Source organism: Colias eurytheme, chromosome 23 (assembly GCF_061535395.1).
Source record: "Colias eurytheme isolate Ceu_HAF_F1 chromosome 23, ilColEury1 Martin Lab GWU primary, whole genome shotgun sequence".
Taxonomy (NCBI): domain Eukaryota; kingdom Metazoa; phylum Arthropoda; class Insecta; order Lepidoptera; family Pieridae; genus Colias; species Colias eurytheme.
In genome coordinates this window covers 3,732,735-3,876,913 of record NC_143002.1, presented here as the reverse complement: position 1 = coordinate 3,876,913, position 144,179 = coordinate 3,732,735, and the positions used below count along the sequence as shown (strand labels likewise).

The 144,179-nt window shown below is 32.6% G+C and overlaps 3 protein-coding genes, 1 long non-coding RNA gene and 2 other non-coding genes across 7 annotated transcripts; 3 read left to right on the top strand and 3 right to left on the bottom strand.

Annotated features, from left to right (window-relative positions):
* Positions 1 to 13,182: 13,182 nt before the first annotated feature.
* Crz (Corazonin) lies at positions 13,183 to 18,860 on the bottom strand. The gene is made up of 3 exons (XM_090115613.1): positions 18,806 to 18,860; positions 14,138 to 14,328; positions 13,183 to 13,663 (listed from the first exon to the last, which is right to left on the bottom strand). The coding sequence occupies exons 2-3, from the start codon at positions 14,324 to 14,326 to the stop codon at positions 13,577 to 13,579; spliced, it is 276 nt and encodes a 91-aa protein (XP_089971739.1). The 5' UTR covers positions 14,327 to 14,328; positions 18,806 to 18,860; the 3' UTR covers positions 13,183 to 13,576.
* Positions 18,861 to 26,183: 7,323 nt separating this feature from the next.
* On the top strand, positions 26,184 to 74,939 carry LOC149898233 (lateral signaling target protein 2 homolog). 2 transcript variants are annotated; one of them, XM_090115319.1, is made up of 14 exons: positions 26,184 to 26,424; positions 50,313 to 50,453; positions 63,532 to 63,669; positions 64,034 to 64,224; positions 65,199 to 65,346; positions 65,810 to 65,915; positions 66,380 to 66,535; positions 67,284 to 67,383; positions 67,662 to 69,059; positions 69,563 to 69,667; positions 70,023 to 70,222; positions 70,714 to 70,921; positions 72,245 to 72,378; positions 73,057 to 74,939. In XM_090115319.1, exons 1-14 carry the CDS (start codon positions 26,362 to 26,364, stop codon positions 73,188 to 73,190), a joined length of 3,222 nt encoding a protein of 1,073 aa, XP_089971445.1. In that variant the 5' UTR covers positions 26,184 to 26,361; the 3' UTR covers positions 73,191 to 74,939. The 2 variants fall into 2 exon arrangements, with proteins under 2 accessions (XP_089971445.1, XP_089971444.1); XM_090115318.1 differs by lacking the exon at positions 26,184 to 26,424 and adding an exon at positions 48,482 to 48,553.
* Positions 64,584 to 64,700, bottom strand: LOC149898234 (U5 spliceosomal RNA). The gene has a single exon (XR_016458105.1). It is a non-coding gene; the product is annotated as a U5 spliceosomal RNA (small nuclear RNA).
* Positions 74,940 to 75,612: 673 nt separating the features above from the next.
* Positions 75,613 to 75,731, bottom strand: LOC149898232 (5S ribosomal RNA). The gene has a single exon (XR_016458103.1). It is a non-coding gene; the product is annotated as a 5S ribosomal RNA (ribosomal RNA).
* Positions 75,732 to 77,445: 1,714 nt separating this feature from the next.
* Positions 77,446 to 84,492, top strand: LOC149898231 (uncharacterized). The gene is made up of 9 exons (XM_090115266.1): positions 77,446 to 77,497; positions 77,676 to 77,737; positions 79,980 to 80,208; positions 80,481 to 80,695; positions 81,398 to 81,628; positions 81,988 to 82,104; positions 82,963 to 83,129; positions 83,687 to 83,779; positions 84,417 to 84,492. Exons 1-9 carry the CDS (start codon positions 77,446 to 77,448, stop codon positions 84,484 to 84,486), a joined length of 1,236 nt encoding a protein of 411 aa, XP_089971392.1. The 3' UTR covers positions 84,487 to 84,492.
* Positions 84,493 to 126,124: 41,632 nt separating this feature from the next.
* On the top strand, positions 126,125 to 136,924 carry LOC149898230 (uncharacterized). The gene is made up of 3 exons (XR_016458069.1): positions 126,125 to 126,184; positions 129,211 to 129,311; positions 136,794 to 136,924. It is a non-coding gene; the product is annotated as an uncharacterized LOC149898230 (long non-coding RNA).
* Positions 136,925 to 144,179: the final 7,255 nt, after the last annotated feature.

Here is a 144,179-nt window from a genome sequence, read left to right as displayed (position 1 = left end):
CTTCACACTGCTGAATCACTTAGTTTTAGTTTATAACATCGCACTACAATGAAACAACGACGAAATAAGAGTGAAGAATCAATGAAAAATACGGCTGGAACCGCAATGCACAGATAGTTAAGAAATAGGTACACAAAGTATTCAAGCATATTATTTTACTTAATTAATTTTTTTGACTTACATATAATATCAATAAAGATATATCCTTATTATAAGTAACAATACATATTAACTCACGCTATGAAGGTCCCCTTGCCCATTAAGGGACACGGGACTTCACTCTAATTCCATTGCAATTGTGAACAAAACGATGGGATATTGTATTATAATTGAGTTAATATCGGGGGATAGGAGTTTATCACGATAACAGACTTATGTTTGACGAATTAAAAAGGGTGTGCCCATGGTGTGCCTTTGCGAATTTTGTGTTTGGGAGCCATGTTTGTGGCGAGGTTGAGAGTTTGATATTGGCTTCAATTATTTTTGTTGTTATTGTAATAAATGTTATTGTAATAATATGTATAAACAATTAAAAAAGTCGGTTGATAAGCGGATAGTTTAGTAAATGATATCGAATCTAAATATGTGATAATTTACAAGGCATAACACCAACCAAAAATCCTGTCCAATAAATGCTGAATATCTTTTGCGATTGCTTCTGTTTCGACGATCGACCATGTATTTTGCAATTGTAAGTAAGGACAACCTTTAAAAATTAATATTAATGAAATGAAAATGAAAAAAAATGACAGTAACTATATATTATATACATTTGGGGAAACTAAAGCATGTGTTCGTTTTAAACAGGCATTTTTAACAGGCTTTAGAATCCCCTCACAATTTTTGTAGATTAGTTTTCAACTTAAATAATTCTTCATAAAAAAATAATAAAGAATACCAAATAATATTGAAAATTGAAATATTCTAAAATAACTTCCACTTTCAAAAGCACAATTAACATTGAAACCGCGAAAAGTAATTGATTAACTGAAATCGAGTTACGTCATGACGATAAATTTAATGCACGCGCCGAATTAAAGTGTAATTACATTTGCCTCATCAGCTGTCGCGTTGATCAAGTATGGTGTAAGTCGTTCCGTTCATTTCGAGCGCTCTAGATTAATAAAAAAAACTTTTTAATATAACTTTAACAATTTGAGCTCTCTAGCTTAAGAATAGTAAAAATAAGCTTTTAGTTTGAGAAATTTAACAATTGAACTTAACACTATTTCATTTAAAAAAATCTTACTCATACAGAAACTACGATTTGCACTTACAATTTTTTCTTATATTATGACTATTATTGTTTACAATTGATGTGTGTGAACTATAAGAACCATGTAGAAGAAAAACAAGTTTCAATCGCCTAGTCAAAAGTTTTAATATCATCGTTCTTTTGTCCTCTAGACCAAAAAAAGCAGACTTAAACTCATGCAATTAACATTTAAATTATATATTAATGACCATTGAGTTTGAGTTTGAGTTTGAGTGATTGAGTAATAGTCGAAATTTTAATACAGCTATTAATGCCGTTCACTATATTTAATTATTTTGCTCTGTTTTATGGTTCTGGGCGACTGATCGATACTATAAAAATGCAGTTATAGTTTTTAACATTGTTTTATTTTCATTTAATAGTCTATTTTTAGTAAAAATCTTAAATGTCTAAAAAGGCAACTATGAATATTTCTTAATGAGCTATGACTTTTCTTATCTCGAGAAAATTAGGCCGAAATGGACCATCAGTAAGAACAGTAGTTTTGAAAATCTTAGGTATATAATTATTTTTATAGCTCTAACGTAATCGGTACATAAAAATGTTGATAGAGTAATAAATACATTAATGTATACGTAATAGTAAGTAATCAATATAATATTAATTCTCCTGGGCTCGATATCCGATAAGCACTAAAAAGCTGGAAGTTATAACTTTCATACGACAAACATGTATTATTCATATAAAGACTCCGTAATATATAGATATTGGGCCTATATTTGTTTACGGAATACATATAATATATATTTCTGGTCACGTAGCTGTAGGTCCAAATCACGGCAAAATTCGTATGAAACTTTCATATGTCTTCCTATAGCAATAGATATGTGTTTTATTATTAGTATCTTCTAATTTCCAGATTCGACGTCGCTTTGTAGTAGAGTAGTTCTAAAAAAAGTTTTCATAATTTAATTAACTAAATGAATTCCATAGATCTTTATTCAGAACCTACAAAAAAGCTCTATTGAATGCTCTAGTGAAACAAATGTTAAATACCAAATATTAAAATAATGTTAGATTGTAGATATAACTACCTAATTATATCTAGTAAGTTATTCCTTTATTTATGTGATGAAGTTTAAAATAATTATTCTGATGGCAACTTTATAAACGAAGTCGCTTCGACAGCTAGTTCATTCTATTCTACTTCTATTTCAAATCATATTCATAACCATTTTTAACCCACTTATAATTATTATCTAGCAGACAGAGCCGCCCATTTTTTTAGCTAATACTCTATCTTTATATACAAAAATCAAATGCTGTTCGTTAGTCTCGCTAAAATTCGAGAACGGCCGATTTAGGATATTTTGGTTTTGAAATGTTTGTGTTTGTCCATTTAAACGTTGAAAAACATAAAAAGTAGCGAACTACACCGCGGGGACCTCTTGTGTTATTTCTCCACACAATGTTTTAATATACCTTATCTAGTTTAAGAATTCTATATAGCATAATATATCATGCATTATTCCTATAGCCTTCTTATTCCCTCAAATCCTAACCAAAAACCTACATGTCCAAAGCTCATATCCGCAAATCGAGTCCGCACATCTCTAATCGCCTCGAAGGGTAAGCTATGGTTGCCGCAGCGTCGTAAATGTCCCTGACAAATAAGATAACAATACACTCAGTAGGGGTGTGCTACGGCTTTGTACGCGGCACACGTATCTACCGCTACCTGCTTGGTGGTAAGCGTCTTGATACTTTGATGCTATTTATTTCTACTTATGAGTCTATTATTTCTATCTATTATTATGCATATGACTCATAGGATAATTTAAGTAATTTTTTGTCAACATTTACAGATGTCTGTGTATATTGCATAGTCTTCTAGGAGAAGAAATAGAAGCAGATAAATGACATTGATTAAAATTCTACAGAATCAGAAAACAATGGGTTGCCTATCAAGCTCGTTGTTAAAATTGTAAGTATTTTATAAATTATATGATTATAGGTAGAGAAGATTTAATAGAGAAGAATTGGAGAGGTTAGTGAAATTTAACTGGCATCACTGAAAACAAAAATATATTATATCTACTAGGTATATAAAATTCATAAACCAGATAAAGTTAAATTAATTTTGCCTACATTATCGTAAATATTGTCCGACGGAGGTTATCATTACTGGTTTACAAAATAAAGTTTTAATTAATTAACACTTGTTGGACACGAAAGAAACTTAAACCCATTTAAATAATGAGTATTACCTTTATCAATCTTTAGTTTATCCGACAAGCTTGTGAATTTAATAAATTATAGTATCAAGTATCAAAACCATTCGCTCTATGTACACAAAGCATTCTTATAAAAATTATATCATAGCAAGGTGTATTTAGGAGTGGGCGTTATATTGAACAATTCTACGTGAAGAATATAACTCGGAGGTAATGGACTTATTTAATTTGTTATCAGAAAGTTAACCATTCGTATATACGTAAGAATTATATCAGGTATATGATATAAGTAGAGCTATACATATAATAATATTGTTCATTTGTTATTCTTTTCAGTTTGCACAGAATACTTAATAGTAGCTAACTCGAGTTTAGTTACCTTGTTATTGTATGGCCTCAGTTATTTGCCTGTTAGAGAACAAACACTCATGAGTAATATATATACGTAAGTAGTAAGTACATATATTCAGATGATTCAGTTCAAAGTAAATATTTTGTAAACAGACAAATCGTGTTCGTATTATGTATTTAATATTATATTTTAAGAATTTTAATTAAAATTCTCTTGCTTATTACAGGTTGTTCTTTCCCGTTGCTAGTTCCAAACAATAGATAAACTTACACGAACTTACTATAATAAAATATTTAATGAACCTCTGATATTAACATGCATATATAATAATATCTACTCTTTATTACTATAAGCTCATTTTGCTATCCACAAAATAATATTACCTACGTTCAACTTAAAACAATTACAATACAAATTAAATGAAATGCAGCGAATAAGTGGGTTTTGTTTAATATTACTAATTAATTATACGTTTATATTCTCTTATCATTGGACAGTTGGACTTAAAAGGTTTTAAAGCATTCAATATGAGATCGAAATGAACACAAATCACTTGGTGTAACCCCATTAGGCGTGAGTTGGTGATTGCTACAGCGGGTTCTGTAGATATTTTTATTCATTTAATTTTATAGAAAGTGTTAGTTTTAATAAGTTTTTTTATAAGGTTAGGAAAAGGTAAAGGCACTAGAATCACTAGCTTCATCAATAATAATGATAATATTTGAACTATATTTATGCCTTCAATAATTTAAATGAGATTCAACAATTGCTTAAAACTACTCTCATTTCTTAGCAGTTCGTTATAAAACTAATCGTGTGAATTAGAACGGAATATGATTAAAGATAAATTTAGGCTATTTTAAGTCCTTATGCCTATCCATACTAATATTATAAATGCGAAAGTAACTCTGTCTGTCTGTCTGTCTGTTACTCAATCACGCCTAAACTACTGAACCAATTTGCATGAAATTTGGTATGGAGATATTTTGATACCCGAGAAAGGACATAGGCTACCTTTTATTGCGAAATATGTACCACGGGCGCAGCCGGGGCGGACCTCTAGTTATTAAATAAATAAAAATTAAAAATAAACAAATTACATATCGTAATTGCCAATTTGAATTAATTTGATGACTTCTATTTAATCTTAATGATTCCTTGTTTTTTGTTTATTCGTATTTGCATATCTATCTACTAGTAAACATTTTTTTTAGAATTCGTAAATAAAGTTTTTTGTGACTTTCACACGGAACTTTAAAATCAAAAGCATAAAAGGAGAAATAGTGATAAAGAGGCAAAAAGGTAAACTTCGAACACGTATTGGGCTAAATATAAATGTCTCTGAGAAACATTAAGATAACGTGAGGAATGTTAAAAGCTATTTAATATTATGTTCTTTTCAAACTTTATTATTAAAGACGGTATGGCACTTGGAAAGTAGTTGAGATTTTAAATATGTTTAATAAATTGGTCATATTAAAAAATTACTCTATATTTTTAGTAAATGTACAATTCAGCTAATTTTTCCATTAGGTATTTGGCCTGAGAAACAGCAAAATATAAAATACTAGATTTCCGCCCGCGGCTTCGCCCGCTTTTTCAAAGGAAAACCCGCATAGTTCCCGTTCCCGTGGGATTTCCGGGATAAAACCTATCCTATGTGTTAATCCAAGTTACCCTCTATATGTGTGCTAATATTCATTGTAATCGGTTCAGTAGTTTTTGCGTGAAAGAGTAACAAACATCCATACATCCATACAAACTTTCACATTTATAATATTAATAGGATTTCCTCACGAAAAACAATTTTTCATTCTAAAATAATTTGTGTATGTATATTAATATTATGTGAATGTATGTTTAAAAGCTTCCATATAATACGAGTTAATTATATATGAGTTTATTATATGGTCAGGTAATTCAAATATTAAGTTGTACACATGTGTTCATTGAAAATAGTAGGCGTGTTTCTCTTATTATAATGTGGCTAGCTTTTTATAGAAAGGGTGACAATCAAATATTTCTCCTAAAATGTTGATAATTAAAAAAAAATACATTCAATTCTTAGGCTTTACTTTTACGTACAAATATATAAAATGTAACTTTCTTGTTGCCATACCGTAATGCCTTACAAGGCAGAGGTATTTAAATGAAAGAGTGATAAACGCATCGTATTAATGTTCCACACGACCCCTTTTACAAACACAAGTAAACCCAAATGCAGTAGTTAACTAAATTTTAACTCCATGTTTTCCAATAATTGCTTGTATGCATTTAATTTTTACATTAACAGAGAATTAATAAGGCTTATGCATTTTGTTAAATTACTTGTTTATATAAGGCTTTATCTTTATATTTGCAATTTACAGAAATCGAACGGGATACGATTTAAAATATTGTCTGGGTTTATAGTCTTCAATATAAATAAATATTTTTATTTAAGTATTATTTGTTTTATTTGTAATTCTGTAGTTCCTCTTTTATAAATGCCAAGTAGGCAATTGTAGATATTCAAATAAACTAAATTACTTAGTTATTTTTTTTATTTGTGTGGTATATCTCTTCAAAACCAATAAAACATCGAGGTTAAGAACGTTATGGGCATGCAAAAATTAAATTAATTTTCATTTATCCTCTATCCACATCATCACTGCTTTAATCGGTGCAGGAAAACGTCGTAAGGATACCGGCATATTAGGTACCTACACAAAAATTTCAACGACATGTCTGCCTGTTAGCCAAAATGGACAATGGTAGATTATGGCTTAGAAGTCCTAACCATGACTTTGTGTTCTCGCAAGGAATAAAATTGATTAATGATGATGATAGTAAGTAGTATAATATTTAATTTATTATTTAATTTGTTTTGCTGACAAAAGTTGTGTTACCTAATTATTTAACGAAAGCTTCATGATTAGTGATTAGTACCTAGTACGTATTTTTTATGATTAGATCAAGCTTTTTAGTCCCAGCAGGAATTGGAATTAAGATAGCAAAGAAATGATAATATCTACCCTAACCAAGACCACCGCACAGCTATCAAAACTAGGTGAATCTCCAAACTGCGAACTTTTTTGTGCTGATTTCTAACAAAATAACTTTGGAGAAGCTAGAAACTTACATAATTTCTAACAATTTGTGACTAAGTAGGTAACCTTGTGCCCCAGTATCAAGTTTTAAATATTGTCCTAGATTTAACACAATAAACGAGACTAACCTATAGAAACTATATATGTTTTACTAAAAACTTATACAAAATACACATCTTTCGTACATCTTCATCCTATCTTTGAGATGGATTCGCAATATGGAGCAAGTTTTATCAACGAACGTAAATCGTCGGGTCGTCGCGAAATAAAGTCGTCACGATATCGTATCGGCCCCGCTGCCCACGGGGCGTCGCATGTTGTATATTAGCTATGGTAAGGAACAGCTTACACTGAAATGTAGAGTAGGTTTTTATGTTACAATAAAAAAAATAACTAAGTAAGTTATATATAACATAGGTACCTAATATTATAATTTACGATGAAATTATTTGTTAGGGCGAGGCCACAACACTGCGTTGCGGCGTCGCGTCGTAAAAATCTACGACGCCGCAGACTTTTAAAAATGTAGTATATTCACACGAATTATAAGCGCACCGCGTCGTAGATTTTTACGACGCGACGCCGCAACGCAGTGTTGTGGCCTCGCCCTTAGGGTTTCATGCTTTTGTTCTGGTAGGTATGCAATATGCATGCATTTTTCATAGTAGTAATTAACATCAAGATTTATTTTCAGTTTATCACCATGATGGAATTTGAATAACATTCTTAATAACAATCAACAAGTATTAGTTTAACATTACCGAAATTATACTACCATTCTAACCAGACCCTACCTACATAGCTTGAATCAACAAATGAGATCCATTCCTTACTCAAATCAAGGCACGCTAGACATATGCAACTCCCCGGGCCGGCTTATCTCGCAAATAAAATGTAAGCCATGTCGCTCTCAGCCAAGATCTTTATTAGTTACAAGTCACTATTTCTGCTCATAGCTTAATGTTAACGCTGTCAATAGAGATATCACCTTTTTACTGTGAGGTATAATTATTGCACTTATACCTAGGTACTATGAAATTTACGCTTTTGTGAAGATTCAGTGTACCTACCTTACCTACCTACATGTGATATTTAATAGAATGGATATTCTTTTACATTACAATTTTAATTCTAAATGAATAAATATCTATAAGCTTTTTGTTGGAAGAAATAAAGAACAGAACCACTAAAATTGTGACTTAAGAAACTGTTTTTGCTGGGTATCTTGCCTGCTAGCTTCGTACATATTATGACGTCATAACTCATACCTAAGTAGTCTGAAATGACTGTAGTAGGTATTTAGTAACTTATATGATATTTAATTAGATACTTATAACAGCTATGAACAGTATTATTCATAAAGGTTCACATTCCAAAACTGTTAGGGTAGCGGTTGGAAACGGTTAAATCTGCTTTCAGTGCTGTTTCGCAGGTTCAAATAGGTAAACAGACTGACAGGTGCAAATGACGATCGATCTCGATTTTATAAATGAAATTGTGTATAGTTTTCAACTAAGTACACAGATGCAAAAGTAATTTATAAAATTGTAGAGATTCATATAAAGTTCTGGATTTAAACTGGAGTAGAATTTAAAAGCCATTCCCAATGTATATTTCAGGCGCGCCATTAAAATAACATCAAATTAAATTCCCAAATTACTCATTCAGAACGGACGTAACATTTATAAAAATAAAAGTCAGACGGGGGAGTTTTAAAAACGTAGGCACTGCGCAAAATCAAAAGTCATTAATGTCCAATAAGTTAAAAAAGTTGGCGACGCACAATAAATCATTTTTATATTTCATCTTTCGCGAGTCTTTTTTCATCAATTTAACACGAGTGGAAAAAAGGCATTCAATTGCGTGTTCTGTGGAGTTTTTTTTAAATGGTAACCTCGTGAATAATTTTAGCCAATCGTGTGCTTGGAACGCCGGCTGTTGCCTCCCTCCCGGCTTGTGATTGGTCAGTTTGGGATCTGATTGTACGATGGTTGAACGGATTTCGTTTAGGGCATCTCATTCTTACGATATAGTGATGTTCAAGATAACGTTGTGGTACTATCGACCACTTTCCATTGCTTTGTAGATTCCTGCAATATAACTTGAATCATTTATGACGAGTTTATAGTGTTTCTACTACATAATATAACCTATTATATGCTAATCCCTATATAATATGGTTATCCCTTGGGTTACCCTCGTTTATCACACTTTGTTCCGTTTTTGGAAGTTCTGTAAAAAACGTAAACGAAACATAGCCTATGCGTATGGTAAAAGCGGTTCAGCTTCTCAACTATATACAAATACCTCAACTATATATCTGCTTATCAACTATATACAAATACCCAGAATTATTACTAATCGAATTACATATTTCCTTGCATAAATTATACCTATTCCATCTTGAGTCTTCACAATAAATCACAGTATCCTACCTACTCGTAGAATTTGGGCAAGAATAATGTAAAATTAGATACAATAAACGGCAAAGATAGCGTAAAACATTACATAATACCTAAGCCCGGATTCATCATGTCAATATCTACTACTTACATTATCCATTTTTTTTACAAAAAAAAAAAAAGAAATAGGTACCTACATAAATTTTTACATAACACACATTTCAGACATCATTTATATAAAAACTTTAAGGTAGTGTTAAGTGTTAGGTAGTGGTAAGAATGTCGCTGAAGAACCCGCGGCCCCATCATTAAAGCGGCTCGACGGAACACAGTGGGGTTTTAGTCGGTAAGAATCCGACACAACCCATAGCTTCATCCCCGGGGGCAGTGGGCATCTATGCAAGATTTCCCCACTTAAAAAAAAGGTAGTGGTAAGTAATAGCTAGAGTAAAATACCAAGAAGTTAAATATTGAAATAATAAATTTCTTTTGCATATACATACATAATATGTTTTAGATTAAAAGCTACAATCTTAAATCGTCTATAATAATGAAAATCTATATACGAAAAAATTCATTATCTCGCGGTTCGATTTCTATCACTACAATAGTTAAATAACTACTTACCAAATAATTATAAATACATAAGGTACCTAGGTCAAACTCACTATTTCAAGTATTATTATATTTTCTTTATTCAGTATTTTTATTTTAAGACATAAACTTCGATTCTGGTATACAATTTAATATATTTTTATCGATATCTAATAGATAACGTCAACAACACTAGCAGTCTAATGGAAACGAGGCAAGTTTGAGCTGGCTGAATGATTTTGAAACAACTTACAGACGTTAAAATAATTTGTATTGACATATTTTAATAATTTGTATGTTTTTTGTTTTCTATACATTTTAGGTATATGAATTTAATTTAAAACGTTCAAACGAATTATTCCTATTATTACTTATTTCATTTGGTATAAACTATAAACATAATAACTGTAAAATTATCAAGTAGGTACACATACATAATATATGAATAATCTTTCTAGTAGGTATTGATTACCTAAACCAAGTAAATTTTTATGTCTTACTTTTTTATTAATTGCATGAATAGATAATCAAATAATTTTTAAGATTTTAAGTGTCTGAAACCGAAAATTATTTTCTAAGTAAATTAATGTTTTTAATTTTAATTCATATATTAACTAAATCAGTTATCTGGATCAGACCCAAATTTACAAACAGATTTACTTTCATACTTATGTTCCAAGTAAGTATACAAGTACCTATCTTTAAATACACTATCACATTAATTTACACCGTGCGTTCCAAACAACCGCATTAAATTCAAACTTATCGAATCAATTATTCAATCTATCGATATCGATTGTAGGTACCTAATGGCAACACTAATCGAACATGCTTTTTGAAAGTTAATTTCGTGTAACAACTCAAAGCTTAATACACCAATAATGATGCTTGTTACAGATGATAGATGAAGCACAAATTACTAGGAATACCTCTATTTATATGGTTAATTTAATTTAAACCTTAGCACATTGTGATAGAAGCTATTATTGTTCAACAGTATCGTTAATGACGTATGATTAACGTATACATGTGGGTAATTTATTGTAAATGCATGTTCATGCATATCGTAAAATATGGTATATAACATGTAGAAGTAGTTATACTAGCTTGCTCATTTGACTTTACTCCTAAAATTAGAATTGTTTTTATTTGGTAGGTACCTACCTACTTTATTTTTTCAATACAATTATTATACCTAATAGATATAATAAAAGCCTATAATAGTACAGAATTGACATGAAATACATATTATTATTATGACATAATATTTAAAGATATAGGTATTAAGATAGGAATTAACTTAAACATTTAAATTTCAATCAATGTTTTTTTGTCACACTTACCTACTTAACAAGACAACTTAATAAATATTGATCGATATGCACTGAGATATTTTTTTAATAATCGTAGGTTGAATTGGTACATAAATACCTACTATAATATTATATTATCTGAATTTTGTTTCTTTACAATGCATGCCACAGATTAAGTACATATTAGTTACTAATGCATGCACGCATGAAACGGTCAATTACTCTTCCACTAAAAATACTCAGCGACATCTAGTATGCAGCATTATATAGCAACTAGAATTATTATTTTGTGATGGAAATTAGAACACGACTTTTATATAAAAAGCTCGGTTTATATAAAAACCTATTAATCAGTGTTTCCCTACATATCATACATGTTGTAATGTTATTATTTATTAATTATTTATATATATTATTTATACATAATTCAAAATGGAATGGGTGTTCAATATTATCACAATAGTTTAATTTTAAAAGCACTCAACAGATACCATTTCATTTAAAAATTAATTAGCGACATCTAGTATTGAATAGCATGACAATATAGTTTTTATTACCACAACTAGATGGCGCTGTTCTCAAATTATAACTTAGTACTACTTTTCACAACTAGATGGCGCTGTTATAAAATTATAACATAGTACTACTTTCTACAACTAGATGGCGCTGTTATCAAATGATAACATAGTACTACTTTTCACAACTAGATGGCGCTGTTATAAAATTATTATTTAGTACTACTTCTCACAACTAGATGGCGCTGTTATCAAATTATAACTTAGTACTACTTTTCACAACTAGATGGCGCTGTTATAAAATTATTATTTAGTACTACTTCTCACAACTAGATGGCGCTTTTATGTAATTGAAATTTAAAATCTATACAATATATAATAAATCTGTAGAAGGGTCAATTCTGTACATTGAAAATATTGAAAAAATAAATAGCAGGGGGTGTTACTGGATCGATACCAAACCCAAATATGTCATTAAAAATTTTTTTGTCTGTCTGTCTGTCTGTATGTGAAGACATCACGTGAAAACTAACGGTTCGATTTCGATGAAACTTGGTATAATTATACCTTATTATCCTGGGCGTAAAATAGGATACTTTTTATCCTGGAAAAATACGTAGAAAAAAATAATCTTAATTTTTCAGTTTTATCCATAGACGTTGTTCTGTAGAACCGCGAACACGTTGCGTATAGGCCAGCCGTATTTGGGTCCAATCAAGGGTCCAATAGATATTTATAAGATGACATTGTCAGAGCTAATCAAAATGGAGACCATCCACGCGAAGACCGACATCCGCGCGGACGGAGTCGCGGGCGGAAGCTAGTTTTATATATTTTCGTTGAAAATTAAATTTCTAGAAATTCAAAAAGATTTCCTTGCGAATCTGCCACCTGGTTATGGAAAAAGGAACTAGGAAATAGGTACATATCTTAATTTTAATCATGTTTTGGTCAGGTGATTCGTATAAAATACTTATTCAAACTTGGGTAGGTAGGTATTTCAAAAACAATAAAAACGAGTCGTTCTGTATCAATATAATATTTATTCATTAATATTACATGACACTACATTATTTTCTTACTAATTACGTTAAGTAATCTTTATATTGGATTCGTAATAATCTTATAAGTAATAGGTATTATAATACAAAATACAGCAACAAGAAAGTAGAAACAGTAGGTATAGATTCAACAGACAACAAAAATAAACACATTTAACTAGATTACAATATAGTTGTTTGTATAGACAATAAAAACATTTTTAACCTACCTAGGTTAAATTGTATGTAAGATCTATTTCAGGAAGTAAGCTTTTAGGATATTTTTCAGTAAGTACCTAGTAATGGGAAAATATAAGGCCTAGTTTTGTATATATTATACAAATATATTCTATTTATGGAAAATGACTAAAAATCTGACTACTAATTAAATCTTGATGGCGCAATATATTTTTCCATTTCAGCTTCAATATAATTAATAATTATATTATAACAAAAACATTGACTATAAAGCAAACGTAATCAATGCGTAATTCCAGCCTTTTATTACGCATTGAATAAGTGAGGAATCAGTAATTATACTATAATAATGCTTCACTGTATAACATAATTATGAGTAAATTTAACGAGAATTTAACGAGAATAGTTTAAATATAAAATGGTGTATTGGTTTCTGTTAGTAACTTATTAATTAAATGTATTTTTGAAAACAAATCACTTTTATTTCCTGCATTATTATTATAATAGTATACATTTATTTTTATAATGTTAAATCTGGCTCAATTATACCTGTTTTTAATATTTGGTATCAATAAAAGCGTATCTTATAAATAAATAATAACAATTTGGCTCGGTCAGTGTGTTCATTGGAAAGTATCGGAAATGTCCTGGTGATCGGAGCGATACCTCTTCGGGATCTCATCATCTTCATCGTCACATGGTACGAGTAACTGGAAAAAATAAATGTACCTAGTTTAAATATCATTATTTTTAATTTTAAACCTACTCAAAATAAGCAAATGTTGACTCTATCATTATTTACGAAGACGATCAAAATACCTACACATATTTCGTTTCTTAATCTCCTTATCATAAAATTAGTTTTAAAAATAACATTATCAAGTTTATTATAATATTGTCCATTTTAGAGTCTCAAAACGACACAGCGACAAATCTTTAAACTGTCCTTACTTTGTAGAACTGCATTATAATGGGCACTATCGTATCTCTATTCTCTATAAAATATATAAATTAATGTCCAAATCATGTCCAAATATACCTAATGTTACCTACTGAATTCTGCCAATCATAATTGGTTTGATCCGCGCTTAGAGTATTTAAGAATCCGCGAATTTAGAGAAAGCTCATACAGATTTAAGAACACTAAAAACACGGTACGAATAAAAAAAACTTTAAAAACTCACTCTTTCCGTAAAAGGTTTCCCCATAATCAAATACTTCAGCTTCTGCACTTGGCAAGGCGAGAGTATCTTGTCGAGGCTCGTCTTGTGCCCGTCGCGTTTCCCGTTCGTCCATCCTCGCGAGTATTGGAAGGTCTGTGACGTCACCAGCGTGACGCTCACCATGATGAGGAAGAGGGTTAGGTTTGACATGGCTGGGAAGAGATATTTTAATGAAATAATGATATAGGGTACTTGAACAACAATTTGACTTGTAAGTTGTAACTAAAATTTGTATGGAACTTGAGCATATTGTACAGGTTCTCTACATAGGCAACAGAATAATATTTTTCGTAAGTATAAGGGCGAACTCTATCTACGGATAACTAAATTTAGAAAGGTAAGTTTTGTGAAATATAAGTACGTGTTAGATATCTACATATTTTAACACAATTTAATATTAATTATTAAAATTTTTTAAGGATATGTAATTGAGGATGTAGGTTTAAAGTCACGAGGGGAAGTTCAATATTATAAAATAACAAACAAGTAGGTATATACCTATACCTACTTATGAATAGATCCAGTAACAATTGTTATTTTGAGCTTTGCATTAAACTCCTGTATACGTGATACTCTTGTATGCAAACAATTTGATCAAAGGATAACATCTCTGTTATACGTTTCAATATAATAAAAATATGTGTTCAGGTAAGTGTTTGTTACATAGTGGGTGGGTAATGCCAAGGTTTTATATCCGGATTTGCTTGTAACCTACATAGGTACTATAATTAGATATAGGCATTGCTAAAAATAGAGTATATTTAATAAAATAGAGTCTCAAACTTAGAAAATTCAATAATACCTACAATAATACAAGATAAAACAAAAGAATCAAGTTTATTTTAAGGTCATCATAGTTAATTTTTTTTTCCAGCACACAAGCCTGAAGAAAGAAAAATTCAAGTAGCGTGCTGCACGTTGGTCAGTTTTTCGGAACAGCCTGCTCGACAAATTTTAGTTTTAGCTCGAGCTTTTAAGCTATAATTAATTAATATTTTCTATGTATGTATATGGTTATGTGAACACTGACAAAATAATTAAAATGAATAAACGCAATATAACATACAATTATATGTTTTATTAAAGAAAATGAAATCCTACCTTTCTTACGTACGAAAATTAGTATAGAAGTTATAAATATATCCTTTAATTAATTCATTTCACAAAGTATAATCACTATTGTAATACTGTGGTATAATCATCATACAGCATAGACAACAATCTCCTAATAGAATTTCCAAATGACCAGCTCTAAATATAGCAGCAATTTTCCGTTCAGGTGTTAAAACGCAAATAATGAAACGGCTTCAATAAAAGCCCCATTTTGTTCTCCACTGTCCCTCCGGTCTATAATTACAAGGTACGTTTTTAATTTACAAATCGAAATGCAAAGGCGTAAGGATTAATTAAATACTTTAGAAAAATGTAGTATAGAATGACTTTAGCTCCACTTTTCACTTTAGTAACTGGAGGTGACTTTAGGCGTACATGTTTGACTTTAGTGGCACATTTACCGTACATATTACCTTTTAGGTTATCTATTTATTATGTTGTTCTCGTAGTTTAATACTTCATTGTAGATTCATGGGAACTGGATAAATATTTAAACACATTTTATGAAACATACATTAATTATTGTTCTCTTAGCTAGAGTTTAGATATTCTATTTCCCGCATTTAGTAGTTTGCAAGTAATTTGCACTATTACTTTACTTATTATAATATATGTAGATATATAAATTAATATTTATAAATATTAATTTAATATACATATAATATAAAAAGGAAGATGTTACTTATATCAAAAATGTAAAAGCAAATCAATTAGGTAATGAATAATGACAAAGAAATGAATAAATGTGAAATACTTCCTTTGATAAATGACTACAATTAAGACGAGTTAAAATGATATTTCTATGGCATGCAAATGAAATTGGATCGAGAACATTAGTAGACGCTTCTAGAAGCATTTAAATTTTAAAATAATAACTTTCAGTTTCATGAAGTTGTTAGGGTAATAGTTACACGTCCATGGCTTTACAATTACTTAATAATTATTTATCTGTGTTTATTACCTAGTATTATATTACATACCTAACTATGTATAAATTGCTTTTACACAGTTTCCTGTTCTAAATATTTTTTTCTTACTAGCTACTTTTCCCGTATTCATCTGGACTGACCTGACTGCCTTTTTCATTATAATATACTTAGTACACTAGTTTTCCGCGATTCCCTATTTTTATATAGGTATGTAATCAGTTTTCCGTACAAGTAGGTATAGATAGGTTTTGAAAAGTTCCTGCGAACTGACTGAAAACAAACATAATATGCCAAAAACCTTGACGAGTGATTTGCACTGAATTTGGAACACAATTTTAGTAGGTATTTGTATTATCTTATTTTACATATGATTAAGGAATTATACGATATATTTATGATCTATGACCCTACTTACACATGAAAAATATATGGCAGAGCACAATTAAAGGTATTCTAATTTATTTTTACTAAGTAGGTAGGTAATGCCTGTGGTAACTACGTATAACAGTTTTATTTGCAATATTGAACTCAATATATTCTACCCTTGCACTTTATGTTTGAAATAATATTCTCAGATGGTCCACCAAGTTTGCGATTGAGTTTTCCGTGTTTCGTGATAAGATATATTTCGTATTGACTTTTAATAGGTACGTGCTTTTAAAACTCTGCAGTCTGCAGTCTAGATTTTAGGCTATAGTCTATACCAATATATTATTGTCTTATCTGTTTTGTTGGTTTTGTATTCTTGCATGTGTGCTATACATATTTTATTATCTATACTTAATATTATAAAATCTCCACAGATTTTGTTTCTTTGTTTGTTTGAACGCGCTAATCTCAGGAACTACTGGTCCGATTTGAAAAATTATTTCGCTGTTAGATAGCCTAGATATCGAGAAAGGCTTTATATAATCACTAAGACCAACACGAGCGCAGCAATGCGGTTGAAACCGCTGCTGGCGCGGCACACCTAATAACTAATTCTGCTGTCGCGCTGTTTAAAGTTAAACGGCTTGACCACAGACATGGCTTGACCGATTCTCATGAAAATTTGTGTGCATATAGCCGCGCAGGTCTGAGAATTGAACAACAATTTTTTTCATACTAGTTTGATGAAAGTAAGGCAGCAACTAGCAAGATTTATTTATAATAGTTTATTTATATGTATGTTTATTTCTAGCTTTCCACCCGCTTATTTATTGCACGCCTCATAAGCGAAGCGTTGAGGTGGGTACTACTGTCACTTCGCGCAAAACATCTGATTTTTCAAACTTAAAATGTCTTTATGTATCATACATTGCACTTGTAAGATAATACATACACACACATATTAAGAAAAAACACTATTTTTAACGTTCATGATATTTTTGATGTCATTTTTGTTATTTAAACTAGTTAAAAAACAGTTTAAAAAAGTTCTGTCTTGGACGTCCGTGTGTCTGTATGTGCGGATCCTTTTTCTTGTTAACACGATAGCGACCGAAATACTTTACTAATCGAGTCTTTTTTTTTCTCTTACGCTTGAGTATGCTCAGGAATAGAACCCTTTCATTTTTCAGGGTCTGATTCGATGTGGTTTGATTGTTATTAAATAAACAAAAATAATAATTAATAAATAATTATTAAAAAAATTATGAGGCGTGCACTTTTGGATTTTCCAAATTATTTATTACTAGTCAAAGGAAATTCTCATGGGAATGAGATGTTTTACTGTGGTAAAAAGTAGTAGGCTGAATACCTACTGGAGCCTAAAATCTCCAAACACAAAAATTATATTAGGTATAAAATGGATCTGTTGTGACGTGGAAGATACATAAACAATTATTCATTTGTAATTCAATATATTTTTCCTTGATAAATTGATAAATAGGCATTATATAATTATATAGGTAACATAGATAACTTTTTTTTATTGAAATAAACCGTAAATATTGTAAAATTTATTAAAGATGTATAGATATTGAAGAAGAAAACGAGAAAGTTTTCAATTCGACTGAAATTTTATTTGGCTATAGATCACTTTCGATGTGAACTGATTTTGATGATTCTTTTTTTCTAATTTGAAAGCCTTGCCTTCCAATTAGTTATTTAGTCCCATTTAATTTTTCTACATTTTAGACCATTTTAAGACGGTTTAGTGTTTTATTAAATATGTACATAGGAAACTAAAATATCTTTACTACTAAATTTACTTTTTAACTGTATTAAACTTGAATGTAACGTTTTTTCAGATCAAAATTTGCAACAATTATAGGTAATATGTTTTAAATATTACAAGGTATATTAATTGATATTATTGAATGATATTTAATAGGTACCTATTTATTATAAGTATCATAGAAATAATACTTTTGTTTTTTTACCACAATTTGAAATAATATAATATGTATTTATTTATATAGTGTGTATTAACAATTTAGGTGACCCAAAAATTGTATTACGTTATATATTATCGCAAAATAAATATACCTACAGAAACTATTCTCCGATTTTAAAATACTACTAAATCAAAAAAATTTAAGAAACGTAAAAATTATTTTACCTCTTTAAATTTTAAATATTAAAATTGAATAAATTTATATCTTACCTTATAATAAAAAAACACACAGAACTTTCGTCTCCTACCCCTAATCCTGGACTACGAGTTTTGTCGCCAACCCTTAGCTTATATACGCAACGGGACGCTACACAATGTACTCAAATATATATCATATTGATCCTTCATTATAAACCCACGCTGCACTAGTAGGTATGAACTTTATAATGTTGTACTTATTTTGAATATAGGTTAGTTTATGCAGAATATTTTTAGGTATTTCAAAGTTTTTGGAATGCTTCAACTTTCAAGGTAAGTATTATAAATGGAAAGATGGTAATAATATGCATTAAACAAAATTTAATATAGAATAAGAATACAGGGTTTAATATAATATAGAACATAAAATGTGCTTTCTGTGTGACAGAAAATCAAAATACCTATGTGGATAGAATTCTAAGAAGATTATTTTTAGAATATAGACCACATAGTTAATTCAGCAAATGTTACAAGATTCAAGAAAACTTAATTGCCCCTTTTCACCATTTATGTTTAATTTCGGATTTGTTGAATTCGATGTAGGAAAGTTGATTAATTGAAATGCGGTCATTGTAGAACACACTTCCTCTCGCATCGAGTGTCGAGATCAAACGGTTTCTAAAAAGTCAAGTTCCACAGTTATCGTTTAATAGAACAATAACTATTTCACAATATAGAGAACAATTAATAAAATGAATGATTTTAAATAATTTATAGGTAATTTTTTTGTTAGTTGTCGCGATAATCTACCTACCTTCTTTCACAGAGCTATTAAAATCAAACCTTATCAAACAAAATTTAAAAGAGGATCAAATTATTTTTGCAATTGCATCTCTTAAGATTAATTTATCAGATTCGTCAGAATCGAATAATTTCCATTTTTATACAAACACGACTAAAAGTACCTAGTTAAATAAATAAGTCTGTGGTAAGTGCTAGGATAGGATGTATGATTTTTTTAAATTCACCTGAAACTATCGTTTAAATTTAACCCACAGTTAAAACCTAGTATACCCCGGCCCTATTTCCGATGCATTTTAGCAAACCTCATAGGTTTTATAACCTAATGAAGTAACGAAGCCTCTCAAATGTGAGTGCAATTAACATGTTATATTTAAAACATATTAATTAGACAAGATGTATACCTACTATTCCAGCCTGTACTGTGCTAAAAATAGTGGATGTTTGCGTGTGCAAATTGAATAAAACCTTTTTTACTTGTATCGAAGCTTTTAGCATAGAAGTTCATCGGAATTTAATGTAAATTTGTATGCAATGATTTATACTTTATATTGTAGTGTGTTAACTGTTATGAATTATGATATTCTATCTAAGTATCAAATTTCATCGCAATTGGTTTCATAGTTTTTCAGTGATTATTATAAACTAGCTGTGCCTCGCGGTTTTATCCGCAGTGCTACGCGGTAGGTACGCCCCTGTTGGTCTTAGGCCGAGATTCACAGATCGCACTTTAACTTTACTTTGATGGAAAGATCTACTTTCACAGAAAAATATATTTCTTAGTCGTGTCCAGCTTATCTTTACTTTCCGAAAACTATACTTTACTTAGTAAAGGCTAAGGAGTCGATAATCATGACTTTGGTCTCAAAGTAAACTTTACATGACTATGCGTATAAATCATGTAGGCCTTCATTTTAAACTAATTTCCTAGAACAGAAACGCATTATAATATGGTTGGGTTATAGCTCGAAACGACATGTCGATTTGAGTGACATTTTTTTGTTGATTTGTTGATTGTTGCATTGCTTCGTTTGTCTTATAACATTATAATATTTTTCTGACGAATTTTGCTGTGGCTACCGGTTTTTGATATTTCTACAACAATCTTCCCGACCCTGGATTGTTATAATGCATTTGAAACTGCTACCTGACTGACAATAATTATTATTGCAAATCCGCGTAATACCTACATTGTGTTTTTTTTTCTAATCAATTAATTTTTGATATAAAATAATAATGTTATTATTATATGTATATGGAAATATAACTTAATTCAATTATATGTTCTCAAAAACATAAATTATGCGTATAATGTAACAGTCACACGTCTTTCCCTGTACTTTACTTTGAGGCCGTACTTTTCTAAGGAAAGTCAAGCAATTGTCTCTGAAATTAAATATGTTGAAAGTAAACTTCGGTCATACAAAGTTTACTTTGTGAAGACTCTTTTGCGGTAAAGTAAAGTCATGACTGTGAATCTGAACCTTAGCGTGCTGATGATTATACAGCCTATAGCCTTCCTCGATAAATGGGCTATTTAACACCGAAATAATTTTTCAAATCGGACCAGTAGTTCCTTATATTAGCGCGTTCAAATAAACAAACAAACTCTTCAGCTTTATAATATTAAAAAGTAAAAGTACAGATAAACTTCCTGATTCCCGACCAGGCAAGTATTCTACCATTTCACATATTTTTTATACCCTTCATAAACTGTGTATCTATTCTCAGAACTAGCACAAAATTTCATAACAATCGGTCTAGCCATTTTGGAGTATGGCTTCAATAAAATAACAGCTTATTTTAGGCCAGACCCTTTAGTTTCTGTGATCTGTGGGCCAGACAGTCACCCTTTCCCGTGTACTTACCTTATTTCGTGAAACTAAAAACTGCCGAATGATTAAGGGCTCTTATTGCGATGGCAATTATTACCTTTGTATGAAAATAGATTATAGAGCATGGAAATAAACGAACGTTTATCTTAATCTTAATCTTAATACTATTATAAAGGCGAAAGTTTGTAAGGATGTATGGATGTATGGATGTATGGATGTATGGATGTATGGATGTATGGATGTTTGTTACTCTTTCACGTAAAAACTACTGAACCGATTACAATGAAATTTAGCACACATATAGAGGGTAACTTGGATTAACACATAGGATAGGTTTTATCCCGGAAATCCCACGGGAACGGGAACTATGCGGGTTTTCCTTTGAAAACGCGGGCGAAGCAGCGGGCGGAAATCTAGTAGTACATATATACCAACTGAATATAAATAAATAAATCTTAATATACTATTATAAAGGCGAAAGTTTGTATGGATGTATGGATGTATGGATGTTTGTTACTCTTTCACGTAAAAACTACTGAACCGATTACAATGAAATTTAGCACACATATAGAGGGTAACTTGGATTAACACATAGGATAGGTTTTATCCCGGAAATCCCACGGGAACGGGAACTATGCGGGTTTTTCTTTGAAAACGCGGGCGAAGCCGCGGGCGGAAATCTAGTATAATATAAAGCGTTGTGTATTCTTAATTTCTTTTTTTAACAAGCCTATAAAATGCTTATCAGAATGTATTTAAAAAAAGTTAAAACGAAACATTATTTTACGATTTTTAGAATCTTGCAACACACGCGTTCCGTACTATAAATATATTATATTATGTTATTCCTGAAATAACTACGCATAATATTATAAATATATTCGTAGGTACTACGTGGTATATTTATCATTAGTCTGTGGTAGGTACTATATTCGTAGACGATGTATGGAAATATACAATCTATACAATCAAGATGAAAATTGTTCTTACCCTGTAATTTTAATCACATTATTAATAACCATTATAATATTATAATTAGATAGCTTCTAGATAGGTTTAAATACTGGATATGATAACTATATTTTATTACGAAAAAATACAAAAAAGTTATAAATATTTACTTTTACCGTTAAGAACTGGAACATGCTTCGAATCTGTACAATGAGTACAATGTGGGGTCTTCAAGACTTCAAAAGACTTTCAAAAGAGGTATCTTCTCTAGGCTTCTCCATCGCTCCATCTTAGGTCATCTTACAAGCAGGCGACACGGTGTTCTATTGACCAACAAAATAAAATTAAATATTGAGATCAGAAAAATAGCGCATTTTGAATTTCTACTAATCATTTGAAAAGGGTTTTTTTTTTAAGTACCTAACTACCCTTTTAATTTTCATGCGTACCTATCTATTATAAATTATAATTATTATATCTACCTATCTATTATATTATATTATATACCTATCTATTATATTAATATATATGTAGTAATAATTGAATATGTGATTAAGTAGATAGATCGTTAATATTTTGGATATAAAGATAAGACAAAAAACGTTGGCGTTATTCATATTTGATCAAAACATTCAATAACAATGCTAATTACTACTAAACATCAGATTTCGTCTCCAAGTCAATAATTATTTGAACCTTCCAGTGGCTCTATAAATACCGGTTCTATTGAAAGATGTAAGTTATTAATTATCTGTATTATTAATTCAAATTCAATGGTTTATTATCGGCTGTAATTCATAATTGCGTTCTCAGAAATCGTGCTGTAGTAAAATTATAGTTTCGTTATCCTTGCTACTGTGATATTTTAAATCTCCAGATTTGTATTGAAATCGATAATTTCATGAATATTTCATATATATATACGGGCGGAAAGCTAGTTTTCCATACACTGAAAAATAATAATAATACATTGTAATAGTGTATGCCTAAAATACTTTGACATAGATGAATTTTACCGTATGAAGAATACAATAAACTATCTAATCAGTTTAAAAAACGATTAATAATAAAGTACATAATGGTCAAAGTTCAAAGTGAATCTTTTTAATCTGTAGTAGTTCTAACTTAGGCCGTTTAAAAGGATTGCGTGTTATATTACTTCATATTGTTTTAAAAACATGATGCATTTATTATTCTTACGTGAACGGTGAAGCTTTACGTCAGTAACGGTTATTTCTTATAAAAGTGGTTATTGTAAAATCCGCAGTGTTTTCCTCAAGAAAACTGCATAGGTTCTTTCCTATTAAATTGAGTACGTTTGTAAATTACTGGGAAATCAAATGGAGTTAAATCGCATACCTATAGATATAAGATAGAGATTGTATAGCATAGTGGTGCTTTGGCATGACTGTAAGCCACTATGTTCTCGAAATAAATAAATTTGAGAAATTTGGTTATAAGTTCACAGTAGAATTTGTTCATTTTGTTCTATTCATTGTTAATACAGGCCAAAAATAACACTACAAACAAATATATCGATGCTATTGAGCTATTCGTGGTAGGTATTTTAGCCAAATCCATACTAATATTATAAATGCGAAAGTAACTCTGTCTGTCTGTCTGTTACTCAATCACGCCTTAACTACTGAACCAATTTGCATGAAATTTGGTATGGAGATATTTTGATACCCGAGAAAGGACACAGACTACTTTTTATCCCGGGAAAATGACGCAATCCCGGAAATCCCACGGGAACGGGAACTATGCGGGTTTTACTTTGACTGCGCGGGCGGAGCCGCGGACGGAAACCTAGTAAGGAATAAGTTTAGCTATACCTAACTAACCTTAGGTACCTACTAATATTGTAGGTACGTACCTATAAACGCGAAAGTTTGTAAGTAGGTATGTGTGTTTGTTACTTCTCAGGAAAAAACAGCTGATTTGATACGGACGAAATTTTGTTTCGAAAATAGAATATTAGCTATAGTTTGGACTTTGGATTAGAACCGAGTGACACCGCAGGTTTGATGTTCCTATCATATAAAACTGTGATCTGTGTATAAAACTATCAAAAAATAAAAACAGCATGCACAGGTAACTAGTAGTTCTTAGTTCTTTAATTTAAAATCAAACACAAACTTAACTATTAAATACCTAGTTACTTAAATATTATGTTCTATATTTTGTGCTTCTAGGCTTCTTAGCAGTTGGTACGTCTATACCTTGTCTATAAATGATACCTAGAAGACTGAATTATAAACTGTTCATGAATACGTAATTCAAGAAAAGCTGAAATAGAAATTTAAATAATATCTCATCCGTCAAGCGGTTTGTTTTATATTAATTCCAACAGTTTCATCATGTAAAAATTAATATCTTCACTTCATAATGAATAGGATTAAAAGATTTGATCGCAAAGTTTCAATGCTCATTAGTCATTATTATTTCTGTGATATTTTGAGGACTTAAAAATACGGATCAAAAATTTCAAAATGGTATACTTAGGTCTAATTGTTTTTTATGAATATGAATATGTGTAGGTATGTGTAAATCGTAAATACTTTAAATATAAGTACTTAACTACTTACTTCTGAATTCTGACTTAATATCGGTCACGGCGGCTGTCCTTGCTGTGGTCCTTGGGCATGAGAATGTATGCAACGATCATGCATCACATTAACCATGGGGCGTAGACTATAATATATACACAATCACAATAATTATTATAAGTTAAAGTTTTAGTAGGTAGATACTTATTCCATTTTTATAGATGTTCAAAATATCAATAAACCTGTTTATTCAAGCAATTGATAGAATAAGGATCCTAATTCCTTCCTGTAGTAGGTACACCACAGTCCACAGGTACACGGTCCAGTATGTAGGTACTCAGCAGCCGCAGTTGGCAAAACAACCTACTTCTCAATCACTAACAAATAAGGTCTCAATAATTATATTGTGTGTGGATGTTTTTGTTTAACAAACTTATTAATTACAGAGAAGAGAAGGTATCAAAAAATTACTCAATTAACTATGGAATTTGCATTTTTATTACCGCGTTGTAACTAAGTAGTATAGTTTCGATTGTGTGTAAAACGCGTAAGTAGATAGTTTCCCTTGGTGTATTTTACAAATAAGCGAATTTATTGAGAAACGAAATATGAAACCTACCTCGTTATCCTGAATCGCTTTTTCTTTTGTAACAAAATCGTAACGATCACGAGTGTCAAAATACGAGTTTTCGATTTCGTTTCCGTATTTTTTGCGGGTTGTTAAAAGTTTAATTTGTTTTTTTTAACTATCGTTATCAACTTATCAGCCAGCTTGGGTGGTAACTGGTAGGCTGCATTCATTCCGAAGTGGGTAAAAAAAAACAAAAAAAAATTAAAAGTACTTAAATCTCGGTAAAAATACCCATATACATATATATGTAATTTACCGATTCAAGGATGTGTAATTTACCGATTCAATGTAATTTACCTTATGTAATTTACCGATTCAAGGATTAAATTATTATGTTCATACTTTTATCTCAGCTTGTATCATGTTTTAAATCAAGTAAACTTTGGCTTTGTAAGTGCTTTGTAGTGTTAAGCGCCATCTAGTGTTTGTGTTGGAACTTACTTGAACTAAACTTGATGGTGAACATTATTATGAATCATTGTTATAATTCGACTTTAGCAAAGTCTGCGATGCATAATTTTTTATTTTCTAGTCTTATAAAATTATAATAAATATTAAAAGTCGCATACTATTTTTTTATATGAATAGAAATATCCGATTGTGAATGAGTTCATGTTCGGATAATGAAGTTGACACAATTTACTAAATCGTTCACCATGACGTCACATGTTATGGAAATATACTCATTCGATTGTTTCATTCATCACTCTCAAATGTGAACGCGTTTCGTGAAACATGTCCGCCTTTTGTGTTTTTTGACGTAAATATTAGCAAAATTCATATTGTGTTTTCAACTGCGTGGTGAATTTTGGTGCTGTACAAATTTATAATGTGTGTGTGATCGTTTAGTGATCTGTTCTTATGAGGCTGCTATATAAAACTGGTCCGATGGAGTCTCTCAGAAAATGGTTCTACAAACCAAAGGTACGTCAAAACAACTTTGTTGCAATTTCTATTTTGTCCATATTTATTGCGTTTCACCCTCGCTATTGATATATAAGTTGTGTAAAGTTTATGTCAGGGTGTGCAACGCAAGGTTATTATACTATTGTATTACGTGTTATTCTTTGTTATTACTGACGCATCAAATGTTTCTAAATTTCCTTCCACCAGTTCTACCTAGGTACTGATTGCACATCGAGGCTACACCTATTTCCTTTTCTATTCGCTACAATAGCTGTTTTACTTTACGATAAGTATTGTTTCGAATTACGTCACGATATAACTTCGTGTTAGTAGTGTTTGAATACGGTTATCAAAAGTTATGAATTCAATTTACGAACTGTTTTTGATCTCCTTTGTTGGAAAGGACAACATTATCATGCAACATGCTTGTTAAATAATATCAATATTATATTATTATTCCATTTCTGACATTTGACCTTTTATTATGCTTATATTGTTTGGATATTAATTATTACCTATAAAATTAAATTGATTACAATGTTGATTAATGTAGAGTGTGGGTGAATAATTATCGAAAGTAAACTTAATAAATAAAATGTTTATTTTCACTTCTATATCTTATATTATATCTTTCATTATCTGCCGAGTTATCTGATAAGTTTTAAGGAAGTACGTCCAAAATATCCTTTGTGCAAATAATATATAATATGCAGAGATTGCTTGCTGCTTACCATGCTGTATTTTAAAACCAGCATTCCACCTGCAGCTTCTCCGTATTATATACTAGAACCTATGCTCATGACCACACTGTCCAATGGTAAAATATAATAAAAATTGATGTAGTAATTTTTGAGTCTATGGCAAACAGACATAAAGATAGAAGCGTTGGGAGGACTTTTATTATAATATGTATATCTATACTTATATAATAAAGCTGAAGAGTTTGTTTGTTTGAACGTGCTAATCTCAGGAACTACTGGTGCGATTTGAAAAATTCTTTCAGTGTTAGATAGCCCATTTATCTGTAGGCAATATATATCATCACGCTAAGTAGCGAAGAAATGCGGGTGAAACCGCGAAGCACAACTAGTAGATTATAAAAGTAACACTGTTAAATGATTCGTGTAACAAATTCCAATTTTATTAAACTCAACTCATAATAACTGTTTATTTGTACAGTTGAGGTATTTAAAGTGTATGCATCATTAACTAGTTACTAGGCTAATTAGAATCATCATAAAGCTAATGTCATTAGTTAATTAAATGATATCGCCTTTGACCAAGTTTCAAGGCATAATGACTTATTAAATCTTGTTAGATGCTGTTTAATCAGTTATCCTATCCTATATCCTACAAATATTATAAATACGAAAGTTTGTGAGGATGGATGTATGTGTATGTAAATATATATTTGTTACTCTTACACGCAAATACTACTGAACTGATTACAATGAATTTTAGCACACATATAGAGGGTAACTTGGATTAACACATATGATAGGTTTTATCCCGGAAATCCCACGGGACCGGGAACTATGCGGGTTTTTCTTTGAAAATGTGGATGGAAAGCTAGTATTATTATAACATGTGACATTTCAATTTATTTGTCGCATATTGATAATATTATCTGAACAATAACTTAGTTTACTTATCACAGTCAAAAATAACCTCAATAACTTTATATCAGTGTATTGATAATTTATTTTAATTTAACAAGATATTTACAATTATTGAATGAATGTTTATTGAAATAGTACAAGTTGACCTGTATGTTCCTACTACAAAAAAAATACGTGTTTTTCATGTGTTGCAACTTTTTTAGTGATGCTCTTATTAGTTGAAGCGTAATGTTATATTATAGCCTGTAGCTTTCCTTGATAAATTTACAATACACACGGACAAGATGTTTTTAATTCGAATTAGTAGTTTCTGAGCTTATCGCGTTCAAACATACAAACCCTTCAGCTTTACACTATAAAGTTATAAACTGTAGATTGTAGTACATTTGTTATGATTTATTTGAGTAGGTATTAAATAATAGGTTGGAACGAAACAATTGTTTGTTGCAACATGTTGTGTTGACCCCAGTTAGTGGGGCAAGGACGGAATGTTGACGGACAGAAGGAAAGAATACTATTTGTTTATAAATGGTATGTATTTAAGTTTAAAATTTAAATAAGTTTGAAGTGTAGATGTTATTGATAGCATAAACATGCCCTATAATTCTGTAGTAAAATCAGTTATTTGAGCATAATACACTAACAGTGGGATTATCTCTGTGTGTACACAGACTTACTAACACTTTATGTACATATGTAAAGTGTTAGTGAGTGCATTTTTTTATTTCTTTAATTTGGTAATATATCATATTACCTTTGCCAGTCAATATTTTAAAGACTGCTCATTGCACACACATAAAACCTGGTGCTGCTATGTTATATTATTTATGTTATTTATTAGAATACTATAATTACCTAACAGCTAAAGGATCAAACTGACTTCGGCCAGCCTAATGAATTATTCCCGAAATCTTCATAGTAGACCTGTTTTTTAATGTGGAAAAATTGTTTGATTATGATGATGTTTGATAGATTATTTCTAGTATATATTCTTAAGTTAGATCGCCTTCAATCCGACGTCCATTTGCCGCCGATAAACGTCCTATTCGTATAGATCGTTACTTTCACTTTTTTCGCCGCTTTCCCAATACACGGTGAAACTCGGCCAGTTTGCTAAATCTGTGCGAATTAACCTGTTGTTTGGGTGACCCTGGTCTTGTGTATTATGTCCACTTTTGTAGGATTAAAGCAAAAGTTGTATTGCGTAATCATTTCGGTAGTCTTTTTAATCATTGGCACTTTTTGTTGGGAATTTTCTATGGAAAGTTATATAGAATGTATTTGAATTAATAATTCGTGACTATATTATTAAATATAGATTATGGTTACATGAGAATTGCGAAGAGCCTTTCATAGGTTGGGAACACGCAAAAGTTGGGAGCGATCTATTTTTTTGAATCACCTTCCTATCGGCAATAAGTTTATGTTATTTTTACTTATATGAAAGAATAATATGTAATTTTATTATTCATTATATTTCTCGAAGTATGTTAGGAACAAACACAGTAACAGTTATCAGTTTGAATTTAGATAAGGACAAGGAAATGGTTGAGCATTTTTTGCATAATATTTATTTTTTGTCTCAATACCTTTTCATTATTAGGTAATGGGGTAGTTAAGATATGAGAAAATATAAAAATGTCTCTTAAAAGGCCCATAGCAACATAGTGGAAGGTACAAATATGTATGTACAATTATTAATAAGACGTTAACATATTAGTGTCATAAATTACAAAGCAATCGACATAAAGGTATTCATAAGCATTGAACGATCGTTAATAAGGTATTCTCTATAATCGTCCTCAGTGAATGAGAGTAAAATATAAATATTCATTAGTATAGCTTCGACTCTGTTTTGCTTCGATGTAAATTCGAGGTTGGTTTGCGACACACTGAACAAAATCGACGAATAAGTTTACATTACTGTTATTCACTCTAGCATGCAAATCCTGTATTTTTCCTCCTTTGTTGATGTTCTATTGAGTTCAATAGGTTTATTATGGATTATTGTAAGATTTTTGCTATTAATACATAATAATTATTGTACCTAGTGGATCTAGATGCATCACTTGATGTTATTGCAAGACAAGATTCGTTTAGTAAATTATATTATAATTATCTACCAGTAAATAAATAAATATTTAGTATTTATTACCTGGAATAGGTACAGTCAGAAGAATACTGTTTTGAGTTTTCAATTGTTCATGTCGCGCAATACCGTTACGTTATTAAATAAAACTTAATAACTAATATTCTATTATCAAAATTATTCATTACTAGCGGTCCGCCCCGGCTTCGCCCGTGGTACATAATATTTACGTTTTCTCTACATAAAAACCATCCTCGTACTTCAAGGAATATAATAAAAAAAGAATTATCGAAATCGGTTCAGCCGTTCTCGAGTTATGCGCTTACCAACACATTTTGAGATTCATTTTTATATATAAGAAGAAGATAAAAAGAAATAGATTCTGTTGGAAAACCCTCGCTCAATAAATTAACTTCTGTCATCATTAATAACGTCAATCAATATTAATTATTATGAAAAAGCTAATCTCAAATACGTAATTATTGTTATTGTTTATTAATTAGTTATTGCAATCATGCCGTAAGCAACAAGCTATCTGTAGACAGATAGATAGAGACCTTCGTGTTTTGTAGGACACGAGGTTAATGTTTCCACAATTGAGACGTTCTTTAGCACTGCGTTTTATTAGACGTTTATTTAACCAGATTTTACGGGCTTTAGGTTGTATCGTAATTGTTTAATATTCGCTGTTTATTGTATACTGTAGGATATTGTGATTTTTAGATAAGAAAATAATGAAAAAAATTGACAATACAATGTAACCTTTACAGTTAAACAGCTTTTAGACCATTACTTTGCGTGACATTCGCTTGTTTGTTATGGTTGCCAGAATTTTATCAAGTCGTGTCTATCTCCTCTTAACTTTCACTGGTAAAATTGTTCATAAGAAAATGTCATTTCATTTAACTCCATAACCTATTTCTACGAAGTTTATTCCGTCATGAAATATAGGTAGGTAGTTAAAACAAGATCGATCCAGCAGTTAAAAGATACGGTCAATCAGAATGTTTTACGAGCGATTTTTTTTCTCACGATTCATCTTTAGTCTGTCCATACATATGTAAAACATATGTATATGTCACGGCTAAAGGTAGGTGAGAACATAAACTTAAGATTAGCCGGCTAAACTTAGGTTTATTTTCGACGAGGTGTTAATGTTAGTTTATTCTATCTTTAGCCGGCTAAACTTAAGTGTAACCGCAGGCCCGTGGCTAAAAATGTCGGGGTGGGTAGATTTGGTTAGCGCCGGGCCGGTGGAGGGCTTGAGGGGCCCGCACAGTGCCAGAAAACACTCGCCCTGTTCCTTACATGTATTTTAGTAACCAAATCTACCCACCCCGACTCAGGGCAGAAAGCTGGTGGCTAGGTTAGGTTAGGTTAGAACTCTTAAGACCCGCACGAGCCGAGCGAGCGCAGCGAGCGTGCTGCGGCAGCAGCCGGCGAAGTGCCAGAAAACACTCGCCCTGTTCCTTACATGTATTATAGTAACCAAATCTACCCACCCCGACATTTTTAGCCACGGGCCTGCGGTTACACTTAAGTTTAGCCGGCTAAAGATAGAACAAACTAACATTAACACCTCGTCGAAAATAAACCTAAGTTTAGCCGGCTAATCTTAAGTTTATGTTCTCACCTACCTTTAGCCGTAACATATACATTCACTGGCTTTACTCATTATTTTCAGCATATATTTAAGGCGAAGTTGAACACCTTGAAGTCTTGAAGGATGGTCGTCTTTGCGAAATGCAATTCCAATTTAAGGCGAAGCACCCTATAAATCCTACTTACTTACGATTTGCACAACGAGTGACAATTAAGGACTTACGACTACATTGTTGTTGGCATTATGTTTTACTTTTATCAGACGTTTTTAAACGTTTATCATGCCTTGATAAGATTTATTGTAGTTCTTTATATCAACTGTTTTTTGTGTTTGTGTACATAACACGTGTTTGAATATTTAAATATGATTGTTTACATAGATAACATTTTTTAAATTTATTTAAATATGCTTACCTAGTTATGTATTAATTAGATTTTTGGAACATGGATTTCGATGGATTATGTATGGATTTTTTGAACATTTATCAATTTTATAGGTAGGTACTCAATACTCGTTATCATAAAATTATAATTTTAATAAAATGTCTCTATTTATAATGTCATTGGTTATAAGCCGTTTTCCTTGCAACTAACTACGTTATTACATTTACATCCGTTAAATCTATATGTATATTGCATATTATGTTAAATAATAATCACTGCCTTAATTACTTTATTAAGTGGGTACTTAGAAAATCAACGTCTCTAAAGATGTCCAGTTAATTCTGTCTTATTATAGAATACCTACTGGAACCTTTTAGTTTCTATGGGACTAATAATTAAACTTTTTAAAGTATTTAATAGACATCCAAGCGAATTTTATGCATTCTAGGCTAGATTACAACGGTTATTGGTCAATGCCAGAGTCACATTTTATTGATTAAAGTCGATACTTTAGATCGATAACGACCCATCTATTATTATATTTTATTCTATTTATATTCTGTATCCATAGTTATATCTCTCAATATGTTGAATGTCCTCTTTTGTCGTAAACTTATAATTTTCTGTTTTTTGAATACCTGAAGTTATTTCTAGGTAGGTATGTGCGATTAAAGTTATAGTTACGATGACTAATTGTTTTAAATTATAACGTATGGTAATTGCAGTAATAAAATTAGTCTAAACAAAGTTAATATCGTAAATATTCGTATTTACTATGGAGTCGAATTTATAATAATTATTGTAACGCTGTCTGTTGCAGCTGTTATTGCATCTTATGATGTCCTTCTTAAGAAATGTACAAGAACATTTTTCAATATTTTGAATAAATTATATACCTACCTAAATAAGAAAATGGACACACGATTCTAGTAAGTGCATTTCGAGAAACGTCCGGAACATTTAAATAAGACGATTCGTTACAATGTCGAGGTCGGCGCTCGGGAGTCGAACGTGATTTCAATTGACGGCAATAAAGTGACGATTACTTGGTGCAGTTCAAAGGGGTTTCGTTGATTGTCATTGTGCATCGCAGAGACAATGGTTTATGTATGCGAATATTATAGGAGTAGGTATTGGTTTACGAGGGTGATAATATTCTAAAAGTCTAAGATATTTCTTTGGTATTTAGGTAGCTACATCGTGATTTAGAAATTGGGCTGTAGTGCATTTTTGGTTGCATATGTCAGTTATAATTTAAAAGGACTGGATGTCCTGGATATATATTTAATATTTGAATTTAGAGATGAATTGAATTTATCTATCTTTTTGCTACTAGTGAAATTTCGTGAGGATAAATGAGATAATAAGGCGAAAACGTCGGGATCACAACATTTCTCGACAAAATTTGTTACAGATGCTGATTATAGTCTAAGTTTACAAGCTGCATCTTGAAACAATATTCATATTTAAAAAATAACGACGCAATTATTCCATCTTGCCAGCAGTTTTAAGTCAGCCTTCTGCAATTGTAAAGTTATTTTTCGTGTCGTCTTCAACCACGAATTCCATTTGTATTGTAAATTATTCCATAAAAGGTATCCTTGCCTTTTATACAATGACGAGTTTCGTCTCATTAAGAAATAATGGATAAATATACGCAACGGAAAACATAAAATGATATGAAATTACAGTAACTAGTTACTACGTCCATTTCAATTTGCACGCAATTGGCTTAGTCATTATTCATTAGTGTGATAGGATTAAAGTAAATAGTTAAGAGAATTATCGTAACGAGTCAGTTTAAACGGTTAACTGTTAAAGAATTAATATTGGGGTGGCTGTACTACGACATTTATATAGTCAGTTAGTACCTACTACCATAGTATAAAGAGAACAAGTACATATTATGAATTATCGCGCTGTTTGTAGCTCGGTTCCTTCTCAATCTCATGGGCCGTTCTTTAGGTACCGTGCGCTCCTAAACGCCTGGAGACGGCCTACTTCTTCTCTTTATACCTACTATGCTACTACGATATCCATGGGTGGGTACTGGGTATAGCCAGCTGTCTTTACATTTATTAAGATAATGAATAATGATTTATTTCATCAAACTAACGCAAGTAGGTAGTATACGCGATAATTACCTATAATTGATTTATATCGCCTGTCTATGTCTGTTGATTGATATATATATATATATATATATATATATATATATATATATATATTAGTGTACAATGCACAAAATACATAAATTAATATTTGATGTATTTTGTGCTGAGACCACTTCATTCCATGTTAGTTACGGTAGAATCTATTAGTAGATATATTTAACTCTTGTTTCTTTTAAAGTGCGTTTCAATTATTTTAAGATAATGACTGTTCCAAATAATCGGCATCTTGGCTTTCCAAAATACTTCTTTCATGAAAATACACAATCTAAATAAAGTGCATTTTAAAAATGTGTCTTGTATTTCTGCATATCTTTCTAACGAGTTTAAATGACGAATAGGTTAAACAATCTTTGTTTTTTTTTCTTATCATATTTTTATACCTTTTGTAGGTATGTATGTAATGTAGGTAGTGTTCGCAGTAACAATATGAAGATGAATCATATTGTAACAATGAGCGTATCAGCTAGAAGTTTCGGTTCAAATTATGAATGGCGTTATTTAGTTTCAATTAACTCGTTAAAACCCTGTGGAGAGATGACTTATCTTTGAATAGCGTTTCCATTAAGTCTATTTTTAACAGAAAGAAATTGAGGACCTCTTTTTTTTTAAGAAAGAGGTCCTTGGACATTATTCTGCTTCTTGACCGCTAGATGTGCTTAATCATCGATATACGTATGTATTTGTATTTTGCTCCACAAGTCACAACTCACAACACAGGGATTTCATAGATTGATCGATTTTTTTTAATATCGGTTGTTATAATAACTCGCTTGTTTCTACAATGTTGTTAGAAAATTAATATTTTATATATATTATATGTCTGTGTGCGTATTAATATTGTGTGTGTATTAATGTTATTTTGCTGTTTGCGTAAAACTAGTATCACAGTATTACAATATTATTTCCTACAGTAAGGAATCGCCTTTGATGTCGCGCGATGCCGCCGCCAGCGTAGGTACCTACTTACGCTGCCACACGAAAATACGCTAGGGTTGCAACAAATGGGAAATAAAACAATTTTGATTATTAATATTATGATGAAATCATTTATTCATATGTACATTCAAAATAATTGCGATTATTAAATCTGATGTAATTATTTGTTCATAAATATATAATTACAGATATTGCACTGCTAAATATTATTTACGTGGACACTTTATTTTTGGATGTTCTTAATTGTATATTATACCATTTAACTAAGTAATGCATTCGCATTGGGGTGTACAATCTGATTAGAAAATAATGAGGACAACATATACATAGCTTTGATTTTAATTCAACAGATACAATTAATACAATCTTTCTGAAATATTGTTTCCTTCTGGGATTTCAATGTAGATTTACATCCGTAAACGGAACAGTTTTTGCGCGTCATAATAGAATATGTAAGTACCTATGTATAATAAAATTATTACACAAAAAATACGACTGCGTCATCCTTTCGCGATAGTTAATGCAAACTCAGCGTGATTGCATTAAGCGGCCCGCGTCGCCCGACCCCCCGCCAGTTCCCCTCCGTTTCTCTGCACAAGTACATTCGTCGCCATACTGTAGGATGGTAATACTGTGCTAGTATACTTTTGATGATTCACAAGTCCCGGTAAAGCTGACGTGTATTTTCCTGCTTCTAAAATAGTGCATAGTGACATCTTTTGAGATTTATAGCTCGGCTTACTGCTCATTCGCTAAATTAAATTTTCATTAATGTAATAAAACCTATCTATTACCTATTATAAACGCGAAAGTTTGTAAGAATGTAGGTATATGTATGTATGTTCTCTCGCGCATAATCAGCTGATCGGATATCTTTGAAATTTGAGATACAGCCTAGAACTAGATTATAGTATGGGTTGGCACAAAGGCTAGGATTAAACATAATATTTAGTAAAATCGTATTTTATAACGACAAAAGATTAAAAATCTTGTAAAAAGTGAATACAAAACTGTAATCAAAGCCTTGGGAACAGACATTCACTTATTACGTATTCAATGATACCAAGGCTATCTTATAAAAACCTTTTTTTTAATCTAAAACTGCAAATTTACAATTTTCTTAAAAATACATGTCTTTTTATGGTTCTGCAAGAGGATTCTAGATTTTAAAGTGGAATAACCTTTTAAAATAGTTTATGTGATCGATTATTATGCGATACGATATATTTTTTTATTGTAAATTATATTTTATTAGGATGCAAAACGATTAGATGTGGCATATAATCTTATCTCAGATACTAATGACGGTAATTATAGAAAATGTTAGAAAAATAGGGTGCATTAAATTCAATATTCATATCATCATACATAATGCCTAACTAATGAGAAATGCCATGGAAATACATATATACCTACTTGGATTGATATAGAAAACCAAGGAAATATGTTATTATTATTAGGTATGTTTAAGTTGTAAATAAATGGACGAATAAAGCACCCGTTATGCAAAATTATACTAAACGATTAACGAAGTCATTATTTGACGTGTGCTGAATAGAAAGAATTTCAGGTGAACAGCTGTTCCTATTCAGGTCATTCAATAATATAAAATTTAAATCCTACAGCGGCTCAATTGACGATTTTACGAAGCTTTCTCTCACTGTATGAGGCATGACCGCGTCATTGGCGACAGACCTTTCAATTTCATTTTGTTTTTTTTTTCTTTTTTGTCAAGACTGGTTTTTTATTCGCGCGCTCTGGTTTTTTTTGTAGCTGCTAGTAAATGTAGGAGCTAATATACATATTTAAATAGAAGGTAATGGGTTTATTATGGTGTTAGGTTAATTGCTTGTTTGTGCAGTTGTAAATAGATGCATATCAATTTAAGTGTCTCTAGGACACGAACAAGAAAAATTAAAAATTTACGTTAAAAAATCCATTTTTTATAAAGACTTGTAGGTATCTACTATCTAGATTAAAGAAGGTAGTTCTGAAAGAAACCTATTGATGCTTTATGGGCTACCACTATCATTCCTGGTCTTATCTTTCTGATAGGTACGTGTAAGTTTTGTTTCGTGTAAAACCCACGTATTTTTGCCTTTATTTCGATCGAAATTAGAAAAATGAAAAAAACTGCATACCACTGCAATGTCTGCAATTAACTGCACATTACGGGAAAGTAGATACTATGAATACCAATAAACGCATAACTATTTCAAATGGCCCACAATGCAATCGTTAATTTAATGGTGCGTCAAAATTAAATAATAATTAAGAATCGCTTAAGGTACGTGATCGTATTGAGAATGAGAATAATGCTCTGTACATTGAATGTAAACAAATAATATCATCTTTAAAATGCATTATCTTCAACATAAATATTAATACCTAAAAAGCCTTTTGATTACAGTTGAAGATGTGAAAAACAATGATACTTACGGTTTACGTGATTTTTCTAAAAATATAGCTTTATATTATTATTTGGCTAAAATACCACGAATAGCATCGATATATTTGTAGTGTTATTTTTGGCCTGTATTAACAATGAATAGAACAAAATGAACAAATTCTACTGTGAACTTATAACCAAATCTCTATCTTATATCTATAGGTATGCGATTTAACTCCATTTGATTTCCCAGTAAGTTACAAACGTACACAATCATATGCAGTTTTCTTGAGGAAAACACTGCGGATTTTACAATAACCACTTTTATAAGAAATAACCGTTACTGACGCAAAGCTTCACGTAAGATTAATAAATGCATAATGTTTTTAAAACAATATGAAATAATAACACGCAAGTAATCCTTTTACAGATATTAAATATTCACTTTGAACTTCGACCATTATGTGCTTAAGTACAGATTATTATTAATCGTTGTTTAAACTGATTAGATAGTTTATTGTAATTTGTATTCTTCATACGGTAAAATTCATCTATGTCAAAGTATTTTTAGGCATACACTATTGCAATGTTATTAACTATTATTATTATTTTTAAGTGTATGGAAAACTAATAATTTTATTATAATGTTTTATTCGTATAACTTTAAAAATACACGTGAATACGTAGCTATTTTTAAGATGGATATATACATACATTTATACGAATAAAATATAATAGCGGTGAAGCGGAAAATTACACTGTGTATTGGTTTTGATAAATAAATATGAATAGCTATCGCGGCTTATCAGTTGACTGGCACGTGCTAATATTAAGTAACACATTGTTGGCGTTTTGTGCAAGACGAGCTATATTTTTGATATTCATATTTCATACGAATGTAAATAAAATATAGTTTTATCGTTATTTACATCTATACTAATATTATAAAGCTGAAGAGTTTGTTTGTTTGAACGCGCTAATCTCAGGAACTACTGGTCAAATTTGAAAAATTATTTCTGTGTTAGATAGCCCATTCATCGAGGAAGGCTATTATTGGCTATACATCATCACGCTAAGACGAACAGGAGCCTAGCCACGCGGGTGAAACCGCGGAGCGCAGCTAGTATTGATATATTTACGTGTCAGGTGCAAGTTTAAAAATAATACATGACATGCTGTGATGACATGAATTTGTTGAGTTGATGAGTTTGTTGAGTTCATACTTTTTTTCTTCTAGAGTCATTTATGGATTTATATGTATTGCGTAATATTGCAAACGAGGTCTGTAGGTATACAAAAATAATAAACAAACTAAAATTTGGGGGTCATATTAAAAAAAATAAGCCAACAGTCAACAGACGTAGCTGACGTAGTTAGTTTTTATTGTAAATATTTTTTAAAAGAACAGGTTGGCTAAATATAAACACAATTTCACATTAAACATACACAAATAAGTCGAATAAAGGCTTCGAATCATAAAACAAACAAGCCATCAAAAGCAGTAAGCATTTAATTACGCTGCTCGCTATAAAGTACAAACTAGAGCGAATCCGATAATTATACTCTACAGTACATAATTATAGTTAGTTCTATTCAACATTGGCCAAAGCTCTAGTTTGGTGGCCAAAGCCAAAGGTCCGTGTGGTGACCCTGAACTTGTGGCGCCAACGGGAGCATTCAGCGCGCCCTTCGGGGTCGCATGAAGGTTGTCTAGTGACGTTGGTTGGAATATAACTTACCCCCGCAGTAGGGTTGACTCCTAATAGTTATTCTATGTGAGAGGTGCTATATTTTTGTATGATAATCTAGTTTTTTGGATTATGTTGATACCGTATACGTGTTTTTGATGGTTTAAGATTCATTTAATAAATAATGCATCTTTAAAAAAATTAGTATAAGGCTTAAAAAAGTTGAACAGCGAAGGAATTATGGAATATGATCCACTCCGATTGATATGGTAGGTATGTATAATTCATATTAGATTATGAGGATTAAGTACTATTAACTATTGTATCATATCTTTGATTATTTATTATTAAATGATGTACAATTGGAGAGGTAGGTACTACTTTCGAAGGTTATAATATGTATATGAAATGCAAGTGGCGTTATCAACTTATGAAAGTAGATACTGTCCATTTACGTGCATTGTTTCTATAAGAGAACTCTCGTCGATACTTAAATGACGAAAATTCTAGGTACTGTTTAGTATGGTGATATAGACGTATCTATTTATTTAGAAAGTATGTATGTATATGGCAAGTGACAACCCTAACATATTCGCAGTCCGCATTGTGTTTATAGTTTTTGCGCTCGTCAAAATTTTTGTTTTAGTTGGTTTTCACTTTTCAGCTATTTAATATTAATAATATTAGTATAATAATCAGTGGAAGCTTCTAGAGAAGAATATGAAATGAATTGATGCAATTATCATGATGATAACAAACATAAAATTGTTATCAGTAGGCTAATCAGCTGTAGGTCTTTCCAAGAAAAACGAATGAGGGATGACCAACTCGATTATTAATCATTATTTTTTAATTATGTATTTGAAACTATAACTGATGACTGACTGATAACTGTTAATGAGGTATTTCTTGCTTATAAGAACTGAATATTCATCATCATCATAACATATACATTCCCATTGCTGGGACACGGGCCTCCTATGAGGTAATAGGCTTATAATCCACCACGCTGGCCAAGTGCGGGTTGGCGGATGTCTCATGTCGTCAAAGTTTTGATTCTTCAACATGTCGGATTCCTCACGATGTTTTCCTTCATCGTTCGAGCAGTGGTGATATTAACAACATGTGCAGATAAATTGAAAAATCAATTTATTTCCTGCACGCTGCCTGGTCTCGAGCTTATATTATCGTTATCAAATATCCGCATTGAATCATGCAAACCTAATGGGGCGTTTACCGCCTTATTTTTATTTCTTGATCGTGGAATTTTGTCGTGTCTAAAACGCATTCAACATTCAGGTGGGTGTCTTACACCTTGTGGGTTTCGCGTGGAATTCCTTCACCCTACGCGAGTGTGAATGACCTGGCCCGAGTGAAAAAACTTTTGAAAAAGAGTTTTTGAACTTTGGTACGGGTATTTCGATCGCGTGGGCTGCGGTTTATTTAGATTTTAGAGATGTAAATGTATGCGTGCTTTCAATATGGCATTTGTGTGAAATAACTGTACCTAATCATTTTATTGTGTTAATGATACGATAAGTGAGACATGTTTTTTAATTCGTTGGAAGTATATGTGTCTACTCATACCTACTACACATAAAGAGCATTTGGCGGTTATGTTATACCTACTAGTGTTAGTTCGCTTGCACATCCACATAAGTTTAGTTCTGACAAAACATTGTTCGCCTATTTAGAAAACCATACAAAAACAAGTCATCAAAATGCGTTCATAGGTGAAAATTTTACGATAATACTAGCTCAATTTACTAAATAGTAATTTGGCTCGGAGAGGTACAATAAAATACTGCAATTAATCACGATGTTAGGGAGACCTAAAATGTGCGGTATTAATTCCTAAAGGTAGGCAAAACAAGAAAATCAGATTACCTGCGAAACTGTTGCATGCCAACGCCGTAAAAAAATATGACGTGTAGATAGATAAATAGTGCCGTCGTCCAGATTTTTAGGTTCGAGGTTAGAAACCTTACAAGGTATGTGAAACACTAAAAATGTTGTCGCCAATATCAAATCGATGGTTTTGTCATTAAGGCCAGCTGTGAATTTATAAGGGTACACAATACTTTGAAGGCTAATGTTTCCATAGGTGTTTATTTTTCAGGAAGTACGTATTAATGCCTTTTGTCGTGTTTTTGTTTGTGTGTACATATATAATTTCGATAATCTGTACTGATATGATGCTATAAATTGGGGATTTATATTTTCTCTATTTATAAAGATTGTAATGGATAATCTAAAATGTTTCCGTATTCCTTTTAATCATAAATACATATTATATCATAAATGATACTTTTAGCTTGTCGATTCTTTGTAATGTTCGTGATGAACAATTTCGTGGCTGATTATATTATAAAAGTAATGTTCAAAAACATGCATCTGTAATCATTACATATACATGTAATGATTTTGCGGCGCCCTTTAGACTGGGGTAGAAGCCTTTAAAAATAATGAAAAGATAAAAAAAATCGCAGTCGGATGAAACCCATTAGAAAAGGAGGGGAATATGATAAAAATGTAAGGAAAAATAAATTACGGTCAATCCGAGTTCGGGAAGTGGGAGGGGGGAGCTTTTAAGAGAAAAAAATGGTCTCTCTCGATTTCCGACAAAACTACAAGTCCTACGGAAAAAAGTTCAATGGCAAAGTTGTAGGTAATAAAAGGATCTACAACTTTTGTATTCACAATTTTTTCACATAACCTCAAAATTTAGGTGAAAAATTCAAAAAACCAAGTTTTTGGTTTTTTATTTTTATCTACTTCAAAATTTATTGCTTTTTTACGAAACTTGGTGAAAACTTACTTTATTATGTCTCAAATACACTGTAATTTATTTGATTGAATATATTTATTTTTTCGCCTTATTTTGAATTAATACCAAAAAAACAACCTAATTTTCAATCGAAAAGTCACCCGTTAAAATATCAGCTTTTTTCAAAAACTTGGGGTGCCTTTTATTTATTGAAATCTCTTCTTTCATATGGTGTAAAAAAAATAAACACCACCATAGTAAATGTTCTCAGGAAATGCATACCAACAGTGTGATAATGAGCTTTTTCTAAATCAGGCACACTTCTCGAACTCTATATCTTCTCTTGTATCGGCTTTTCGGTAATATTTCAAAAGAAAAATAATTATCTGTTCTAAGTTTAATATTTTACAGCATGTTCAAAAGCAAAATGATGTCGATATAAACATTTCAGGTAGTTCGAGAAGTGTGCCTGATTTAGTAAAAGCTAATTTTCACACTGTTTGTATGCATTTCCTGAGAAGATTTACTATGGTGGTGTTTATTTTTTTTTACACCATATGAAAGTAGAGATTTCAATGAATAAAAGGCACCCCAATTTTTTGAAAAAAGCTGATATTTTGACGGGTGACTTTTCGATTGAAAATTAGGTTGTTTTTTTGGTATTAATTCAAAATAAGGCGAAAAAATAAATATATTCAATCAAATAAATTACAGTGTATTTGGGACATAATAAAGTAAGTTTTCACCAAATTTCGTAGAAAAGCAATAAATTTTGAAGTAGATAAAAATAAAAAACCAAAAACTTGGTTTTTTGAAATTTTCACCTAAATTTTGAGGTTATGTGAAAAAATTGTGAATACAAAAGTTGTAGATCCTTTTATTACCAACAACTTTGCCATTGAACTTTTTTCCGTAGGACTTGTAGTTTTGTCGGAAATCGAGAGAGACCATTTTTTTCTCTTAAAAGCTCCCCCCTCCCACTTCCCGAACTCGGATTGACCGTAATTTATTTTTCCTTACATTTTTATCATATTCCCCTCCTTTTCTAATGGGTTTCATCCGACTGCGATTTTTTTTTGTTTCAAAAATTATCTACTCTAGTCTACTTGTCTCCAAAAATAGGATAATTCCATATAACATTATTACACAATTTGTAGGTTTTTATTTATTTTCAGCACAGAACAATGCTATCTCCTCTTGGATAGGTATTATTGCACAATCGGCTTTTATTGATCGATTAATATGTAATATGCTGTATTAACATGCAAAGGTTAAGTTTAAAGCTTCATGATAAGCATTATGTATTATGAATTAAATTTCGACGTTATCAAGTGCGTTTCAATTCCATATTGGGTCTATATGAATCTTATTACATAGTTTATAAATGTATAGTAACGATATGTGCCACACTGTATTTTATTTTATAAGTAAGTCATTAGTTTACTATGTAAGTAGGTGTGATGTAAGCAGTGGATACCATTTTCTATCTCGTCGGGTCAGTTACGTACAAGGCGCGAAGGATGAAAATACGAGGTTAATTACATATAGGTAAATATAGGTATGTGTACAAGAAATTGTGCACTTTCTAGAATGTTTTCTACCTACCAATACAAAATAACCATTTTGTATGTTGTTAGATAATTTCCTTAAACATTATCTCCAATTGGTCTTATTCTAAAATCACAACCATAATATTATATACCCACCCAAGTATGTAGGAACTCAATACATACTTAAACAATTTGTTAAAATGTAATAGATGTAATTTATTATTTAATATCCTTTTACGGGAGCCATAACTAAAGCGTGATGTTTGTTAAAAATGTTAATTACATTCACGCTCTAATTATTTAACGTATTTCAAAGGTGTGGATATTTTATGATGGTTTAGACTAGAATCGTGATCTTAGTTGCGTGTTCTTCCAAAACTAGAATTAGGTATAGACACTTACACGTAAACCTTAATAACATTACCCATATATGTATATATATATACCCATATTATATTATAATAATATAAAGGTTAGGAATAAATCGTTTAAACTGTGGTTTAAACATATTCTAGGTATGATATTTTCCCTATTTTATGCTTGCATAGTCTAGCGACTAGGATTCACAAGCAGTTGCACATAGCTGCACTTCAGTGTTATTAATATGTGTAATTCAATGCAATAACAATACGTCCGTACCTATATGTACCTACTCGGCAAATTACTCTTCATAATATTACACAAATCTCATCTGAAAAGGTAAACTCTGCTGCCGAATAAGATAGTCTGTTGTTACTTGTTATGCATGTAAAGGAAGGAAAATACCATACTTACGAAGTTTCCTCACAATAAATGAGAAGGCTATGAGAAATCCTATAGGTAAGCTAAAATAAATTAAATACTATGATAAATTAATAAAATTATATAAAATATATGCGGATAATTCAGCCATTTCCTTCAACATCTAGTAAGAACGCTTTAAATAACTTTATGCTTCCATAATATTAATACTACATTTATATTCAAAGTTCTAATCAAAACTAGTCGTGCACTATAAACTAGCTTGTAATTAAAACGGCTCACATTAATTAGTAAGGTAAGTTCTTTGTTTACATGTATATTTTTTTACTCGTAATTTTTTGGTTGAAGTCTCGATAATGACTATTTTTGGAATGGCAATGTCGACTTCTTTCCACTGCGTACAGTGTTTATTATGAACTTTTAAAAATACATTTTAATTGCATGAATACGTCATGGTACCTATTTAAAACAAACATCTTTTTACAAGTATTCTTGAAATGAGAGCGTTGCTCATGTGTCTAATCGTTTTGTATACCTACATATAAGTAGGTACGTAATTGTTTTAATAATCTATGAACAAATAGAAGAATATATTGGAACTATCAAGTATACGTGACTAAGCCGATATTGATAAGAGTAATGTACTATCGTAGGTACACGAAACTGTCGAAATATTCTTTTACAATATATTATGGCTCAAAATACACATAGGAACATTATTATTTGTCCTGGAGGTTATTGGTGAATCTTCCAGATTTCAAAATGCTAAATATTTGTTTTGATTTCCAAATGTATAATAATCATACACATATCAACAAATAAATGCATTATAAAGTTTATACAATGTAATGAAATCGTATGCATTAAGGGCTTGGTCTAGTAGTGCAAACAAATGCATCCTGTCATCCTATATGTAAATAATACAAATGTACTAAGGGAAAGTTGCTCCACTTAATATGCATAATTTAATATTCGTAATAAGTACCAAAAATGACAATTTGAAACAATTTTCGTGAAAATTACACCGGGTGATTTTTTTTTTATCAGTACACAAAATTTGCGAATACTTTCTATATATATCTTCAACTTCATGTTTATATAACTGATCAACTTTTACAAAGAAATTTGGACGAAATATAAAAAAAATAAGCTTTCCATACAAAATGCAGAACTCTATACATTTTTTTCGACCTAAGTTTCTTAGTGAAAGTTGTTCAGTTTAACTAATAAAACGGATAAACAAATTTTGTATATAATAAAAAAAATGTAATGTTTGTGTTAAATGAAAACAAAAGATATTTATTTCTGACTAGCTTCCGCCCGCGACTCCGTCCGCGCGGATGTCAGTCTTCGCGTCTTCTACAGATTTATTATATTATGTGTAATATATAGATTTATATTGATAAACCTAATAAATCTTTTGCTAGCATTCTGATGCTTTATCGGTTGCACTGGATTTATCTCTTTTTTTTCAATCGCTTGAATGATATAGGATGGGTCCTTGATGGGCATCGAATGCTGAAGTCTCGAATCAATCAATTCTGACAGTAGGCAATTTATGTAAAATCTTGATAATGGTCCATCATTTTATTTTGCCTAAACGTTACATACTTTTTTATATATTCTATTTTTAACGAATGATTCACTCCAGTCCAAACAGCAAATAAGCAGACTTCTGCTTCTGCAACGTTTAGTTGTCCCTGAATTTAGAAAAAATAGTCATGATTCTTATCTATGACAAAAGTGTTATTTTTTGCATTGTATTTCAAATATTTAATTTTTTTTAACCGCATCTTCCGCATTCATGTCTTTTGCCGGAATGAGACATTTAACTTCTACTAGTCCCATTTTCCCTTTTTGATATGGGAGTGTATAAAGTAAATTTTTTAGATATTTCTCGTTATACTTTTAAAAAGTTATTATTGTCATTTTGCTCATTAGGTAAAGTAATTTCGATATCAGTTTTAAGTTTTTTGATACCTGCAATAATAACGTCATAATCGCCTGCACATACTTATCGATTACAACCTGTATACAATCCACCATCCACATTCATAATGTTTTCCTCTCCTCCTCTCCTTAACGCTGTTCACCGATACATTTGAAATGAGTAAATCTGCTACCACTGAAGGACGTTTCATTGCGATCAGCAAATTTTCACCACTGTTGTCGATTATTTGTTTTTCATTTTTAATCAGCAATTGGGAATCATTAGTTTTGTTTTTTGCAGATTGGTGATGTAAAGTTAACGAACAATACGTCGAAAAGGGAAAGCATCAACGAATTATCGTTTTCGTCCTCTTTTTTTATTCTTCGCGTCTCTGTTACTTCTGTTTGTTTAGTTCTCAACACCCACTGAATTTTCTATGTTATTGTGATCTTCCATTACATCTGAGTTTTGATGATGTGATGATAATCCATTCGTTTTAATATTGGTACTTAGAGTTGGTAGACTAAACTAGAAATGGCGGACTAAATTTGTCTGCGCGTCTGTAAGATCAGAATATAAAACCAACATCCTGTATTTAAGTTACAAAATTAATAATCAAACAACATGCCGCTACGTTGAAAATGACTAGAAGAAAAAATTAAAACACCTCGGATCAATTTTGGAGTAAACAAATCATTTTCCCCGTATGGGGATTTCCCCGGATGAACTTGGGAAGTTCAAGTTCTCAATACAAGTTTATGTTATATTTCGTATTTCTCAAACGAAAAATAAACATTTTTGGAACTTCAAAAAAATTATATTATAAGAAAATTTATGAGCTTACTTTAGTTTTAAAGAAATATACATCCCTTTACTGACACCCCGTAAAATAAAGAAATTGTTGCCAATCACCTTTGCAATCTATTTGGTTTCATTAACTTTATGTTCGAAGATAATTTTTTTTCTAGTAGTTACACGCGTATTTTTTTCGTTTATTTTCCATATCGAAATCAAATGTTTAAAAATACGAATATTTGCACAAAACTAAGATAAAAATAATCAATTAACAAAAATATTAAATTTAATGAAGTAGAGCAACTTTCACTTCGGTATGAAGGAAAATCGAGCGTAGAGTACACGTCAGAACGCTCCGGCCCAAGGAGCGCGACTAAAGAAATTCGCTAGGATTTTTCCTAATTATTTTAAATATTTTTTAATATTTAAGGAATTATCAAAATTCAAAAAAAAATTTTTTTAAAGGATTAATACTCATTGGTCTTCAACCAACTCGAATAAATTAATGGAAAAAATAACTTTTAGCAGTATTTATCAATAGATTTTGTAAGGCAAAAAATGGGAAATTTAATGAATTTATAACGTTCTAATTAAGAAAATCATAAGTTTTTCGGCAATTGTGTTCAGCAGTTTTTAATAACGACTATATAAGGATAATAATGCGCTGATCAGATTGTGTAAATTGTAATCGGTTGCAACGTAGTGAGTGCACAAACTTAGCTCGAAATGTCTTTGGGGGAAATAGACTTATCTTGAAGGCCTGATTAAGGTAACATAAAGTAACTTTATAAATGTGAAAAAATTCACGCGCATTGCGTATATAACACTTATTGATAAACAAGAAAAAAAAATTCAGTTTATCATTTCATTAGCCGGGAAAAAATTGTCAAATAACTTGTTGAAAACGCAATTTTGCTAGACTGCAGCCTTAACACGAAATGGTCGTAAAATGTATTCATTTACAACATGGGTCTGCGTCAACGCATTCGTTATTTTGCTCAGCTATAATGAATTGCAATATATTTGTACTAGCGATGGTAATGCCAAATAAAAACAAGCGAATTTCGTATGTATTTTTACTTCCAGGATAAGTGCATTTAATTTAAATTTCTGCATAAGTAATCATACAATTGCATTTAAAACTGAGGCGTGGTAAGGCTGTAATTTAACTTCAAGGATACGTATATGAATTGTACATAAATAATAATGTATAAACGCGGCATGTGCAACCGTCAACAGATGTTGTTATTGCGTCAAAGAGCTTCAGCAGGTGTCCCTTGAACCCGCTGGCCTTTAAAACTTACACTGCACATTGCCTACGTAGTGCCCTATTCAGGTGTGTTTTTTTTAATCCTGAAATTTGAGAAAACATTGCCCTCAGCTGATAAACGAGCCGGTTTAGCCAGTTTTGTGGACATCGCCGAGGGATATGGACGTGAAGGAGGCGCTTTTTGTTTATCTCCTGTGCAAGAGCATACGGAAAGTAATGCGGTTTTCATGTTCTGTGCGTGTTGCGTGTTTGTGACGTGATGATGCAGCTGTATGGTGGTGTGTGTTTGTGTATCAGAAAGTGCACATGTGTGAAGGATGCGACCGTTGGAGTAAACAGATAAGCAAACGTAGTTCCTTGAATAGTAACTCACTTTCACTCTTTATGCGAAGTCACGATCATGAAGGCACGAATGAATGGCTTGCAATGGCATTTTCTCTTTCAAATTATATCTGCATAGATTTATTTAACAGTTGATTCAAGGTTTTTGCTCTTACTGATCGTACCCGACCTAGATTTAGTTCGTATTTTAGGTCTGTCAGCCATATTTGAATCGTCCTTAATGTTTTATTTAAAATTGAATGTAGGCAGGTAATGCTATCTCAAGTCGAACAAAGAAAATGAAAGCGATAGCTTGTAAATGCAATTGGTGACACAAAACAACCGAGAAACATACTATTAAAGTTTTTGTAATTTGTTCATTTAATCAAAAGGGTTATCAGTAGGTGTTTGCATTTAATTATCTAGATGACTAGCATCTCGTCCTGCCTCAGTCCCAGTTGCATTGGGATAAAAACTGAAAAATAAAGCCCTTTGTCTTTCAGGAATAATGTATCCATTGTTGTTTAGGTGTTTGGTTAGGTAGTTTTAATTAAAAACAAATAAACCAAAAAAAATTCTCTTCTTCATTATGTATAAATGCGGTTAGAACATAGATACAAACTGTGTCATGTATCCTATTATTTTTCCTAACCCTTACTCGTCACTAAATACCTATATTGGTAGTAACTAGTAACTCAAGAACCTAAATGTCAAACGAGTCAATCAACTTCCAGGCTTTTGCGTAGAAGTTGGAACCCTACACGTGGACACGTGTCACGATTTATTTCACTCGAATGAGAATCCATACTCTGTAATGAAATTAATTAAATATCAAGTCAGAAATAGGTAGCTATTTATGTTTGTAATGCTGTTTGGATGATGAATGGATATGAAATGTCGTAGGTGTTCAAAAGAAAATATGACTGCTATGGTTTTAGCTTTTGTAATATTGTTTTACTATTGGAGTTGAAAATGACACGATTTTTGGGAAAAACTGAATTTTCCGCCAACGTTGAAATACACAAGATTGCTTTTGTTTACAGTTTCGAAATATTATGAAAACTGAGCCTGCACGTAAATAGATTGTATGAATCTTGCACAATAAATTTATCAAAGAGAATAGCGATACAGTCTGTGTTGTTTTTTTTTCGTATTATTTACGCAAAGGAAAACCTGTTGGTGCGTCACGTAGTAAGCGATACAGTACTCGTATTATTTACAATAAGTTATAAGGTACCTTTGTTGCCAACCGCTAAAAGTATTTAACTCAGAAGCTGAAAAAGTCGAAACTTTGGGTCTATCTAGTGATTAGTGAGGAGAGAGAACGATTCGACATTTCCTAAATGTATTTGCGGGTATTTGAATATTTTAGTTGACTATAAATAAGCATATTTCCTAGAATCGAATCTGACTTAGTATAGTTATAAATTTTTGTATAGTTGTGTTTTTTTTCCTGAATACAAAAAAAAAAACCACATCATTCCTAAGAGTTTCTATCGTGCCTATTGTCCAGTTAGCATTTACTTTCTGCTAGGGATAGTTGGTGTAGTAACTTCTGTGGAATTTCAAGCATTTCTCTCTATGTCTTGCCACTATAAACTATATTCATTTGAGTATTATAAGCTTTTACCTTTCATCTCTCATGTTCCAGAGGGACGACCGTTCACTGCTAGCGCAATTCTTCTTCGCTGACGATGCCCTAAACATGATAGCTGCTGAGCTGGACTCGTTCGACGGCCGCAAGGACCCCGACAGGTGCTCCACGCTCGTCAATCAGCTGCGGCATGCACAGGTGAGGGAATAAATGATAAACAGAGAATCTATACTTTTATAACAATTTTATCTAATGGATAAAGAGTGTCTTTAGTCTATGCTCCATAGTATTTCAAAGGAAAAGTTTTAAATGAAATATGGCGTGGCTGGTCATCCATAAAATGTAGGATTTTTTTAGAAGCTAATAAAATAGACACCCTGTATATTATAAGCTATAGTTTAAGAACAGATTTAAGATATTTTTGAGTTGTGATTTATTACTATGTATTATATTCTAACTGACCATATTATGTTGAAGTATGTGATAAATATATAGGTAGTTATTGCTTTATTGAGACATATCGATGTACTAGCTGTTCGCCCGCGGTTTCGCCTGCGTGGTCAATGTAAATTCCCATGGGAATGAGATGTTTCACACTTTCATTGCGGTAAAAGAGCCTTTACTTAAATTCCAAACTATATATCTAGCCACAAATGATACCATGAAATTGCTCCTAAACCACGTGAGAAAAAAGTGTTGCAAGTTGCATGGAATATTGGAAGTGTGTCTCCGTAGCAATACGTATGACAAATTTTAAAGAGAGATAGCAAGACTGGTATATTCTATAAAATACTTATAAAAATTAACTTTAAAGGTAAAAGACCTTTAAGTGTGTTTGCAACGTAAATAGATATCCTGTACATTACATGCTTTAGTTTAATAACAGGCCTAAAAGTTGTGAAATATTACCTCATTTCTTTACATATTATGTTGAGATATCTATAATTTACTATTGACTAATCACTAAAGAAATGAATGTAGGTGATATAATAGTCGTTAGCCGTAGCCGATGTAAAATGGGCCAATTCATTAACATACTATTACCTAGGTATTACCACAGAATACTTAAAATGTAGTAGCTAACGTATTACTCAAAATCTATACTAATATTATAAAGCTGAAGAGTTTGTTTGTTTGTTTGAACGCGCTAATCTCGGGAACTACTGGTCCGATTTGAAAAATTCTTTCGGTGTTAGATAGCTCATTTATCGAGGAAGGCTATAGTGAGTATAGGCTATCACGCTACGACCATCACGCTACGACCAACAGGAGAGGAGCCACGGGGGTGAAACCGCGCGGAGCGGCTAGTTATGAATATTTAGGTAGGTATATTAGTTTACTTTAGATAGATATCTTATAGCGGCAGTACACATGGGGCCAAGGCGTTGGGCCAACGTGTTGGGAAAAAATGAAGGATATCAAGATTCCTGTTCACACATTGGCGTACTGATCATTCTGCATTGGCGCTTCAAAGATGGACGTAGTCCGTAGAAGTTCTTGCAGCCGCGGCAATTTATTTATATACAGTGCGTTTAATTATTACGTACATGTGCATCAATAACAATGAGTGTACTCTGCCGTCTGCGATGATACCATTTTCCAATCTCTATTGTCCTTTTTTATTTCTTTATAAATAAAACATTATTATGTTTAGATTTTTTCAAATGTTTAAAATGTGTACATTTTACACTTAATTTAATTTTAATTAAGTACCTATAAAACGAAACTTTAAAGATTATTATATAATATTATTATATTAAATGATAATATTATTTATGTAATAAAGCACAATTTGATCAAAACCATGCTCATTGCATATTGTTATTTAAAATTTAAGAACAAGTAACTTTTTAATACTATTTTACTCATTTTATAAATATATTCATTTTTTTATCGCATTGTATGAAAGTGAGATAAGAAAAACATCTAGAATAATATAATAAATAGAAAATAGAACATCTAATTTATTGAGTCATATGGTTTTATTTTTGTGTAGTTCATGCCGTGGATTCCAAATTATTCCTTCATGTCGATACAATTCTACGAATTGTAAAACCTCGGCGCCGCCATCGCTATCGGAATAAATTTCATTGACGCGCAACGATACTGTCTCCGCTGACGAGTAACAACAAACTGAAGTCTGAACAAGACACCAACGTGTGAACGCTGTTTGTGGAGCGCGCCAAGATCCTTTGATGTGTGCACAAAAAACCGACAACATTCGGTTGGCCTGCCAATATTGGCGCCAACTAGGCTAATGAAGCCAACATACCGCCAAGTAGCTCTCTACACGTTGGCCCAACCCGTTGGCCCAACACGTTGGCCCAATGTGTACTGCCACCATTAGATAGATATCAACATTTTAAATTCATCACCTCGATTCTTGTTTTTAAAGTTTCCCCTAAACTTAGTGTTTCTCTTGTTGTTTATCTTCTACGAGTGTTATCTAAATTCTAAGCCTATAATTCAGTTTTCCATAATTAAAACAATGTGAGTAGGTAAACAAGGGTACAAAATCAAAATGCTTGTTGACTCGAGTGCGGACAAAATTAAGTAAATTTATTTTATTTAATATCATCATAACGAAACAGCTGCGGCCATATCATGTCAATAAATATACTTTTTTTTTGCCGAAAACGTGACAAGCTCATAATCTAGGGCACGTGATTCATAATATTACCACTAAATGGGCGTGAAGTTAAATATATTGTCATTCTAATTGTTTTATAATTGGAGGGTAATGTTGGCCTTTGTTCTCTAAACTGTAGGGCGATTACAAGAAAGATAAACCTTTCAATATAAGTACAGTGTTTTGTGCTCTTATGTTACATTGTTTAATTTATATACATATTAATATTTATATATAATGCACAATACAAAGTTTTGATTTGGTTCGATTTTGTATACATATTAAATATTGTATTATGTGGTTAAATTGAACAGTTAAATCCATTTATGTGGGTTAGGAATGTAATATGCAGGTTAAAATGATGCGTTGTACGGGTAGAAAACAAAAAATCCTGTATTACTCAGGAATAACAGTATGGCTTTCTGTGGTGGAAATGTAATTAAATCCGCGAATAAAAAAAAAACTTACCGTCATATAAGGTCGAAAATGAACAATTGCAGTTATCTCAGATAAATTAGTAAATAGACATATCAGTAGATAGGTATTATATTTATATCTTTCTGTAGTTTAAGGGTTTCCAGCTTTTATCAAAGCTCTCATGCTCTCGTTGCTTTGAAGTGCTCTTGACCTGGCCTTTTTGGATAACGTCGCCCATTTTAGAGTCATTCGTCTAGGTCACACTTTTCTAAATGGACATATGTATTTTGATATGAATGTAACTTGCTATGTGGTTTTCAGAAAAACGGGAAACTTTTTAGTGTTAGTAATTATAACATTTTGAATTTTTCGTCACCAAATCTACCATAATATAGTATGAGTGTATGACTAGCTTTCCGCCCGCGGCTTCGCCCGCGTTTTCAAAGAAAAACCCGTTCCCGTGGGATTTCCGGGATAAAACCTATCCTATGTGTTAATCCAAGTTACCCTCTATATGTGTGCTTAATTTCATTGTAATCGGTTCAGTAGTATTTGAAAGAAAGAAAGAAAGAAAGAAACATTTATTTATCAGAGACAGCACAACACACACATACATAGACATAAAACATAAAACCGTACAAGTAAAATAAGAAAACATCGCAATAAGAAATTGTTACAATAAAAGAAGCAAATACTTAAATTAATAACATGAAAAACACGTACAAAAAAAATAGAATGATAACTACATTTATTAAGGTGTGTCATACGACCCTGACAAAAAGGAGACAGCTCAGCATATGCTGCAACGTCCAGGAACATTGGCAGCGCTGTTTTTCAGTGCCCCCTTTATAATAAAGGCTTCGAGTTGGGACGAAAGGAGTTACTTATGACTACATATTATATACATAAATATATAAAAATAAATAAATAAAGGAGTTATAATAAACTTATAGATCATACGACGATATAACGCGACTAACGGCCAAGGTAAATATTAAATACATAGTTATAAATAATAATTAATAAATACGTGAAATATTTGCGTGAAAGAGTAACAAACATGAAACATCCATACATACAAACTTTCGCCTTTATAATAGTATTAGGATTAGGATTAATGATTATGGCTGGCGGTTAGTAAGCACTTTACTAGTCTATGTACTAACTTTATTTATTTTATAATCCTTTCAATAATAATCTATGAAATATATCAAATGTCTGCAAAAACATTTAAATCCGTTATGTACCTTCAATCATTATCACTTACAAATTGTAATAATATATGCGTTTCCAATATTTGCATAGATTTAGACGAAATTAGCGCCTAATACCTACCTATTCCGTGTTAACAAAAAATTCGTGGACGAATCTTCTTCTTTCTTTCTTCTTTTTCAGCCCGGTTTAACCCAAAGTTGGGTATAGGCCTCTTCATGTGCACGCCATTCCTTTCTGTTGGTCGCCACTCGCATCCACTTCTTTCCCAAGATCTTCACTATGTCGTCAGCCCATCTAGTAGGCTGACGGCCAACTTTTCTTTGTCCGGTCCAAGGACGCCATTCTAGGATTTTGTTGGTCCACCTGTTGTCACTTAATCTGCAGATATGTCCCGCCCACCTCCATTTCTGCCGAGACACTTTGAGTGCTATGTCTATAACTCCAGTTTTCTTCCTTATTGTCGTATTTGGAACTCTGTCTATCAATGAAATCCCGAGAATAGCGCGTTCCATCGACCTTTGCGCTACTTGGAGTTTATTCACTAGGTGTTTGGTTAGTGTCCAGGTTTCAGAGGCGTACGTCATTACTGGAAGAATACATTGCTCAAACGTTCGCCTCTTCAGGAAGGTTGGTATTTGTTTGTCTTTGAATACATCTGATAGTTTGCCAAATGCTGCCCAGCCAAGTTGAATGCGGCGGTCTACTTCCCTCGTTTGTGCATTCCTATCCAGCGTAACCATTTGACCCAAATAAACATACTCTTCTACTCTGTCGATGTTCTGACCATGTATTGTGATCGCAGGTGTAATGTTTTTGCTGTTACACATAAATTTAGTTTTGAGCATGTTCATTCTTAATCCAATAGCTAGTGAGGCATCATGTAGTTCTTCGAGCATAACTTTTATATCGTCCGGGGTTTTAGCAAACAGAACGAGGTCGTCAGCAAATCTCAAATGCGACAACATTGACCCGTTGATGCTAACGCCTTTTTCAGACCACTCCAACAGTTTAAAAACGTCTTCTAGAGCAGCTGTAAATAGCTTGGGAGAAATTGTATCGCCTTGTCTTACACCGCGACCAACTGGTATTCGGCGAGATACTTCGTGCAGCTTTACTTGGAGGGTTGCACCTTTATAAATCTCCTTGAGAACTTCCACATATCTTGTGTCTACCATGCATCTTTGCAGTGAATGAAACACAGCCCAGTGTTCTATAGTGTCGAACGCTTTTTCATAATCTACGAAAGCAACACATAGATCCTGATTGTACTCCACACACTTTTCAATCAACTGCCGCACTACAAATATGTGGTCGATAGTGGAGAAACCACGACGGAAACCTGCCTGTTCTATTGGCTGTGCAGTATCAAGTTTGTTGGCTAGACGGTTCGTCAGAACTTTAGTAAATAGCTTGTAGGTATGGAGCAATATGGATATTGGCCTATAATTATTGAGTTGGGTTTTTTCCCCTTTCTTATATATAAGCGTAACCAATGCGTTTTTCCAAGGTTTCGGTGTAATACCTTCCATTAAAACCTGATTGAAAAGCCTTTGAAGTTCTAGCAAAGCCGTTTTGCCTCCTAACTTTAAAAGTTCCACAGGTACACCATCTTCACCTGGAGCCTTTTCATTTTTCATACTTTTAAGCGCCGATTTAATCTCATACAAGCTTATGTCTGGTAGATCTTCTGTAAAGTGACGTATCAGTTTAGCGCGTGGGCATTGAAGCTTCAGTGGCTCCACTGTTCTGGAGGTGTACAGTTTTTCGTAGAATTGTTCTACCACATGCATAATTTCATCGAGGTCATTTGTTTCTCTTCCGTTAGCATCTTTGATTCTGTGTATTTGTTTATTACCCTCTACCAATTTCTTCCGAAAAACCTTTGGGCCTCTATACTTTTCAATAGTATTGACAATAGTTTTGTACCGATGCTGCCTTACATCACGCCTTACCGCTTGCTTTGCTTGCTTATTAATATCAGAAAGCACTACATTACTTGCTTCCGGTTTGCTATGAAGAGCACGTCTCGTTTCGAGCAGAACTTTTGTTCGGTCCGACAAAATAGTTTTATTTTGACGTGTTGTCTTGCCAAATTCCTCAGCTGCCTTTCTTATGCTCTGCGTGAGTCGTTCATCCACAGCATCCACAGTAGCAGGTATTTGGCTTGTGGTCAGAAGCTCATTGATGCGTTGCTCGTAATGATCTTTCTTAACTTCAATAGCTGCATAATCCAGTTTGGCGTTATGTTTCCGAATTAACCTCATTCGTTCTGTTTTGGCGTTTATTCTGAACGTTGCACGTACTATCCTATGGTCGCTTCCGATGTTTATACAATTTAAGACACTAACGTCACTAACAACTTGTTTCTTATTGCTCAGTATGTAGTCGATTTGGTTTTTCGTGGACGAATAGTTTTTATAATATGTATGTGCAATAAGGCCTATATAGCATAAACTATCGCACCTTGAATGTTTGTGTGTGATTGTGTGATTCATACTGGAGGTCGTGGTAATATAACAATGGTGAGCATAGCTCGTGGTTTTGTGCATTTATTTAATGTTTATTATTTAGGTATTAAGGTTAACTATTGTACTATTGAGCGTCGTTTGTTTTGATTATGCGGAACGTAGCGGTATCGATTGAAATAGGTAGAAGAATTTTCTTAAATACAATCCATACTAATATTATAAATGCGAAAGTAACTCTGTCTGTCTGTCTGTTACTCAATCACGCCTAAACTACTGAACCAATTTGCATGAAATTTGGAATGGAGATATTTTGATACCTGAGAGAGGACATAGGCTACCTTTTATTGCGAAATATGTACCACGGGCGAAGCGGGGGCGGACCACTAGTATAGAATAAAGATGTTATTTCAAAGAAAATAAACTTTTACCGACTTTTTTGTGAATTGTAAAAGACACCGTTTACGATCAAATTTAGGGTAAGTGGGTCTAGAGAGAATACTGCAATTGATATCTAAGTTAAAGCTACCTTTTATTGCGAAATATGTACCACGGGCGAAGCGGGGGCGGACCACTAGTATAGAATAAAGATGTTATTTCAAAGAAAATAAACTTTTACCGACTTTTTTGTGAATTGTAAAAGACACCGTTTACGATCAAATTTAGGGTAAGTGGGTCTAGAGAGAATACTGCAATTGATATCTAAGTTAAAGAGCAAACAGTCAGTACGAAAATATTTTAGTAAATAGTAAATACTAAATAGTATAAAAACTTTTAAATTGTATTTAAATAAGATTACTTATAATATTGTGTGAATCGAGATAACATCACCTATCTGTATGCATACAAATAATAAAATTCTGAATATAACTCATTTTAAACGGCAATTGAGTAAACAACATTATCGACTGATGCTTCATTAGCGAAATTTCACCACAAAGCAGATTCGAAACTCGATGTCCGAAACTCCGAACTAATGACTCATTATAAACTTTTGAGCTTATCCGATACATATATTTGAGCATATATCATATTATGTAATTAACTCTCGAATCTCGATAGGTATGTACATTCCTCCGGCTTCGTTCACGTGAACTATTTGGTTTTGTTGTTCCGGATTATCATTTATGATCAATGCAAATTAAGTGATGAATCTCTGATCAGATGAAAAACCTACATAATAATAATTCCTATGCGTTCGCATAATTGTGAAAAGTGAATTGTGTGTACATTTAAATAATTAAACTAATCAACTTTCTTTTTTTAAATATTTGCACACCCAATCAATGGGTAGAATGTATTAGCCACTTATTATTGTAATCAAAACATCTAAAATTTGTAACTACATTCTTGCAAATAAATGTAATTTGAATTTGAATTTATGATATGTGCGTGCGCTTGTAATTAATCACACAAATAAGAGTGTATTTTTACAATTAACGAAGTCAATTAATTATGTAAGAAAAGTTTAGTATTTATGTAAGTATATTATTTGTATAACGTTATTTTTCAAAAGTCACATGCTATACTTTCATAATATCGAAAATTTTAGCAATCACACAATAAAAAAGGCATTATTCGAAACAGGTTTCTTTCCATTTTTCCATTAGAGTACCTTGCCCTCGATGTTGTTTATTTGCGTTGTGTTTAAAACGTTTATATATAACAGGATTTCCTCGTGGATATGAATATTTATTTTGTTCGATCGTTTAAATCGTTCTCAAGTAAGCCATACTATAAAAATAAAGGCGTAATCTGTCCGTTTTAAAAACATGCTCAATTCTTATGTATAATGTAAAAATAATTACGTGAATGATGACGTCATATTTTGAGCCAAAAATGATGGATTGGATGACCAACGTGACGTCAGGTTACGGTCGACGTACAGATTAATCAAAATGAGTCGTTGTGTATTTGATGGTAAATTCTGTAAAATATGTAGAAGGTAAATAAACTCGTGAAGAATCGCGTATTATAGGTACGATAGTGAATAGAAATTTCTATTTGTTTTGGGCTTTATTTCTGTTTAGTGTTTACCAATGTAACAATAATGTTTTAATTAGCATATTATATCTATTATTAATTATTTATTTTTATACATGTGTTGGTCTCATATTATGTAGGTTATAGGTACATAGTACATACATATTATATTATATTGCTTGCCATGATGTACCTAGTAGATATTCGAGGAGTAGCTAAAATTTTACATAAAATGTGAATTTTGTGGTAGGTTTATCTTAATTGTTTAGGTTATATTTTATTTACATATTAGGTCGAATTGTGTTTGAACAGATGTAAATATTTCAAACTAATTTAATTATAAGTACAATATGGGGGTTTTCAAGGGGAGAGTGAACGGGTAAAATGAGGGAAGCGCGCTGCGCGTACCTACTATCTTAGACCACATCTTAGCTTTCCATCAGGCGAGCCGCGAGATAGTGGTCAAGCGCTTCCTTATCTACAACAAAAAAAAAAAAACTAATTATCATTGTTATCTAAATTTGTAAGACGTTTGTGGGCTGTGGCTTAGTGGTTAAATTCTCTTAACTAACAACGTCCGAAACAGTAATCAACTAACCGAAATATATTTTGTATAGGTACATTCTAATATCTAGATAGTTGGATAATAAGGCTTGTCTTATTAATTTAGGTAATTAGGTACATGTGTTCTGCGTTAAAAATATTAAGAAATAAATCCTATTACTCAGAAATAAATGTTTTCCAAACAAAATATAGGTACCTAAACAATGCTTTCAAATCAAGTTTATCTTAAAATTTTATGCGCACTATCAGACAGACAGATGGGTGTAGGTATGTGTTGTATAATTAATAATTATACTTAAAATAAGTTTAATTTTGATGCCATTTAAATGTCTCCGTCTGTTTTTTATATACAATTTCGTATAAGGAAAAATCCCTGAGGAAAAGAAAGGAAAATTTATTTATATTTTAGCGACAAAATTCATCTGTTTCCTCAATATGTAAATAGTATACGGATCATTCACATCGTCTATAACGTATCGATAATAATATTATACTCTCAAATCATGTAGGTAGTTGAATGCTTTTATTAAAACTTATTTTTATCTTTGTCTAAAACATAATAAATTATATACTAAAACCTTCCTCTTGAATCACTCTATCTATTAAAAAAACCGCATCAAAATCCGTTGCGTAGTTTTAAAGATTTAAACATACATAGGGACAGAGAAAGCGATTTTGTTTTATACTATGTAGTGATTAGATCTTTATTTTGTCCATATTATATTATAATGAATTGCCAAAGCTGTTGCTAAGAGTTATAGGGAAAGGTTATTGTAGTTCGTTACTACAAGAACTATTGTAGGTATAACACAAAAGTAATGAACAGTGAATTAATTTTTCACCTTACGCCGATGTGAATGTAGCGAAATGGCCAAGCCACACATTTTGACTAAGGTGTAGAGTTTGTGAAGTTAGGCCTTGTGAGTTAGGGCGTGTAGTGTTAGAAGCTTGGCTCTACATGAGATTTGATAACTTTTTGACAGTGCGAGTCATATGGGCTCGTCTTGGCAACATTTTACATGAAAATGTTTTTGGTGGGATAACTCTTACCAAAAACAAATAATAAACGAAGAATGTTAGTGCGCGACTATGTTTCCAATAATTTTCCTGCGCTCCTAAATTGCCCTTTAGTATGTATTTTATATTTAATTGAAATTAACATGAACAACACGGCAATCAATGCGTTCAGGTTCAATCGTTTACTGCTTTTAATTATATTAATTAATGCGTTACAAGGAACACACTCATCGATGTAATTACTATGATAAACGTGATACCGAAACTGACTCATAAGCTGTCCACTGTTAAGCGTAGTGTACACTGCTGTAATTAATGTTTTTGTTTGGTGAATTAAATGCAGATACAGTGGTGAGATGGTGATATGCAATTTTAAAGGTGTATTTGAGGTTCGTTTGTTTTCTGTTACGTCGTTTCATATCTGTATATAATTTATTTAACAAATATCTTGTGTGTTGTTTATTATTGTCTATTGTCTAATATGTGCCAAAGTCTCTTATGCTTGTTGGGTAGAGGTTGCGAAAGCTATGGAAGGGATTTAAATTACAGCTGGAAGAATAACTATTAACGTGTCTGAGAAACGTATATGCAATATTAATATAATCTACCTATCCGGTGTATAAAGTTGTAAGCGACTCATGCGCAGTGTAAGATCGACACTCGATAGTGTGCACTCAACCTTATCGCTTGTGACGCGATTGCAAGCGGTGTGCACGCGACCGCGTCTGCGTTTTGCGATTGCGTTGCTACGGTGACAACTGACAAGTGCATTTGTATGTATATACATGTGTATATGTATGTGTGTAGTTGTGGGTTATAGATACTAGGTAGCGTGATGGTGAAATAAATGTAGTAGTAGTATATGATTGGAATTACGTCATGTTATTTGACCAGTCTTTAAAATAGCCAATGAGAGCCTTTTATGCATCACATATATATCAAATTGGTGAAAATATAGCTAAAAAATATCTGTCTAATGCATTAGTAGCAATATATAAGTTCGGTCGTTTGAAGCTTGAGTGTATTAGTCGCAGTGACAGATCGACCTTATCACGTGTGCACGCGACCGATTGCGTCGCTAGTGACAAATGCGTTTGTATGTGTGTGTGTGTGTGTGTGTGTGTGTGTGTAGTTGTGGTTATAGGTATGTACCTTAATAGGCACTAGGTAGCGAGATGGTGAAATAAATGCGTAGTATTTGATTGAATGGACTTTCATGTTATTTTAGATTTTTTTTTAGTTTTAATAAACAGTTTACAAACAATAAGCTATAAAATAGTACTAAAACTAAACAAATATAATATATTCGTACCAATTTGAATATTTTATCATTCAGACTAAAGCATCTTGCGAATTGGAAATTTTGGAATTGACACAGAAGTGTCACATATTAGTCAGTTCAATAAAGAAACGAATCTTCAATGGCGGCCAAAGCTGACTTTGACAGATGGTAGGATCAGCAAAAAAGAAAATAAAAATAACGTAAATTGATAATTATTTTATTAATTATTTCAAATTGTTTGTTGGCAAACTTTTTTGTTATTGTATTTGTGTATTTATATGAATTATCATATTTACGTATACAGAATGTAATAAAATCCCCATAATACTTGTAATATAATAATTGCCCATAAAACTGAACAACTTTTCCCAAAGAACATATTTTGTCAAATTCCAATAAAACATTATTTACTTTCGCAAATGCATAATTGTCATTGTAAATTTATGATAAAAACTATTATAGGGAAAATCAAATACATTTTAGTAATTTTATTTTTCCATTTTTTTTTTGCATACCGTACGGCCGTGTGTGAGCGAGAGGGAATGATAAGCGCCGCCATTGAAGATTCGTTTCTTTAAAGAACTGATTAATACCTTTGTTAATGATTATAATTTATAACCATACAAGACAACAACCACTCAGTACCAGTAATTACAATAATGAAGTCGTCAATGTCCCTTCTACAATTTCACCTAGCCACATAGAGCTTTGCCACTAATATACAGTAACACAGTAAAATTGAAACCGAAGACGTCGCGGTCAGCGAACCGGACCGGTGTCCACTGTATGGACAATGCGTGTCACGTGACGCGGTAACCTGACACGATATAATAGGCGATCCAAATGAGATGAGGAGAGAGTAGCGTGTAAAATGTCATTTGGATAAATTATATTCAACGAAAAAGTTACCAGCTTTCCAGCCTTCCAGGGTAGAGAGATAACGCTCCAGATTCTAAAATGGGACCGAATTGTAACAAACGCTATCACTACATAGCATAAAACAAAGTCGCTTTCTGCCGCCTGTTTGTCTGTACCTATGCTTAAATCTACATAATTACGCTGAGTTTTGATGTATGGGTGTTTGTTGATCCGCAATTATTATATTATGTACTTATATATATGTTTTTGTCGGTCTGTTAGTCTCCAAAAATAAGTTTAATTAAACCCATAGATAGGAATGTACGCACATGCCTTTTCATGAACATTTCTATACTAAGCTGTGAAATGTGAACGAGTTTTGTTGCGTGTTAATAATTATTATCACTCAGAAAAACATCTGCTCGATTATCTCAAGACTTTTTGATTCTAGGTTAATGAATTCAATTATAATGACACTTAAACCAAGTTCAAGTTATACCACCTGTCTGTCCTGTCCCTTATGAGTGTACTGGATGTTTAAAGATGATCGCGTCTTAGCTTTATCAGGAAATGTGATTATATTGATACTTAAATACGACTTATATCGTTTACTTATCCAGTCATATATTCATTCTGTTAGACTTCTTCCAGAAGCACTTGTCATAACATAGTTTTAACGACCACCGATTCGGAAAGCAGTTTCTACGGAGAAGAACCGACAAGAAACTTCGTAGTTGCTCTTTAGTTCTTTACAATAAACTGATTCTTGAAACGTTTCATTTACGTACCCGTTCATGCATCAACCATTTACGAACTCATTTTATAATAGTTCCTATTACGTTCCAGGATCGTGTGCTAAACATCACAAGCCAAATCATGGACCAAGTGCTTGGCGACGAGCGGGTGGCGCGCGGCTTCCGCGTCAAGTTCCCGGAGGACGTGCTGCAGGACAATCTCGCTGGCCAGCTGTGGTTCGGTGCTGAGGTCAGTTTTGTGTATCTATTTTTGATGAAAACTTAACAATGGAAGTGATTTTTAAACATATGCTATTTGTAATTAAATGGTTAAAATAGTCGTATTCGTTATTGGATCGTGAATGAGCTTAAAGTGTGGTTAAGACATGAGTTTTCATAGCTTTATGGAAAAATTGTTTATCATAAGAGATGAGTTCCAAAAACGCTTATATTTGTAGACATAATGTATTTGTATTTCTGATTTCACGAATGTATATTAATTGAAGTATTAAATACTGTTTTTACTTGTGTTATTTACGATAAGAAGACCATGTTTGTAAATACATATAAATAAAATGATTTCTCGTCACCAAAAAAACAACTTAAATTTCCAGTGCCTAGCCGCGGGCTCGTCAATACTGAACCGTGAAGAGGAATCAGCGGCGATGCGCCCGCTAGCCAAAGCGCTCACGCGCAGCCTCGAGACGGTGCGATCGTTGCTCCGGGAACAATGCCTCAGGCCGCGGGGACTCGCGCTACAGGACCACGACGATATGCTGCACGAGAGCTTGAGGATATTCGATAGGTTAGTAGTCGAAAAAAAAAGACGTGTGGCACTCGGGGACTGCCGCGGTAAAGCTATTGCATGCTGTGCCTTCAAGCCACAACTCCGCGCCCATCGGAGTGGGGAGCGTGAGGTTTTTCGTTATTAAATTTCTGGTTTCGGTCCCCGCGCTAAAGGCCCGCGATAGAAGCTATGCAATAGCTTAAAAAAAGATTTTATAAAGTCGCTCAACGCTTGTCAAAAAATATATTAATACAACCATCAAGCATGCATATTCCGTAGTCAATAGAATATAGATCATAATATTAAGATCTTAACGTATTAAATATTTGACATTTCCTTCATTTTTAATGTTCTGTTTATTTATTTATAATTTATATACCCTACACGAATGTAGGGTGTAAAAAATTGAGTTAGACTCATTTGAGTGTTCCCCTCCACGGAAATCTTTAGTAAAAGGCGAAAGATTTATACGTTTTGAAGGGAAACCAGAGTGCCGAAGCTAAATATGCGTTAGAATAAGTAGTTTTACGAAAAGAATAACATAAGCGCGAGTTACAAACAGCATGAACAACGGTGGTGCCATCTAGTGGCCGTATTAGTAAACCTAGTTTGCCTGACCTACTCATATGGGTTGTTTGTTACATACCCAGATAATGTTATTTTGTAGCAATTAGTTTTGATATTAAATTAAATAGGTTAATAATATATTCATTTTTACTTTGCTTTATTTAAATAGTACTTACTTATTGTGTGTAGTATTTACTTATTTTATGCAAGGTACCTAACTACCTAGGTGTACCTAGATAGGTTACCAACAAAACATTAACTTAATAAACGGTAAACGCATGATTCAGTTATCATGAATATTGAAAAGGAAACAAGTGAAGAAAATTCTAATTCCCGCTTATAACCTTTCTACTTATATACTTAGATTGCAACTTCATATGATCTATAGTATGATTATTTATAAATATCTTATCTTCACCTTTCAGATTGTTCGCCGAATTCGAGCTATGCTACGTGAGCGCAATGGTCAACGTAAAAACACCGCACGAGTTTGAAGCTCAACAACTCATTTGTGTGCTTTTCTCTGAGAGCTTGAGAAGAGCATTGAAACATAACTTGCTTACGCAGGAACAGGTATGGAGCATTTATTTATTGATGAGGAAAATGTATGATTCTTATTATTTTGATACTATGAAATTTATCACCGATAGCCGATGTAAGAAGGAGTAACTTAGACTACTTTTAATTGTGACATTTCATAAGGATAAGCAAAATTAGGATTAAAATTAATCATGGATGAAACTGCAGGACGCAGCTAAATTGAATAAAAAATTATTATCAGTATCCGAATATTTTCTCAAAATAGAACTAGCAGTCACTTAGTTTCGTTCTAATTATAGGATTTAGGGCCGATTTTTCAACGCTTCGATAAAACTTATCCGTCCAAGTATTACACGATAATATTAAAATGTCACGTAAACTGTCAAATACGTGCAATTAGAATACGTTTTTTTAAAGGGATATTTTTGACAAAAATAAACAAATAGATATTTTAGTCTTTATATTGTATATTAACAAAATTTTGTAAATATTTCAGGTGGATTCGTACGACCCTGCGTTGATGTTCGCAGTGCCCCGCCTTGCGATAGTCAGCGGCTTGCTCATATACTCTAGTGGCCCGTTGTCTATCGATAAACCGCCTGGTAAGTTGAATTTATTTAAATGTGATAATATGAGTCATGTTGTCTTCTGTGTCTCTGTCTGTTTTAAGTGTGAAAAGTGGCTGTAGATTAAAAAGTAAAAGATGTCACTTCATATCATAAATTTGTTTAAAATAAAATTAAATAGGAATAAATTTGCAGAGGAAATGTCGAATTAGTTCTTTAGTGTATCGGTTGTGAATTGTAGGTCGTGTATTGTATTTTTCTATTCGGACCAGTAGTTCTTGAGATTAGCGCGTTCAAACAAACAAACATACTCTTCAGTATAGATGATTCACACATTTGTTCGTATCTATCCGTAAAAACGTTTAAAATAATATACAATATAATATAGGAATAAATAAGGAATAATGTCAACGGCATATAGTAGTATAAGATTTTTGTAGTAGTTTGTAATGTTTTTGCAGTAATAAAGGCTTATTTTATTTTATTTTATGTATCCGCAGAAGAGATGTCGGACATGTTCCGTCCGTTCCGCACGCTGCTGCACAAGATCCGCTCGCTGCTGTGGACGCTGGAGCGGCGCGAGCTGGCCGCGCTCGAGCGGTTGTTGTGCACCAATGGGGACCTGGCCGCGTTATCCGGCCTCGACCTGCCGCCCGGTCAGTTTATTTATTATAGAGGTAAAAATACTGTTTAAGTATCTCAGGTTCCCGCCGCCGAGTTCCACCACCGTACCGCACGACATCAACAATACCACCCTCACCACCTTGACTGTTGGCAATCTACAACTGTGCGCTTTAAAAGGTCTTTCTTCCCACGCACTACAGACATCTGGAACAAACTCCCTCATGCGGCTTTTCCAAACGGCTATGAACTGGGGACCTTCAAGAAAAGAGCATATTCCTACCTGAAAGGCCGGCAACATACTCACAATTTCTGGCACTGTGGGTACATATGGGCGAAGTGGAGCACTTACCACCAGGTGACGCGTCTGCTCTGTTGCCTCCTATTGCATAAAAAAAAAGGTCAAGATCTGCGACCTGGTGTGTCGGTCTCGATCATGGTCTCATGGTCCACACCGACGACATACGACCGAAAATTATCCTCTGCTCTAAACGTCATCTACGACTATTACACCCCGGACACTCCATACAAAATTATCGTTTTGACACTCACACTAGCATTAGTACACAGGTTAAATGTGTGTGTTAACACTTTGAAGTTGGTAACGACTGGCTGTGTGAGCCGACGTTTAGCTAAATAAAAAGCAGTATTAAAAGCACTATTCTGTGCTACTATACAAAAATAACATTGAAAGAGAAACTTTTGCAATTATTTTTAAGTATTGGTAGATTATGTGTTAAAATAAATTCCATGATTTTAATAATTTCTTTCTTATCATTTCAGTGGAAGACTCATCAGCCGATTCGTGTTACCCGGACATCGGTGAATTTGTGTCGAAATTCTACGCGGACCACGCTCATTGTAAAGAGTTGTATACGCAGAGGTATGCTTAAATAAACAATATTTAATTTGATAAAACATTTATAAATTTCAATCAATTTAATTGAAAGCTAGTATTTCTATTTACATTATTGTAAAGTAAATCTTTTTTGATTTACATCAAGCGTTTATGAAATTTTTTTAGTACCTTGAAATTTGTGCAAATATTTTTATTGGCTTTAGTATTAAAGTTAAAATTGGAAAAACTGGCGAAATAATAATATTATTGTAATATTTTTGTTACCTCAATTCTATAGATCACTATTTCTTTTTCTTTTTCAGTTCCAACGAACCGACGATAACAGACGCTGACTACTTGCCAGACAATATAGAAGTGATGACACCAATCATAGATGGACTCAGGCGTCTCAACGAGGACATGGACGACGTGTCCGAACACGACAGAGACAAACACACAGACACGACAAGCACAGACACGTTCCAAACTAACGAGAGTATGGATAGGAGCAGGAAAATAAGTAGAGCCGAAACTGACCTGTCCTCACTGAGGAATCTCTCAACCAACGGCCTCATGATGTTCGATCCGCTTGTAATCAACGCAGTCGCAGCGTCCACGTCAAACGAAACGCCCAGACAAATACCGGACCAAGAACTAGTCACGTCGCTAAACGAACAAGTCACGGAAATTGCTGATAGACTCTCTTCTATAGTTAGCGATGTAGACATTTTGGACCAAATGCATTCGTATTCTACCAACGATGTGCCTACTTTGACTGAGAACTCGGAAACATTCTTCCCCGGACCCAGGAATGAGCAATTAAGTTGCATGCCCTCTACTAGTCACGGATATTTGATTCCAAACGCAATAAGCCAAGAACCAGTAGTATTAGCCTCGTTGTCGCATAACAATTCCGCGGTTTTCAACCAAGACGACGACAACGAAATAGGAAACAATGATCTCCCCCTCATCATACCCGACAATATAGACGCAGAAATTGTAAATAGTAATATCTCCCTAGCTAACGTTAATCTAAGTTCCCTTTTACTCACTAACGAAGAGTTTAGACAAATAATAGATATCGATAACCGAAGTGAAGATAACACGAGCTTTCATTCCGCCAAAATGGACAACGATGAGCGCGTTAAATTCATGTTAGGTTACGATAGTGATCACGAATCGCCCGTCGATTCTGGAGTTAGCACAGAAAACACAAGCTTAGATAGATCTCCCGACACAGACCAGAATAAAATAAAAGACAACCATTTCATGGAACAAAACAGGGTATTAAACACGGAAGTCGATAAAGACGTAAAAAACAATCTAGAGAGTTCTTTCGATATATCCGGCGAGGTGACTGTAAATATAAATTATAAGGAGCAGGATAATCAGAAGAACGAGGCTGGATCATCACAAATAGTTATAGATAGGCTCCAAGGGGAGAGTTCCAATGAAAGTAATGCGCAAGAAGAATTTAGGACGATAGAGGAAGTTATAACCGAATTGAGAAGGCAAAGACTGTCCGATATTAATTTAACGCCGGTAGAAGAGAGAACAGAGACGCCGAATTCGTCACAAAGCAGTGTTAGAAAGAAACGAAAGAGTGGGGGCAAAAGTAAGAAGAAAAAATGGTCGCCCAGTATGGTGATATTGGATAATAGGACGACGCAATCGCAGAGTAGCCCGCTCAGATTGAATTTGGACCATTTCGTTGAGGAAAGGTGAGTTTTTATCATTTTTAATGTAACTTTTAATGTGACATATTTCCTTTCTATCTAACGTTTATCTAAAGTTTTGCAGCTTATGCCCGTTTTGCATAGATATTCTGTTTTCTTAAAATTGTGTAAATATATTTCACTGAATATAACAATCGGAAAATTGTAATTTATCGTAGCAAAATGAAACAAAACAATTTCTCTAATTCTTAATTTTAAGAACTATGGTAACAGATTAGTCGTAGAAAACATCTTTCGGTATAGATATTATTGTGCGTGTTATATTTTGACGTGACAATGTCTTATAATTCGATAGAGCCGGCTGCACGCTCGAAAAAACATGACTCATGCGGCGTTACCTCGCTCTGAGGCGTTCCATGTGCGAGCGAGAGAACGAGCGACAAAGAAGCACAATCGGACGTTGTCACGTTCAACTATCGTCAGTTAACCGACTTTACAGACAACCAATTTTTTTTTTAATTTTTTAAATGATTTTATTGATATTTCAGTGGAACGTCGTGTGGCACCTCCGAGTGTGCGGACGACGAGCAAATTGCATTAGCGCTACAAGCTCAAGAACTTGCCGCTAGACATCAGGCTAGAGCGAAATTCAAGTAAGTTTTTGTAATTTTAAATCGTGTTTAAGAAGTTCTGTTTATCTTTTGGAAATAGTTTTCGTACGTTCACTTTTTAACTACATTGAAATTGATTAATTTTATATTTATAAATTTAGCAAGGTTTGCTAAACTGGTCATGAAATAACTGCAAATTTCATGACCAGTTTCTATTATAGCGCTATTGGTTGAATAATAATATCAATTTCATTTCTTAACAGTGCATCGTAAGTATTTTCTTTTGAGAATGCAGATTATTTTATGTTGTAGAATATAAAACTGTTCCCTTTATGTTTTTTCCCTGATCCCTTTATTCTCATATCAAAACTTACTCATAATTAAATTATAATTTCAGATCGAGCGAAGATCTGATCCACCGTCTGTTCGTCTGCATAGCGGGCGTGGCAGACCAATTGCAGACGAATTTCGCAGCAGACCTTCGAAACATTCTGAAGGCTGTGTTCCTCATGAACCAGACGAGTGATACTCCGCAAGAGGAAGAAGCACCTCCTGCTATAGAGTACCAGCCTACGGAGGATCAGGTTATACAGAATGGTAAGGATATTTCTAAAAAATGGTCAAAATGCCGATTTTTAAATGATATAATTATCATAAGTGAGCTGAACTGAAAAATTCCAACAGATAAGTTAATAATTCGGAGAAAGGTTATTTTTAACGTGATAACGTTTTTAAAATCGTTTTAGTCGGGTGACATGTTCAGAAACTTGTGTCACACCAAAACCTCACGAGCGCGATCGCAGGTATAACAGAGAGACGGACCGATCTCCCGTCTCATATCGAGCGCTGCCACCAATAAGACGTTATCACGTAAACATCTCGATCGTAAACCTACTTTACAAACAACCAATTTTTTTAATTTCAAATAATGGTCGAAAAATGTTGCCAAAGTACCATTAATATTTGTATTAAGAAAATATGTACCAAAAAATTCCCTTACGCACATAGAGAAAAATTTCTATTTACTAATTTCATTTTTTAATTATCACTTTTATAAATTAACATTAATTAAACAAATTCCCTTACAGGCAGTTCATTCGACAGTGTATATTCAGCGGAGGAAGTATACGCGGACAGTAATTCGGACACTCCCTCAGAGAATAGTCACATAGCGAGACGGAATACGGTCAACTCTGCGACAATTGACGAAACAACACAGAATGAGGGTAGACGGAAATCTATGGAGAATAACGGGAATCTACAAGCCTCTGTGTCCACTGGTGATCTCACTTTGAGGTAATTATGATGTTTTTAAAGGTATATTTAGGTAAAAGTCAGGTTTGCCCGACCCGTGTAAGCAAGCGAGATAGTAGCGAGTAATTTGAAAATATAAGTCACATGCACAGGAAATATGGTTAAATTATCGCAATAATCAAATAAATCAAGCAATTGCACGTAAGGAATTGTTTAATATCGAATTTTACAGCTTACAGTTAATGATTCCTAGGATAATATAGTCAAACATATAACGCCTACAAGTAGGTCGCGTAGTGAACTTATGTGAACGTGCGTAGCGTGTGACAACGGGATCAATGTTGAAATTGATATTTTTTGTTTTATGGCATTCAAATGCTTTATAAATATAAATTTATAAAGAATAGAAAAAGTTCGATCACGAGGCGGGACTCGAACCCGTATCCTTTCGCGCCATTCCGGGGCGGATGCCTGACCAACTCAGCCACTCGTGATCCGCCAGAGCAATCGAATTTATTCTATTCTTTCAGTTTTATGTGTCTAGAATAAACGTGATCAATGTTGAGAGCGGGTGCCTCCCTCGTGCTGCGTGTGTGGAAACTTTGTCGAGTAATCTCTTGCATTTTGAAGCGTGTTTCACTGAAAACTCTGATTTGTTTTTCCATTTTATTCATGATGCAAATCCTACTAATATTTGTAAGGATAGATGTGTATGTGTATATTTGTTCCTCTTTCACGCAAATACTTCTGAACCGATTACAATTAAATTTAGCACACATATACAGGATAACTTTGATTAACACATAGGATAGGTTTCCCGGAAATCCCACGGGAACGGGAACTATGCGGTTTTTTTTTTAAAAAACGCGGACGAAGCCGCGGGCGGAAAGCTAGTATAAAAATAGTTTTTACTTGTATCGAAATATTTTTTTAAGCTATTGCATAGCTTCTATCGCGGGCCTTGAGCGCGGGGACCGAATCGAGAAATTCCGTTACGAAAAAACCTCACGCTTCCCACTCCGACGGGCTCGGAGGTGTGGCTTGAAGGCATAAGCATGCAATAGCTTTACCGCGGCAGTCCCCGAGTGCCACACATCTTTTTTTTGTTCCATTTCCGACGACGCGGTTGGCGCAGTGGTAAAGTAACTGCCTACTGAGCCGACGATCCCCGGTCAGGGCAAATATTTGTGTGATGAACTCAATTATTTGTTCTTGGGTCTGGGTGTTATCTATATATGTATTTAATGGATATTATATTTATCGTCGCCTAGTACCCACAACACAAGCCTTAATTGAGCTTACTGTGGGACTAGGTCGATGTGTGTAATAATGTCCTTTAATATTTATTTATTTATTTATTTCCAGCGGTCGTTCCCGCACGGAGGGCCCGCACGTGGAGCGCTTGCCCGAGTGGGTGCCGGACATCGCGGCGCCGGCCTGCATGCGCTGCGCCGCCAGCTTCACCGCCTTCCGCCGCCGGCACCACTGCCGGAACTGCGGTAAGGGGGGCCCTTAATACTACATAGTATAAAACAAAGTCGCTTTCTCTGTCCCTATGTCCCTTTGTATGCTTAAATCTTTGAAACTACGCAACGGATTTGGATGCGGTTTTTTTTTAATAGATAGTGATTCAAGAGGAAGGTTTATATGTATAATAACATCCATTAAATAGTGGAGAAGTACTGTTATTTTTGAGGTTTCTAATGTGATGTCGTAAAAAATTACATTTTTTCCGCTTACATAGCAAACGCAGGCTGAACCCTACGAATTTTATCAAAATAATGTACTAAGTATTGTACATATTGAAAAGATCTACAGAATAGTCCGGAAAGAGAAGACGAATGTTTTAGTATATAATTTATTAGGTTTTAGACAAAGCGGGCGAAGTCACGGGCGGTAAGCTAGTGTATTTGTAGGTGGTGTCGCGCATGCGTACGCTAGATACGATCGGCGTGGTTCTTGTATTGGTGACGTAGGGTAACGCGCTGCGTACGCATCTCATAGCAGAAACCTTCATTACAAAATTGAGCAATAAACTGAAGACAGTAATTTACATCTAACTGTCTAACTGTCTGTCGTTACTAATTTTTTTCGTCTCCTACAAATTTTTTTTTGTTCTTTATAAAATTAGTATAAATGACTATAATTAAAACCAATTTTTTTCCACAAATTCACAGGCAAAGTGTTCTGCGCGTCGTGCAGTTCGAATTCAATCCCTTTGCCTCGCTACGGGCAAATGAAGCCCGTACGAGTCTGCGAGGAGTGCTTCCAGTGTATAGCGCGCACTTGCAGGCGGCATACGTATCGGTAACTATGTGAAAATACATTAAATTAGCAAGAAAAAAACAATAAATATAATAAAAAAATGTGGGTAAACGCGAAATTTTTTGTAAAAGTGGGTACTTTTGAATTTTTTGTAAAAGACGTGATTGGAATTGTATTTTTGTCTTTTATTTGCTATTGTGTTTCAGTTTTCATTTTTATAATAGAAGTTGTTTTAAAAGACTCGAGCTAAACATGTTTTGGATTTTCATTCGTAAATTATGAAAAGAGATGGGTGATAATATCGTTTTTAGTTTCAATGTTAAATAGTAAAATTGAGCGATGTTTTGACTCGAAAGATAATTTTAAAGCATGAACTAAGCAATATTTTGTCGCTTTCACTCTCTAATGTTGATAAGAGAAGGATGATGAGACAGTGTTTCGTTAAAAAAAATATAACAAAGAAAACCGCAGAAAATAATAAAAATATATTTGACACATGAAATAACCTTCAGAAACTTAAAAATTTTAATGTGTCTACATTTTCACATAAAAATAATAAGAAAATATTGATCAGTTCGACAAATATGTTTGTTTTGACGCATAGTAAAAATCATATCGACAATTTATGTAAAAAAGTAAAGGATTTAAATGTATGATATTATCAAATAATTTCCGTGCAATCTTGTTTTATTTGACAATTGAATTCTTCATTTTCATAATTTCTTCCACAGTTTCTGTTTCTGTTCTTTTATGATTTTAAATATTACCTTTATTAAAATAATATTGCACTGATTTCTTTGCATACAATCGAGTGACTTTCTTCATAATATGACGTACAATACTCACTTCGTGTGAATGTTAAAAAATGTAACAAATGGATTAGAATATTATTTTATATTTTGTAAATTTAACAAAGAGAATAATAAGAAAATAAGGTTTAAAATCAACAAATATTGTGATTAACATTTATGTGCTATGGATTATTAAACCTTTTAATAATGTGATATTTCTCACTTGTAAAGTTTACAAAATATAAAAATATTCACCTATTGTAAACTTAACCCACATTTACATTGAATAAGTTCAATATTTCGCACATTGGTTTTAGAGGTTTTGAAAAATTAATATTGAAAAGATAATTAATAGCTATTTTGAATCTTATGATACATATTTTTAAGGTTATAAATTGATAGATTTTTTACGCATTAAAAGTTTGGCATAGATTTAAATAAAAATTATGTATAACTTCTTTACTAACCTTCTTAATATTAAGCGTTCAAAACCATCTATTATTCAAATAAATGAAGATATTTCCAACTATTTTTCGTGATATTTTTTTATTTTTATTCCAAAATCTATAGTTTTACCTACCTTACGCCTATATCAAAGAAACTTCGTTGAGTGTAAACACACAATAATAATATTAAATATATAGTTTGTTCTTATTCTTAAGGTTTATTTTCGCTTAACGCAGTTTGTTTGGTAAAGGCTAGAAAGTGTTAAAATATATTTTTTCCATAATTATTGACTGATGAAACGTTATGTATTAAGTTGTATTTTTATAGGTAGCTCTCTAAAATAAATACGCATTGTTGCTATGCTATTTTAATGTTAAATGTAGTCATGTTATTTTTGGCCAATGCACGAAAGAAAACAGTTGAAAAAAGAGGAAAAATCTTTAATTCTTTTGGAGTAAAGTAAGATAAGATTTCTTCACCTCCAATTTAAATCAAAAGGACGTTTAATTTCAAGAAATTGGATGTAAATTAATAAAAAGGTGACAAAAATAATCGTTGACTTAAAGAATTGGCCTAAAATAACAGAGCTACCGTAAAAAAATAAAACCTTTATAAATAGAAATATATTTTAAGAGCGAACGATGTTTATATTTTTAACGTGAACGTGTTGAAATAAAAATTATATTCCATACATTTTTATAATCGAAGGTGTTAGATTAGGTTCGAGTAAGTTTTATTGTAAATTTTGTGAAGGTAACATTGTACCCATAGATTGCTTTTTGTATATTTTATGAAAAGATGCGGTACGATGGAGACCAATAAGTGATATGTTGATACTGTTATGTAATTTGTGTAAAATAAATGTCATATATTAGGAATTGGGAGTTTTCTTTATACCTTTATTTATTCTGTGGTAGGTATATTCTTAGAAAGACGTTGAGTTTTTTTTCCGTTTTAGATATTAGAGAATATTAAAAAGCTGTTTGTTGAAATATAATGTTATAATCTGAGCTTTTTTTTATTTATCAAATATATTCGCTGTGTAATCACCGCACGGTAGGTAGGTGATTTTTAACAAAAAAAATCATGCAGGTCAAATTAAATAGTTGAGGTGCTTGAAATTACTTTCTTGTGATACATAATTAATTTGCCGTTACAAGAAACTCGATATTATACATTTTTTACAATCAAAAATGTTTATGCCTTGTGTTAAAAAGTACAAAAGCAATAAGCCAACATCACGCGGTGTTCCCAGGCGGTCACCCATCCAAGTACTGACCGCGCCCGACGTTGCTTAACTTCGGTGATCGGACGAGAACCGGTGTATTCAACGTGGTATGGACGTTGGCGATGAAAGGTTCCAATTTATCTATCATACTTCTAAGTATTGTGTAATTGTATAACTATTACCTCTAGGGAAGGACTGAACACTTTTGATTAATGAATTTAGAGCTAGCGCGCACGAGCAACTTTGTCTCCGCAACTATTTTGTCTCTCCCATCAATTTGTATGGGGAGTTGCGTCGCTACGTGCGCGCACTTTCATACTAGCCCATAGGTGGGAGAGACAAAATAGTTGCGGAGACAAAGTTGCTCGTGCGCGCTCGCTCTTATAGCTTACGAAGGCCTAGGCAGTAGGCCGTATTGTTATAAAAATGTTTAAAAACCGCAAAGTCGCACCAAAATTTTTTCATAGAGTTTTTATGTAGCGTTCCTACTTCCTGACTTCAAAGTAGTGGAATGTCTCTAGTGTCTACAGCATGAATCCTGTGCTGAAGTTAGTTCCATCACTTTGCTATAGGTGGCGCTTAATAATGATTTTAAATTTTTATACAATAAGTTTTAAGTAAATTAAGTGCATGTACTTGTCAATGTAGGTAGGTATACAGTTCATTATAATAAAATAAATTAATAGCTATCTTTAAATGCGTCAGTACTTGCCTATATGCGGGTTTCTTTGAAACGGCTGCGTCTATTTTAATACGATATCACATAACGGATGTTATTAGTTATCAATATTTGGAAAATATATGGGTATCGTATCGAATTGTTATCGAATTAGTATTGACGGTAAAACATCTCATTCAACCGAACCCGTAATTTGATACTTATTACTTTAGCTGTAAAGTGTAAAGCAATAAATAATATCGATATAATATTATAATGAAGTGAGTACAGCTTTTAGTAGTCGTAACACGCCACCCACACAGCCTACCTGTGCTGTATATTTTATGAAAATAAAATGCTTTAAAATTTCCTGGTCACGTCTTGCTGCCATAATGGTAAGGATACAATAATAGAATATTCGGTTTAATCTCGATATAATAAGATCGAGTGACCTCAACCATTGGTCGTCTCGATTCAATCAAGAGCGAGGTATTGAATAAATAGGATAAGAGGCAATTTGCATTATCTGCGAACTTCAATTAATTTACGCTTGAGAAAATTCGATCAAAGGAGAGGCTATACACGATTATAATTTTGCAAGAGAATCCTGAGTGGATATAAGTGTGCGTGAAAGTTGAAACCGATAATTTTAATATGGTTAACCAGAGAATTTTTTCTTTGTGGAGATAACAAAATCATGTAGAAAACGACGAAAATAGTTGGTGTTTTTAAACGTTTTGATTTGTACAGAGACACAAGAGACGCGATGATTGTATTTAAGTCGCTCTAGGTACCTATTTTAAATATAGTGCACATAATATTATTATGCAGAAGCAGCGGTGTCGTTCTAGATTCCGTACCATTTTTTATATAATTTCGGAATAGGTAGATTTATTTGAAGTTCCATTTCTTATGCAATACCTACAATTGAAGAGATTTCCCCTTTTAATATAAAATACATTTTAGAGATGATTTATTTTAACAAAAATATATTAAAACGTCATTAAAATGCACGAGCAAAAAATTTCAATTTGCTAGTCTAATAGAAAATTGTTTTCCGTAAATTGTATGAACTGCGCAATATTTTTAGAGTAAAGCCGATTAATCTTAGTTAATTTTGTATTCCACTCAAGCATGCGATGGAAGGAAATAATAACAATGCAGAGATTTTATAAAAATGGCGCAGTTATTCTGTTGTTGTTTAGTTGGTGTATTGATTTTATTGGGATGTAAGTTTTTAGTTGGTTTAAAATTTTTAGCACGAATTTTATGCTTTTATAATCAATTTCTTAATTAGGTATGAATAAATAATAAATTCTGTGGTCAATTTTATCATAATGTTATGATGAGTAGATTCTAATTTCTAATTTATATTCTGAGATATTTCGATATTGTTGATATTTTAAGGTTGCGTATCAGAAAGAAGAATTAAAGATGGACTTGTACTTAGCAGTGAGAAAAGATACGTGGTAAGGAAGAAATAATTTATTTAAATAACATTTTTAAAATAATTTTATAAATAAATCTATTAATAAATACTTAAACCAAATTGCGCTCTATGCATTAACACAGTAAAATCAGCTCTTAATTACCTATTCGAATTTTTTGGGAACTAGCATTAACACCTTTTATTATAGAAAGCTAATTTTTCAAATACAGTTCTTGGTAGAGTCAGATATACCTTGTGATTAGTTATCAACAACTAATTACAATTTCCTTATTTAGTTGTTTGAAAAGTAATATATTTGTCTTATGTGTTGCAATACTTAGTTAAAAATTTCGATAAAAAGGAGACTGTGTATATTATGTTATAACATTCGATAGCATATAATAATATATCTACTTGCCGCTTCAAGAAACTTGTAAGGTGTATTGGGGTAATTCCGGCCACGGGGTAAATACGTATAAGTTCAATTAATAAGTATCTAGTGATAGATTAAGCAAATATGTATGCTAATAATATCAAACCTATATATCTTCATGCCCTTACTTCACGATACTTACGATAAAGCGATGCTCTGAAGTGGTATTCACAATCTTCCGAAATTACCCCTCATTCGAAATTCCCCCAATGCACTATATTTAACACGGTTTTAATCAAGCTACGGGCCTCATCCATTCCATAGTAATTAGTAATAGCACAATAAGCTTCCTATGAATGCTAAGCTTCAGTTCATCTGGACATTGGATTAATTTGCACAGAAATACTATGTGCCTTTGACTATTGACTGTGCATTACGTTTGAGGCATTTGAACTAAGATAATGCTGAATATCTAATGCGTTTCTGTACACATTTGTAATATATTATTTTATGCATGGGTACATAACGATGTCTGTTCTTAAGTGTATAATATAATTTATAATACTTATTATTTTTAACAAAAACAATAAACAAATCTAATTTAAACAGGCGAATTCAGAATTCTCTCTTTTATTTTATTTTAAGTCAGTTTTAAATATCCACCTAAAACAGAACTGAAAAATTAACAATATGTACCATAATTTACTTGTGGATAGTAGTTTTAATTGATTATAGTGATGACTGAGGAATACCGAATGGCATACAAACTAAAATCTCTACCAAAATATTGTTTCAAATTCTAGCTGTACCTAATTATGTACCTACATAATTTGTTCTGGCGAAAATGTAAAGGCTATTAAAAATTAAACCCTTTCAATTATAAATTGGTAAGGGACGTTGATAATTGCCTTAGACGCTGGTCTTCCTTGCTAGTTATGCATCAAGACATGATTACATGAAAACAATTCACTAGAGATTTAGCTAACGAGACGCAACTATATCAGAGAATTCTCAAGTCTCATAAGCATTAAATATGAAGCAATGACTGATGAAATTATATTAATTGTCTCAGAGTTAAGTAATAATTTGTGATACAATGTATGTTGTTCTTTATAATACCTAATAGCTATCTTTCTTGGTAAATTACTTAAAACAAGACATTCATAGAGTTAGATGAAAATTTCAGTATAAGTATAATAATTATGTTTTGCTATACTTAGCTCTCCATTTTGTATACCTATAACTGGTTATATTAATGTTAAGATTATCTTTATATTATTATATTTAACATAAAATCTCGTTATTTTAATTTCATTAAGTCATTCAGCTCTCCCTGAATTTTTTTTCTTATAAATTAATCTAGTAATTCTCTTTTACAAATGTTTCTTACAATTGTTTGACTGACCGGTTGGCTTGGTTGGTAGTGGCCCTGCCTGCCAGCCAGAGGTCGTGGGTTCGATTCCCACCCGGGGCAAATATTTGTGCGATGAACATATAGATGCTCTGTGTCTGGGTGTTAATCCATACTAATATTATAAATGCGAAAGTAACTCTGTCTGTCTGTCTGTTACTCAATCACGCCTAAACTACTGAACCAATTTGCATGAAATTTGGTATGGAGATATTTTAATACCCGAGAAAGGACATAGGCTACATTTTATTGCGAAATATGTACCACGGGCGAAGCCGGGGCGGACCTCTAGTTATCTATATAAGTATTTATTTAAAATTATATAATATGTACATGTTTATCAGCCATATATATGGTTTCCATAACACAAGCGAAAGCTTAGTATGGGAATCAGATCGTGCCGTGTTTGAAATTATTTATTTTATTTATTTCTTAATCAATATAATATTTAATAACTCAACTTGCATTTGCATTTAAACTGCCTAAATCCCTTACCAGGTCTACCTTACCAAAGCGCCTCTCTCCCCCCAAAAGTACGATGCCTGGATCTGTGGAGGGGCGCTAGTCACCCCCTGGTTTGTGATCACCTCTGCAGCTTGCGTAGAAGACGTTCGTCATATGTATGTGATAGCTGGTTACGATAAATATGTGAAACCCAACGATCTTAATAAGGATAAATGCACTAAGTCGAAGAAGAAGAAGGTTGTGTTTACTTGTGTACCTAAAAGTAAGTTTTTTATTCTTTTGATCAGGGCAAAAATTTAAAAAGAGAAGGGAAGAAGAAAAGGGATGATAGCATAATTAATAAATCGCGTTTAAAATCCGTTAAAATCTTTTCTTTATATTTTCTAAGAGAAAATAATATAGAGTCGCGTCTCGAAATGTCAGCTCCTTTTATAGAAACTGTATTTTTCAGAGAATATCATATTTTACATTAGTGAATACTAAACGCCAATAAGTTTACAAAATACAAGTCTCAACATTTTAAAACATTTTCAGCATACAATTTGGACTACGCAAAGATCGAAAAGTGGTCGTCCATCGACATAGCTGTAGTCAAAGTGGAATCAGCCTTCAGTTTATCAGACGAGACATATAATACCGATTGTTCTTACATACCTGCTACTATATCTGTCAATTACGACCCCAAGTACCAAGAAGCAGGGATAGATGCTATTGTTATGGGCTGGGGACATTTGAGTAGATGGCGATCGGTAAATTCATTTTTTTCATTGTATAAGCTACATTTTATTATAAAGGACTGTTAAATTAAAACGCAAATTCTTCTTATTATAAATGTTTATTGAATTCCGTAAGAAACTATAATCACAAATACACACTAGAGATATTGCATTGTTTGTATTCATCTATATTCTACACTATATAGTATATATATTGTTATATTATAAAGCTAAAGAGTTTGTCTGTTTGAACGCGCTAATCTCAGGAACTACTGGTCCGATTTGAATAATTCTTTCGGTGTTAGATAGCCCATTTATCGAGGAAGGCAATTATAGCCAATAGGCTATATATCATCAAGATCAACAGGAGCGGAGCCCCGCGGGTGAAACCACGGGGAACAGCTAGTATATTATAATATTATGTCTGAGGCACAGTACTGTCAATATGTCAATAATATTATCTCAATTCATATTTCTTCTGACTGAATCCAAGCTGAAACCTTTCTGAAAATAATATACAATCATATTTCTTGTGATATGTGATTCTAATATATTCTACGAATAATCTGTTACAATAATTTATAAGAGATATCTACTTTAGATAACGATTAATGATAATATGAATGAAGTATGAAAATGCTCAAAATTTTGCATAATTTATGAAAAATAAAGCAAAATATACTAGTTAAGATTAATTTTTTAATGGTTTCTTACGTTCTTCTCTTAATATAACAGACGAAAGAGCGCGAAGACTGGAACCAAGAAAAGCTGCGTTATGCGTCCACTCGACTTTACAGCAAGGAAAGGTGTAAAGAACATTATTCTGCTGAAATGGAACAGATTATAGATAAATACATGATCTGTACGTATGCGGCGGGCAATCTTGATGACAAGGGCGAAATTATTGAGAAGGCAGAATTGGTAGCTGATGGATGCGTGTATAAGAAAGTTCTTATTGATGGTGTGGTGAGTTCATATTGTGTTAGCGTGTAAGTTGTTAAATTAAATGTCTTTTTTATATTAAGCTACTTGGTTGGCGATTCCCAATAAGAATAATAAACACTAGCTGGGAAATTAAATGTATTCTTGGTTGGTAAATAACAAGGCTTTTAATAAATATACCTAATATTAAAATAGGTTACGCAATAAAACTACATAATAATATTAAGTTGCAGTTGCAAGTTGTTTAGTAATGATGATTTTTTTATACTGTTTTAAACGTATCAATTTAGAAGTAAATACTAAATAAACAAGTAAAACGTTAGTAGTCGAAGTAGTTTAAATAATATAGAATATTTATTGTTTTAATCACAGTAGATTTTCAGGAATATCTACAATGCGCTAAGGACCCGAATGAAAGCAGCGACGATACTAGAAGAAATTTAGACAATGTAACTCTTATGACAAATTATACTTACACTAGAAGAAATGGTATTTGTCAGGTACAAAAATAATAAGTAATCATTTCAATAATTTTAATCCTTTAGATTAATTATATAATACAGTAGGTACTAAAATGTAGGAGCAAAATTATATTATATAAATTAAAGTACGCAGTACACACCTATTTATAATTATTGGGGTATACACGGTTTTGAGACTGATTAGTAAAATTAGATCATACGTAATTTATCTAATTATAAGATTCGCATTAGGTATAAGTTTCAGGGATCATTAAATTTCTCAGTGGTTTTATATAATTTTCTATAGACCTTCTACCAATTATTTTTCAAATGAATCCTATTATATTCTATAACAAGCCTCCGAAACAATTCATATTTATCCACTTTAATTCGTTCCCCAAAGAATAAAATTCGCTCTATTCTGTCTGAGTATAATGATATGTATGTATTCGTATTTGCTCAATTTATATTTAATTTATAGTGTTCAAATAAATTTTCTATTTATCTGCACTTTATTCACATTACAAATTACAATTTCTTTTATCTTTATAAAATATCCATAATATAATCGACGTTATCATTAGGTACTGATATTATAATTAATTATGTCTTACAAATGTGTTTTCACATCGCAGCCAAGTGATTTTTTGAATCGATTTTTGTGTCTGGCGATAGATAATTGGCTAGAAAGTAGGTAATATATTATATAGCCTTATTTGAACCGTGGATAAACATGTCATTTCCGTGGTTTTCCTTTGTTGGATGAATTTTCTTTGAATATGCAGCCAAAGTCACTGGCGATGAGCTAGTACCATCATACCCTCATAAGATGCATATATCCCTGTAGGACAAACATATTCCTTACGTTAATTTCGCTAGTTCTGTAATTAATTTCAGAACGATCACGGCGGTCCGCTCGTCACCTGGGTGGGGACACATGAAGTACTGATCGGTGTAGCATCTGTGTTCCGAGTGAAGTCGAATCTGGAGTGCGATGGACCTTACCTCTTTACAAGTACACAGTGTAACGGAGTGTTTTTGGATTGCGTGTTGAATCTATCTGGGTAAGGAAATATTTCTCGTTTCGTTGCTTTAAAATAGATGATAATACATTTAAGTTAAAGACTTTCAAATGGATGACTCTACATTTAAATAAAAAAAATTAAATTTAGATAAAAAAGCAGTTTAAATTTTTCTAATTCCATAGAATTTAGCTACCATAGTAATGCTTTTCGACCAGTGTAAAACCACGTGTTGGCGATTCTAAATTGCTAGATATACTAAAAATAAAAAAGAAATGTTTTATTTGAGTTAATAAGTAACTTATAGCAGCGAATGAGAATATTAGCACTAATAGGTAGAAACAGTGTACAAATAAATTGAAAATTACCAACTCATCTGTAAGTATTTTATAAAAAAAACGCACTTAATGACACTCTAAGCTCGTTAAAAATCGATTAATTAACTTTAACCGAAGTATATCATTAGAAGTCTAAGAAGTTTCAGAACATGCATATTGATGCTTAAACTTGGTACATTTAGTTAATATTATTAGTCGCTGTAGTTATACTTACACTAATTAAAAATGTATGGAAATACTTATTATAATTATTTTTTACAGGAAAGGCTCGAGAAGGCAATGTAATTTATCACCACAGGAACGAGGCTTCGATATTGTAGAAAGAAAAATATCGTGGATAAACCATCCTGACGGGTAATTTTTATGATTATTATATTTTTATTTTCTACTAGATATATTTTAGATTCCTCTAGATTATATTATTATGGTTAGCAATATAATATTTTAAAGTATACTAGCGGTCCGCCCCGGCTTCGCCCGTGGTACAAATGAAAAATAGATGTTGGCCGATTCTCAGACTTACCCGATATGCACAGAAAATTTCATGAGAATCGGTCCACCCGTTTCGGAGGAGTATGCAGACTAATTGTGACACGAGAATTTTATATATAAGATTAACTGTGCCCCGCGGTTTTCCCCGCAGTGCTCCTCTCCTGTTGGTCTTAGCGTGATGATATAATATAGATTATAACCTATAGCCTCGATAAATGGTATATTTAACACCGAAATAATTTTGCAAATCGAACCAGCAGTTCCTGAGATTAGTGCATTGACACAAAATCTTCAGCTTTATAATGTTAGTATAGATTTAATGTAGAGCCCAAAACTAATATTATAGATTATCCTATACTATTAACTGTACATAGTTAATCATTGCACTGTATTTGATAGTAAATTGACGGCTCTCATTACGAATTTGTAGATTATAATACACATCACTAAGTCCATATTATAGGTAAAACGTTTGTTTAACATTTAAATTTTTCCACAGACCAGCTGAAAACGAAAGAATAGAGAAGATCAGACTTCGACCGCAAATACCGATTGGAGTTTATGGTTGAAAACGAAAAATAAAAATGTTCAAAAAATATGCGAATTTTATTAAGCCTTGGTATCCTGTCATGTCAAAATCTGCCTTATTTGTAATATTATTTCATTCTGTGAGATTTTATCGTACAGCCTATTGATATTCTCTACGCTTTTTTAACATGTATTCTTATAAATTTATACAAATTAATGTTAAGCAAAGTAATATTGAACTAGACGATTTCAATACACTTTAAAACAATAAAGTGCCAATGATTTATTACCTCATTACGAATTGCAGAACTAAGCAATTGATTGAATTTAGACTGAAGCTTGTAACTTAATTAACATTATTTTATTACTCCGTTTGTGCCAGACGTCTTCTAATTGAAAATTTTTAAGTTATTTATGGTTTTAATTTAGTCGCTAAATTTAATTTGGTTTAAATTTGGCGTTTTTGTTTTAATTTAACGTAGTGATTGTGACATTACTTCGTCGTTTTATTTCTATTGTTCTTCGTTTATTAAAATTTTAATGAATTATCTTATTGATTTCAATTCTACTTAAATTTATGGGTTTTATTTTATTGAACTTTAATTTAATAATAGGTATTAGGTATATCATACCCATTATTGTACATTTAATATGCCGTAACGAATGCTGAATTGATTGAATTTTGTCACTAAAAACAGTCAGCAGAAAAGACTGTAGTAAGGAAAGGATTGTATCTAAATCCAAGTTAAAGCCAAGCTATGATAATTTTTTGTGAGTATGAAACTTTTTGTTCGTTGCCAAAAGCGCCAGTATTCAGTAAAACTGAGTTATAATAAAGATTACATTTTTTGTTATATTGACATATTATGCAGCGCTTTATCAAGCACTAGAAAATTATACATACAATGTAATTAAGCTCTTCAGCGGCTGAATTTAATTCGAGCTGCATGTGTTGTGACGTCACTGCAGTAAGACTAAATACTTGGTTGGAATATGCTGTTGTTAACACTATTTAAGTGATGTAGAGTTACGAAATTATAGACATGTTTAATATTTGTTAAAGCGAAACGTTATCAAGTTCTAGAGAAAAAAATAACACAGACTAAATATTATTATGTATAATCATTTATATTAATTCATATGCCACTATTTCAAAGATATTGTTTAAATAAGTTACATATTATATTCTTCTCTAAATTCTCTAATTCTTCTTTAAAGTTTTAAGTATTGTAAAATTAAACAAAACGGTAATTACAAAAGTTTCAGGCTACAATGACTTATTTGCATATTTATTTTTCTTATAACCGTCTCTTTTATTTCAAGGTTGGTAAGGTTCAAGGACGTTCATTCTCATTATCTGGAAGTAGATATATGTATTTAAATAGCTTCGTTATTTGGTACGGTGGCACGGCCGCTGGCCATGCCGCCGGCATGTAGATTGTAGACCACCCTTGTAAGTTGTAGACCACGCGACCTCACACGTCACTTTTAGACACGCGACTACTGTAGGGTTAAGGTGTTTTTTTATAAATAATGACGAGTACTCCTGTCTAAACCTTCATAACTCTTCAACATCAGTCCACAAGCTTAGCAACAAAGTTTCGTCACCAAACTTTGCTTGAGTTAAAAGTTGTTAAATCTCACAACACAGTTAGTGGTGCGCTAAATCACAGAACATTAAATTGCGAATGCAAACTAACGTTTCACGCTTCGTGATTAACGAATAATGTTGTATTTAAATATATAGAAATTTAATTTTTTATAGTAGATATAAGTACGATTTTTAATACCTAATAGGTAAAAGTTACAGTTGACGATTCACTTTTTCAATTCTTACAAGAGATGAAAATTCGGAGAAATTTATTTAGTTTTTTATGTGCCCGTGTAAATCAGCTACAGTTATTTTACGCCGATTCTATAAAATATCGGAACCATATTATGAAGCTACATACTACATTGTACCCCTAATGCAAAAATATCGGTACATATACATGATACTACTCTGACTCCGCAATTTAGACACAAGTATTGAGGATTTCATCTATTCAGTGTGTTTCAGTCTCCTATTTTATAATATCGGTAGGGAAATTCGAGCTCTCTATAACGTCTCTCACTTTCCAATACACGTGTCGCAGGAAACATACATTCGACAAATCTGCATTGTAATAAGAAAACAACGATGTACGCTCACTATATGTTGTGGGAATAATAGGTGAGAGAAGACGAATCATTTTTTATTACAATTATATTTCTTAACAATAATAGGTGAGAGAAGACGAACTATTTTCTATTACAATTATATCTCTGTATACAAAAATGAATCCCTATTTCCCTTGCTCATGAAGTGAACACGACATCGATATTTATTTTTGAAGTGAAAACTTCTTTAGCGGCGTTGGGTATAAAATCTTAAACTCGCGTCAGGACACGTGGCCTGATCGAAAAAGCGTAAGACGGATTTTTTTTTATATTCCATACGTAAGACGGATACCATTCCAAAATATCAAACATGCTAAACGTTAATAATCAAGTTTTCACTTCTGCCGGCACTCTCGGAGTGCAACCCGTCTTTTTTTGATATATTCGTTATTGTCAAGAGAAGCAGCTGATGAAAGAAAAACTGAAGAATTTGCGCTAAAAAAAAAAAAATAAGGAAACTTAACGACTAGGTACGGCTACTATAACATCACGGATTTGACAATCGTGCTAAGACATGACAACGGCTGTCGTGTACCTACAGCTAATATAATTATTAATAGTTACTATGTTTTTATCCAACTATTTCAAATAATTGAACTAATTGTAGAGTTACTGAGTAAAAACTTTTGTTTAAAAATATTTTATAAAACTAACCTAACTACGTTTGTTGGAATGGATTCTGAAACTCAGGTTGTCATACATGACGTTTCATTAAAAGTTTTGTCGCCATGTTTTCGTATATTTTTAATTTGGTGCAGCATCAGACAACAATAAACTGTTTTCAGAATATGAAGAACTTTAAATAAAGTATTTTTTTGTTTATGTATATGTTTATTTATGTATATGTATGTATATGTGAGTGGTTCAAATAGTTTCTCTCTGGTACAAAAATAACAAATAAAAATAAATAAACGTTTAAAAATAATGTGTAATATCAAAACGCTACAAATTAAAGCTTCACATTCAAAAGGATTTACGGTATACAGACGTACATACACATCATTTGCTTAATATATTCTAAATGTAAAGTACATTGAGTGTAAAAACGCGTCTTTCCCGAATCTACTCAATACCCTTTATCAAATTGATGAGTCATCAATTAGAATCTAATCGTTTTCTAAAGATGTGGCCACACTAAAAAAAATATACAATACAGGTAGGTAAGAATAGGAAAAAAATTGGTATCAATTTATATACTTAAATCAGTCGATTAACATGATTTTTGAGAAAATGGTATTGAAATAATACATTACATTTTCCTAATTATAATTATATTTAATCTTAAACAAAGAAATGTTAATTTTATGAGTAAATGAAAAATTTACCTTACCATATTTTAACATCAGGAAAATCCACGACACTGCTATTTATATAAATAGCTTATTCACTCAAATTTCTTTATTTAAGTTAATATAAAAAAATGCTGAAAAAAGGAAGAAATTATTCACAAAGTAGGAAAACTTATCTCCACTAATATGCTCATAGCATAACCGTTAAGACTTGTGGGTGAAATATTCAGTCTGAAGTTTATAAAAAAACCTCTTGTTTAAACGAGTTTCACGCTAACTTAGATTAATGAAGTTGCTTAAGTGTTGGTTTGTTTAAGTTTTCCATTTAAAATCTTCTTTATTCAGATTAATAAGATGCGATCTCTATTCAGGTTTAATGATTTCTAGCGTAGAGTAAGATTAACTCAGAGCCTTTTTCATATTCATGATGTTGTTATAATTTTAATAAATAATACTAGCTGCACACCCGGCCCCGTTTGTGTCAAACCGCGATAGTAAATTCTAGTTAAAGAAATACAGCTTAGCATAGCTTTCTATTTAGTTAAAAAAATAACAAAATTGGTTACTGCAGTAGAGTGTTAGTATAAGGATAAATGACTTAGATTTTTTAAGAATAACTAAAAGAAAAACTACAATTAATGCTACAAATTCAGTTACAACTTATTGTTGTAAAAATTGTAACACACAAATTGCCCTACTCACACAATAATTAAATAACTTCAACCCTATTTTTATAACACGCAGCGATATCTAAGAGCCTTATTTCAACAAAGAAAGGTCTTTCAATTGAATAGGCCTGATTCAACAAAAATTCAAGGGGCCTAAACACTGTTAGGTTGAGGTTCTTATGTAATAATATCAACTTTACCTCAGTTTTTTCTTGATTACACGAAAAAGTCGTGTACTTGGGGTTTTAAAGTCTTTAGGTTGGATTTTCTTAATTAAAGTCGGGCCATTCTGAGATTTGTAAAAATGCAGGTAAAATTTGAACTCCGCTAGAAGAAATATGTTATAGTAATTAGTATGGGAATATTTTTAAAGTTATCATTTAAGGACCGAATTTCATTCTTAAGAAGACTAATGCAAAGCTTGTAACATTTCAATACCTAGATGAAAAAGAAAATATCGTCAGAGCGAGCGCCCACGAGCAACTTTGTCTCCGCAACAATTTTGTCTCCGCAACTATTTTGTCTCTCCAGCCATGGGCTAGTATGAAAGTGCGCGTACGTAGCGACGCAACTCCCGGGAGACTTTTTTGTCCGCGGGTTCGGAGACAAGCCCGCGACGCAACTGTCGCCCTATCTATTGGTTTCAATGCAAGTGCGCGCACGGCGACAAAAATGTTGCCAGGCGACGGCCGCCGGCCAGTTGCCGCGTAACCGGCGTAGCGATAATACCTATTTATGTCAACGTATTTATTCTCGTACACAGTAGTTTTAACCGACTTAAAAAAAAGGAGGAGGTTATCAATTCGGCCGGTATATTTTTTTATGTATGGACACCGATTACTCCGAGGTTTCTGAACCGGTTTACGTGATTCTTTTTTTTTTTTGATGCGGAATGGTGTGGAATTGGTCCCATAAATTTTATTCGGATAAGCCCAGTAGTTTTTATTTTATGAGCATTTTTGTCTGGTCTCGATGACTTAATTGAAATGTAGCAAGTAACTTTGATTTATTTCCAGGTAACCGATTGAGCTGAAATTTTGTATACGCATGTAAATTGGATAGCGATGAAACATTATTATGAGATAGAGCTGATTTGATGATGGAATCGGAAGGTGGCCATATGAACTTAGTAATATATTGACTCAACTTTATAGAGTTTGAGCTCGTTTGATTCGTGTTGAAAAATACACTAAAAAGTATTAAATAAAAACTACTTTACTTTTTACAATTACGATTACATATCTATACTAATATTATAAAGAGGAAAGGTTTGTAGGTATGTATGGTTTTCAGTTTTCACGCATAAACTACTGAACCGATTACAATGAAATTTAGCACACATATAGAGAGTAACTTGGATTAACACATAGGATAGGTTTTATCCCGGAAATCTCACGGGAATGGGAACTATGCGGGACAAGAGCACAGACCACAACCGTCTCTTCTAAAACCATGTTGATAAATGAAGAAAATTTTAAAGAAAAAGTTGCGTTGCTGTCGCTTTCGTGAGCGCATCGTTCAAAACTTTGCGAGGAGACAGCGACAGAGACAAAATAGTTGCCGGGCAACTAAGTTGCTCGTGGGCGCTCGCTCTTATTTGAATTACTAAATTCTATAAAGCAATATTTAAATTCGAAACGTAAGTTTATTTCGCATTATAATTATCTGTGACAAATTATAGTACACATAATTTGAACGAAGATTTCCACAGCTATTACAAGTTATTTACGTACAAGCTATCATAATACAATTTAAGGTATCTCGTTTTTCGCACGTTCAAAGTTTACTTGCAAACAGTTCATAATTAATATCTTCCTTCAGGCGATAATAGTACCTTTGTTTAGTATAACAAAGGTGATTGTGGAGCCATTACTGCTTCTCATTAGGGGCTTAATAGTGATTTCAATGACAACGTTGACAAAGCTTTTCAATATTTTATATTGTTGTTGGTGTAATGAGCGCGCTATACCTATACGTATACAATTAGACTAGAGTAGATAATTTTTGAAACAAAAAAAAATCGCAGTCGGATGAAACCCATTAGAAAAGGAGGGGAATATGATAAAAATGTAAGGAAAAATAAATTACGGTCAATCCGAGTTCGGGAAGCGGGAGGGGGGAGCTTTTAAGAGAAAAAAATGGTTTCTCTCGATTTCCGACACAACTACAAGTCCTATAGAAAAAAGTTCAATGGCAAAGTTGTAGGTAATTAAAATTTCTACAACTTTTGTATTCACATTTTTTTCACATAACCTAAAAATTTAGGTGAAAAATTAAAAAAACCAAGCTTTTGGTCTTTTATTTCTATCTACTTCAAAATTTATTTTTTTTCTACGAAATTTGGTGGAAACTTACTTTATTATGTCCTAAATACACTATAATTTATTTGATTGAAAATATTTATTTTTTCGCCTTATTTTGAATTAATACCAAAAAAACAACCTAATTTTCAATCGAAAAGTCACCCGTCAAAATATCAGCTTTTTTCAAAAACTTGGGGTGCCTTTTATTCATTGAAATCTCTACTTTCATATGGTGTAAAAAAAATAAACACCACCATAGTAAATGTTCTCAGGAAATGCATACAAACAGTCTGAAAATTAGCTTTTACTAAATCAGGCACACTTCTCGAACTACCTGAAATGTTTTTATCGACATCATTTTGCTTTTGAATATGCTGTAAAATATTAAACTTAGAACAGATAATTATTTTTCTTTTGAAATATTACCGAAAAGCCGATACAAGAGAAGATATAGAGTTCAAGAATTGTGCCTGATTTAGTAAAAGCTCATTATCACACTGTTTGTATGCATTTCCTGAGAACATTTACTATAGTGGTGTTTATTTTTTTTTACACCATTTGAAAGTAGAGATTTCAATGAATAAAAGGCACCCCAAGTTTTTGAAAAAAGCTGATATTTTGACGGGTAACTTTTCGATTGAAAATTAGGTTGTTTTTTTGGTGTTAATTCAAAATAAGGCGAAAAAATAAATATTTTCAATCAAATAAATTACAGTGTATTTGGGACATAATAAAGTAAGTTTCCACCAAATTTCGTAGAAAAAAAAATAAATTTTGAAGTAGATAGAAATAAAAGACCAAAAACTTGGTTTTTTGAATTTTTCACCTAAATTTTTAGGTTATGTGAAAAAATTGTGAATACAAAAGTTGTAGAACTTTTAATTACCTACATCTTTGCCATTGAACTTTTTTCTATAGGACTTATAGTTTTGTCGGAAATCGAGAGAAACCATTTTTTTCTCTTAAAAGCTCCCCCCTCCCGCTTCCCAAACTCGGATTGACCGTAATTTATTTTTCCTTACATTTTTATCATATTCCCCTCCTTTTCTAATGGGTTTCATCCGACTGCGATTTTTTTTATCTTTTCATTATTTTCAAAGGCTTCTACCCCAGTCTAAATATTATAAGGTACTTATAAAACTAGTAATTTTTATATTATTTATGCATGCTATAAAGACTTTAGCTAATACGATTACAGAATAAAGAAATAACTGCTTAGCTCGCAAGTTAATTAGATTCATAATATTATACACTAGCGGTCCGCCTCGCCCGTGGTAGGTACATATTTCGCAATAAAAGGTAGCCTATGTTCTTTTTCAATTTCGGTCCAGTAGTTTATGTGTGAAAACCATACATACATAATTACAAACCTTTCCTCTTTATAATATTAGTATAGACTAGTTTTTCTTTATATTATTTACTTATACAGTAACAGTTATCCAATAAAGTATTAAACTTAAACTCAAAGATTTATTCATTCAACTAGACTTTTGAATCGTCAATCGGTTCGGAAAGAAGTTTCTACAGAGAAGAGCCGGTAAGAAACTCTGTAGTTGCTCTTTCAAAATCATATTATTACACTTGTACAACAAAAACTTGGATTTTGTTATTTTACAGTACAATTAGAACACATTTTTAAATGGTTGTTAATACGACATTCAAATGAATAAATAGGTTTTAACGAAGGATTGAAAATCAGCCCTAAACATTTATAAGAAGCAAATTATTTCTGTTGAGGTTTCTGTTTACTAATTACTTCTGAAACACGCTATTTCTAAGAACAATTTCAACGTGAAAATAATTTCCAAAACCTTTTCTCATTACCAACACAAAATAAATTATCTTACTCAAAATAGATGAAGTGTGTTCTTAACTAACGAAACAATAAAAGGCCTTTATTTAGGCCAGCAATTTTAGCAGGTTCTTGTTTTAAGTGAAATAACATACATAAAGCCTTCGTTAACAAGTTTCAGATTATTAACAAGAGCTGGAAGGAGTGGAGTAACAAAATATGTACATAAATAACTACATAGTAGTATGTTATATTATTATGTGTGATAGTTTAAAACAAAGTCTCCTCCTGCTGTCTATCTATCTGGCCCTATGTATGATTTTATTTTTAAAACTACGCAATAGATTTTTATGCGGTTTTCATAACCGAACGAGTGTTCAGTAGGTTTTGGACAAAGCGGGTAAAACCACGGACGGAAAGCTAGTAATGTTAATAATTTGAAAGTTCTACAATTAGTATAGAGAACATCACATTTATAATTTGATCAACTTGGTATTGAACAATGTTTTACGCAAGTTTTTTTTGAGTTACAAGAACTTAAAACACATTATAGATATAATACTTTATAGAATAATCAATATACTTAAAGCAATCGTAATCAATTAATCCTATTCTATTGTACAAAATAACATGTGTTTTATTTATTCTTTAACCACAGATGATAAATAATGTACTTTCTGTTCCATTATATGCTTTTCACGTCCCACGGTGCTATAATTAATGTACATCGTTAGTTTGAATAAGTGGATGTTGACGAAAAGGGGATGTTTTTCTTTTTGTTCGAACTTTTTCTCAAATACTTTACACAGTAGTTTATTACAGCAAAGGTTTCAATTTGTTACAAATACAAATGCATAATATGTATGTTTCTTCTTCATTAGTGCTCAAGTTTTATTTTAACCCTAGATTACTACCCTTCGTCGATTCGACGACGCGTCACCAAAAAAATCGCTATAACTTTTACGCGCGAGACCGTATGGTTTTCTAACTTCAGCTAATCTCAGCCGACCCATTGCTCTTGCGATGGACGGTAGTGCTTTGTGTGTGGAAGGTGCTTTTCGTACTATTTAGTTTAGTTAAAATTACGTTATTTTATCTTTTTTAATGGTGCCTATTATTTTATTTTTTAGATACGATTCATGTGTTATTATTAGAAGTCGAAAGCGATGAGGAAAAATCATCTGCGAGAGAGCCTGAAGACCATTTTGAGGCTGATGAGGCATGAAATGGAGTGGGTGATGATAAAGTTTCTATTGTAAATAAAGAGAAATTTCCAGATCAAGATTATGAGGCATGTAGTAATACATCTGCCCACGTGACATTGAAGACGAAAAACGTAGTACTTCAGCTGACCCAAGTGATTTGATTATAAGACCATCACGTACCATTCTTCTTGGGAAAGATAAACACATATGGTCACCACAATAGTCAAGGTCACAAAGCAGAAGGCCTTTTAGGAACATAGAAACATAACACGAGGGCCTGTACGATTTTTTCAAGATATTTTAGATCCTCTTCCATGTTTTTCAGGTATAATTACTAATGACATTACTGATACTTTGCGGGACTCAATCACATAAATTTTAAACATGCCAGAAAGAAGTAATATGAATGTTATAAATGAGACTGAGCAAAGTAATGATGCTTATGTCCCTCCACAACAAAATAAAAGAAACATAAATATGCTATATGTCCCACCGTAAAGCAAAGGTAGACTAAAAATAGGTGCACTAAGTGCAAAAAATCGTTGTGTGCGGAACACAAACTTGATGTGTGTCACAATTATTGTTTTAGATCCTAAGCTATTATCAAAATTATATTTTTTATGAATTTTTCAGATATTATTTTTACAATTAAAAGTTTATTTCGAGCAATTTAGTGGTATACATTATGTGTACGAATTTTTCAAAAATTTTAAGAACTTTCATAAAGCATGTAAACTATGATCTCATTTTGATGACTATTTGAATAAAAAATATGGTAATATAAGTATATTAATATTTTTATATGTAGATTAATACATTGTCCTTAAAATAAAAACATAACTACAAATATATTGTTTTAATTAAACCCCTTAATCCCCTCCAATAAAAAGCGTAGTCGAAGCGACGAAGGTTAGTATTAAACGGTGAAAAATAAGGTTAGTGTTCTAGGGTTAATGTATGGAAATCTTCCACTTCAACTTAATTATAATAGAAATGTGATATATTATTTATAGCGTTAAGTATCTACTCACCGACTTGAGGCTAAAATTTAAATTAACACTTTGTATCAAAACATTCAATATATTTTTATTATTTACGCCGAAACGCGGGAAACTCAACGTAAACAAACATTAAAAAAAGGTATTGAATTTTTCTCTAGGTATTCGAAAATAGAACATCGTGGACAGTTCATAGAAAATTCTATCCAGCCAGGATAAGCGAACGCGAGTTAACTTGTGCGTCGGATACACACCCGCGACGAAGTCTTTATATCGATAGTCCTAATAAATTTAAATTAACTCATTGTATCACAACTTCAATTCAATAAAAGAAAAATAGCAAAACGCTGGAACCATGGACGTATAAAAAAAGACGGACGCCGTATTACGAACAAACAACGTGAAGCCACCATAGTAAGCTAGCGATCGCGTAAAGACAATAAACACGCACACACTCTCACCATAGTAAGCTAGTCGGCCGCCATTACGTCGTGAACTACCGACTGATTAACTGCGTCACTGTTTCACAAAAAATATTTAAAATGCCGTCTTGCGTGGTTAAATGGTGTCTCAACAGTACAATTTTAAATAACAAAACACAAGGGATTACATTCCACAGGGAAGCAAGTTATTTCTTTTATGTTTTAATGACAAAATTATTACGGCAAAATTTATAGAAAAAAATACAGCCGCCATTGTCATCAACACAGCTGTTGCCATGGCAACATGGCACACACGCATGGATGTTTCGCCGCCATTACTAGGCTTCACTCAATATTTAGGCGATATACCGTCCGTCTTTTTTTATACGTCCATGGCTGGAACTCACGAACCCCGTAAACGAAAAAAAAAGATATTGACTTTTTCTATTTGAAAATAGAACATCGACGTGGACAGTTCATAGAAAATTCTATTCAGCCAGGATAAGCGAGCGCTAGTAAACTTGTGCGCCGGATACACGCCCGCGACAACACGATTACGATTCTATTTCCTTTTGCGAATGGCTTGACCATCCCGTTTTACATTCCTAATTGTTTTGCATTTTTGCTGGAAATTCCCCGTTTGCTATTTCAGTTCAAATTTAAATTAGCTTTTAAGGGAAATCAGTTTCTTAAATTTGCGAAATTGTTTTCTCTCCGAGGTCAATGAAGTTTTATTTTGTACATCTTTTTTGTATCAGTTTGGTTTCTATTATAAGATATTTTAATTTTGTGCATTTCCAACAATTTATGTATAGTTTATATAGGTACACCTTTGGCTCTTTTGCCCATGTTTGTTACGTCTTCACGAACACAATAGATACGCTTTTAAGACGTGTTAGTTTATTGTATAATTCGAGAGAAACTTACTTATTTTCAAATATCAATATTGAATAATAACAAAATATATACCTTTTCAGAATAATAATAAAATTGGTAATACATACTAATATTATAAATGCGAAAGTAACTCTGTCTGTCTGTCTGTTACTCAATCACGCCTTAACTACTGAACCAATTTGCATGAAATTTGGTATAGAGATATTTTGATACTCGAGAAAGGACATAGGATAGGTTTTATCCCGGAAATCCTACGGGAACGGGGTTTTCCTTGAAAACGCGGGCGAAGCCGCGGGTGGAAAGCTAGTATCTACGTATATATAAATTTCAAAGGTTGACAGATAAACATTGAATATAAAATTCCATGAAAATATACCCAAACACACTGAACGTATTGTAACTCTATTTATATCTCTCCAACTGTCACAGACAAAATTATTGCCCATTTATTGATATCTTTTGTTCGCAATGTGAAAATAATCGACCCTAATGAATATGTGAACGACAATCCGTATCTTGACGAGGGTCTGCGAACATTCGGCGATTTGACACAGGCTGTATGTACAAAACCCTTTGCCCAGAAAACGTGATTTAAAAAAGTTTGTTTTGGCGGGATTATATTTTGAATGTCGAAAAATATTATACATTTTTATTCAATTGGGAAACAACAAATACTTACCTAGCTAAACGCTATATTTTATTTTTGTACGTGGCTTAAAATCATTCTAGGTAAATTGGGTTTATGATATTAAAGCACAGGTATATCGTAATTCGTACATAAATTATATGTATTGACTATTGCTGTTCTTGTAACTGTTCTGTTCTTTAAGATAATATATTATTTTTATATCATTGTTTTCTTTGTATGTTATCGTAGTATTTTGCAATAAATAATAAAATATAATAACTGACTTTGAAGCTTAAACCAACTCAGCGTGGTAGTTCAATAACTGGATTCTCTAACTATTAGGGATTCCAATTTCAGATAACCTCGAAATAGAACTAGTTGCTTTTACATTGAAATCGTTGGTTAACTCAACTATTGAATTTAGTTAGTTCTGCCTTTCGCTGACTGGATTGGCATAAGAACTTTTCCTATCACTTCATGTCTTAACTAACGTCTCATAGTATTATCTAAGAACTTAGACTTAAGTTTACGGAGAAAAAACATTTCTAAGGTTATATTACATTGTTGAAATATGATACTCATTTACGAGTATAATTATTACCGTTATTACCTATATAAATATGTCATAATTATTTTAAACAGAAAACTAGACCGCTTTCAAATTGCCGGATTAAATAGGACGATCCGTAGGGCTTCTAGCCTTAAAAAAAAGAATCGTCAAAATCGGTTCCTCAGTAAAAAGTTCCAACACAAAAATAAAAAACAGTAGGGTTAAACAAAAGGAGGAGCCTTTTTTGAAATCAGTTGATAATGTTTCCTTATTTGTTTTAAATATTTTAAGTCCATAGGCGAGGTACTAAATATAAATAATGAATTCAACGTAGATTGCCAATATCGAAGTAGCGCGACTGATTTGCACTTTGCAGCCCCTGAACTAAATAGCCTCTGTTGTTGATTATTAAAATTATGGAAGGAGCTTGCAAAGTATTTATTTTATTACGATAAATTAGTATAATTAAAAATAACGTATGGCGTAATATGATATTATGGTTTTATTAAAATGTTAGAGTCCAGATATTATTATAATAAAGTTTTTATCTACAGTACCAACCGGTTGATAGCTAAAGGTATCTTCAAATAACGTAAAAAAGCAATTAAATATAAACATAATTTTACTCCACGATAGTATAAAAGTTGTTACATGATAGATGATAGCTAGGTAATTAAATTTTAATATTGTTATATATAATTTAGTTTATTAAAATATTTTATTAAAATTAATATAGTTTTTCTTTCTATGAGTTTTAATAACGAGAAAACGATTTCTTTCCTAATCGATTATTATTAGTCGTTATTATTTACAAAAAAAGTCAAACCTATTAAGTATTTTCATCAAACACATTCAAAGTTAATTTCAAAAAAATATTTTCGTTTAGATACTAAATAAGATTAGCCTTATTTTTAATTTCCTTCGGACAAAAGTAAATTATTTCTTGTAAAGAATTTAATCACTGGGAATAACTTTTAAGCTATTGTTGTTATTCTCATTTTCCTTAAATTCTAATGAAATGCGTATAATTAGGGAAAATGTATTTGTTGAACCTTGCTTTTTACTTTATTTACCATTAATTATTTAAAACAATCTGTAACTTTCTTCTTATTGTTGGAAATGGAACAAATGTTTATGATTTGTTATTTTTGCGATGTAATTCCTTTTCTTTTTTCTATTTTGTATCCAGTAGATAGGTACGCTATTATCCTCATAATTACACAAATTGGATCAAAAGTTATTGATCGATTATAAAAGTTTAGCTTTTACAACATAAAACTGAAATTAATGATTTTTTTACGGATTTATAAAAGCGATTTATTCATTATATTATTTTCCCGACGTTTCGAACACTTTACAGCGAGCGTGGTCACGGGCAGACTTTTTTTTTAAATATTAGAGTGGTCAAACGGGCTTGTGGAGCGCCTAATCGTAAGCGAGTCCACCGCCTATATTCATCTACAGGGGTTTCTGTAGTTGCGTTGCCGACTTTTAAACTGACATAAAACTTTTACGTATAATATTCAATAGGACTAAGATCAACTGCACATAATCTATCTATACAAATATTATAAAGAGGAAAGGTTTGATTTTTTGTTTGTTTGTATGAATTGAATAGACTCCGAAACTACTTGGCAGATTTGAAAAATTCTTTCACTGTTGGAAAGCTACATCATTTCTGAGTGACATAGGCTAGGTTTTATCCCGGAAATCCCACGGGAACGGGAACTATGCGGGTTTTTTTTTGAAAACGCGGGCGAAGCCGCAGGCGGAAAGCTAGTCTTATAATATAAAAATGAATCGCAAAATGTGTTGGTAAGCGCATAACTCGAGAACGGGTGGACCGATTTCGATAATTTTTTTTTATTATATTCCTTGAAGTACCAGGATGGTTCTTATGTAGAGAAAACGTAAATATTATGTACCACGGGCGAAGCCGGGGCGGACCGCTAGTAATAAATATAGATTAAACGACATAAAGCTTAGTCAAAGGTGTATCTAGAAGGTTCTATAGTGTCTGCTAAGATTGAAGCCGAGATTGGAGCGTACTAAGATAATAGATTCAACGCCGTAATTGAGTCCCGCGAACGGATCAACTGCTTGAGTGGTTATTTCAATAGTTACTACCTATAGTTTACTAGGTTCAAGGAAATATAGGGCAGGATTGATCTTGAAAGTTTTTTGGAGTTGTGACTGCATTAAGATGAAACTGTGGCTACATTTTAAATAAGAAGTGAAGTGGTACAACCCAAACTAAAACATTTATTTTTATTCAACTAGCTTTCATTCCAGAAATATTTCTGGTGTAAAACCTATATGTTCTTTCTCCGGTATCAAGCTATATCCGTTCCAAATCGGTTCAGTGGATGAGGCGTAAAATAGAGACAGACAGTACGTGTTGCAGAGTCGATTGTTGTAGGTAGACAAGCTTTCATCCGAAGAGCAACATTTCAACGAAAATTCCAGAAACATCCTCTCCCATCATCAATGTTTACCAACTATATCTCAACAAATGTTTATGAATACGAGGCTTAATTTTTTACACGAGTTTCATAAATAGATTAAATTATTATTTAAGGATAAGAAGAGCAGGCTTTAATACATATCGCGCTTAGTCTTTTTTGTTAATTCTTACTGAAGATGAAACCTAGTGCCTTTCTTCTATAATTACATAGTGTTTTCTTTTGATTAGTACGGTTACTTGTTAATCACTATAGGCGGTCAAGCCCTTTACTAAAACTGACTTAGTTACGAGGTCAGTTAGTCCCTTATCGCTTTAATTATTTTGTCCATTAGGTGATGGTACTAAAATATCGCAGTTTTTACCGCCTCGACCTATAATGTGGATGAAAAGAAGGATATTCGGAATTATAGAGATATATTTAGTTGACTTATTTATAAATATAAAAGCAAGAAAAGGGAACCTATTTTTTAAATTAAATTTTCATCGTAAAGTAAGGATCTTAATAGCTGCGTATATTATATTATACATATTACAGATTAAAACTAAAGGCTTATAATCTATAATATAAATATATAATATTATGAATCTAATTAACTTGTGAGCTAAACAGTTATTTCTTTATTCTACATTCGTATTAGCTAAAAGAAAAACTATAACTTATAGCTTTCACAAATAATATAAAAATTACGAGTTTTATAAGTAAGGTTCTTCGTAGTTGATTTTCAAAAGGCAATCTCAACGGGATCTCAGGGGAAATTCAACAAAGAGAAAGAAACTGATTAATGTAGAGTATTTAATGGATATAGTTTAAGAAAAAATTAAACCATTATCACGATTAGTAAGATGGAGGGTTTCTCGTCACAATGCTTTTCATGGTTTCTAGTATTTACATATATGTAAAGGAGAGGATTATTTATACCTATTTGCTATAAAGTTTTTATGGTACCTATATATTTATAGACTAGATATATTAAACAAAATACGTGCTAAACATGAGACGCATATGATAAAAAAACCATCATCATCTTGAGATATAGTGCCACATAGTTAATTAATTTATCATTTTACAGACTGTTGTATTCCTATTATTAGATTTACGTAAAGTTTCAGATGCAGTACTGTAGTTGCGGACTTGTAGGAAGAATATAAAACTTTCAAGCAGACAGATATTTTAATCAAAACAAACATAATATGCAAACCAAATTCTAGTTAACTAGAACTGAAAACGATAACATTTCGCTGATAACCATTCAAATTACTAACTCAAACGCGAAATCACGAGAATTCCCTGTATAATTTCCAATAGAAACTGTCCATACACTTATATAATTACGCTCTAGAGTTGCCAACTATCTTTGTTATTGAAGCGTACTATGAAACATGCAAATGAGGGTAATATTGCCTAAATTAGTGGAAACTTTAGACGTATTACTACCAATTACTAGTAATTTAAATTGCTTCTAGATTATACGAAAATTGAAATTGCTATCGTTATGCTATCGAATGGTAATTGATATGGAATTGTAACGATTCAATTTGAATCTTATTTATGTCTAGGTAATCAAATTTAGAATAGCAATTTGTAGTAACATTGCAATTATAAGTTTTACCTCAGTACGTCACTTAAGGCGCGGGTCAAACACAAGCGGCGCGGGCGCGGGCGTGCCATAAGCGCACCTCTTGAATCTGTTTTGCACCACGTCCTTCTTATACATTTTGTATGAAAGAATTTTGGAAAGGCGACGAGGCGGCACGCCACGGTTGCGCCGCAGGCGTACCGCAGGCGCGCTTCCCCCATCGCATCCAAATAGAGGTCAATTCACGGTCATACACAATCAAAAACAAATCGGGTGGTATAGACCGGGAGATACTGACACAAAATTTCGAGTCATTTGTAACAGGATGGCGGTTCTACGGGGGTCTTAGTACGCAATGACAAAAACGAAAATGATGGTGTGAACGCTGGTACCGGTGGCTTAGTCGCGTGGGCGTTAGTCGAACTCGTCGGAAAAATAGCGAAAGTCAAACGATTTGTAACACAAAAATTTTAGAATTTACCGATAGCCCATAAAAAAGAAGTAGGCGGTAGTGTCATGCCATACTTTTCCGGTGTGACTTACAGCCCGCCATACCGACGCGAATGTGTTGATTTAAATAAAACAATTATTCAACCATTTGTACCAGGCTAACTTTTGCACAGGTAACCATCGTCGTGCAGCCATTTACGAAAATCGCCATGCCATACTTTTCGGACGATTCCAAATGGTCGCCATACCGCCGAAAATCTGCAAAAAAATTTATTTCGCCAAATTTTTTGTACCAGTATTGCATTTGGATTTTTGGAGAGTATTTGATAAAATGTGATCATTGTTATATTTGCCGTACTTCTAGTAGGGGGAAAAAGTGCTGTCATACTTAAAAAAATAATTTATTATTAATTTATATAAGTGAAAATTTCCAACACCTAGATCTTTGAAATTTTGTATTTATATTCGTTGATCCTCAAACTTACAGGAAAAATAAGTACCATACTGTTACAAATCGTTTGACTTTCGCTATTTTCCGACGAGTTCGACTAACTCCCACGCGACTAAGCCACCGGTACCAGCGTTCACACCATCATTTTCCTTTTTGTCATTGCGTACTAAGACCCCTGTAGAACCACCATCCTGTTACAAATGACTCGAAATTTTGTGTCAGTATCTCCCGGTCTATAGTAGGAGACGGTAGCCTGTCAGTCAAAAATGTGTTCTCTCTGTGTGGAATTATATAGAGCTGCTATTACATACCCTTCTTCGTTTTGTTTTTAAAGGTGAATTGAATTAATCGATGAAATTATTTACACAGGTGATGGCAGTAGGGAAAGTGAAAATGAAGAAGAGCATAATGAAAGTTCCCATGTATTTACAATGTCAGAAATAAATATAATCCTGATTTTGATTGTGTTTTTTATTTATTTGTAATTGTAATAATATTGTGGAATGATCAGTATTGTAAATACTTTTGAACTGAGATTTTAATGATAAGATTTATATGGTTTAAATGTAAACCTGTGTTTGAAAACCATATTTTATCTATACTAATATTATAAAGAGGAAAGGTTTGTATGTATGTATGTATGTATGTATGTATGTATGGTTTTCACGCATAAACTAGGTACTGGACCGATTTTGATGAAATTTGGCACAGATAATCTTTAGACCCTGAGAAAGAACAAAGGCTACCTTTTATTGCGAAATATGTACCACGGGCGAAGCCGGGGCGGACCGCTAGTACAATATAAATTTTGTGTTATTTTAACCTTCTTTTCTTCCATCATTACACCAGTACTACTTTAAAATTACTTTAAAAGTACTATAAAATTTTCCAAGTAAATTCCAACATTTCCAACAAAGATATATTTGCAATCGTGGGGTTATCCTCGCTATTTACTTACAAGGAATTATCAAAACAAAATCGTTACTTTCAAAAGTGGCGTCCGAAAATGATATTTATATAGAGTGGTTAAATACATTTTCTTCATGCATAATTTAGTAAAATTATGTTTTTTGTGCTAAAAGAGATTAACATTAATTTGAAAGTAACGATTTTGTTTTGATAATTCCTTGGCCCCGGCTTCGCCCGTGGTACATATTTCGCAATAAAAGGTAGCCTATGTTCTTTCTCAGGGTCTAAAGATTATCTGTGCCAAATTTCATCAAAATCGGTCCAGTACCTAGTTTATGCGTGAAAACCATACATACATACATACAAACCTTTCCTCTTTATAATATTAGTATAGATAAAATATGGTTTTCAAACACAGGTTTACATTTAAACCATATAAATCTTATCATTAAAATCTCAGTTCAAAAGTATTTACAGTACTGATCATTCCACAATATTATTACAATTACAAATAAATAAAAAACACAATCAAAATCAGGATTATCTTTATTTCTGACATTGTAAATACATGGGAACTTTCATTATGCTCTTCTTCATTTTCACTTTCCCTACTGCCATCACCTGTGTAAATAATTTCATCGATTAATTCAATTCACCTTTAAAAACAAAACGAAAAAGGGTATGTAATAGCAGCTCTATATAATTCCACACAGACAGAACACATTTTTGACTGACAGGCTACCGTCTCCTACCACCCGATTTGTTTTTGATTGTGTATGACCGTGAATTGACCTCTATTTGGATGCGATGGGGGAAGCGCGCCTGCGGTACGCCTGCGGTACGCCCGCGGCGCAACCGTGGCGTGCCGCCTCGTCGCCTTTCCAAAATTCTTTCATACAAAATGTATGAGAAGGACGTGGTGCAAAACTTCAAAAAATTCAAGAGGTGCGCTTATGGCACGCCCGCGCCCGCGCCGCTTGTGTTTGACCCGCGCCTTATAGAACCTTTTCTCAGAAATACTGAAAAAACAAAGTTTTATTTTAACGTTCCGATCCCAAACAAGTTATATTCAACTTCGAAGAATGACAAAAATACAACATAACTTCTTTTCTTATTCGGAAATAGGGATCTTTTTTATAAAAACGTTTCTTGGAAATAAACATAATGGCAGTTATAAATGCAATCTCATCTTAAAATACAATGACAAAATTAAAATAATTTTACCACAAAATACAGAAAATTTAATTATCTTAATATTAATTGTACCAAGTTCAATTAAGCACTTAAAATTAGAGAACCATTAGGCCTATATAAATATTATGATTAGGACGACGTTGCCTCATTTTGTGAATCAACACAAAATAATATAAAGGTAAACTGTACTCCTGTTATCGTAAATAAAATGAGGGTGATAAAATATTTGGAATTTCATCGTTGACACGCTTTACGTTTTAAATTAGGTTTTGGAAATGTATTTTCGAGGCGAAGGTGCCTGTTTTTTCATGAAATTGGACGAAATGAAGTTCACGCTTAATCTAAAATGTCGATGCGGATAAAATATTCATACTATAATCTTTAATGTGTGACTTTGTTCGCCTGTTATATTTTCACTCCTGAAGCTATGGAATAATATTGATTTTAATTAATAGAATAGATTATTCTAAGAGGAATAATTAGAATTGTGCTGGAAGCCTCCTTTATTCTACAGAGCAAAAGTTGATGAAATGTAGGAAGGTAATTAATTATTTGTACTATGTACGTATATTAATAGTATTTTAGTTTATAATGATGATAATATGATTGCAGAATCAGAACGATTATATCTGCTTCCATAAATCTTTCTTTTATATGTTTTACCTTATATCTATAGTATACCTTCAATGGGTTGACCGTATTAAGGTATGAAGGTGTGGTTGACCCATTTAAGGTGAATAGATGAAAATGGATGATAGAGAAGTCATTACATTGTGTTAATCATATTCTCATTTGCTATTGTCCTTAAACTGACTGTAGATATGATAAAAATATTGAAATTTCTTCCAGACACGGCAAAAAGGTAAATAAAAAATGTTCTATTGAAACTGAATATTCCATTTCACCTTAATAGCTAAGTATTGTCGGAGAGCATTTTATTGAATATAAATCACAATAGCTGGAAGAATCAGGTCTCTTCAATGCTTTAGATTGCATCAGATTGAAGCTATTCCTATTTAGTTTTTTCTATGAACGCATTGCATAACATGAATGAACTAAAAACAAAAAATGTAGTTGGTACTAGGACATAAGCTAGGACAATATACAACGAAAATACGAAAAATAAAGAAAACACTTGAAAATGATTGTTAAAAAAAACAAAACACTTTCGAATTATTGTCAGAACTACACCAAATTCAAATGGGGTGACACAGGAGACACCAGCTTTCAAATAAAAAAGAATCATCAAAATTGCTTCAACCAATCGAAACAGAAAAAAAACAGTCGAATTGAATTGACCCTTCTTTTTGGAGTAGGTCGACGATAAAAAGGCTAATTAATATATTTTGAAAGTCTGTGTTAAGTATTCGCGTTAGCATAAATCATTAATATTAATATTTAGTCTTCATAAAGTACAGGGGCAAATTTATATTTTATAGAAATAACTTCAAAATAATGTAAGTTATGCATGATAAGAGACGAGAGCTCTTTAACTTTTGAAGAATGTTACACTTTCTGAAGTTAGAGCCAGGAGGCTATAGAATAAATAATATTTATGATTTAATAATATTTTATGAATATTTTACACTTTCTGTTCGTTCATTTTTCAAAATTTCAATTTACCAGATAGGTACCTGGTAGACAGTGGTACGTGGTGGCTCGCTGAAATCTTCGATATTTTTTACTGTTTCAGTTATTGAAGTGAAACTTCTTTAGGCGCGTTGAGAGTAAAATTTCAAGGTCGCGTCATGGCAATATCGTCACGTCATGGAGTAAGGCGACGATTTTGATATCTTTGAATCTTGTCAAAGAAGCTTCTGACATGTGTCCTCAACACACAAGCGCTTTTTTATAGATATTAAACTTATCAATAAAAAAATAATATCATAACCACGCATAAAACATTTAGTAAGTATTTTATCATAGCCACTACAATATAATATCAATGAAGGTAAGGTCAGGAAATATAACAAGGTTTCCACCCAATAATGTGATTCACAAAGATAGATCGAGGCGAGAGAACACATTTGTCGGCCAGCAATTGACTTTCCTGTCCCAAATTACGTCCGACTTTACTAAATTACTCTCAAGCATTTGCTCCGTGAAAAATAACGGTCTCAATCATTATTTGTCTTCTTTATTCTTGCTTTAATGTGGTAAGTTAAACAGAGAGGTGATATGTTTCTTGGGGGTGCGATTGTTAACGGGTATGTAGCTTTTATTTGACGTTTTATGTACTTATGTAAGCATTATTTACATTGTGACTATGACAATTTGTAGGTTAGGTCCCTAAGGTTGTGGAAGATATATAATATGTTTTTCATTTTATGTCAAGGCATATTTTTTAAGATTATTTAGCTACAAAATTTCTTCAGTTCTTATGGAGATAACACGCTGAAATTGATTTCATATTTTAGAGCTTAGTGACTAGGGCTTATATTCTTCAGTTTTATTCAGTGATAGAAGCATTTATTTAATATAATAGCCTGATATAAAAGCATTTTTCTACATGATTTTTCGTTGTGGTTACAGATTTTCGTAAAAACAGAAAAAGTCTAGGAAAATTATCTATGCGAGCTTTTCGTGTCGCGGGCGGGAAGCTAATTGCTTAAGTATGTGTAAATTAATAATATTTGTAGTATCTTAATATATTAATAAGGTTTCTAAATCGCTATAACTAAGCCACACCCTTATGAAACTTATGTGTGGGAGTATTTCTATTATGAGAAGAAACCTCGCCGTTAAAGCTTTTAAAAGTTCGCTAGTTTTGCTTTATGAAACTTGTAACAATTTCTTATTCAGAGGTAAATATTAAGACCTAAGTATAGAGATATAGGCTTACCATTTTTCGTCACATTAGGCATTGCTAATTTAGTAATGACACGTTGATTAAAAATACATAATACCAAGTTGTACCTACTGTTTTTGAGAACTTTTTCTTTTCCTACAAAACTTATGAATTCGATATTAATACAAAACGTAGATATTAATAAATTTTACTTACTGCTTTCTTATTCGATTCGATATTTCCAAAGTTCTCAAGCATTTTTTATAATTAAATATACAAACGAAATTCATATATTATTTTAGTCTTATTAATAATAATAATTAAAAATTACATCTATTACACTGTCTATGTAAATCTGTCTTTTAGGCTACGATAAATAAACCGATTTTTATATGTTTTATCCATAATTAAACATAACCTATTCTTCACACAGATCTACACCTTTAACCTATAACTTGTTACAAAAATAAAATCTGAAGTTATTTCCTTACCATGATAATATTTATGTTACCATAGTGTACAAGGTTATTCTAAAGTTTGAGTGCGTGTTACGAACACTGATTGAGGTATCTATTATGCATGACTGTTTTAATAGTTGTTGGTATTAGGCCCTTAGAAAATATTAATTCGATGTTAGTATGATAGTTCCTGAATTCAAATCTAAACAGGATTACAGGGCTTGAATTTAGAGCAATGTTATGTATACCATTAAAGTTTTAAATAATTTGGAAAATCCAAAAGTGCACGCCTCATAATTTTTTTTCAATAAATGCCCCCCCAATAAATATTTATTAATTATTATTTTTGTTTATTTAATAACAATTAAACCACATCGAATCAGACCCTGAAAAATGAAAGGGTTCTATTCCTGAGCATACTCAAGCGTAAGAGAAAAAAAAAGACTCGATTAGTAAAGTATTTCGGTCGCTATCGTGTTAACAAGAAAAAGGATCCGCACATACAGACACACGGACGTCCAAGACAGAACTTTTTTAAACTGTTTTTTAACTAGTTTAAATAACAAAAATGACATCAAAAATATCATGAACGTTAAAAATAGTGTTTTTTCTTAATATGTGTGTGTATGTATTATCTTACAAGTGCAATGTATGATAAATAAAGACATTTTAAGTTTGAAAAATCAGATGTTTTGCGCGAAGTGACAGTAGTACCCACCTCAACGCTTCGCTTTATGAGGCGTGCAATATGTATTTTACAGAAAATAAATTACAGGTACCATCCAGCCCAATCTATGTAAGAATTTTAAAAGTCTTCAGTTTATAAAAATAACATAAGTAAGTACGATAAAAAATATATTTTTGAACCTTAAAAGTTAAAATATAGCACAATGTTGCTTCGTGTAGAATAAAAAACACTGACTTGTCTTTTATTAAAAACATGAGTGTTCGAATTAAAACATTAACCTTTGAGGAAAATCAAAGGAATGAGGAAATTCACAATATTTCATTCTATTTTTAAAACGGTATCTATATTAGCATAGGTACAACAACATTTAGAAATGTTTACAAGGAATGGATCTGGGAATATTTTTTTTATTTTTGTCTTTCTATCTATATATGATGATTTTTGTTAAGTACTTGTTATGTTCTTATTAAGAAAACGGGTAAGGAAAAATGAACTAATAGATATTATGATTATAAGGAGTGTGCTTTATAAAATTTCCATTACATAGCGGACTAAAATTTTGTTTAACATTATATTTTATACCTACTATGTTATTAAATACCTATTGTTTAGAGATGGATAAAATAAAGTTACCGAAACGAAAGCATAACAAACTCAGAATATAGAACGTCTAGTTTTTCTTCATAATATTTTCAGTATTCACATTACAAGGTTATTTTTGAAATTTCTACTTCAAGCGAACATTTACTATGAATATCGCTTGTTTACTTCGAGCATCAGGAGCAGAAAGTTTAAACATTTTACCGTACGCCTTGACTACTAGTATAAAGAGAGAAGTATGTTATCTTCGAACAAAGGTACATCGTGCCGTTTGCATGTACGCGGAGCGCTTAAAATAAAAAAATAAAAAAATAATAAAATTCTTTGTTGACATAATTACACAGCTTGGCCACGCATGTACACACGCACACAACGCCGCTCGGTTCCTACTCTGGGACTGGTCTCGTAAGGGTCGCGCTATTGCTATGAGCGGTCGGTGCTTGTTTATACAATTATTTAAAATATCGATGTGACAAGTGACAACCCTGCGCGTCGCAAGTTAAGGTACCGTGCGCTCCTAAACGCCGGGAGTTGGCCTACTTCTCTCTTTATACTATGTTTCTACCGACAAAACTTCGTTCTGCGAAAAACTTTATCCAATACATTAATTTTTAAGAATAGATGAACTGTTTGTTTGTTGTTCCTGGATGCATAGTTTGACCTTTAAAGTTCTTGAAAGTATCAGCTTAGGTGTTATAAAACTTTAGACGGAGGAATTTCTTGATGGTTACGAGTTGGGATAGAAATGTTTGCGAAGAACAATATTAAATTAGTTTGATTATTTTTCCGACCCAAATATCGACCAATAGAATTGCACCATTCGACGTCACGTGGTACAACCTACATGGTATTATACTGATAATTTTTTGAAAATTTTCTCTGGTAGTTGACGTCAAACTGACAGGTTGAATTCAATTGTGAAATTATTGGCCGGACATTTGGGACGGAAAAATAATCCCCCGAATACCACACGAGCTTCAAAATTATCTGGCATTTCCCTCAAGGTTCCCTGCAAACAAATAAACCTATCGGAAAATACCCGATAATTTTGAAACTCTTGTGGTATTATATGTGAATAATTTTATTTGCAAAAGACATTATTTTGAAAATAAGAATACATTCGAAACAAAATAAACTATGAAGTTGCTTGTACATATTTCTGGGGGCACGGCAGTGCCCCCGCCAACTCGAGCAAAAAAAAAGCGGCACGGCCGTACCATCCTTTTCTCGAAGCAATTCGGGCCTTTTTCGACCCCCTATAATTCGGTTGTGGATAAAGCAAGAAACCTGAATCTTCAGTAACTAATCCGGTATTGTATAAACACGGAATATTTAAAATTTCAGTCAATTTGAACCAGTAGTTTAAGAATGACAACTTGTTAAAGTTTCTAAATTTTGTCACTCACTGACTCACCGATCATCAAAAGTCCAAGGCACTTCTAGCAGACTTAGAAGCTTCATATTTGGAATACATATAGAGTTTAGTGTCTTAATCATGGGAAAACTTAAATATTTTGTAATTTCGGTCCAGTTTTCCAAATACACCAACTGCATCAATAACTTTGTAATCCCATATACTTAAATATATGGGATTACAAAGTTATTTATGCAGTTGGTGGTTGGTGGTGGTTATAAATTTAATAGGTGTAGATAGGTACCTACCATATGAGGCAAGGGAGGGGGTATAGGGTGGGTAAGGGTGTGTTTAGCCCATGAAACTGAACAACATTATTACTTGTAAAATGGGCGACGTAATGAAAAACACATGATTGGACATGTCTTGAAGTACGAAAATCTAATAAAACAATATATTATAATTTAAATCTGTTATATATAAATTGTTGGCGCGACTAGCCTCCTTGCAGACAGACTGGCCTCTATTTTACTCTATGACTGACAAGCAAAATATACGCCAAAATGACAGAACAATGAAATGTGAATGCCTTCGAGCGAGCGGCAGCCGCACGCATACGTGCGAGCGCCCTCATGCTGTTCGGATGTGCCTCGAAACCTAACCTATAAGTTTGCGATTTTCATTTATAATTTCGATTGATAAATTACATTTACGACTAAAAGGCTTGCTCATTAGTTTACTGATATTATTTGCTTACGATTGGGATGTTGTTTGGTTAATTTTAATGAACTTACATAAATACCTTAGTCTTCAAATATACTTAATAGTGTCGGTCGGAGGAAGACTACATATAAAAATAAGAAAATATCATAAGACCTTTAACAAAATTCGATAGGGCGTATTCAGAAAGAAAGCTTGAAACTTATAAGCGCTTATCGGCGCTTGTCATGTTCATATATTTTCCTGTCAGTGCTGGTAACCCGCGCAGGAAAATATATGAACATGACAAGCGCCGATAAGCGCTTATAAGTTTCAAGCTTTCTTTCTGAATACGCCCTTAGAAGTAGATGGTATCAAAAAGAAAGGCTCTACAAAAAGAAGTGAGATCCCATCAAAAACATCCTGTAAAAAACCCAAGTCTCGCAGCTCAGTCTTTCTACCGTCAAAAGTTGTGAGATCCATGTAATACCAAGTCTGTTAATCTATTTAGTGTCTACTTGAAGGACCTTGACAGTGGCGTAGCGTGAGTATCGGCTGCCCGGGGCGGAAGACAATTTTGCCGCCCTCTTAATTAGGTATTTCAATTTAATGTATACTATACATTCTATACATTAATTCTAGAGAACTTTCCGGCAAGAATAGTCATCATTATTTTATTATACAGGTTAGATTTTAAATAAAAAAGTTTATTTATTTTATAATCACGTTTATTAATACAAAAATTCTTACTTCAACCATTGATATAACAGTTACATAGGTATTATTTAATCATGTCGATCGTCGAGGTGAACCCTAATTTAAAGTTTGAATCCATACTAATATTATAAATGCGAAAGTAATTCTGTCTGTCTGTCTGTTACTCAATCACGCCTAAACTACTGAACCAATTTGCATGAAATTTGGTATGGAGATATTTTGATACCCGAGAAAGGATATAGGCTACCTTTTATTGCGAAATATGTACCACGGGCGAAGCCGGGGCGGACCTCTAGTTGAATATAAAACGAAAATCAATTTTTAACTAAAACTAGGATAATACTATTAAGTAACATTTATATCTTTATTGAAAAATAATATAAGTAGGTACTTGTTAGAGTTAAAAACAAAACTTCCAGCTTTAATTAAAAATTTATACGTCTACTTTTTTTAAGAGCAAAGTCTTTTATTGCACCATCAATGTCTACCTATACCATGACACACACCTCTTGTTCAATAGGTGATACAATAACATTGAACTACAATATTGATAATAAATGCAAATAGCAAAAAACCCATAGGGAATGAGATATTTCCGAAGAAAGCGCATACAACCGATTTTTGTGACCTTTGACCTTGAAATTTAATAGTTGCTTACACCCTACATATCTAGTTTTGAGACAACTTTTAGAGTGTCAATATACAAGTATTTACAGACTTACAGCTGGGTATCTCGAATTCCGAGATTCTAACCTAATTTTACCTTAAATGACTGGGCCAAGTTGCGTTAAAAATATGAAATGGTTCAAATATTTACAAAATATATTTTATTATTTACTGTGAAATTTTGCCGCCCTCTAAAAAGTGCCGCCCGGGGCGGGCCGCCCCCCGCGCCCCCGCTACGCTACGCCACTGGGACCTTCTGTCTTAAGTTATTACATAAGTTATTATCATGCCAATATTAAAAATATTTAACGTTTTAAACAAATAGATCGACTTGGACATCGCATGAAAACAAAATGAATATTACAATATTATATTAGATTCTTTAGTCTCTCGCGCCTCACGCGATTGAAACTCTCGTTCCTGTTGGTCGCTGGCCCGTCGTGCTGTGTAGTGTGATACATACTAATAATCAAATCAAGCGATGTCCAAGTCGATCTATTTGTTTAAAACGTTAAATATTTTTAATATTGGCATTATGTTAAATATCCGTAAATATAAAATAATAGACGTTTAATTTGAGAAACGTATTGAATCCGTGTTTGTTTACCAATTATTGTAATCAGAACTTATTTCCTAAAAACATTTGCACATATTATGAATTCTTCATTTTCAAGAAAATTCGCAGCTATACTCAAACGTTTTCAATTTATTCTTCCTGGCCTGAGCCGAAGTATTTCCAAGCAGGAAATTATTGCTGAGAACTTTAATTAGTTGCAGCTACTGAACTGATGGTTCAAATAGAGAGTTTATCGTGGAATTATGGTTGAATAAAGTTTTAATTTAAAAACAATTTAGAATTTGAAATTAGGTACGTCTTAGTATAGGTAAGTAATTTTGTTGAAATTTGTTGTTTGATGATTGTGTTTACAATCATTTAATATTCACATACAATGCAGATATCATTCTATTTTGTATTTTATACTATCGTTCTTTATGTAGCTGGTATAAACACAAATAATACATTTGAATTTTAAGCTCTAATGTATGTTTAAATTTTGAATTATACAAAATATGCTGCGTGTGAATTACGTAAATACGTGTAATTACCGTATAAAAATGCAATCTGTACTAAATGCAAGTGTATTTCAAATATGTTAAACCTTAAACAAACTAAATCACTATTAAATTATTAACCATGATGCTTTAAAATGCAAATATGATTTAATCTCACCGATTTTATAAACACATTTTCCAAGCTGCAACACAACTTTAATGTAGGTACATTTTCATGTGTTTGATTTAAATATGACTATTCAAATAATATATTGTTTATCTGTTTGCTTTTAATGTGCGCATTGCGTTGTTTTGATTAAGAGGTGAATATTTAAATGGGTTTTGTGACTGCTGGGACAGGGGCCTTCTATATGGGTTAAGGCCATAATCCACCACGTTGGCCAAGTGTAGGTTGGCGGATGTCACATGACATCGAACTTTTGATGAATAATAATCCATAATATTATATAGGTACATAATATATCCACTGTATATAATATTGACCGCCTCCTTGGTACAGTGGTTGACGCGTGAGCGTAGCACCGAGGGGGCCTGGGTTCGATTCCCGGAGGAGACGAAGAAAAAAAAAATGTCTCGGTCTGGTAGGACACAGAAGTCTGATCACCTACTTGTCTCTTAAAGAAAATTGATCAGTGAAACAGATGTACAATGAATGCATCTGCCCCTTACTGCACTAGGGGAAATGGGACTTCACTATATAATATATGAAATAGATAAAAAAATAGGCTTTACCTAAACGGAGTATGGGCAATATAGTTTGTTATAAGTAGGTTTTTTTCAGCGTCGAAAAGTGTTTCGTTTATTTTATTTTTTATAATATCCCATAGCGCTAATAAGTCTAATTAGAAAAAGTTTATTAAAATAGTGCTTATAAACCTAAACAAGAAAGATTATTGTAATAAAAATTTGTCCATTAGCGTACTTTTATCATATCAGTGCCTAAAAGGAGATTAAAACTTAGCTTTGATAAATTCACATTTTTATTGTAGAAGAAAAGTTTTCTCATTTAAAATTATTGTTCATTTGCAATTTCACGTGGCATTGTGGCTTGTTCGGGTTATACATTAATTATGAATTATTGTATAGAATGGTATTTATTAATTAATGAAGGCTACAAATATTTAATTAAGATTAATTATTTAAAAACACCGCGGATGAAATAATTTGTGTTATTTAATATTGAACAAGTATCGGTATTGGTATTAATTTTAATTTATTTATATGTACGAGTGAAAATCTGTTTCATAAAATTGGTTGTTCAATTTTGGATGCGGATTTCTAAGAATGCATTCAATTTTATTAAAAGCTCACCTACTGTTAGGCAACGTTATATGGTTGTTCCGTAGCTTCAACTAAAGTTTTCGTATATACTTAATGTATATTTTATAAGATCAAAATAAAGTCTCTAGAAATCAATTAAACCACTATCTAAATTACCGTAAACGTTTATCAATAAATGAATACGATAAATAATTTTCCGAAACGAGATTCTACGTCATATTTTTCGATTAATAAAAATATTTTACGAATGATAAATGATGACGACAAATTTTCTTTCTAATTCCGATTGTATGTTATACGTGAAAGAATTTCCATTCACAAAAACGGGTGTGCCTGAAATCGAGGTTATATGAAATAGCATGTCATGTGGGTGTATGGGAAATTAGTATGTTCATTTTGTCCCGCGTTATTAAAGTTCTGTATATTTTTGAACTGTCATCGTCCGTTTTTTAGGGTTCGGTAGGTTTGAGTGCCAATTCAACGGATTTGTCTTTTTGTTTGTCTGTGAGGAATATGTACATTATTTTATGAATTGATAGTAGTGTAAATAGTATGGAAAACATTGGCTTGCAGGTTTATTGTTGTAATTTTATGTATTTTCGATATTGACGAGGTATTCATAAAAATCATTTGAAACGATGAAATCTATTAGTTTTCTATTATATTTTTTGTTAAGACCAAAAACATGTAAAACCTTCAGACAGTATAATAATAAAACAGAAAGATTTCTTTAATCTCTTTTAATTAGTTTCGCTACACGACCCACCAGCTATAGCGAGAAATGACAATAATAATATATAAATGGTACCAAAATAGTTCCTTAATAAAAATTTGACGATTACAGTAATTAAACAATATATCTTCCTTCCTTGTACAAAAAAGGGCATTTTAATTATATTCCCAACTAGCGGTCCGCCCCGGCTTCGCCCGTGGTACATATTTACGTTTTCTCTACATAAAAACCTTCCTCGTACTTCAAGGAATATAATAAAAAAAGAATTATCTAAATCGGTTCAGCCGTTCTCGAGTTATGCGCTTACCAACACATTTTGCGATTCATTTTTATATGAGGAGGGTCGGAACAAAAACCGATAAACGACATGCTGTATTTTTAGGGTTCCGTAGCCAAAATGGCAAAAACGGAACCCTTATAGTTTCGTCATGTCCGTCTGTCCGTCTGTCCGTCTGTCCGTCTGTCACAGCCGATTTACTCGGAAACTATAAGTACTACAGTGATGAAATTTGATGGGAATATGTGTTGTATGAACCGCTACAAAAATATGACACTAAATAGTAAAAAAAAGAATTGGGGGTGGGGCCCCCCATACATGTAACTGAGGGATGAAATTTTTTTTTTCGATGTACATACCCGTGTGGGGTATCAATGGAAAGGTCTTTTAAAATGATATAAAGTTTTCTAAAAAACATTTTTCTTAAAGTGAACGGTTTTTGAGATATCAGCTCTCAAAGTCGTAAAAAGTATGTCCCCCCCCCTCTATTTTTATAACTACGGGGTATAAAATTCTAAAAAAAATAGAGGTGATGCATGCTAATTAACTCTTTCAACGATTTTTGGTTTGATCAAAGTATCTCTTATAGTTTTTGAGATAGGTTGATTTAACTGTAATTTATTATATTTGCTGCTACGGAACCCTTTGTGCGCGAGCCCGACTCGCACTTGGCCGGTTATTTTTTTTTTTTTTTGTAATTTCGATGCTTTTGCATAATTTTACATGATAAGCTTATTGAATCTGTTCTAAAGCCGATTAATCTAGTAGAAAAATGCGCTTCAAGTTAAATGATCTATACAGATACCGATAAATCCACTGATGAGGTAAAAGAAAATTAATATCTCAACAGAAACCGATAAATCCTACATAAATTTGATAGATTTTTATAAGGTTGAGACAAAAACCGATATATCAATTTTTAATTTTTAATTATTTAATTCCTCATATACTTAGTTTTAACCAAAAATGTTAATGGTTTTTTCACATAGCGATAAATCCTTAGTTGATTTTTTCAAAAAACGATAAATCCGGATAGTCTAAGCAAAAACCGCTATATCCATTTTTTTTTATTTTTTTTTACGTTTATTACTTCACACACGAATCTGTTGATTTGGCCACCAAACAATGTTGCTAATGTTGATATATTAAGATTTTCTACTCTCTTTTACCTAAAAAAACAAAGAAATAAAACGTTTTTTCCGATTTGTCAAAAATCTTAGAAAGTGGATTTAGCGGTTTTTGTTCCGAAGCTCCTCATATATAAGAAGAAGATTATTGGACACATAACTTTTTTATACGATACTGCTATAAAAAGCAAATAAAATAGAACAAAATTGTGTTGTTTGGTCAGTGGTACTGTAACCATGAAGCGATTAGTAATATTACTTCTTATGGTTCATATAGTATTGTCATATCCTCAGCTTAGTTATGAATCTATTGATAAAAATATGAAGAATATTTGAAAACGCAAGGGTTTTATGAACCTGAGAAGAAAGTCGACCAACGTTTTATAACAAAATATATGCAACCATGTCCATTCATGACTGTTAGAGCTCCGTGGGGGCCTTGCATCACTTGGGAAGAGTAAGTTTCATCTTTCTTTATCTATACCTACTAAGAAGAGTTTGTTTGTTTTTGAACACGCTAATCTCAGGAACTACTGGTCCGATTTGAGAAAAAAAAGACTATAGGCCTATAATATCATCACGCTAAGACCAACAGGAAAAATGCGGATAAAACTGCAGGGCACAGCTAGTGATCTATTAAGTAATAGGTGGGTATAAAAGGTAAGTCTGAAACCGCATATAGACGGCCATAACTAAAAGGTATTACGAGCGAATGAAAAATGTGACATTTGTTTACATTTTAAGTAATAATAATAGGCTATATTATATCATCACGCTTAAACCCAACAGGAGCACTGTGGGTAATACCGCGGGGGACAGCTCGTGAATAAAATCTAATACAGTTTTATGAATGATTTTAAAGCATTGATTTTCTTTTCAGATACTCAAGGATTTTCGGATAAGCTGGAAAAGACTGCTCAGAACAGAAGAGTTGAGTTAAAACAGACCCAAGTTTTGATAGCAAAAGTACAAAATTAATATATAGTATCCACAGACATGTGATAGTATCCTTTGAAGAATAATAAATATATTAGAGTATTATTGGTTTTTATTCAATTTATAAGTAGCTAGCTAAAGCTTGCGGGTTCACTCGCGTGGTACTCGGATAAAAAGTAGCCTATGTGCTAATCCAGACAATTCTCTATCCCTGTTCTAAATTTCATAAAGATCCGATCAGCTGTTTTTGCGTTAAAGAGTAACAAACATTATATATTCTTACAAACTTTCGCATTTATAATATTACTAGCTTTCCGCCCGCGGCTTCCCAAAAAACCCGCATAGTTCCCGTCCCCGTGGGATTTCCGGAATAATACCTATCCTATGTGTTAATTCAAGTTACCCTCTATATGTGTGCTAAATTTCATTGCAATCGGTCCAGTAGTATTTGCGTGAAAGAGTAGGTAACAAACACACACAAACACACACACACACACACACATCCTCACAAACTTTCGTATATTTAAATTATTAGTAGGATAGTAGGACTAGAAAACCCGCATTGTTCCCGTTACCATAGGATTTCCGGGATGAAAACCTATCCTATGTGTTAATCTTAGTTTCCCCTGTATAATCTATATGTGTGCTAAATTTCATTGTAATCGGTTCAATAATATGAAAGAGCAACTAACATACATACACATACATCCATCCTCACAAACTTTCGCATTTATACTATTAATAATTATAGGATAATAATTAGGATTTTTTAAACCCAAATGAAAGATATGCACCGTAATATTATATGGCATTTATATTGATGTTTTGCATTAAAACAAAACATGTATTATGTGTCGAATAAAACACACAGCGTTGGATGAAGAAAGCTGTCTATGAATCCTATATATCTCTATGAAAATAGCGTCACCTTACCGAATATCGATGGATCTTTCACCTCACTAGCAAGAGCGCGTCCCTAGTATGTCATCTGTCATCGCCAATTTGACATCGCCTTTGAAGCGCTGTCATCTGCCAAGCTCATAGAAGCTCATGAGCTTGGCAGATGACAGCGCTCATAGAAGCTCATGAGCTTGGCAGATGACAGCGCTTCAAAGGCGATGTCAAATTGGCGATGACAGATGACATACTAGGGACGCGCTCTTGCTAGTGAGGTGAAAGATCCATCGATATTCGGTAAGGTGACTCTATTTTCATAGAGATATATAGGATTCATAGACAGCTTTCTTCATCCAACGCTGTGTGTTTTAGAAAGACACATAATATCAATTTTTTTAAGCTATTGCATAGCTTCTATCGCGGGCCTTGAGCGCGGGGACCGAATCGAGAAATTCCGTAACGAAAAAACCTCACGCTCCCCACTCCGACGGGCTCGGAGGTGTAGCTTGAAGGCATGCTATGCAATAGCTTTACCGCGGCAGTCCCCGAGTGCCACACGTCTTTTTGTTTATACTAGCTTACCGCCCGCGGCTTCGCCCGCTTTGTCTAAAACCTAATAAATTATATACTAAAACCTTTCTCTTGAATCACTCTATCTATTAAAAAACCGCATCAAAATCCGTTGCGTAGTTTTAAAGATTTAAGCATACAAAGGGACATAGGGACAGAGAAAGCGACTTTGTTTTTTATACTATGTAGTGATCACAGACTATTAATAATATATCTACTACGTATGTGATACAACATGATATTGAACAACATACTAATAGTTGTATACGTAGTATATTATTATTAGTCTGTTCTAATAAATAGTTTTTATACATTAAATCTCATTTGTTTTTTTAAATATAAGTGTGTTAATATTTTATAACGATGGCAGTGTAATTAAAGAATATTTATCCTTCCTCGTACATATTACTATACAGGAAAATAATTTGCGAATAAATAATATATTTATTAGAGCCGCTAGTTTATTTATAGCCCAAATATAAACACGATAACGCTTTATAGTCCAAGAGATCTTATACTGCGCATCATCTGTCGTTTACATTGTATTGTGTTGAATTATTATACGTTCACTAATACGTTTTATCGTTTATTTGTGTAGTTTGTGAAATAAATTTGATCGAGTTTTAGTGTATTGTAGTGTAGTGTATTGAGAATATTTTTTTCTAAACAGTTGCAATCACAGTAAACATTATCAATACAAGTTGCAGAACTATATGTACTGTATAAAACTACTACTACTACTACGATACTACTGTATAAAATATAGTTTAGGATATAATACTGAGTAAATAAAAGTTCGCAATAGAGCAAACTCACCATCTCACTCAAACCTGCCTAAATATATTATATTGCCTCGCGCTCGCACTTACCGCAGACTTTCAAGGCCTCTGGCAATATGTAAAAACCGTGAAAACTGTCCGGCTACTGGGGTAAATTCTTTTGATAGTCCCCCAAGTAACATATCTAAAATTCAGCTTTTATACTATACTAGCGACCCGCCCCAGCTTCGCACGGGTGCAATGGCGGCCGGCCGGTACCGCCGCAAACGCTACGTCCCGCAATTTTTAAATCTGTAAATCTTCGAAAATATTCACTTAAATCATACGGTGTAAAGGGCCATGTATATCTATATTAAATGAACAATGTATTAAAGGTATTTAATTGGTTAAGGATTAATGCTGTATTGTTTAAAATCGCTTCGGAAATTAACTATTATTTGTCGTAAAAAGTAAATGACTAAAAAAAGTTATTGTGGGTTATCCATAAGAGATAGACTGTATAATGTATATACCATCGCGGACTTTTCTGTAGACCTTTTCAATGTGTACAATACTTAGTAAGTATATTATTTTGATAAAACTCGTAGGGTTCAGCCTGCGTTTGCAATGTAAGCGGAAAAAATGTAATTATTTACGACATCACATTAGAAACCTCAAAAATGACAGTACTTCTCCACTATTTAATGGATGTTATCTATACTAATATTATAAAGAGGAAAAGTTTGTAAGTATGTATGTATGTATGGTTTTCACGCAAAAACTACTGGACCGATTTCAAAAATTCTTTCACCATTAGAAAGCTGCATCTTTACTGAGCAACATAGGCTATATTGCATTTTCAAAAAAATTAGAGATCCTTACCAAAAATGCAATAATGTAACCCAAGGTATAAAAAAATCCTCAATAAAACTTCTGTCATCGCGTGCGCTGCGGAATCTATTGAAGATAGAACAAAAAAATGTTCTACGGTATTATAGAATGGATCAATATCTACAGGAAAGTCCGCGATACCATATGTCCATCTTCAGTAGTTATGTTACTACAACAACTTTTTTACGTTTTCAAAGTAAATAGAAGTGCCGACAGTAATCAAACCATGTTATCCATACACATATATTAATCCTTATCCCATTAAATGATGTTTTATTATATAGACTGTTTCAATACCAGCAAAATACTTTTTAAATGAAAAGAATTGGATATTCCATTCAAAAGATATAACGAATTTTTAAAAGTGTCAATCTACAGAAAATAGTAGGTATACTGTTCGAGCAGGCCGTAGTGCGGGGGTCACGGAGGACAATATGCGTCTTGACGGAACACAGTGGGGTTTTGGTCGGTAGGAATCCGACATAACCCACGGCCCCTCCCCCGGAGGAGGCCGTGGGTATCTATGAAAGATTTCCCCACTAAAACAAAAAAAAAAAGGCTGTAGTGCGGGACGGGGTAAAGGTGATTTTCATGTGATTAAAAATTAAACCTATAGTCCGACCTATAGTAGACTTTTCACTGTAACGATATCGCTATGTATGCGGGTGAAACTGCAGGGCATTGCTAGTTATACATATAAACCTTCCTCTTGAATCACTCTATCTATTAAAAAAAACCGCATCGAAAACCGTTGCGTAGTTTCAAAGATTTAAGCGTACAAAGAGACATAGGGACAGAGAAAGCGACTTTGTTTTATACTATGTAAGTGTAAGTACAATTATTTTTTTGAGTTTGGGGGTGTCCGGCAGGGGGTTAAAACCATACTAAGTGTCCGGCAATGGATGACATCATTTTAAATATTATTCTAAAGAAAATATCAAAAAACCGAGCTTTTATGCTTTAATGTATTTGAGGTGCTTTTTTTATTATAATATATTTTTTTTTGAATGAATATTACAATTAGATAGTGAAAGCAGTTTCTTCACGAAAACTACATAACAAATTTTGACAATACATATATGCTAAAATTAAATTATGTTATGGAAAAAAAACTAGAGGTAAGACTATATTATCAACTAGGTAATTATTTTATTTCTGTGAGTACGTAAGAATTTAAAAACACACCTTTTAAATAGAGATAGCTGGCTACCGAATATATCAAGACCCGAAATACCACCATTGAGTTTATTGTATTCCTTAAGAATACGTACGAGAGGAGCCTGTGCACCCAGATTAGTTCTTACAAAAGGAATGTGAAATATTTTGTTGATTCGTGTCCTTGGGAATGTATGTGGTACATGAATGTTTACATGTTCCAAAATATCTCCGCACTGAACATGACCATTTATTACTTTGTACAGAAGCAAAACATCAGTAAAGCGTCTACGATTGTGTAACGACATCATATTGAATTTGCCAAGACGCTGTTCGTATGGGTGCCTATGAGAGAAACCACTGCTAATAAACGCTAGGTGTCTTGTAAAAGCTCTTTGTAAACTCTCAATGAGGTGTGAGTGAACGGCAAAAAACGGATTCCATACTAGACTACCGTATTCGAGATGACTGCGCACTAGGGCGTTATACAAAATTGTCTTAGTTTTTACACCAAAGCAACCAGTATTTCTTTTGAGAAATCCTAACATCTGAGCGGCTTTGGTAACTGATTTGTTAATTTGAGGTATAAACGTTAACTTTTTGTCTATAATTAGACCAAGATCACGAATTTCACTAACTTCTTTTAATGGTGCGCCGTCAAGCTCGTACACAGAAGCAAGTGGTTTTTTCTTTCTGGTGTAGCATTTAGCTGCATTAAGAGTCATACCATTAAGAGTTTCCCCCGTATAATCTATATGTGTGCTAAATTTCATTGTAATCGGTTCAATAGAAAGAGAAACTAACATACATAGTACATACATACACATACATCCATCCTCACTAACTTTCGCATTTATACTAAGTATTAATAATTATAGGATAATAATTAGCATGTTTAAACCAAAATGAAAGATATGCACCGTAATAATATATGACACTATAATGGTCCGCCCCGGCTTCGTCTGTTGTACATATTTCGCAATAAAAGGTAGCCTATGTTCTTTCTCAGGGTCTAAAGATTGTCTAAGCCCAATTTCATCAAAATCGGCTGAGTGGTTTATACGTGAAAACCATACATACATACATACATAATTACCATCCTTTCCTCTTTATAATATATATATTATATGACATTAATATCAATTTTTTTTGTATAATATACAACACGATATTGAACAACATACTATAGTTTTATGCATTAAATCTCATTTTTTTTTAAATGTCCGCATTTATGCAAAAGTAAAAACGGAAAACAAACAAAACAGAAAAACGTAAGTACTTTTTTTGAAGAATACTCATTAAAAAGTGGTCTAAATTCTTAAACAAAAAAGAACCACATGATTTTTACCTTGAAAACAAGGTAGGTATACTAAAAGCAGAAAGTAACCAGCAGCAACAACGAATAATACATAATATGAAGCAAACTGCAAAACCGAACCACAGCACCACGGGACTGCTTTGTTCAAACAAATAAACGATATTACTATCATGTCAATATATACAAAACAGATCCGCACATACTTGGTACCATTATATATTACACATATTTCTAATAATAACAATTATTTTTAATACACAAAATGGAACCAGATTTCTATGGTATGGTTATGCGTAAAATAAATTCATAATTTAATTGTAATTTTTTATTGCAAAATAAAACCATAAGCATTCGGTTCTATCATGCATAAATAAATATTTTAAAACATCCTGAAACCCATCATCGCTATACGGTACCAAATAAATGCCTTGACTTGTTACAATGCTTCTCATCTTTAAACAACGTATTTTATTACTTAAATAGCTCAAAGTGCTTAAATAAGTAGCTTAAATAACTCCAATTTTTAAAGTAAAACGTCGAATATCTGTTATTAATATAGGTGACATTCAGCGAAGTAGTTCGAATACCTACGTGACGGCCGTTTTTTTTCTCCGCGAAGTAAGTTCTATTGTTTTTGTTAATTACCTTTAAAATTAAATGTGAAAATGTAACTTAGTAATAAATAAATAAGCAAGCAATTGGTAAGAAAAGCATTGGAGACGGACACCGAAGATAAAATGAAGATACAACGGGTAGTTAAGTAGTTTTATTGATTTATTCCATTCTAATACCAAAAATAATGCATTTAAGTACTTATTGAATCTGAGATGCAGGTACGCTTTATCCACTTTTGATTCATTCCCGATTGTGGAGTGATTTTACAATTTTAATTTAAATTTAAAACATTCAAAATTTAACAAGTTTATTTAATTTTTTGCTAGGTTTGGTCACTGTTGCGTATGATTTTTAGGGTTTCGTACCCAAAGGGTAAAACGAGACCCTATTACTAAGACTCCGCTGTCCGTCTGTCTGTCCCTCTGTCTCATGAGACAGAGCTAACTATCACGGTTCATGAATCATGAACCGTGATAGTTAGACAATCGAAATTTTCATTGATGATGTATTTCTGATGCCGCTGTAAAAACAAATACTAAAAAAAATAATAAAATAAATATTTAAGAGGCTCCTATACAATAAACCGTGATTTTTTTGCCGTTTTTATAGATACGTACGGAACTCTTCGTTGCGCGAGTCCGACTCACACTTAGCCAGTTTTTTGTAGGTACCTACATGGTGTATGTACCTACAACATACTTAGTCGTCTAGTAGGGACACGGCTTTATAAGAACTAATAATATTTTGCTGTCGTTATATACCTACGTATAAAAGCCACGCGGCTTTATTGTTTTGATTTAAAGCTTTTTTCTTTTTATTACAGAAGATGACGAAGAATCTTATACGTCGATGCCTTTGGAAAAGTTTTCTTCACCTTCAAGGGATATTCAGGCCATATTACATCTCATTCCACAAGATGCACAAAGTTTTTATAACGGTCTCATTAGTGATGATGCTATAGAAGACCACATAGATGGACTAGACACGGTGGATTTTGAAATCCAATTTGATGATAGCGTCGAATAAACGTCCTCTATAAGTATTATTTTATATATTTTTTTAATTAAAGCTTTATTACGATATTATAAATACATAGTTTCATTTAAGTATATAATTAAATCCCTGGGTTGTGGTTCTTTTTTGTATAAGAGAAAACCTATCAATTGATAAATGTTAAAAGGAACCACATGCACATTTTCTTAATTATCTAGAAAGTTTAAGAGTATTCAGAGCAAATTTATATACACATACTTAAATAAGTAATTTATCAATGAATTTAAATAAAATAAATCTAGACACGCGGCAGCGTGTCAAGCCGAGTTCAAGCGAAGAGAACTGGCGAGCAGCAGCCGTGTGTATATTTACACGAACCATTTCGAGCCACTTTTCACCCCCTTATAACTCGAAAACTATTTAAGTTAAATAAACCTGTATAATAAATAAAATTTGATGAGGCTAGTTTTACATACTGTTTATATTTTGTGAGGTTCTAAAAACTAGCCTCATCAAATTATGGGGTTCAATAGGTCATTAGTTGTTTGCTTTGTAAAAATAATTATATTTTTCAAATTAAAAAAGTCATATTTTGGAATAAACATTGTTCTCTAAGGGAAAATAAAACAATTGAGTTTTCAGTCAACCTAAGAACTTAATACATCTTTGTAAATAAATTTCTGGACTGTCTGCAGAACTTGGCACACATTTAGATCTCATTTCTTTTTTGGCAAATTAAGTCAACGATTGAACTCGGCTCCAATTTTTACATTTATGTGTTTGGTGGGATATTAATTTTACTTCATCTAACAGAGCTGCAAATGTTTTTGTAAATCCTTTGATATCTCAGAAGTGCGTGTTTGCTGGGTGGTTCCTTTTTGCTTAAATACGGACAAATATAAGTTAGTTAAAATTTTTTAACGATGACAGTGTAATAATTGAACAATATTCTTTCCTTCCTTGTACAAATTATTATACAGGAATATAATTTGCGAATAAATAATATATATTTATTAAAGCCGCTAGTTTATTTATAGCCCAAATATAAACACAATAACACTATATAAGGCAAATAAAACATAACAAAATTGTGTTGTTTGGTCAGTCGTACTGTAACCATGAAGCGATTAGTGATAATACTTCTTATGGTTCATATACATAGTATTTTCATATCCTAAGCCTTAGCATAAGCATAGTGATAAAACTATTTATACAGGGTGTAATCGTTAAGTGTGCACAGGCGAAAATTCCGTAAGTATTGCAGATATCAAAAAACTTTAAACTGATATCGAAAGCCCTTTACCTAATGAGTAAAATGACAATAATAACCTTTTAAAAATAAAACGGGAAATGTCCAAAAATTTTACATCAAACACGCCCGTACATTTAATTTCCCATACATTTTTGTATTCAAAGCAAATGTTCGGAGTGACATCCTCGTTTTGGAATACCACTATATTCCATATCGAGCACTATTTACAGTTTCTAAATGAATTTTCATAAAAATTTACGATATTATTTAAGCACAATGCCAAACAAGAGCTTGCTTTCAATTGGCGCATTAAAAAGAGAAAAATCCAAGCAAGTGGGCATTCGAAAATTTGAAAACAATTATACCTACAGCGACTCGTAGACACAAAAAGCCATCCGAAATAGCGAAAAGTGAAATGTCGGACAGTAAAATTACCTATAGTGCACAAGCTAGTATTTAAATTAGATTTAGATTAATGGCGTGCCATACCGGACCGTAAAAAATCGGAATGCCGGACAGTAAAATATCTTGTAGTGCACAAACGCCCTAACGAATTTTTGAAAATCCGAAAATTATTGTAGGAAGCAAGATAGGAAGTTACGCCATTTTTATTTTGTTACGCATAGTTATTGTTTTGACAGTTTCAAATTAGGCGATTTATTTTCGTTAAACAATGCGAGACGCTCCGCTCGATTGTTAAAAAAACTCTAACATAACCTAACCTATTGTGTTTCGAGTTTGGAGCGTTTTCTTTTTCATAAAAAGTTAAACAAAATAAGTGTTACTCCCGCTCAACGCGTACCGGCCACAGACATGCCACAGAGCAAGAAATATAGGTAGTACCGGCCGTTACTGAGCGCGGGCACAATATTACTATAATGTACATTGTACTACTGTGGCGCGAGTTCATTTCAAGCCGTATTTCGAGCAATTTTAAATAATTATTTGTAAAAAAAAATACACATAGAAACAAACAAAATAAAAAATACAACGCATTTTAAAACAAAAATCACGCGCAACTATTTAGAAAATTACAAAAATATGCGTGTTTGAGTGGATTGTTTTTTAATGAAAATTAATAATATATTGGAGTATTTTTTTCAGCCAGGAACTAGTTAATTAATCGGTTAATTGAAATATAGCGTCAAAACATACGGGAGTCTAATAATTTAACTAACATCTGGCTTCTGCGTTAAGCTTCGACCATGAATTCCAATAGAAACTGCGTTAAAAACAACCGACTTCAAAAACGCAAATAGCATAATATCTAAATAATATGTAGTAATTAATAATATCAAATCTATTTTATTTTTTACTTTTGCGTTTTTGAAGTCGGTTGTTTTTAACGCAGTTTTTATTTAATACTTTTTAGTGTATTTTTCAACACGAATCAAACGAGCCCAAACTCGATAAAGTAGAGTCAATATATTACTGAGTTCCTATGGCCACCTTCCGATTCCATCATCAAATCAGCTCTATGTCATGATAATGTTACATAGCTATCCAATTTACATACTTAAACGAAATTTCAGCTCAATCGGTTACCGGGAAGTGAATCAAAGTTACTTGCTACATATCAACTTAGTCATCGTGTACAGACAAAAATGCTCATAAAATAAAAACTACTGGGCCTATCCGAATAAAATTTTTATGGGACCAATTCGACACTATCCCGCATCGAACAAAAAAGAATCAAGTAAATCGGTTCAGAAACCTCGGAGTAATCGGCGTACATACATAAAAAAATATATATATATATACCGGCCGAATTGATAACCTCCTCCTTTTTTTGAAGTCGGTTAAAAAAGAACCAAAACCTTTCATATTACATGTTGGGGATAGTCATATTATCTCATACTAAATGTATGCGCGTGTTTAATGTAAAATTTTTGGATATTTCCCGTTTTATTTTAAAAAACTGATTGTTGTTATTGTGCACACTTAACGATTACACCCTGTATACAGGATGTGCCACTGTTGGTATTGTGGTTGGTACACTAAGCTCAAAGGAGGTTATAGTTTTGCATACGTTGAGTACGTAAAAAATACTTATAAAATTCCAGACGCATTTTTTTTCAAATAGATGAATTCTTAAAACTCTATGTGTACAACCATAACAAGCAACCCGCCCAACTTTGCCACCAGCACGTGGGCTATCGTTTAAGATTATGTTTTCATAGACAAAATGCTCACATTAAAGAAGCGGTATATGCCTCCTGCGCGAAGCTAGAGAAGAAAACATTGATTTTCAAGAAAAATTTTGCAAAATATTTTTGACGTAATTTTGTTGTTTTAGTATTTTTTACGTGATCAATGTATGCAAAACTACAAGTCCCTTCGCGCTTAGTATACCAATAGTGGGACACCCTGTAGAATATGAAGAATAAATGAAATCACATGGATTTCAACTTCAATCTGGGAAGAACGTCAGGAATTTTGTTTGGATCAGCTAGAGTGATGTTAATCCCAATTTGCAACTTCGAAAAGGTTCTCGCTGAGTATCACGTGATAAACTAACTTTTAAGACCTTCTCATAGAACGAGCGGTTTTGCCAATATTTTGCTTCAAACGGGAGCAAAACTAAAAATTTCAAATTTTCGGGAAAAACGGACCATCTTTGAAGAGCCACAGCCTTAGGCCACAGCTTAGTTGTTATAAGGTTTAGAGAGATGCGGTTGGGCTTAAATTGTTTCAAATTTAATTAGCTTTATTAATGTGGTGAATGTTACTTGTTGGAAACGCATAGTTTATGACTTTTAGAGAAAAAAAGGAAAAAAGTCCCAAATTTTCGAAGTTTATGACGTGGTGCGCAGCGAGCACAACTTTTTCGGAGTTGCAAATTGAGATTTACTTAACTGTTCCATTAACTGATCCAAACAACATACCAAAAATGCAGCACTATATCATGTTTTGCGAATTTAGGGTTTTTTAGTGTCAATTTCTACCTGCTTTACTGTACCAATGCAGTCATGTCCATCCGGGAGTGTTAGAGCTCCGTGGGGGTCTTGCATCACTTGTGAAGAGTAAGTTTCATCTTTCTTTATCTATACCTACTAATATTATAAAGCTGAAGAGTTTGTTTGTTTTTTGAACGCGCTAATCTCAGGAACGACTGGTTCGATTTAAAAAAAAAAGGCTGTAGGCTATATAATATCATCACGCTAAGACCAACAGGAAAAATGCGGATAAAACTGCAGGGCAGTGATCTATTAAGTAATACTTAGGTGGGTATAAAAGGTAAGTCTGAAACCGCATATAGACGGCCATAACTAAGATATTACGAGCGAATGAAAAATTTGATATTTGTTTACATTTTAAGTAATAATAATAGGCAATATATCATCACGCTAAGACGAACAGGAGCACTGTGGGTAATATCGCGGGGCACAGCTCGTGAATAAAATCTAATACAGTTTTATGAATGACTAGCAATGCCCTGCGGTTTCACCCGCATAGATAGCGATATCGTTACAGTGAAAAGTCTACTATAGGTCGGACTATAGGTTTAATTTTTAATCACATGAAAATTACCTTTACCCCGTCCCGCACTAAGGCCTTTTTTTTGTTTTAGTGGGGAAATCTTTCATAGATACCCACGGCCTCCGGGGGAGGGGCCGTGGGTTATGTCGGATTCCTACCGACCAAAACCCCACTGTGTTCCGTCAAGACGCTTATTGGTAGAATTGGCCCCCGCACTACGGCCTGCTCGAACAGTATACCTACTATTTTCTGTAGATTGACACTTTTAAAAATTCGTTATATCTTTTGAATGGAATATCCAATTCTTTTCATTTAAAAAGCATTTTGCTGGTATTGAAACAGTCTTTAATAAAACATCATCATCAATTTAATGGGATAAGGATTAATATATGTGTATGGATAACATGGGGCCTTAGACAAAGTAACAATTAAAAAACGATAACGAAGTTAGAAAAGGCAAAAATGTATGGGATTGACATTAGATAGACCACGAGATCTTAGGCGCGGGTCAAACACAAGCGGCGCGGGCGTGCCATGAGCGCACCTCTTGAATCTGTTTTGCACCACGTCCTTCTTATACATTTTGTATGAAAGAATTTTGGACAGGCGTCGAGACGGCACGCCACGGTTGTGCCAAGGTTGCGCCAAGGTTGCGCCCTTCCAAAATTATTTCATACAAAATGCCAATAGCGCACCCGATGCACGCCGGCAGCGCGCCCGCGGCGCGCCGCGCCGCTTGTATATGTCCCGCGCCTAACGCGGCGTATGTCAATCCCATACATTTTTGCCTTTTCTAACTTCGTTATCGTTTTTTAATTGTTACTTTGTCTAAGGCCCCTGGTTTGATTACTGTCGGCACTTCTATTTACTTTGAAAACGTAGAAAAGTTGTTGTAGTAACATAACTACTGAAGATGGACATATGGTATCGCGGACTTTCTTGTTATTGGGATTATGGATAGTGGTGTGATTAATTTTAGTAAATAATTCAAGCACTTTGTTGTAGGAAGATAGTCACTTTATTTATCTTCAAATAGAGTATCGAAGGTATGTCTTAACAGTCTGAAGGATACGAGTGAACTACACACAAAGAGCTATATAACTCAACTATTTTAGGGTCTATATAACACTCAAAATTATACCTTTATTTATGACCCTCTTCGAGTATTTCTTACCCGTACTTCTAGGAATCTATACAATAAATATTCACAAGGTTTAACATGTGTTACCAAGTGTTGAGTGTATACAGAACTCACAATAGGTTTACCAAATGTGCATGATAAGAAAAAAAAAAGGTCGTTGCAATAAATCACACGTATAGTGTAAGAAACGTAATTGCTTTTTAAGAGAGAAACTTTTGTAAATGAAATCAATATTTCAACACGCCCCCTCAAAAGTTAATCTCTTTTCCAAGTTACAATTTTAATTGCAATTACATATTAATACATATACAATTATATTAATACATCATGATAACCAAAATTCTAAAGTTGAATACAATACTCTTAATACTGATCGACATACCTTCCGCTTACTCTTTGTCTGGGACGGTTGTTACTAACCGTATACATAGTGATCCGACATTTGTCTTCACGATAAGGGAAACCCAGAAAAACCTTATCAGATCATTAAAAATATATAAGTTTACATCAAGATACAACTTATTTACTAATCAATCTTCTGATGCCATTTTCGCTCTTAACTCCAGGAACCTCCCTGGTAGTGGCTTTGTCAGCATGTCTGCAATTTGAACACCTGTTGACATATGTTTAATAATTTTAGTATTATTTCTCATATTGATCCCAAAGGAATTAATATTTGATGTCAATATGTTTGGATCTAATAAGGCTTGTTGGATTGTTAGCTAGTACATCCATTTTACTATTCATATATTAAGATAGGTTCTTTAGTTTTCAGGTTTATACCTGCTGCTAAAGTTTTTTTTTTTTCAACCATATTGCATTTAACAGCTTCATACAGAGCCATATATTCAGCTTCTGTAGAAGAACCTGCCTTATTGTACTCCAACATATTGTACATCAATCATACAACTAGAAGAAGTAACCCGTTGTACTTTTCTTTTTAAATACTAACTCGAATCAATTATCTTATCAATTTGTCTATTTAGAATCAAGTATCTTATCAATTTGTTCTTATATGTTTCCTTTACATATTTAATTTTAATCTACTTGTTTTTAAACATTACCGAGTTCTTGTTTATTTTCATTCACATGTCTGCTTATAGTTAAAGTCAGATCATTGTACATGAAATTAAATACATTAGATTTCCAATAAGAATTCGAAATGGAATACCGTCATTCTCATTGGATTCCATTGCCTCAAAATCTAAATTGAATTTTATGTAAGAAGATTTTGATCACCCATTGTACTAAGTTTATTTCATACGGTTTTAATATTTACTTATGTGCTTTGATCTAGTGTTACGACATTATTTTGTCTCGTGATTCTAAAGCTTAATAAGAATTTAACCTCCTTTTAAATCACCCATTTTAAATTAATTCATTAAATTCTGCATCGTTTTTCAACAATAGTCACTCACTATAATCACTAGATCGTCCACATTTAATTCAGTATAAATATTATTAGAGATATCTCATCTATTCAGTATGTACATGAATCGATCCTTAAAATCATTTGTAAAACCTTTTTCTAATAGTCTTTTCAAATATTTCAATCCAACATCTGGCAACTTTTTAAGCAATATGCTACCTAATGCTTTGTTTAATTTACAATCGGGGTTCACAAGTGTTTTCACTTTTCACACCCTCAAGTATTTTAATATACTGTACGATTAACTGACCACTTAAAATGCAGTTTAATCAATCTGGTAAACTAACAAGCCATGCTGCTGTTAAAAGACTTAAGTTCAAAATTGTTGCAACCGATATTTTTACTAATACCTCTAGCAACTAAACGGGCTTTACACTTTTATGGATTTCCGAACTCATCGTACTTTATAATATCCATTTTCATTATATACAATATTTGTACTACTTGGTTTTGATACTAAAGTCCAAGCTTTTTATTTACAAATAAAGAATATAGTTCATCATTAATTGCATTTTTCATTGTTTAGCATCATTCCTATTTTCAATTATCTCATGTGAATTAGGAGTAAATATACAATGTATTATGCGCACAGTAAATAATGAAACGGCTAATAATCATCTTCATTAGATGAAGTTTGGCTTTTAATATCTATCTGATATATCGGTTTCATTGTCAATACTAATTGTCTGTGTCATTAAATTTTAGGCACTGTATTGTTTGTATTTTCAATACTTCGATAGCCTTCTGCCTTATTATTTTATTGATGACTAGCTACTGAGTTTAACGCAAAGTTATTGACTACAGTTTTTCGTCTAGGTACTGAGTTTAACGTATAGCTGCTATTTACTTCCAGTTTTCACCAACTGAGCTTATCACATAGCTATTCATTCAGTTTTCACCAACTGAGCTTATCACATAGCTATTCATTCAGTTTTCACCAACTGAACTTAACACATAGCTATTCATTCAGTTTTCACTAACTGAGCTTAACACATAGCTATTCATTCAGTTTTCACTAACTGAGCTTAACACATAGCTATTCATTCAGTTTTCACTAACTGAGCTTAACACATAGCTATTCATTCAGTTTTCACCAACTGAGATTAACACATAGCTATTCATTCAGTTTTCACTAACTGAGCTTAACACATAGCTATTCATTCAGTTTTCACTAACTGAGCTTAACACATAGCTATTCATTCAGTTTTCACTAACTGAGCTTAACACATAGCTATTCATTCAGTTTTCACCAACTGAGATTAACACATAGCTATTCATTCAGTTTTCACTAACTGAGCTTAACACATAGCTATTCATTCAGTTTTCCCAACTGAGATTAACACATAGCTATTCATTCAGTTTTCACTAACTGAGCTTAACACATAGCTATTCATTCAGTTTTCACTAACTGAGCTTAACACATAGCTATTCATTCAGTTTTCACTAACTGAGCTTAACACATAGCTATTCATTCAGTTTTCACCAACTGAGATTAACACATAGCTATTCATTCAGTTTTCACCAACTGAGATTAACACATATAGCTATTTTTAACTGAATATATAAGGTTGTCAACTGAGTTTAACGAATCGTTAGGGACTTCAGTATTTAAACCTGAATCAACCTCGTCTCCCTTTGCCTTTGATTTAAATTTACATCTCTTTCTACCACATATTTATTACCTACTCTCCACTTTATACGCTCTATACCCATTTTACCTTTGATGACTTTTCATCAAATTTGTTTTACTGGTTTCAACATACGGCTGATTCGAAAACCTAAAGGTATTTTAAATATGGAGTTCGTGGCAATGTGAGATGATAACTGATACCTTTATCTACCTTTTAAGTAGTAAGATAAATTCTCTTTAACATGATCAGTAAATAGGTTTACAATACATCAGATTTATTTCTCATAAAATATGTTACACTCTTATGAGTGAATTCATCATTAAACATTACAAAATAATTTTATTATTATTTATTCATTTCTTTTAATCATGAGAACCATAAACATCTGATTTCAACATTATTTTATTAAATGACATTTACACTTGTTTATTGTTTATACAAGCTTCACACAAACAGGTAATCTACCTTTTCATTTAATGTCATCTATTAGCTACTAGATAATTTAACTTTATCAAACTTCTAATAGATAATTTAAAATTTATCTTTTCTTATTTGACCTCGTCACTGATGCTAATATTTTTATTCGGAATTAGAATCTTTATTTTAATAATTAATAAAGTTTAACTTACCGAAAATTCCAGAATAGATATATTGTAAGTATTTCGGCTTACCAGTCATTGCCGTCTTACCATTCCACCTCACTGTCAGCTGTCTTACTAACTGCTAAAAGGATATTTCACTTCCTTCATTTGTTAACTGAAAATTTCCAGCCATAAATGCAAAGCTGTCTTCAATCACTGGCTCAGCTTGAATGGTTTGAATTGTCCTTTGTCTTTCTGTACTTGGTTTGGACTTAAAGCGTTTCGAGAAGTTACGACATTCATTTTTATAATGTCCTCTTTTTCCACAATTGTGACACGTAATGTGCCCTTTATAATTTATACCATTTTGTTTCGGCTTGACGATTCCACGACGTATTTTCGATGATTTTCTAAGCTCCTTATTATTTCGTTTTCTTTCATTAGTTTTCTGTTCAACATGTAGAACCATTTTACTTGTGTCAAGACTTTCATTAACAAGTTTAACTTCATGATCTAATAATCTTGTTTTCACGAAACTTAACGTGATGTTGTCTTCTGACAAAGTCTCGATGGCTGTTATAACACCATTGTAAGAAGGTGGTAAAGTAAGCAATAGTTGAGTCACTTTATCAACCTCTGAGATAGTCGCACCGGCTGATGCTAACTCCGATATCAAAGAATCGAACATCATAAAATGTTTACACAAACCTGTGTCTTCTTCCAACTTCAAATTAAATAATTTCTTCCGAGCTCCAATTTGTTTTGCTACACTTTTTCTTTCGAAGATATTGTTTAGTACATCAAAAATTTGTTTTGTCGACGATTCTGGTTTCACGTAACTTAAATACGAATCGGACAAATATTCAATTAACACATTCTTTGCGGTTGACTCCGATTTCTTCCACTTGCTGTCAGGATTCGCTGGTGCTGGTTTATCGATTACATGAATCACTTCAAGTTCATTTAAGAGACTGCGGATTCTGAACTTCCATATATTATAATTTTCACCGTTGAAAGGTTGGATGTTTCTTTTAGATTTTATAGTTTCCATATTGTTTATAAAATCTTTATCTTCACTCTGAATGTTTTACTTACGATACATTCACTAATTTTCAATTGCACTTTGAAATTTTAATTTTCTTCCTCTCAATAAAATTTGTATTTAAATTAATCAACAACGTAGCCTGGGCCCATAACCTATTGGGATTATGGATAGTGGTGTGATTAATTTTAGTAAATAATTCAAGCACTTTGTTGTAGGAAGATAGTCACTTTATTTATCTTCAAATAGAGTATCGAAGGTATGTCTTAACAGTCTGAAGGATACGAGTGAACTACACACAAAGAGCTATATAACTCAACTATTTTAGGGTCTATATAACACTCAAAATTATACCTTTATTTATGACCCTCTTCGAGTATTTCTTACCCGTACTTCTAGGAATCTATACAATAAATATTCACAAGGTTTAACATGTGTTACCAAGTGTTGAGTGTATACAGAACTCACAATAGGTTTACCAAATGTGCATGATAAGAAAAAAAAAAAGGTCGTTGCAATAAATCACACGTATAGTGTAAGAAACGTAATTGCTTTTTAAGAGAGAAACTTTTGTAAATGAAATCAATATTTCAACACTTGTAGATATTGATCCATTCTATAATACCGTAGAACATTTTTTTGTTCTATCTTCAATAGATTCCGCAGCGCACGCGATGACAGAAGTTTTATTGAGGACTAGCTTCCGCCCGCGACTCCGTCCGCGCGGATGTCGGTCTTCGCGTGGATGGTCTCCATTTTGATTAACTCTGACAATGACATCTTATAAATATCTATTGGACCCAAATACGGCTAAGCCTATAATAATACGCAACGTGTGTTCGCGGTTCTACAGAACAACGTCTATGGATAAAACTGAAAAATGAAGATAAATTTTTTTTCTACGTATTTTTCCAGGATAAAAAGTATCCTATTTTACTCCCAGGATAATAAGGTATAATAATACCAAGTTTCATCGAAATCGAACCGTTAGTTTTCACGTGATGTCTTCACATACAGACAGACAGACAGACAGACAGACAGACAGACAGACAAAAAATTTTTTAATCACATATTTGGGTTTGGTATCGATCCAGTAACACCCCCTGCTATTTATTTTTTCAATATTTTCAATGTACAGAATTGACCCTTCCACAGATTTATTATATACGTATAGATTTTAAAGCATTGATTTTCTTTTCAGATTCATGAAGACTATCGGAATAGCTGGAAAAGACTGCTAAGAACAGAAAGTTGAGTTAAAACAGACCCAAGTTCTGATAGCAAAAGTACATTGTACCTATTCCTTTGAAGAATAATAAATATATTAAAGTATTATTGATTTTTATTCTATAACTAGCTTTAGCTTGCGGGTTCACTCGCGTGGTACTCGGATTAAAAGTAGCCTTTGTGCTAATCCAGACAATTCTCTATCCCTGTTCTAAATTTCATAAAGATCCGATTAGCTGTTTTGCGTGAAAGAGTAACAAACATTATATATTCTTACCTACAAACTTTCATGTTTATAATATTACTAGCTTGCTAAATAAACATGCCAGGTTTAATCAGCTCTTGAAAAGCGACCCACGCTGTTTTCAGACTTATACTATTTATTGGTTATTATTTACTAGAGTAATAATAATTTTTTACTTTTTAGTGGTATCTATCTTGAAAGCGTATTTTTTAGTTTTTTGAACTATATTTATTTTTTAAATATAAGTGTGATTTGATAGATATATTTCAATTATACAAAGTTTATGAACTATATTTCCATTAATTGTTATTTTAAACTCCTTATCCAGAAAGTTCATACTATCTTCCCTCTATGAATGAGTCAACACACACTTTACCGAATTTGTTTTGACCCAGTTCGAGTTAGAGTTTATTGAAAGAGCAAGTTTCGTGGAATTCCTTCATATTTCAGTATTAATATCTATGAAGTTGCGTCAGATTTTATCACAATTGAGTTAACCTCAGTTTAATTAAACTGTAGTTTTGTTTTCTGAAACGTGTAAATATCATAAAGTCATACATCACGTTATTTTATAAATAACGTGATATGATATGAATCTCCAGGAGGAGATTTTTTTGCATTCGCATGGCATGTCACAATCCTTTGTGACATGCCATGCGAATACCATGCGAATGCCATACAAATGCCATGCGAATGCTCCGGCCATGCCGCCGGCATTTGCATTACTAGGTATACACTTACTCATAATCATTCGTACAAGAGACGAATACATCGATATTATGACGTTTGATTTGTTATAAAATGCGCTCTTATAAGGAATGCAATGAAATGATTTATTTATACAGCCTGCTTCGTTGCATCTGACATCGGTAGTAATTTATATAGTCTGCAGCTGTGACTACGTTGGAGCGATACGTCCTAAAATAATATTAAATTATGATTGTTTTTAATGTCATTTGAAGCCAAACTTTTGTTTTTGTTTTTCTGCTCTTGGCAGCCCTTTCGTGGAATTCTACCTATCACCCAGGTATATATTTTGATTGTTTAGAGTTCGCGATATTTTTATAGATTTTTTAGGAGTAAAATGTTCCTTAGGTTATTTTCAAGTTTTATTGTTTTTAATTATTTGTTTCTCATTTTATTCTAATAATATAGCACTTCTTTTTAAAGCTGTTAAAGTTCTGTCCATTGACGTTCCAGAGATGTAGACTTTTGTATATTTTTTATATAGTTAACAAATTCTTGCCTTACTTCATGATGTAGGAAATAAAAAAAATCGATCCCTTGGAAAAAAATGCATAAAATCCTAGAAGGCTATGAAAATAGAAGTTCGAACACATTCCTTTACGTTATTAAGTAAGTTGATATTAGCTGGTACAAATTATGAAAAAGAGTTACGCTCCTGCTTATAACTATAGTACCACCCTTCTTACCAACCAAGTTTGCTGTATTAGTTTGTTGCATGTTGCGAAGTGTCTTCTTCACTCGATCTTTCTGGTTTCAATGTTTTAATAAAAGTTAAACATAAACGTCCTGGGGGAAAATTTAATCATTATGAGAAAAATTGTGATTCATAATTTAATAGCTAGCTAGCAACACATATTTTCAGTACATTTCACTGAATTTAATCCCTGTGCACGAATCAGCGTCGTTTATACGGAGTTAAAAATGTATTATACTTTACATATTTCCGTTCATTTTACTTTATTTAGGGTCCTAAATCCATACTAATATTATAAATGCGAAAGTAACTCTGTCTGTCTGTCTGTTACTCAATCACGCCTTAACTACTGAACCAATATGCATGAAATTTGGTATAGAGATATTTTGATACCCGAGAAAGGACATAGGCCACTTTTTATTGCGAAATATGTACAATAATATTATGTAGTAGTTAATAATACTTACTTACTTACTTACTTACTATCTGGCGCAGTGACCCCAAAGTGGGTCTTGGCCTCCGACAACAAAAGACGCCACTACTACTTATTTTTATTTAATACTTTTTAGTGTATTTTTCAACACGAATCAAACGAGCCCAAACTCGATAAAGTTGAGTCAATATATTACTGAGTTCCTATGGCCACCTTCCGATTCCATCATCAAATCAGCTTCATATCATGATAATGTTTCATCGCTATCAAATTTACATACGTATACAAAATTTCAGCTCAATCGGTTACCGGGAAGTGAATCAAAGTTACTTGCTACATATTATCAACTTAGTCATCGAGTACAGACAAAAATGCTCATAAAATAAAAACTACTGGGCCTATCCGAAAAAACATACGGTGTACGGTGTACATATATAAAAAAAAATTATACCGGCCGAATTGATAACCGCATAAAATCGCATGGAGAGCTTAATTTTCATTAAAGGCTCTAATCGCACGGAAAGCTAAATTTTCACAAAAAAGCTCTAATCGCACGGAGAGCTTAATTTTCACAAAAAACTTTCATCGCACGGAGAGCTTAATTTTCACAAAAAGCTTTAATCGCACGGAAAGCTTAATTTTCACAAAAAGCCCTAATCGCACGGAGAGCTTAATTTTCGCAAAAAGCTCTAATCGCACGGAAAGCTTAATTTTCACAAAAAGCTCTAATCGCACGGAGAGCTTAATTTTCACAAAAAAGCTCTAATCGCATGGAGAGCTTAATTTTCACAATAAAGCTCTAATCGCATGGAGAGCTTAATTTTTATAAAAAGCTCTAATCGCACGGAAAGCTTAATATTCATAAAAAGCTCTATTCGCACGGAAAGCTTAATTTTCACAAAAAAGCTCTAATCGCATGGAGAGCTTTATATTCACAAAAAGCTCTAATCACAAGGAAAGCTTAATTTTCACAAGAAGCTCTAATCACACAGAGCTTAATTTTCACAAAAAGCTCTCATCGCACGGAGAGCTTAATTTTCGCAAAAAGCTCTAATCGCATGAAAGCTTAATTTTCACAAAAAGCTCTAATCGCACGGAAAGCTTAATTTTCATAAAAAGCTCTAAGCGCACGGAGAGCTTAATTTTCACAAAAAGCTCTGATCGCACGGAGAGCTTAATTTTCACAAAAAGCTCTAATCGCACAGAGAGCTTAATTTTCACAAAAAACTCATCGCACGGAGAGCTTAATTTTCACAAAAAGCTCTCATCGCACGGAGAGCTTAATTTTCAGAAAAAACTAATCGCACGGAAAGCTTAATTTTCATAAAAAGCTCTGATCGCACGGAGAGCTTAATTTTCACAAAAAGCTCTAATCGCACGGAGAGCTTAATTTTCACAAAAAGCTCTAATCGCACGGAGAGCTTAATTTTCACAAAAAACTCATCGCACGGAGAGCTTAGTTTTCACAAAAAGCTCATCGCACGGAGAGCTTAATTTTCACAAAAAGCTCTCATCGCACGGAGAGCTTAATTTTCACCAAAAGCTCTATTCGCACGGAAAGCTAAATTTTCACAAAAAAGCTCTAATCGCACGGAGAGCTTAATTTTCACAAAAAGCTCTAATCGCATGGAGAGCTTAATTTTCACAAAAAGCTCTATTCACACGGAAAGCTAAATTTTCAAAAAAGCTATAATCGCACGGAGAGCTTAATTTTCATTAAAAGCTCTAATCGAACGGAAAGACTAATTTTCACAAAAAGCTCTAATGGCACGGAGAGCTTAATTTTCACAAAAATCTCTAATCGCACGCAGAGCTTAATTTTCATTAAAGGCTCTTATCACACGGAGAGCTTAATTTTCACAAGAAGCTCTAATCACACGGAGAGCTTAATTTTCATAAAAAGCTCTAATCGCACGGAAAGCTTAATATTCACTAATAAAATAACTGCGTTAAAAACAACCGACTTCAAAAACGGAAAAGTAAGAAATAAAAAAGATTTGACATTATTATTTACTACATATTATTTATATGTGCTATTTATTAAAAAGGTTTGATGTCGGTTGTCGCCATTGAAAAACTACTACTACATCTTAATTGAGCTACGTACCGTGAAACTGATCGAACTCAGTCAATTGCTCCAGTTCGTTCCCAGTTTTTAACCAATTGTACTAACTACATTATGAAATCTGTGAAAGTTACTTACATATAAAATGCAAAGGTGAAAAATTATAGTCATTCCAATACATCAAGTAGGTAGAGAAGAGAATCTAAAATCTTCTAAATACAGACAAAGTCACAAGTTAGTGGTCACCCTGAACAAGCCTTGCTTTTCAGATTGAAACCGGAACTAAAAGGTAAAAGTTAAAGGAGGTCAAAGCGAAGCTTTTTGCCCTAAACAAATAATGTGATTTTAGAGCGTTTATCTTAGTCCCAGTAGTTTTTCGACCTGTTTTAACAAAGGTTAAACAAACTGCCCTTAATGTTGATGGCTATTTTCGCTCGGTTTCCGTTGTCAATAAAGAATCCATTAATGTTATTGTCCATCTGTTTTATTGAAGTGAAACTACTTTAGGCGCGTTGAGAGTAAAATTTCAAGGTCGCGTCATGGCAATACCGTCACGTAATGGAGTAAGGCGACTTTGATATCTTTGAATCTTGCTAAAAAAGTTTCACTTCTGACACGTTTTAGCGGCACACACACAATTACAAATAAGATACAAAATGCAATTAAAATATTATTCGGATAAATTAACAAGTTGTATACACATTACACACCTAATTGAAACAAAATAGCTTAATAGTAGAAAACTTAATATTTTAATTATTAAAAGTAATTCTAGAGCAGGCTCCAAGGAGATGTTCGTTTGCAAAAAAAGCGGACCTAAATCTGACTTCTGATATATATTGTATAGAACCCAGACATCCTATAGACAGATGTTGCCAACCAGTTTTGTGGTCCCCCTCCCCCCACCCTGGTAATTAAATATGGCATACAAAGAAAAAAATAAAAATTTCCAAAACATGCCGTGTGGGGTATCAAATGAAAGAACTTATTGAGTAGATCACGAATATATAGCATACTATAACATTTCTTACACTTTCTCTAAGATTTTTTATAAAATTTACGAAAATGCTCTATTTTTGAGTTAACTTTAAACCACTATAGATTGAAAACTCATGAATATATTTTTTAAATTATTATTTTAAATAATTAACAATAGTCCATTGTTAACGATTCAATAGTTCGTACAGTGAAATAGTTGCATGGGGGAGTGGGGGGAGCATTCAGAAATAAAGGCCTAATACAAAAATATCGGTGTCAGGGCTTAGAATCGTATATTATCGTATATTATTATATTATTATCTCTGCACTGTCGTTGTGTTTGACAGAATGAAAAATATGGCAGAACATTCTTGAATCAGCCTCTGTGTGATTAGATTTCAAATCGGTAACTTCAGTGAAAGTTGCGCCTTGCAATTTAAAACATTTTGTGGGGTCATCAAATCCACCACATACATATAGCTCACTTATATTATATTACGAACTATTGAATCGTAAACAATGGACTATTGTTAATTTATTTAAAATAATAATTTAAAAAATATATTCATGAGTTTTCAATCTATAGTGGTTTAAAGTTAACTCAAAAATGGAGCATTTTCGTAAATTTTCTAAAAAATCTTAAAGAAAGTGTAAGAAATGTTATAGTATGCTATATATTCGTGATCTACTCAATAAGTTCTTTCATTTGATACCCCACACGGCATTCTTTGGAAATTTTTATTTTTTTCTTTGTATGCCATATTTAATTACCGCGGTGGGGAGAGGGGGACCACAAAACTGGTTGGCAACATCTGTCTATAAGATGTCTGGGATCTATACAATATATATCAGAAGTCAGATTTAGGTCCGCTATTTTTGCAAACGAAACTACACTGAAAGTCCGGTCTATTCGTAATTAGGATAATATAAAAACGTAGCTCGGAACTTTTAAATAAAGATTAGAATATTAGCAAAATGTTTTTATTAGATTGCCTAATTGATGAAGCAATTATGTCGGCCATTTTTGTTTATCTCACAAATATTGTTTATTTTACCTCTGTTTAGTTTAACGCAGAGTAAAACGAATATAGTACCTACACAGGGGATCCATTTATCTGGCTAAATAGAGTGAAATGTTTAAATTAAACACATTGAAACAATATATTGTACTTTCATCTACACTATTGTGCTAATAATATAAGTTTTGATAGGAGAAAAACGTACAATTCTTGTATTCTGTATGTATAATTTACGTTGTATTCAGAAATTAAAACCTCTTTAATTGGTTCCAATAGTGATTAATTATTGTTCCTTTCCTTTCTGATTTATTCAATTTGTTATGAACTCACAACGAAAGCGTTGTATTATTATTAGTAATACATGTGTCAATTCATTCAATTTTATGTACCAACACCCTGAAAATAAAAGAGTATTTATTAGCAAGTACGCAGTGAATAAATTAATTTTGTTGGTAGGCGTGAACCAATCGACTGCGGTAAGACTTAATGAACGATTGCCTCTGATTTAGCTTTGTAATTAACTAACGAAGCGTTTGTAGCACTAAATTAGTACTCTTTGTTACTAATCAAGTACTTGTAATGAAAAAGAAATAACTATTTGCTGCTATAGATGTAGTCTGTAGAGACGTCTTTAGGCGAAGTAATTGATGCGCGAAGCAGCTTGGTATATAAAAATCTTATTTCATATTGTATCTTTAGATATGTAAATATGTATTAGGCTGCGGAGATAAGATTCTTGTCAATATAGCTTTTTCATTGATAATAATAGTGTTTTTAATACGTAAATAAATTATGTTTCATTCAATTATTCAATGTTATTATAAGAGCTTTTTAAGGTGAAAGTCACTTCACGCCTGAAAACTTTTAGAAAATATGTATTATTGAAAATTCACAAATCATTAAAGCGATTCCGTCTTAAAACTTAAAGGAAATTGACTTGAAAGAAATCCTTACCTTCGTACACTAGTAGGGTTGCCCCATTCTAATAACTAATTAATATTTCTTTTATTTCATATTTATTTTATTGTTAATATTATAATTGTACATGTAACATACAATAATACCTACATGTCGGTACTAAAATTAGATGTAGTGTGTGTATCTGAATATTTTTTCCTATGTGTAATCAGCCATAGACTATGAGCAGATATTATGGTTGGGTATATTTTGATGGTTAGAA

What these genes read in the sequence shown, in the direction of transcription:
- Crz (XM_090115613.1), bottom strand. Translation starts at nt 14,326, where the DNA reads ATGTCAAACCTAACCCTCTTCCTCATCATGGTGAGCGTCACGCTGGTG. An exon ending in GGAAACCTTTTACGGAAAGA is followed by an intron (nt 13,664 to 14,137) that starts GTGAGTTTTTAA and finishes TATTTTTTCCAG; the next exon opens with TTACTCGTACCATGTGACGA.
- LOC149898233 (XM_090115319.1), top strand. Translation starts at nt 26,362, where the DNA reads ATGAGGCTGCTATATAAAACTGGTCCGATGGAGTCTCTCAGAAAATGG. An exon ending in AGCTTGAGGATATTCGATAG is followed by an intron (nt 64,225 to 65,198) that starts GTTAGTAGTCGA and finishes TTCACCTTTCAG; the next exon opens with ATTGTTCGCCGAATTCGAGC. An exon ending in CGGCCTCGACCTGCCGCCCG is followed by an intron (nt 66,536 to 67,283) that starts GTCAGTTTATTT and finishes TTATCATTTCAG; the next exon opens with TGGAAGACTCATCAGCCGAT.
- LOC149898231 (XM_090115266.1), top strand. Translation starts at nt 77,446, where the DNA reads ATGGCGCAGTTATTCTGTTGTTGTTTAGTTGGTGTATTGATTTTATTG. An exon ending in GTTTACTTGTGTACCTAAAA is followed by an intron (nt 80,209 to 80,480) that starts GTAAGTTTTTTA and finishes AAACATTTTCAG; the next exon opens with CATACAATTTGGACTACGCA. An exon ending in TGGATAAACCATCCTGACGG is followed by an intron (nt 83,780 to 84,416) that starts GTAATTTTTATG and finishes ATTTTTCCACAG; the next exon opens with ACCAGCTGAAAACGAAAGAA.